Below are 144,179 nucleotides of genomic sequence, written 5' to 3'. Positions count from 1 at the left end.
CATCTGGGTGATTTTGGGCTACATTTGGGCTCTTTTGTCTCCGGTGGCCATCTTGGGAGATTTATTTGTTATGAAGTTTCCTAATTTCCTCATGTACTGCAGTCTCCTCAGTAGGAAATGCTTTCAGTTTTTTACTTTGATTCCATCATGAAGGTATTCAGATATGTCACACATTTGCCATAAATTCTGAAAGTTAGCACTCTAGTTGCTCATTAGATCACTGTAGTAAAACTACTGTTCACCATGGAAGTCTGCTCCTGGTATTAAAAGTGCATGTTTCAGTCTGCATGTCAGAATTTTTTAATGAAATAGAAGAGGATTTGAGAAGTCACTCAAAATGTGCCCTCATTTTCTTTCTTCAGCATTAATCATAATTTCTATGGCAAAATGAACCCCCTCATTGTGTTCCTCTTTAAATTAAATGTTTTAAGTGTTACCAGTTTATTCCAATCAAGATGGCTTCAGGTGTGCCATACTTTTGTCATAATGAAGACAGTAAGTGCTCTAGTTGTTTTTAAGAACACTCTGGGACATTCTGTCATTGGGCTATACTTGGGCTACATCTGGGTGATATTTGGGCTACATTTGGGCTCTTTTGTCTCTGGTGGCCATCTTGGGAGACTTATTTGTTATGAAGTTTCCTAATTTCCTCATTTACTGCAGTCTCCTCAGTAGGAAATACTTTCAGATTTTTACTTTGATTCCATCAAGAAGGCATTCAGATGTGTCACACATTTACCATAAATTCAGAATGTTAGCACTCTTTTTGCTCATTAGATCACTGTAGTAAAGCTACTGCTCACCAGGGAAAACTGCTGCTGGTATTGAAAGTGCATGTTTCAGTCTGCATGTCAGAATATTTTAATGAAATAGAAGAGGATTTGAGAAGTCACTCAAAATGTGCCCTAATTTTTCTTTCTGCAGCACTAATCATACTTTTTATGGAAAAATGAACCCCCTCATTTTGTTCCTTTTTAAATTAAATGTTTTAAGAGTTACCACTTTAATCCAAGCAAGATGGCTTCAGGTGTGCCATACGTTTATCATAAGTAGGACTGTTAGCGCTCTAGTTGTTCTTTGGAAAACTCTGGGAAGCTGCAGTAGAACACAAAGGAATCAACTGACAGTCTCTGCCCTTGTTGGATGTACATGTTTTACTGAGAATGTCAGACTTCATTCTCACATGACTGAGAAAGATAATGTGAATTTACAGAAAATAAGCTCTCAGTTTAGCTTATAGATCACCTTCCAAAACTCTGTGGGAAAAGCATGAGAAAATATTTTTCTCTCAATCATGATATCCCAGCAGAAGGCTTTTTCACATGGTGAAATCACCTTAGAACATACCACAATTCCTAAAATGAGTATGGTACCATCAACAAATGATTTATAATGTAACTAAAGTCTTAAAACCTTCTATTAACTGCAATGCTTTTTAATGAGGTGCTATCATGTATATTGGTCCCAAGATGGCTGCCAACACTTCTTGTGTGGTAAATAAAATATATCTATCCATTACCGATCTGAATTTCATGCGAGAACTTTAAACAAATAGCTCAGAATAATGAGAGGCAGAATCCGTGGTATAAGAGGTTTCTGAATGGGCTTTATTCCAATATGGCCGACTCGAGTGGCGGACCTCAGGTTCCGTCACCAAGAAGGTTCAGGAAGTGAAGTACGATTCTTTATTGATATACATACATTTTTATAGTTATTACATTATAATGGAAACGAATGTAGGAGGCGTAACATTTGATAAGAAAAGTGACATATTAATGACGTAAACGAAACTAGGCGTAATAAGGAGTAAAAAGAAACATAATTGGTTAAAGTTATCAAATATAAGTGTTTCTATAAGATAATGCTTGACATAGATGCGCGCGCAGCAGCATGACGTGCATTTGACGTGTAACTAGGGGGGGTGAAGGGACCTCGTCACTAACTCTACGTGTGGAGACGAAAAGTCTAAGAGGTCGAGTCAACCTAATCCTAAATCATATCTAACATCCTATGTTTAAAGAACTATGTTATCCACAAGGAAGGACTGAAGGACTTTCGAACAGAATCTATTCTATACTGACTGTGTGCGTGCACGAACGCCTAAGTGTCTATGTGAAATACAAGAGGCAGAAAACTTTCCATGGCAACTGGGCTATGAATTACTTGCAGGAGGACAGCCCTTTGCACGAGAGCTAAAGGAAATGTTTACCTAAATCACTAGACAGGAATGCATCGGCTGAAGAGCAAAGTAGATAATTCGAAGGTGAAATACAGCTTCTTGGCAGACCGGCTAAACTGGCCGAGGCAGGCACCGTTAGCTGCACAGGAAATAGGACAAAGTTCATGGATACAGATGCAAGCTCAAGCTGACGCTTGTCAGAGACAGAGAGCAGGGAAAGGCTTTGAGGACAGAATCGGGCCTACTTCATCTGAACTGTAAAAATGGAGTAACTGAGCCATATAAAGTCGGTGGCCTTTCCTACTTAGGAATTGACTATCCAGCCCATTGATGGCGGATCTGACAGAGAACATATTGACGGTGGACGCACATGTATTTGCGTCTTCAAAACTGGAACTGGAGAGAACATACATGTACTTGTAACATGCATATAGAACCGTTGGGGTCCAAGATAGGGGACATAACTGATCAGGGAAATCCACTTTTCCACATTCCCTCCTTGTTCCCCTACTTGCCCGTCAAGAAACATCAATCTTCATTAATCCATCGATTTGCTCATGGAGCATCATTTCTTCTTCTTTCTTCTTCCGAGATTTTGAACGAAAACCTTGATGTGGAATACACGATGTGGCACACAGACCACAGATCGCTGGTCCACATTGCAGGCATAAGCAACAACTGAATAGTATAAGAAGGCCAATACCTAGGAAGGATAGAACTCTCCATCCCCAGGCTGATATCAGACTCCAAAACCACCCGGACCAAGTCCAAGTGCCTGGGTCTTCGTGTATCTGGCTCACAATCTTATGAAGGCGGGTTATAGCTTTATATACAGATGGCGAATTTTCTGGTATGAATATGCAGCAGCTGGATCCGATGACCCTACAAGCTCCGCCCCTATCGGCCAGGATGACGTCAAGGACAAGTCGATTTTGAAGGACAACGATCCTCATCACTGATTGTTCCTCTGTCAGATTGCCTAGGGCAGCTATAGTCTCATTCACTACGGCTTCAAGAGTCTTGGTTAGTCTACGTATTAGCTTACTATTTGTAATTGTACCTATATATGGGAAGATACCTTTATTGAAATCTACATACTTATCCCACGCCGTCTCAGTATAATCGACAACTGGGAGATCTCTTCGCTCTCTATTGTGTGCTAAACGAGTATTTCGATAATAATCAGGGGGAGCTAAGAAAACAGGTGGCAAAAGGAATGCAATGTAACAGGTACCATCCCAATCTAGAGGTAGACGCATGTATGCCGTCTGACCACATATAAAGTAGGAATGGCGAGAAGCTCTAAATGTAGATTTTCCTTCATCACTATATTCTACTGTAGTAACACATTTGCTATGGCCCATAGGTATGGAACCAACTTTTCTTACACATAATTCACCTTTAACTGGGAATACTGACATGGTGGGCAAAATTAACTCAACTTCGGAATTGACAATCAGAATCATGAGATTAGGTGTAAAATTACCCAATCTATATACTTCATTTTCTAAATCAGTTCCCGTTCTACTAGGGTGACCCTCCTTGTCAGGATGACAGACTTTGTATAACACTATATTCAGATTTCCCCATATCCAATGGTGTTGATAAACTGCTGTGTTTGAATCTATAGAATTCAATAAACTAAACCATGCTCCACAGGTGCCATTATATGTGAACGGATGTGGAAAGAAAGGCAGAACTCCTTTGTTATTCTGATAGGGAGGGAGTCGACCACACACCCAACAATTAGTGGCATTACTAGTCTGGTGAGAATGATGTAACATACTAATGAAAGTGTTATTACGCAGCGCAAGTCTGTAGGATAACTCATGAGGGGGTAGGTCACTAAAAGAATGTTCATCAGTTATATTAATAGCACGCCTAGAAACAGGATAATACATATGCAATAATATACTTGCAGTAACTATTATAAAACTTAAGACAAACAAAATTAATAAAGTCACAATACAGTGGCTACGCAGTAATTTACAGTATGTATGTCTTTTCATTATGATTCGGGACTCTTCATGATTCAGGCCTAAAGAAGACATGTCGGGACAGATTCAACCGCTTCACCTTGGAGAGGACTTAAACAATCAAATCGTCCGACAGTGTAGGCCTGGGCCTAAGTTTTTGTTTATAAAGTTCGGAGCTACTGGCCTCAGCCAAAGGTAGCTTTGAGTCAATGGAGTCAATGGGAGAAGATGCACGGGAAGTATTGTTCATATCAGGAGGAAGTCCATGAAATTTCTTAATATGGCTGGAATGGAGCCAGCCCTTCCTCCCTTCGATCTTCACGGCTGTTCTTGTTGTCAACAGGACCTGTCTAGGCAACTTCCACCTGGGCTCCAGTTGGCTTTTCCTATCGAAATTCCGAACGAGTACGAAATCCCCGGGAACCACGTCATGGGGTTTCACCTCAGTGTTGTCAGGAAAAGCTGCGACCACCTGTGAACGAGAAGATTGTAGTGCAGACATCAAGGAAGCCAGGTAATCCGTCAGCATATTACAATCAACATCAGTTATTTTACGCGGTATAGGCGTCCCCCACATATTCGGTGGTCTGCCAAAGATCACCTCATACGGGGATAGCCCTGTTCGAGAGTGTGGTACCATTCTCATGTAAAACAGTGCAACTGGTAAGGCTACTATCCAGTCAACACCTTTTTCCTGACATATTTTTGACAATCTGATTTTCAAAAGTTGATTATGTCGTTCCACGAGACCTGCTGCCTCGGGGTGTCGGACACAGTGGAATTTCCACTGATATCCCAGCAGAAGCGAAACATGTTTCATTAATTCGGATGAGAAGGGTTGGCCGTTATCTGAATATACCACACGTGGTAAACCGTACCGTGGGAAGAATTCTCGAACTAGCTGTTTGGCAGTAGTTGGGGCAGTGTAATCTGATACAGGATACGCCTCTGTCCAACGGGAGAGAGCGCAAACAACTACGAGAACATATTTGAATCCTCGACAACGTTCCATCTGAATATAATCCATCTGGAGGACTTCAAAAGGATGATCAGGAGGCTGAAATCCACCCTGTTCTACGGGGACACTCTTCCCTGGATTAAACTGACAACATATCATACAGGTACGGACTTTTTGTTTAGCAGCAGCTCGTAAATGTTTGTTAAACCAAATGTGCTGAATGCTGTCTAACATGGCCTTTTCTCCTAAATGTGCGGGACTGTGAACTGTAGCTATAATGACTTGAACCATGGAATCAGGGAGAAACCATACAGATTTTCCCTTCGTCATCCATCCTTGATCTGTCTGAATCCCTCCTAGTTCAGTCCACTTCTGTATTTCTTTCTCTGTGGCATGTGTCTGTATGTCAATTACGTCAAGTGCGGGATCCTTAATTGTCATACACTGTGTTGGTGTCTGAACTATAGGCTTTGTCATGTCGGATGTACGAGTCTGAGCAGTCTGTTTGGCTGTTCTGTCAGCTAAATCATTGCCTTGGGAAATGATATCAGTAACCTTCGTGTGTGCTTTACATTTCATAATTGATATTGCAGTCGGTAAATGAATTGAGTCTAACAAAGCATGAATGAGGGACCCGTGCTGAATATGAGTTCCATGAGAAGTCAAATAACCTCTCTCTCTCCAAAGCACCCCGAAGTCATGTACGACTCCAAATGCATAACGTGAATCAGTATATATGTTGACTTTCTTGTCTGTGGCTTGAATACAGGCTTGTGTTAGAGCAACAAGTTCTGCTGCTTGGGCTGACAAAGTATCTATACAGTTTGTTTCAATAACTTCGGTGTCTGTAGTGACTGCGTATGCGGCAACTAAATTTCCTGTATTTGTCCTCATACACGAACCATCTACATACAACGTCAGGTCTGGATCTAACAATGGAACGTCTGTTAAGTCTTGTCTGGGTTTTGTCTTTATTTCAATAACTTCGACACAATCATGGGCTAGTGGGTCGGTTCCAATTACTGGCAAAAGTGTAGCAGGATTCAGTGTATTACAACGTCTGATTTCTATATGTGGCTGAAACAGTGTCAATTCGTAACCAGTAAGTCTTGCTATGGTCAAGTGTTGTGTTTGCGTTCGGTTCACAAGAACCTCCACTGCATGTGGTACTTGTACTGTCAATGGATGTCCTAACACTATGGCATCGCTTTGTCTGATTGCTAAAGCTGTTGCTGCTACTGATTTCAGACACGCAGGCAAAGCCTGAGCTACGGGGTCTAATGTACTGGAAAAATAAGCACATGGCTTACATGCTCCTGCTTGTTCCTGAGTGAGTACTGACAAGGCAGTACCTGCACGTTCTGTAACAAAGAGTGTAAAATGTTTACTGTAACATGGTGTCGCTAGAACTGGTGCTTGACATAGAGCTTTCTTTAAGCTCTCAAAAGCTAGTGTGTGTTCCTGAGTCCAAGGGAGGACAGTCGATGTGGCTGCCTCCTGTGTTGTCAACTGAATGAGTGGCTTTGCTAGAAATGCATATTGGGGAATCCACTGTCTACAGTATGAAGTGAGGCCTATGAAAGCCCGCACTTCCTTTTGCGTCTGCGGTATTGGCATGTTTGCAATTAACTGAATGCGGTCAGGTGTAAGCTGCCTTCCCTCCTTGGACAGCGAGTGACCAAGATAAATAACTCGCTGAACACAGAATTGCAGCTTAGAAGGGGACACCTTGTGCCCCTTGTCCGCTAGAAAATGTAAAACCGTCAGTGATGCTTTTTCACATTCGGGTTCGCTTCGTGCGGTGATCAGCAGATCATCAACATATTGAAGCAATGCGGTGTTAACGGGCATGTGTATACTGTCAAGTTCTCGTTTCAATGCTTGGCTATAGATGCTGGGGCTTTCTGTAAATCCTTGGGGAGCGCGTGTGAATTTAAAGCTTCGTCCATTTAAGCTAAATCCGAATAGGTATTGGCTTTCCGGATCTATTGGGACGCTGAAAAAGGCATTCTTGAGATCAATCACGGTAAAGAATGTAGCTTGAGAATCAATGGCTGTCAGTAATGATGAAATATCGGGGACCACGGGGAATTGTGGCACAATGCATTTGTTTAATTCACGCAAATCAATAACTAATCGATATACTGGTGGGGCCATAGGATCAGTTCGTTTAAGAATCGGAATTATCGGTGAATTACATACATTGGAGTTGGTTTCTACAACCACTCCTTGCGCAACTAGCTCATCAATGATTTTCAGTAAAGCCGCTACAGCATCCGGAGGTAACTTGTATTGTCGCATTCGTGGCAATACTACTCCTGCCTTCAGTGTGACTCGATATGGTGTAATGTTCATGCAACCAACATCAGTAGGGCCTTGTGCCCATAGATGCGTTGGTAAGTTCTGTAGTCGGGAATCCATGTCTCTGGATACATAATGACCTTTAAAATCACGTAAAAACAATCTTACTCCTTCCGGAGAACAACAGATAATAGCCCCTAGAGCTTTCAATGTCTTTATACCTAACAAGTTTTCTGGACATGATTTGGTAAGCAATAAGTCAGTAGTTTGTGTCAAGGGACCAATCGTAAGCGGAAGTGGCTGTGTTACTTCATTAACAATAGGCTTTCCTGAAAAACCAAGGGAAACATTTTTAGAGCCTGAGAGGGGTGCCCCTGGAACTTCACTACTTTTTATTGTCGTTCGACTTGCCCCTGTATCGAGTAAAAATTTTCTGTCATGACCTAGTAATTCACTATGGACGTAAGGTCCTTCTTGATCTACTGGAATCTCGATAAGGGGTAAGTCAACTTCCCTCTCTAGGCTGCTTCATGCGTAACGTTGATACTCAGGGTATTCGTACTGTGCGGTCTGATACATTTGTCGTGAAGTTACTTGTGTGGCAGCAGCAGGCAACGGTGGTGCGGCTGGCACGAACTGTATGGACTGTTGTGCGGCTGGCATAGACTGTTGCTGGACTGGCATGGACTGTCCATGCTGCATAGCTCCTTGTTCATTCTGATCGTGTCTAACTAATCGTGGTCTCTCTTTTGCAATACCTGTAGCTATATTACGTTTCAGGACTTGACAATCGTGTACATGATGGCCTGGTTGTTTACAGTAATTGCAGGTTCCTTTTACAGGAACTGCAGAGTCTCCAGAATGTGTCGCACCCTTTTTGTGACCATCCGCTGGTACTGTCTGAGAAACTAGCATTTTCATTTTAGTATCCTTCATGCGTCTATGCTCGTGTTCTTGTTCATCCCTAATTCTATTGTGGTGATACTGTAACATTTGTAGCATTTGTGACGGAGTATTACTTTGCCAGGTACTCTCGAATTTCAATATTCTATTCTTCACTGGAGGTAACGCATTTTCCACCAATTTAGTCACAAATAAATGTGGATATGAATCACTGCTTGCTTTTATACCACTGTTTATACCAAAACATTTTTCAAATCGGGCATAATAATCACTTGTGTCTTCATCTTGCTTTTGTTTACAGGCTGAGATTGCACCCCAATCTTCCTTTTTCGTCGCTAGTAAACGTGGCAGTACCTGTACTAGTAAACCTGGTAACAGTTTAACTTTATCCCCGAGCCCTGACCCTGCAGTTCGGTCCCTTTCCTCCGCTGCTAATGCTGTCCAATCTATCTTTTGGTCTCCCACTTCCCACTCTTTTTCTTTCAATTTTTCATAAATGCCAGCAGGTAAAAGCACCTTTAATATTGTCATAATATCAGGAAAGGTATACTCTCCCATCAGTAACATGTCTTTAATTTCTCGGTGGAAACCCGCTGGGTCTTTATCATGACTGGGCACTACTTTCTTCATTTCTAATAATTCCATTTTTGATATGGGTGTATAAACAAATACACGATGAAACTGATTGTCATCACCCTTTATTGGGTGGACTTCTCGTAAAGGATTCTGTCTATCCATATAGTACGGTGTTCCTTCTTTGTTGGGAATCGAGAAAGGATCCGCATTTCCTAAAAGGATGTACTGTTTACGTGACATTAGTATTTCTTTGATTAACTTGTTACTGGATCCTCTCCATCTATTCGTGAGAAGTTCGGTTAACATATCAGGTAAGGGACCAGGATCAGCATGTTGGCTCTTATATTGTATAAGAAGTTGCTGGATCATATAAATCCCAGCTAAACATTGTTCGTCTGGACTGAGGTTCAAAAACGCGTGTGCGACTGTCACGTCACCATATTTACCGGGACTGTCCATCCAATGAACAGCTGCCCTTGCTAATTCTTGTTCGTCCATAGAATCGAGGAGGTGGTAACCCCTTCGTTCCCGGAGTATTTTATCTGCGGCTTGAAACAAACGCTCGGGAGATTTCATATTTATTATTGTTGGACGCGTAGAGTGTATCGGATCAGAAAAACCTCCGGTATTATTACAGGACCTTCCTCTGCCTACATAGGCTATGGTGTCTGCCTGTCTTTCTGACTCTCCTGATTCGAACTCTTCATCCTGCTCGAACTCGTCTGTTTCCAATCTCTCTGCATGTATGTGTTCTACTTCTTTCCTAATTTTTCGGCACATGGCTACTATACCTCCCTGTTTATCATGTTTTCCCTCGGATATATTCTGACTCCATCTAGTAAGAGTTTGCATTACTTCCGGGTCTACCCCCGGTCGGTCTTGATTTCTGATCACACAATTTATAAGAAAACGTAACAATTCTCCCTGTATCTCGACTTTCTGGTATTCCATAGCTCTGTTAATACATTCAGGATCTTTCCCTGTTTGCACAAAATGATATATATTATCTAGATGTGCGGCCATTCCTGGCAGCCTTCCTAAAAATGTCGCAGCTCGTCTAATACGTAATGATGTTATAATCATTTCATCCTCTTTACCAGGCACCGGATCATATCTACAATCTACCATAAGCTCCTTAAGCGTACGGTTATTTATAAGTTTGGGCGTACGTGCATGTGCTGATTCCAGGAAAGAAAATTTACTCCCTTTGGGTGGCGTAAAATGGAGGCTAGCAGCACCTCCAGTAGCCCCCTCTGAGGTGTCAGACGTGAAAGGGTTCGTTGAACGTGCTACAGCCACTACAGGTGTAGACACGGCTGTGGAAACAGTTGCGGGGACAGACGCGGCAGCAGATGTGCTTGCCGAAGCTTGTGTCGTGACTTGTGTCGGAGCTTGCTGTGGTACAGGGACAAGAACTTGATCTTGATGTTGAACCCCCCCAGCAGCCGGTCTGTGCGGTGCGGGGTTAGCATATTCGGGAACTGTATCATCTAAATATGAGGAAAGAAAAATATCTTCTGCGGTTCTAGGATGTCCTTTAGGATGTACCTTTATTGGAAACAATGGGGGTGGCAAGTCTTTTGGTATGGCCGTAATGGCTTGAGGCAATCCTTCGGCCATAAGGGGATACATCCCTTTCATAAGGGCATTTCTTTGTCTCTCTGTTTGTTCTGTTTGTACTCTTGTACCTTCTTCAATCAACTGCTTATCTCGAACCTTATTTGCACTTTCTTTACTTCTCTCTTCTTGTCTCAGCGCCTTTTCAGTGCGCCTATGCGACTCTTTACGCCATAATTCAATAGCGTCTTTCTGTGACTGTCTAGCTTTCCTCTTCCACAACTCTTCTTCTACTTTCATGATACAGTCTGCATCCCAGGTCCCAGCTACGGGCCATCTCTGATTCTCTGGTAACTCTTTGGTGTAGTCCACCCATAGATCTAGAAATAATATGGCATCTAAGCCATGTTTATGGTACATGAAATGGCCTGGAGTGTCCCTAGGAGGGATAGGGACTGCCTCTTCAAGCACCCCTTTTCGAGTAGTAATTTGTCTTAACTTTGAAAAGAGTGGCATATTGACAACAGCTAATCTGGTACTTACTCTTGAACGGAACTGATCTGATACTTAAACTTAAACACACTTAGGACAAAAACACAATAATGAGCAAAGCACAGTAAAACAATCATTCATACCACAATATGCAGGACATTTTAGCACGTTAAAAAATAAAATACTAAACATTTGTTAAAAATAACCAACAATGATGACAGTCTGCATAACTAATCACCAAGCAGAATTCTTGATAATCACTAGATACTTCGGAATACTTGATATACGGCTAAACCGTACATATACACTGCTAAACAGTGTAGACCGGATTTGTGTACCCAAATCCGTCTTGACCGGCACAACCTATGTGCACGTCAACACGCCTCCCCGGCGATGGTACTCACCGAGTAGCTCACAACGAAAGGCCTCGGACACTGGACTTGATTTCGGACATCGGAACTTCTGGACATCGGGACTTCGGAAACCTGGTGGGCCTCTGTATACCTCGGATCTTGCTCTCTCAGCTAGGCTCTGGTCGGGATACTTTGCGCTTCTCACCGCCTCGTCTGGGTTGATCGCAGCCTCAGTCGCCCCCGCTTGACCGGAGGGAGCTACAGGAAATCCTGCTGGTACGCGTTATGGTCCGTCCAGCTGTGGCAGGAGACCGGGCCTGCAACGCACCGCCGGCGCGTGAGATGAGAAAGTGTCCCTATTCGGGCGCCATTATGTGGTAAATAAAATATATCTATCCATTACCGATCTGAATTTCATGCGAGAACTTTAAACAAATAGCTCAGAATAATGAGAGGCAGAATCCGTGGTATAAGAGGTTTCTGAATGGGCTTTATTCCAATATGGCCGACTCGAGTGGCGGACCTCAGGTTCCGTCACCAAGAAGGTTCAGGAAGTGAAGTACGATTCTTTATTGATATACATACATTTTTATAGTTATTACATTATAATGGAAACGAATGTAGGAGGCGTAACATTTGATAAGAAAAGTGACATATTAATGACGTAAACGAAACTAGGCGTAATAAGGAGTAAAAAGAAACATAATTGGTTAAAGTTATCAAATATAAGTGTTTCTATAAGATAATGCTTGACATAGATGCGCGCGCAGCAGCATGACGTGCATTTGACGTGTAACTAGGGGGGGTGAAGGGACCTCGTCACTAACTCTACGTGTGGAGACGAAAAGTCTAAGAGGTCGAGTCAACCTAATCCTAAATCATATCTAACATCCTATGTTTAAAGAACTATGTTATCCACAAGGAAGGACTGAAGGACTTTCGAACAGAATCTATTCTATACTGACTGTGTGCGTGCACGAACGCCTAAGTGTCTATGTGAAATACAAGAGGCAGAAAACTTTCCATGGCAACTGGGCTATGAATTACTTGCAGGAGGACAGCCCTTTGCACGAGAGCTAAAGGAAATGTTTACCTAAATCACTAGACAGGAATGCATCGGCTGAAGAGCAAAGTAGATAATTCGAAGGTGAAATACAGCTTCTTGGCAGACCGGCTAAACTGGCCGAGGCAGGCACCGTTAGCTGCACAGGAAATAGGACAAAGTTCATGGATACAGATGCAAGCTCAAGCTGACGCTTGTCAGAGACAGAGAGCAGGGAAAGGCTTTGAGGACAGAATCGGGCCTACTTCATCTGAACTGTAAAAATGGAGTAACTGAGCCATATAAAGTCGGTGGCCTTTCCTACTTAGGAATTGACTATCCAGCCCATTGATGGCGGATCTGACAGAGAACATATTGACGGTGGACGCACATGTATTTGCGTCTTCAAAACTGGAACTGGAGAGAACATACATGTACTTGTAACATGCATATAGAACCGTTGGGGTCCAAGATAGGGGACATAACTGATCAGGGAAATCCACTTTTCCACACTTGGACGAAGTGCTGACAGCCAATCAGATCTCAGGATGAGATGTGTGGTTAGGCTCCGCCCACATATATATATGATTTTACTTTTGATTTTCTCAGGAACTACTGAACAGATTGACACCAGACCTGCAAAAGGCACTTCCCTGAGCTGAGGACTACCTCTCTGCCAAATTTCAAGTAATTCTGTTCAGCCGTTCGGGCTGTACCTTGGACTAAAGGTCCCTATGGAAAATTGCATGGGGAAAACGCGTTTTGGGACCCCCCTTTTTTCTCAGCCCCCGCTTGACGAATCCCCCCGAGACTTTCAGGGTAGGAGCGGAGCGGAGCGCCCCACCTATTTTGATAATTTCGCGAAGATTCGTCAACCGGCGCCAAAGTTATTCCAAATAGAATGTTGCAGATTTCCTATGGAAACACGGTCCTAACTATAACTATCTACTGGCGACCGCCAGTAGATAATGACTGCTCCAAATGCACCAATATATATATGCAAAAAAGAAGCAGAGAACTCTGGGTAGTTCTCACGTTTAGGTGGAAAGCAGCTCCTGTATGGAGCACTCTCAACACCAGCGACACTCTAGATCTGCTCACCTCAAATGTCTGTTTTTCTATCAAAATCTTTAAGCATAGGATTAGCACAGTGCCATCCACGCCGAGATAGAAAAGGACAAAGTCTTTTGCCATTTGTACAGCAAAGTCTTTAAGCATAGGACTAGCACAGTGCTGTCCTTGCCGAGCTGTAAAATGACAAAAGCCAATTACCACTCCAGGCACAGTATTACAGCTTTGAATTGGTAAAATACCAATCAAGCCAACCTGAAATGAGTAAAAGCAACCCCTGACACAGTGTTTCGCTCTAATTAGAGCTCTTCAGAGAGGTATAGCTTTGTCCAGATACAAGGGAGCACCCAGTATAAGTCAAAGAAATACCCTTTCAGGCATAGAGTGACGAATAAATTATGCAAAAAAGAAGCAGAGAACTCTGGGTAGTTCTCACGTTTAGGTGGAAAGCAGCTCCTGTATGGAGCACTCTCAACACCAGCGACACTCTAGATCTGCTCACCTCAAATGTCTGTTTTTCTATCAAAATCTTTAAGCATAGGATTAGCACAGTGCCATCCACGCCGAGATAGAAAAGGACAAAGTCTTTTGCCATTTGTACAGCAAAGTCTTTAAGCATAGGACTAGCACAGTGCTGTCCTTGCCGAGCTGTAAAATGACAAAAGCCAATTACCACTCCAGGCACAGTATTACAGCTTTGAATTGGTAAAATACCAATCAAGCCAACCTGAAATGAGTAAAAGCAACCCCTGACACAGTGTTTCGCTCTAATTAGAGCTCTTCAGAGAGGTATAGCTTTGTCCAGATACAAGGGAGCACCCAGTATAAGTCAAAGAAATACCCTTTCAGGCATAGAGTGACGAATAAATTATGCAAAAAAGAAGCAGAGAACTCTGGGTAGTTCTCACGTTTAGGTGGAAAGCAGCTCCTGTATGGAGCACTCTCAACACCAGCGACACTCTAGATCTGCTCACCTCAAATGTCTGTTTTTCTATCAAAATCTTTAAGCATAGGATTAGCACAGTGCCATCCACGCCGAGATAGAAAAGGACAAAGTCTTTTGCCATTTGTACAGCAAAGTCTTTAAGCATAGGACTAGCACAGTGCTGTCCTTGCCGAGCTGTAAAATGACAAAAGCCAATTACCACTCCAGGCACAGTATTACAGCTTTGAATTGGTAAAATACCAATCAAGCCAACCTGAAATGAGTAAAAGCAACCCCTGACACAGTGTTTCGCTCTAATTAGAGCTCTTCAGAGAGGTATAGCTTTGTCCAGATACAAGGGAGCACCCAGTATAAGTCAAAGAAATACCCTTTCAGGCATAGAGTAACGAATAAATTATGCAAAAAAGAAGCAGAGAACTCTGGGTAGTTCTCACGTTTAGGTGGAAAGCAGCTCCTGTATGGAGCACTCTCAACACCAGCGACACTCTAGATCTGCTCACCTCAAATGTCTGTTTCAGGGGTTGCTTTTACTCATTTCAGGTTGGCTTGATTGGTATTTTACCAATTCAAAGCTGTAATACTGTGCCTGGAGTGGTAATTGGCTTTTGTCATTTTACAGCTCGGCAAGGACAGCACTGTGCTAGTCCTATGCTTAAAGACTTTGCTGTACAAATGGCAAAAGACTTTGTCCTTTTCTATCTCGGCGTGGATGGCACTGTGCTAATCCTATGCTTAAAGATTTTGATAGAAAAACAGACATTTGAGGTGAGCAGATCTAGAGTGTCGCTGGTGTTGAGAGTGCTCCATACAGGAGCTGCTTTCCACCTAAACGTGAGAACTACCCAGAGTTCTCTGCTTCTTTTTTGCATAATTTATTCGTCACTCTATGCCTGAAAGGGTATTTCTTTGACTTATACTGGGTGCTCCCTTGTATCTGGACAAAGCTATACCTCTCTGAAGAGCTCTAATTAGAGCGAAACACTGTGTCAGGGGTTGCTTTTACTCATTTCAGGTTGGCTTGATTGGTATTTTACCAATTCAAAGCTGTAATACTGTGCCTGGAGTGGTAATTGGCTTTTGTCATTTTACAGCTCGGCAAGGACAGCACTGTGCTAGTCCTATGCTTAAAGACTTTGCTGTACAAATGGCAAAAGACTTTGTCCTTTTCTATCTCGGCGTGGATGGCACTGTGCTAATCCTATGCTTAAAGATTTTGATAGAAAAACAGACATTTGAGGTGAGCAGATCTAGAGTGTCGCTGGTGTTGAGAGTGCTCCATACAGGAGCTGCTTTCCACCTAAACGTGAGAACTACCCAGAGTTCTCTGCTTCTTTTTTGCATAATTTATTCGTCACTCTATGCCTGAAAGGGTATTTCTTTGACTTATACTGGGTGCTCCCTTGTATCTGGACAAAGCTAAACCTCTCTGAAGAGCTCTAATTAGAGCGAAACACTGTGTCAGGGGTTGCTTTTACTCATTTCAGGTTGGCTTGATTGGTATTTTACCAATTCAAAGCTGTAATACTGTGCCTGGAGTGGTAATTGGCTTTTGTCATTTTACAGCTCGGCAAGGACAGCACTGTGCTAGTCCTATGCTTAAAGACTTTGCTGTACAAATGGCAAAAGACTTTGTCCTTTTCTATCTCGGCGTGGATGGCACTGTGCTAATCCTATGCTTAAAGATTTTGATAGAAAAACAGACATTTGAGGTGAGCAGATCTAGAGTGTCGCTGGTGTTGAGAGTGCTCCATACAGGAGCTGCTTTCCACCTAAACGTGAGAACTACCCAGAGTTCTCTGCTTCTTTTTTGCATAATTTATTCGTCACTCTATGCCTGAAAGGGTATTTCTTATATATATATATTATCTACTGGCGGTCGCCAGTAGATAGTTATAGTTAGGACCGTGTTTCCATAGGAAATCCGCAACATTCTATTTGGAATAACTTTGGCGCCGGTTGACGAATCCTCGCAAAATTTTCAAAATAGGTGGGGCGCTCCGCTCCTACCCTGAAAGTCTCGGGGTGATTCGTCAAGCGGGGGCCGAGAAGAAAGGGGGGTCCCAAAACGCGTTTTCCCCATGCATTTTTCCATAGGACCTTTAGTCGAAGGTACAGCCCGAACGGCTGATCAGAATTACTTGAAATTTGGCAGAGAGGTAGTCCTCAGGTCAGGGAAGTGCATTTTTCAGGTCTGGTGTCAATCTGTTCAGTAGTTCCTGAGAAAATCAAAAGTAAAATCATATATATATGTGGGCGGAGCCTAACCACACATCTCATCCTGAGATCTGATTGGCTGTCAGCACTTCATCCAAGAAGTGTTGGCAGCCATCTTGGGACCAATATACATGATAGCACCTCATTAAAAAGCATTGCAGTTAATAGAAGGTTTTAAGACTTTAGTTACATTATAAATCATTTGTTGATGGTACCATACTCATTTTAGGAATTGTGGTATGTTCTAAGGGGATTTCACCATGTGAAAAAGCCTTCTGCTGGGATATCATGATTGAGAGAAAAATATTTTCTCATGCTTTTCCCACAGAGGTTTGGAAGGTGATCTATAAGCTAAACTGAGAGCTTATTTTCTGTAAATTCACATTATCTTTCTCAGTCATGTGAGAATGAAGTCTGACATTCTCAGTAAAACATGTACATCCAACAAGGGCAGAGACTGTCAGTTGATTCCTTTGTGTTCTACAGCAGCTTCCCAGAGTGTTCCAAAGAACAACTCGAGCGCTAACAGTCCTACTTATAATAAACGTATGGCACACCTGAAGCCATCTTGCTTGGATTAAACTGGTAACTCTTAAAACATTTAATTTAAAAAGGAACAAAATGAGGGGGTTCATTTTTCCATAAAAAGTATGATTAGTGCTGCAGAAAGAAAAATTAGGGCACATTTTGAGTGACTTCTCAAATCCTCTTCTATTTCATTAAAAAATTCTGACATGCAGACCGAAACATCCACTTTCAATACCAGCAGCAGTTTTCCCTGGTGAGCAGTAGCTTTACTACAGTGATCTAATTAGCAAAAAGAGTGCTAACATTCTGAATTTATGGCAAATGTGTGACACATCTGAATGCCTTCTTGATGGAATCAAAGTAAAGAACTGAAAGTATTTCCTACTGAGGAGACTGCAGTAAATGAGGAAATTAGGAAACTTCATAACAAATAAGTCTCCCAAGATGGCCACCAGAGACAAAAGAGCCCAAATGTAGCCCAAATATCACCCAGATGTAGCCCACGTATAGCCCAATGACAGAATGTCCCAGAGTGTTCTTAAAAACAACTAGAGCGCTTACTGTCTTCATAATGACAAAAGTATGGCACACCTGAAGCCATCTTGATTGGAATAAACTGGTAACACTTAAAACATTTAATTTAAAAAAGGAACACAATGAGGGGGTTCATTTTGCCATAGAAATTATGATTAATGCTGAAGAAAGAAAATGAGGGCACATTTTGAGTGACTTCTCAAATCCTCTTCTATTTCATTAAAAAATTCTGACATGCAGACTGAAACATGCACTTTTAATACCAGGAGCAGACTTCCATGGTGAACAGTAGTTTTACTACAGTGATCTAATGAGCAACTAGAGTGCTAACATTCAGAATTTATGGCAGATGTGTGACATATCTGAATACCTTCATGATGGGATCAAAGTAAAAAACTGAAAGCATTTCCTACTGAGGAGACTGCAGTACATGAGGAAATTAGGAAACTTCATAACAAATAAATCTCCCAAGATGGCCACCAGAGACAAAAGAGCCCAAATGTAGCCCACAATCACCCAGATGTAGCCCAAATATAGCCCAATGACAGAAGTGTGCAAAACACTTATTATTTTGTGTTTTTGCAGTGTTATATAGTGCAGACTTGTCAGGTATTGGAGTGCTTTACATGAGCATTGGTTACATCACACAAGAACAAATTCATTTTGGTTGTAGACATGGGGAGACTAAGTGATTTGACCAGAATCACAGAATGTCGAGCTGAAGCAGAAACTCCAACCTGGTTCCCCAGTTGCAAAGTCTGCAGTTCTGGAAGTAACACCACATCCTCTCCCCTAAGTGCAACATTTAATCAAGTGGTCAACTGGATAAAAAAACATAAAGATAACAAATAATTTAAAAGTGCTTTGTCGCTATTTGAAAACTCAGAAAATATGTCCTTATTTTAGTCTTTTAGAGCACTAACCATAATTTTGATGCCAATAAGACCCTCTCAAATATGTAATTTCTAAAGGAAATGCTCTAGGTATTACAGTTTTGATTACATCAAGATGACGTCAGGCGTTCCACACTTTTGTAATAAATATAGAATGTTAGCAATCTAGTTGTTCATTAGGATACTGTTGAGAGGCAGAGGCCAGGGGCACGGACTCTGAAAATTGAAGGCAGGTAGGAGGGTGCAAAGGCAACAATTTAACCATACTGAGCAGGCAGGAAGGGCCGTGGCAGCACAACAGACTATGGAGGGCAGTGGAAAGGGGGTCAGGGGCAACAAACCAACAATACAGGACTTGCAAGAGAGGCTGTGGCAATGTAATAGACCATTGTGGGCAGAAGGAAGAGGCAATGGTAGTACAACCATACATGCCAACAGACCCTATTCAGCCAGGAAACGTCCAATGTTTTTAAGCTCAAATGGGCTTTATTTGATCTGTCTCCTGTCTACAATCTCCTCTTTTTCAATGTAACTCAAAGGGGAAAATCAATACCCCAGTTTTTTTTCAAAATCTCCCTCTTACCAAGTTCAAAATGTTCACAAGTATGGTACATTGGATCATGGAAGGAAATGGGGTAGGGACATGGACTTGGATAACAGAGGACAGGAGGGACATGGAGAGGTGCACCAAACTGACCCTGCAGGGCAGGCATCAGGGTTTGCAGCAGCACAATACACCACCCAGGGCATGTGGGACGGGAGTGCAGCACAACAATCCATAGAAAGCAAGAGGGAGGGGACAGGACCATGCACATGGACAACAGAGAACAGAGGGGCAAGAGGCAATGGTAGCTAGCTGACCATAATGGACAGACAGAAGAGAAAGCTGCAGCATAACAGACCATAAAGGGCAGGAGGGACGGATCAGGAGCATTACAATGGAACAGACAAGCCAGGAGGGAGGGAGTAGGGGTCTGCACATGTAAACAGAGGGCTGGGGGCAAGGGGGCAGGGCAGGAGCAGCAAGATAGCCATGGAGGTCAGGCAGGATGGGCACTAGAAGCAAGACACACCATGAAGAGCAACAGTGAGACTGTGATGGCATACACACAGACCATGGAGGGAAGGTGGGAGGGGTCAGGGGCAGCTAACTGACCACACAGGGAAGGTGGGAGGGGCCATGGCAGCACAGAAGACCATGCATGGCAAGCGGGAGGGTTAGTGGCAGCACAATGGCTATGATGGGCAAGAAGGAGGGTGCAGGGGCATGCACAAAGGACGATGGAGGATAGAAGGGAGGGTCAGGACCTGTGCACAGACAAGAAAGTTCAGAGGAAGGGGCCTCACAACAGACCGCACGGGGCAGGCAGGAGGAGCAGTTGCAGCACAACAGACCAGGGAGGGCAGAAGGGTGTGGCAGTACAATGGACCATGTAGGACAGGAGGAAGAGGATAGGGGCATGGCATGTGGACAGGCAGGGTGGAGGTGGCAGGGACAGGTTACAGTCATCTGACAATGCTAGGCAGGTGGGAGGGGAGTGGCAGCTCAACAGAACACTCAGAGTAGATAGGAGTGACAGGTCCATGGAACATGGTGGGCAAAAAGGATGGAGCAGGGGCATGCACAAAGACATCGGAGGGCAGGGGGAAGGAGAATAGGGCAGCAAGCTAAGCACAGAGTTTAAGCAGGAGGTCAATGATGGGGCATAGAATTGGGCAATGGAGGGCAGGAGGAGTGGACTGGTACATCATACTAAATTGAGGGCAGTGGCAGCACATCAGACCATGCATGGCAGGAGGGAGGAGGCTTGTCCATGGATTCACACAACAGAGGATAGGGAGGAGGGGGATGGGGCAGCAAGCTAACTGTTCAGAGAAGGCGGGTATTAGGAACTTTATTGTTTTTAAAACGTGTGTCTGTGCGAACTACTTAAAATATGAACAAGTATGCAGCATCATCTCACTTTTATTCAGGAAGAAGAGGATGTTTGTGACTGTGACTCCGGGCTCACTTGGCAGAAACACCCCCTGACCCTCCAACCCCTATCGCAAAATGTAATGCCCGTGAAAAGGGTAGGTGAACACAGTGTTATATAGAACATAGTCCTGAGAGCACGATTGAAAATGAAAACTAGATATAGTGTATGGTATAAACTATGCACCAAAAAGTGTGATATAAGATAAACCGGGCGTGAAATATAATATGCAATACATTGTGCGCAATGACAGATTCATTGGAGAGCGCGAGATAGCACAGGCACTAGCGCGTGCTATGCGATATGCGCCTTGGAGTGTAATATGCAAAGGGCAGTGTTGTGTAACCTAACTAGTCTCTAAAGTTGTAATCTAAAATATGTGCTGGGGAGTGTAACGTTGCATATGCACTGTGACAAAGATATGGATCCCAGATTGTAATATGAATGGCATAGCACTGTGCGTTATAACATAGGCATCGAGGAAGGCACGTTAGATGGGGCAATATAACCCGTGCGAAGACAAGTGTGGCATGACATATTCACGGGGTGGTGTTACAGTGCACATGGGCTAGAGAGTGTCATAGCATATGCACTAGCTAGTGGAATACAACACAGAGGTGTGTGTAACACAGCATTGGGCTCTGCCAGGAGCGCGCTGTGACTCTCAAGTGATGTTCGTCCCCTTTCCAGAGAGTAAAATAAAAAGTATTACACATCCGGCAGTTGATGTGTGTTTTATTAACCGTGAGGGGGGTTTCTTGCATACTCTCCTATACACCAATGGTTTTAACAGTGGAAAAAAAATATATACATATATATATTCACAGAAAAAAACATAGGTTTCAGGGGTGTTATAGTTAGCTGCCCATTTCACTCATACAAAACCATAGAAATTCCTCCGTTATAGTTAGTTCTGCTAACTATAACTCGCGCGTCCGCAATGCACTGTTGATGATGTCACATATTGCATCATTCATGACATGGTCAGTGACATCACTGATGACATCTCAAATGACATCACTGATGACATCATCCACTTGACAATCTGATACACCTCATCATACACTAGCATAACCTTTCATCACTTACTGTAAAATACAGAGTACCATATTTGAAACCATTGACACACCAATACCAGTTACTACATACCCACTCACTTATTCCTAAGTCTACACACACAACTACCCATTCAACAACAGAATCATCTATAAATGCAGTCATTAATTAATAGAATACTCTCAAATGCACTTATACACATATATAGACATTGACACATCAGCAGTCATCTTAGTCAGTTATGCAGTCATCCTACTCACTCATGAAAAAAATGTATCACACTTAAATTTACTCACTTACACAATTATCCAACAACACCTCATTTATTCAAACAAATAGTAACTCATCGTTAATATGTTAAAAAAGCACCATTACAATTATACACTCATTCATATAGTTACTCTCACAATCACTGACTCTTACACATACTTATTTATATACACCAACTCTCACATACAATGCCTTTTATTTTTTTAGCCTTTTATTTTTTTACTTTGTTGAAGATGTACAACTAAAACATTTATTCGCTCACCAACACACAAACAAATACACTCAGTCACCCAAACAACTGTTTCCACATGCACTCTTAAACCCATACACCTAGTCAATCAACCATTCACACATCTATGCATAAAGTTACACACACCCCATCCAACCACACACAAACTCAGTGTCCCATACAAATACTCATCTAACTAATCAATAACTAATATACACACTCATGTAGTTAGTGACCAACTGATGCAGCATGTTATACAACAACAGAGACAGTGCTGCACACATTCACATAGTTTAGTGACTAATCCATGTATTAAGTCAGACAGCTACTAAATCCTCCATCCAGACAGTTATATATCCACTCAATCTCCAATACAGATTGGTATATATATAATACATATTTAAATTTCAAACGAAACCACATTCAGTAGATGATGTCATCAGTGATGTCATCAGTGATGTCATCAGTGATGTCATTTGAGATGTCATCAGTGATGTCACTGACCATGTCATGAGTGATGTAATATGTGACGTCATCAGCAGTGCATTGCGGGCGCGCGAGTTATAGTTAGCTGAACTAACTATAACGGGGGAATTTCAATGGTTTTGTACAAGTGAAAAGTTCAGCTAACTATAACACCCCTGAAACCTATGGTTTTTTCAGTGAATATATATATATATATATATATATATATATATATATATATATATATATGAAGAACACCAGTATTCCCACAATTTGTTCCACACACGAGGCGAAGATAGGGACACGGACTCCAGGTTAGTGCGTGATTTCTTTTATTCAAATAAGCACACGCTTCGGCACGGTGGCATGACGCGTTTCGCCCAGCAGGTGGGCTTGTTCACATGACAAGACTCTCGTCTCACACAGTATTTAAACACATTTTTTTACCACTCATTGAGTCACGTGATTTAATGAAGATAGGAGAAATACTGTTTTTTAGGTGAATCACTTTGATATTTTATGAAAATACAATATCATTTTCTTTCATGGCTCTAAAAATTGCTGGATAAATCCCAGAATAATTGCATCAATTACAAAGTGCAACGTGCAAATATATGGTCATGAGCAATTGAATAATATAGGTTTAAATACCACAACAAATCAAGTGCAAAATAGGCATGTTAAACAATTGTTGTTTAAAAAAATACATTCTTGTAGATATAAAATATATATATATCATTGTCAAGAAGGTCATACTTACTAATCTAATGACTGTATGGGTTAATATGCCTACAGCTGCCCAAGGGAAATCTTACAATCCTATGATATATAGTTACCTTCTGTATTTCATGCTGAAGTGACAGCACTATCCTGAATCATAGTTGTGTTCAGGGGGACAGACAGTGGACCTCAATAATTCACGGGAATTTCCCTTGTACTTGCTCTCGACCCTTGATTTAAACTGATTGCTACTGTTTTACTTAGCCATAAATCTAAACAGTAGCGGCTCGTGGAGGGAATTCGGTGGGGCAGTGAGGCCGGGCGGGGGAGGGGCAGGGTGGGGAAATGTAAACACCGGAATATGGATGAACGGAGGTAAGTACACATTTAAATTAATAAAACAAATTTCGTTGTGCGCGCTGCTTTCAAGGTTGGAATGGAAGGCCAGATGGATACATCCAGCCGCCCATGCAGGGGTGGGAAAAGGACATTCTTACAGCAGACTACTCTCTGTGATACAGTCACTATGTAGGGAATTCCCACTAGCATCCCGCAGCAAGCCTCATTATTTAAAAGCAAATAACTACCGTTAGCCAGCAGCGTAAAAGAGGGTGTAATAGCTGGCACTGGAATCCCCTTCAGGACGCAAGCTAAATTAGGAGCGTGCACATTGCATGCGCCATGCAATTGAATGTGCCCACAGACTACAGAGTGATCAGGTGTGGAAGTGCATTCCTCACCCTTCAAATAGACCACTTTACCGTCTCTCATGCACCTGTATGTAAATGGGAGTGACCAAACTTCATGCAGGAAGGCAGTACCCAGTTGCTCATATCTACCTAGGGCATAATGTTTCATGCATGAACTGAATTTAAACAAAGGAAACGGCAATGTGATTAACCCGTGGATAAGCCGCACAGCGGAATTCAATTCGGCCACAGAGAAAGGCAAAGGTTCTAACTTTTCAATATGCAGCAATGAGTATGTCGCATCCTTCATGGACATGAATTGTTGTTTCGCAGTGAGATTAAAGGGAAGGAATAAAGATGATGTATTCATATAGTCCTAGGGGACTTTCCCAGCCTTCAGCGTTTGCAATGTCCATGCAAACTGCATTATAGAACGCAATTGATTTTGACCATGATATAAAACAGACAAAACATCCTGCACAATATCAACAACAGAAGAAACAATATTGTCTAAAGTGTAAATTCTGGAAGAAAGGGTGTTAATGCTATTATCTATAACAGCTAGTACTTTTTCCATATTGGCTTGATCAATAGCCCGAAATCTGGAAGCTGCTTCAATTTGTGATAATTTCCAAACTTCGTTATAAATAGCATACACCCATCTTTTGGACCTGCCACCCACAGGACCCTTAACAAAATCTTTCAAATCTATTTTGTCATGTAATTTAGATAAATGAAGTTTAACAGATGCCAAGGTGGAATGTTGCAGCCAAGATTGGCATAACTTCCCTATAGAGTAGGTAGTTACAGAATGAGAAGATTCAAAACGAGGGTCGACGCGAACCTGCGTATACCCAGGTGTCAAATATTTGGTAATATTGAAGGACGTATTAGTAATGTATGACTGCAACGCATCAAGGGACAGATCTGTATGATTATCCCAATTTGGATAAGCGCCCAGGTCCGGAGTAGAGGGAGAATTTTGTTTTTTCGAAGTAGCCAATCCAAAGCAGGTGGTCTGGAAGATTGTTGAATTTAAAAACAACATGTGGTTTGGTATGAGGCAGGCACGATGCAAAGCTTCTGTTCCTTGTACCTGCCACGGTTTGGAACCCCCAAACCGATTTAAGATCAATAGTAGCCTTCCACAGATCATAACCTTTGATTGACAAATCATCCATAAAGGATTTGGAATATAACAATTTAGTGTGTGTCAATCTAACTTTCGAGGCAGACTCAGCTGCCACTTTAAAATAAAAGGAGGCAGGCTTTGAAACACTAAAATCAGAAAAATATGTGAATTTGTCCACCAATGTGGTGGAGCTACCTAGGATTGGCGTTGGACAATGTTCCCATTGGGTAAAATTTTCAAAATTTCGAAACGTATTGGCTTTATGTAGGAAGTGATTGCCATAATGTTGATAGCAAAACTGCTCACCATAATTAGCAGTATCTAAATACAAATCCTCAGCATCAAATGCGGCATAATATTTCAAATCAGAAAACAGTGCTTCTATGGCCTGAACGTCCCAATCATCAGAACGGATGTTTTGTTTAACTACATCACCCATAGAAACACGAAATACATTTGGTACATTGATAACCTCAGTCGGACCATGAATCTGAAATTTAACAGCATCCCACGCAATCCCATCTAACACTGGCCAGGCAGTAATATTCACAAAAGTCTGGTCCCTCTTCATGAAGTGTGATGAGGAGTGGGGGGCCAAAGTTCCATCAATTAGCCTAATTGTAGATCTTTTTTTAAGGTAGTGTCCATTCACAAGACGAAAAAATACCACTACAAATTCAATGCACATGAACAGAAAAATACATATGAGCATCTGCCAAATGTAAGTCCAAGGGGGAATTAAAAAATGTCGTTTGAACCAAACAGCAAAAATGGAAACCTTTGACGGGGCATTAGAAGTCATGGAGTTAGTGTCAAAGGAGAAACGGGACTGGGTAACTGCGGTTGATTGTAAAACAGGCAATGTTACATCTGCAGGATAAGCATACTCAGTATCTTCAGGTGAACCACCTGCCGGTGGTAGTAACAAAGGATCAGTAACCGTATGCATCTCGATGGCAATATCAGACATGGTGGTAGATGCCGGAGCCAAAACAGAATTTCTCAGCATCGCAGGGCAAGAAACCGCTGGAGTCATACTAAGAGAATCGGCCACTCGCTGTAGTTTGACATTGTCAAAGGAGATGTACCTGTTATCCTTGCGACCAGGAAGTGGAGGTAAAATGACTGTTCTTGTACCCTGCACGCCAAGCACTGGAACCGGAGCTCGATAAGAGGGGCCAAACTCCTTCTTGTTCTCCACCTTCTCACAGACCAGGTCACCAACTCGAGGTAGCCTGCCGACTACCGGAATCTGAAGCGTAGCATCAGATGTGGAGGGCATATGTTCCTTCGCGAGACTGTCTCTGGCTTCTTGTAGAGTTTGCAATACAGCACAGTGATCATCTACGTCAAAGGGTGCGGCAGGCGCCGCCATGTCTAGATCGTCAAGGTCCGGGACAAACATTTTTATGCCAAAGAGCATCATGTGTGGGGACCTTCTAGGGAGATTGTTAAGTGCACGTTGGACGTCATACAAATGGGCTAACCAGTCCCGGCCAGTGCCTAAAACCCTAGCGGTCAAGGATTGCTTTAAGTCACGGTTCATTCGCTCCACCACACTATTACCCTCAGGTCGGTAGGGAGACGAAAATTTGACTTGGCCCACCAAATTTTTCATGGCTTCTTTGTACGCCTTAGAGGCGAACACAGGGCCCTGATCAGAATGAAAGGTACCACACGCAAAACTTCCCACAAAGACACGCAAATCCCTGATGACAGTACGGGCATCAGCACTCCTTTGTGGCCATACCCACAGAAAACGTGTGCACGAATCCACTGCAACTAAGATATACTTGTACGCAGTATCAGAGGAGAAAGGACCGCAGTGATCCAAATAAACACACCCAAGTGGTTTATTGGATATGTACAACTGAGTTTGTGGTGGACGCGCAGCAGTTGAAGGTTTAATCTGCTGGCAAATGTCACAATCAAGAACATAAGTGCGAGCCTGTTTATATAACCCGCGCCACCAGTAACATTGTTGTAACAGATTAACAGTAGCTGCAACGCCGGCGTGGGCAGAGGCCATACCCTCGTAAGCTGCTGTTATCAAGGATGGTCTGCAGTCCGCGTTGGGAATCAATCTGTCACCAACGCCGTTAATTCTCACTAATGGGACGTTATCAGGACTTAAGTGATAATGGTAACGAGAAGGGAAACCCCTCGGGTAATTACTTCCCTTCTCTGTAGCAGCAATAGCTGCCAAGATGTCATCATCGATCTTACTTTTGGATCTTGTAACTGCTGCTAATAGATATGTCACCACTGCTGTTTTCGCTGCTTCGTCAGCTAAGCTGTTGCCTACAGCGTGGACACCAACTCGCTGGTGCCCAAGAGTGTGAATTACATTCACGAGAGGCAGATGTTCTTTAAGGTCTGCCACTCGAACCCAAAGCATTTTATGCTTAATTGTGCTACCTTTGGAATCACAATATTCATTTTGTGACCAAAAGAATAGATTGTCGTTGAAAGACTGAACACTGTAAAACGAGTCACTAACTATAAGAGTAGTGACCCGAGGATCAGCAAACTCCAGTGCAAGCACTAGAGCACGAAGCTACGCCAACTGTGCGGTACAATCACCAAATGACTGCGTATGCACGACATCAGATTGGAATTCACCATTAATGAAAGTACCTGCCACAATTGCGCAGCCTGCTGAATAGGCATGCTTCGATCCAGTCGCCGGTTGCGCCAAACCGTCAGTGTAAATGACACAATGGTAATCTTCGAGCGGGCGCAAAGACATAGGAGCAAGATGAACTAATTCATACTGTAAATACTCCTGAGTCTGTAATGAGGCATCAAAGATATAGGTGACATCGGGCGATGTCAAGGAAGTGGCCCATTGAATCCAACGTGGATGCAAAGCTTTAGAATTGGGTACACTTGCTTTCGTCACTGCCTCTAGGGCAGGGTACGGTGTGACCACCAACATGCGTTTTCCTTGCGACAGCGCTCGTTCTTTAAGAATTGCCATCTGTACTGCCGTCATAACTTTCTCAACAGAGGAAAAGCGCAGTTCAGCCGAAGTGTACAGGTGTGATTTGTATGCAATGGGTACGGTATCGCCCTCATTGAACGTCAAGTACGTGAAACCCACTGCGCATTGCACAATTCTTATTACCAGGTTAGTGCGGTTATCACGTGTCAGTAAGTATTTTGAAGCAAGAAGATCAGCTTGCAAAGACTGCAAAATTGCTGAATGCTCCGGCAGCCAGCTCGATTTGGAAAAAGTAGGTTGTACCAAGGCATAAAGCGGCTTGATACGCTGGGCATAATCAGGAATGTACGTACGGCCGAAATTCAGAAAGCCCAGCAAAGACTGTAATTTTTTCAGTGTCGTAGGAGCACGCAAGCAGGCACACTTTTCCAGAAAGTGAGGAGCCAGTCCTCGACCTTCATTGTTGAGCTCGTAGCCCAAAAACAACACTGTATACTCTGCAATGTGAGACTTCGCAAAGTTGAATTTGTAACCGAAGTCTGCAAACATTACAATAATGCGATCAACGTGACACAGATGCGGCCACAACTCGTCGTCCGTAAGATAGATATCATCAACATACGAGTACGCATCAGGGTCTATGCTCTCTAACAGAGAGACAACACGTGCGGCAAAGACGCCAGGGCTGTTTTTATAGCCCATGGCTAGTCTCTTAAACTGTTTTTGTTTGCTGCCAGAAGTAAACGTTGTCCATTGACTACTAATAGAGGACAGGTTATGGCTGTAAAAGCCATTGGAAATGTCAAGTGTGGTTTTAAACCTTTTTATCACGAGACTATCGACGAGCGCAGAACTGTGGGTATTCTGTACCGCGCATGTCCGGCAATGAGAGTTTAAATGCCGGTAATACAAAACTAGGCGGTACGACCCATCAGGCTTCGTCACAGTAGATAAAGGATTATTCATTGGTGACACACATGTTTCAATAACACCTTGATATTCCAATTGTTCAAGGATGTCCGCAACGTGGGGTCTAGCTTCACGACGCATGGGATATTGGGGCTGTGGCTGGGGCATAGACCGTAATGGAATCTCATGGCTAGGGGACAATTTATCACAGCCTACTTGAGTACGATACAACGCCGGAGCAAGCACCTGAGCCCACTCCTCGGCAAACTTTTTAGCATGTTCCTTTGGCACTGTGTGCGCAAAGGAAGGGAGGATTACCTCCTCCCCTCTAGGAGCATCTAAAATGAAAGCCGCGGGCCAGTCTGCCTCCGCCAAAAGAATGTCATAGGAAGAGGTCAGATTATCCCAAAAAATCCTTTGAATAGTACGTTGTATGTCACCTTTAATTAAGAGGACTATATTATATAGTCTGTCAGGGGGAGCCACTCTAGTGTCAGCAGTTTCTACAGTAATGAACGTGTCAGTTGCTGTCGCTTCCAGATATGGACGTAGTGCTTGCCGCACTACTGTAACCTCCGCTGCGCTGTCGAGCAGCGTCAGTGGCCATGTCAAGTTCCGGATCTGCGCCTGCACTATCTGTGGCATACCTCGCTGTTAGCGCAGCAACCTTCTTCTGAAACGGGGGACGTTAACGTGCAAACTTGTCTTGCCTTCCTTTACCGTCAGCCTGACGGGGTTGCTCACGTCCTTGTTGGGTACCCCGACCTTTGCCACGTTCTCCTCCACCGGACTGCGAGGCCGATGTATCCTGTGAAGGACGAGGAGAACGTTCAGTGACTTAATACTAGTGCGATCGCGCAAATCGTATGTGCGCTCACTAGTCGGCTATGTGGGAGACTCAGGACGAGACCCCTGTTTCTGTTGCTGCTTTCCCTGTTTCTTTTGTCGCCAATTTTGTTTTGGAAAAGTTGGACGATCGTCTTTGACAGACGAGCTCACCTTAGTTTGTTGTATCAAGTCAGGAATTATAATAGTTGGTTTAACCCCTAAACTACTGCGGCCTATAGTTCTATAAGCCTTTGCAATAATTTTAGGCAACTCTTTGGGCTTATCGAGTTCAATGACGCGGGCTAACCCATTAGCCACCTGAAATTGTACCGCATCTGCCTTGGGATTACCAAGGACGAGAGAGGCAACTACGTCGAACAAGCCGCATTCCCAACTCTACAGCCTCCTCCGGACCGTGGTTATCTTGAACACGTTTAATGACGGAGGGAAGCACGGCCATAGACGGAGTGCCAAAGCACTTCGAGTAGATCACGGCAAAGACCTTACCCCAGTTGTCACAATCGGACACTTCTGGGACTAAGTCTTTTGGCAAAAAATGGTGAGGATCCTGTGTTTCTCCACCGCGGTGGAGTGTGGAAAAACTGCCTCCAGTTGGTCAAATTTCTCGGCAAGCCAATAAGGTAAATCATCCTTATTCTGGGGGCGCTTGCCCATCACCGAATTAACTATGACGGGGCTAATAACAACCGCAGGATAACCAGCTGGTAGTCCCGCAACAGCAGGTGCCCCCACCTGCACGTTGCGTGAGACGTATTGCACCAAAGCCCTATATACTGAAATGAGGTTTGTATGGAGCATACGCAACTCATCCACCGCAAGAGTCAAATATCGGGGGTGAGGCGTAAATCCGGCCAGCACCGGCCATGTGGCCCCTGGAATTGATAAAGGGCCGAGTCTAGCCGGTGCAACCACATGGGGAAGGGTGCCATTAAACCAAATGCTATACTGCCAGGCTGAAAGGGGAATCTCTAGCGTCCTATAAGGCGTATAATTTGCTGGGGCCCGTGTGTGAGTAAACGAGTGGAACAGTTTATCATCTGCATTCACTGCTGGCAGCGTCACCCAAGAGTAAAACAACTCATAAGGGTGGGAGCCATCTGCACTCACCACAAATATAACGGCCATCCCATCGTCCGGCACCCCATACTGCGTCAAATGACGTCGCAGAGGTGCACGGCTATGCGCTGCAATTTCGACTGCCATAAGGACACAGACAATAACAACCACGGAATTTACAGTAGCACAAGGGTTCAGAAATATAAGAAACCTTTTTAATTAACAAGCTTGAAAGAACCTATTAGGCAACCAATAGGTAGGTAAAATCCGTCACTCCCGTTATCCGGAAACAAGAGTGAGGGTGTCGTGGACTAATATAAGCACTACTAAGGCGTTTCAAATCAAAAGTCCAAACGTTAGGTGCGCCATGTTGCAGGGATTCTGCCCATGCACAGAACTATGCTCAGGAAACCAGAACCTCAGTGAATTGTGGTGTACCAGAAACTCACCTCAGAACCCAGAACCCCTATCTGACCAGCATCAGTGTCCCATTCGTTATCCGTATTATCACGGAGGTCCCAATGAATAGACAACCCAGAACAAGCGACTTAGAGTACTCTCAGGAATGGTGGGAATCAGAAATACCTGTTTGTTATTATTCTCATATCAGTCCACAACAAGAGTAATCAGAGACACGGTAAAGTTTAAAAGGTTTATTTTATAAACTATGTGTCCTAAGATGCAGTACTTTGGCTAACATAAGCAGACAAATGATTAAAATCAAAACCATCATCATTGTTACAATACCATAGAAAATGAAAGGCGAAATCATAGTATAAATGACAGTGGAATACAGCCACCTTCCTTTCGCTAGTAAACTAATATTATTAGACTAGTAGAAGGTCTCTAGGCTTGAATGGGGAACCCCATACCGTAAAGATCAGCTTAGTGGAATCACATCACAGGATCAGGTGTACTCTGCTCCTGGGAAGCTCTTCTTTCCGAATGTGTGTGAAGCATGCAGTCTGCAATATTAAAAGCACTCGACTTTCAGGTATTTGCAGCTGCGTGCGTGTTATGGCTAAATAGTGGGCCGATCAACCTGAACTCAAAAACATGTATTGTCTGGCGACCCAGACTATTTCTTTACACAATGTTCAGACTAAGGTCGCAGCGCACGTCTAGGGATGTGAACAACAGACAGTTCTCATGTGAAGAAAAAGGCGAGCAAGTAGTTTTCAAATAATAACATGTATCTGCAGTATCGTGTGCAAAAGCAGCAAAAGTGGCAAGATGGCTTTCTAACCTCTAACGTGCTTATGCCAACATAGCAATGTATGGATCTAAATCGCAGCCCTCACTACACAGGATTTTGTATATCGTGCCAAGCTTTCATTTTCCCCAGTTTCCCGATTAAATATCAAATTCATTTTGAAATCATCATTGCATTGATTTTGTACAGATTTTTCTTCTCAGATCTTATCATCAGGGCCGCTAAGATCATGTTGCCAAGAGGTGGATCCTAGAATTAACAAGCACTGGCATAGCCAATAGGTCTCGCCTTTGGGACCTTATAGGTGTTTAGACATGCAAAAGTTGATGTTGTTGCACCAAGGATATTGTACTGCATAACTAAATACTTATAAGGTTCCAAATGTGAGACCTATTGGCTATGCCAATGCTTGTTTTTTTTTGTAGAGTTTTATATAGCACAAACTAGACCCGAGAAATTGAGCACCAGTTTTGTTACAGAAGGATACATTAATTTTTGTTAGGCACGGGGAGATTAAGTGATTTGCCTAGAATCACAGGATGTTTTTGCGTCGTTTCCGAGACGCAAAGCCGGTTCCCCAGCTTTAAGGTCGACAGCTCTAGCCGTAAGGCTACATCCTCTTCCTTCCTGGCAGATGGCGTGCTATCGTAACTCATGTATTTCCTTATTCCATCTTCCTTTCATAACTTCTTCTTGCCTCATCTTCTTCTCACACCCTTCTCCGAACTATACTCTTTTCTGTCCCACACATGTCATTCTCATTCATACACGCTCTCACACCCTTACCTCTCAATGGAATTGTTGGGACAGAAAAGTCCCTTACATGGTGATGGGGGCGCATGGATATCTGGGCCCCTGGTAATGCTTTTTGGTCATGGGCAGACCCAGATCATGCATGTGTACCATGACATAGGTCTTTATTGTAGTACTTGCATATGCATGCTGGGATATGTGTGTGCCTGTGTATGGTACATGACAAGGAGGCCTATGAGTTCCATTGTGGAAACGCAGGGCCTGGAGAGTCTGGGAGAGGTGAGGACTTCAACCCCCACATGCCAACATTCCTGAGGCTGGTGTGGGAGCGCCCACTGAAGAAGGGGGAGCAGAGCATACTCTGTGCACACCAAAGGTCTCTGATTCCAGGAAGGGTTACTGGGCAGTGAGGCCTGGGCTCGTTGTCATGGAAATTGTGGGTCTGATAAGGGTGGCACTGTGGACCAGGGACAGGAAGGCTTAGACCTTTGAACCTTTATGAGACACATCTCATAGGATGCTGCCAGCCAGGTGTGGTCCCAGGTTACTCCCTCGGCCTGTGTCGTGGGCCAATCAGAATTGGAGCCAGTGCTGCTGCAGCAGACTGTATGTTTGGCAAAGGTCAGCAGAGGGAAAAGAGCACTTCAAAGGAGCGGACACCCACGGCTTGGATTTCAAAGGATCAGACACTAAATCACATTTGTGTCTAGAGTTGGACTATAACGGAGGGAGCTTGAGACTCACAAGTTGTTCATCAGGAGAAGGCAGATCACCAAGACCTCTAGTTGTTGGAACCAGGAATAGGGACCAAGATCTGCTAGTTTCCCTATTGGGCGAGGGCCCGTCGTCAAGGAAGTCTGACCACTTGCCCTGAGCCTGGAGGACCAGCCGTCTGCTTGCCTGCCAGGACCAGTGGACTCCGTGGGGAGGAGTGCGCCGGGGGGGAGTGAGATCCTGCGGGGTTTCTGGTGAATGGATCCCACTTGACGTAATGTGAGATGCCTGGTCCAGTCAGGACTGCTGCAGGAATGTGGGCCGCTCTCCCTATCTTGCCAGAGTTGGAGATCCCTGAGTTTGCAGTAGGAGGGGCCCGACATGCAGCTTGTGCCCACGTGTGAGATAAAGTCGGCGACGCTCATGTCACCAGGAAGGGAGTCAAGGTGAAGAAAAGGCCTTTGCCTATGTGCAGATCGAGGTTGGAGACCCTCTGTGTGACCGGAAGGTGGGCCACCCTAAGTCAGGGCCATTGCCCTGGTTCGTTGTGCTGAGGAAGCCAGGAGGGACTCTTACAGACTCCCCCAGGGCCAGGTGAGGACGTCTGACACTGACACAAGCTGTCTGAATACTGAGGAGGCCGAAACTTCATTCAGGAAAGACTGCAGGAGGATGTGGGCCCTCAGCGTCGGGAGCCTGGAGCTTGTGAAGGGGTTGACTGCTGCCATCAGGTCGAGAAAGCCTGTCCCATGCCCCAGTCCTGCCTGGCACCTGCATGAATTTAGCACCCAAATGCTGGGAGCATTTACTCTTAATGCAAGACACAGACTTTGCTGCATGGGGACTAGACTGGGACGTATCTGAGAGTCCCCTTCAGTATAGAATGGGGAATGACTAACCTACTAGACAAGAGAGAGGGACTCAGGGAGTCCACTTGGGACAGCTGACCTTAAGAGGCTGTAGGATTATTTGGCGTGTTGGTTCTCTTCTGTGTGCAAGCACATTACATTAATGCGTTGTCGGAAAAAGCAAGTATTTAGCTGGACAATCATCTCATTGTCATTAATGTGTGTACTTTCAGTCTTGAGTCTGTGTGTACCTCACACCGACCTCCCCCTGAAGAGCCATGGATTGCTCACACCGACCTCCCCCTGAAGAGCCATGGATTGCTCACACCTATCTCCCCTTGAAGAGCCTTGGATTGCTCACACCGACCTCCCCCTGAAGAGCCATGGATTGCTCACACATATCTCCCCCTGAAGAGCCATGGATTGCTCACACATATCTCCCCCTGAAGAGCCATGGATTGCTCACACCTATCTCCCCCTGAAGAGCCATGGATTGCTCACACTGACCTCCCCCTGAAGAGCCATGGATTGCTCAGCCCGCACTGCCACTGAGAGCCATGAATTGCTCACACCTATCTCCCCCTGAAGAGCCATGGATTGCTCACACCGACCTCCCCCTGAAGAGCCATGGATTGCTCACACCTATCTCCCCCTGAAGAGCCATGGATTGCTCACACCGACCTCCCCCTGAAGAGCCATGGATTGCTCACATCTATCGCTCCCTGAAGAGCCATGGATTGCTCACACCGACCTCCCCTTGAAGAGCCATGGATTGCTCACACCGACCTCCCCCTGAAGAGCCATGGATTGCTCACACTTATCTCCCCCTGAAGAGCCATGGATTGCTCACACCTATCTCTCCATGAAGAGCTATGGATTGCTCACACCGACCTCCCCCTGAAGAGCCATGGATTGCTCACACTGACCTCCCCCTGAAGAGCCATGGATTGCTCACACCGACCTCGCCCTGAAGAGCCATGGATTGCTCACACCTATGCTCCCCTGAAGAGCCATGGATTGCTCACACCTATCTCCCCCTGAAGAGCCATGGATTGCTCACACCTATGTCCCCCTGAAGAGCCATGGACTGCTCACACCGACCTCCCCCTGAAGAGCCATGGACTGCTTACACCGACCTCCCCCTGAAGAGCCATGGATTGCTCACACCGACCTCCCCCTGAAGAGCCATGGATTGCTCACACCGACCTCCCCCTGAAGAGCCATGGATTGCTCACACCGACCTCCCCCTGAAGAGCCTTGGATTGCTCACACCGACCTCCCCCTGAAGAGCCATGGATTGCTCAAACCGACCTCCCCCTGAAGAGCCTTGGATTGCTCACACCGACCTCCCCCTGAAGAGCCATGGATTGCTCACACCGACCTCCCCCTGGAGAGCCATGGATTGCTCACACCGACCTCCCCCTGAAGAGCCATGGATTGCTCACACCGACCTCCCCCTGAAGAGCCATGGATTGCTCAGCCCGTACTGCCACTGAGAGCCATGGATTGCTCACACCGACCTCCCCCTGAAGAGCCATGGATAGCTCACACCGACCTCCCCCTGGAGAGCCACGGATTGCTCACACCGACCTCCCCCTGAAGAGCCATGGATTGCTCACTCCTATCTCCCCCTGAAGAGCCATGGATAGCTCACACCGACCTCCCCCTGAAGAGCCATGGATAGCTCACACCAACCTCCCCCTGAAGAGCCATGGATTGCTCACACCTATCTCCCCCTGAAGAGCCATGGATTGCTCACACCAACCTCCCCCTGAAGAGCCATGGATTGCTCAGCCCGCACTGCCACTGAGAGCCATGGATTGCTCAGCCCGCACTGCCACTGAGAGCCATGGATTGCTCACACCGACCTCCCCCTGAAGAGCCATGGATTTCTCACACCGACCTCCCCCTGAAGAGCCATGGATTGATCAGCCCGTACTGCCAATGAGAGCCATGGATTGCTCACACCGACCTCCCCCTGAAGAGCCATGGATAGCTCACACCGACCTCCCCCTGAAGAGCCATGGATTGCTCACACCGACCTCCCCCTGGAGAGCCATGGATTGCTCACACCGACCTCCCCCTGAAGAGCCATGGATTGCTCACTCTTATTTCCCCCTGAAGAGCCATGGATAGCTCACACCGACCTCCCCCTGAAGAGCCATGGATAGTTCACACCGACCTCCCCCTGAAGAGCCATGGATTGCTCACACCGGCCTCCTCCTAAAGAGCCATGGATTGCTCACGCCTATCTCCCCCTGAAGAGCCATGGATTGCTCACACCGACCTCCCCCTGAAGAGCCTTGGATTGCTCACACCTATCTCCCCCTGAAGAGCCATGGATTGCTCACACCGACCTCCGCCTGAAGAGCCATGGATTGCTCACACCTATCTCCCCCTGAAGAGCCATGGATTGCTCACACCGACCTCCCCCTGAAGAGCCATGGATTGCTCACACCGACCTCCCCCTAAAGAGCCATGGATTGCTCAGCCCGCACTGCCACTGAGAGCCATGGATAGCTCACACCGACCTCCCCCTGAAGAGCCATGGATTGCTCACACCGACCTCCCCCTGAAGAGCCATGGATTGCTCAGCCAGTACTGCCACTGAGAGCCATGGATTGCTCACACCGACCTCCCCTGAAGAGCCATGGATAGCTCACACTGACCTCCCCCTGAAGAGCCATGGATTGCTCACACCGACCTCCCCCTGAAGAGCCATGGATTGCTCACTCCTATCTCCCCTGAAGAGCCATGGTTTGATCACATCTATATCCCCCTGAAGAGCCATGGATTGCTCACACCGACCTCCCCCTGAAGAGCCATGGATTGCTCACACCGACCTCCCCCTGAAGAGCCATGGATTGCTCACACCAACCTCCCCCTGAAGAGCCACGGATTGCTCACACCGACCTCCCCCTGAAGAGCCACGGATTGCTCACACCGACCTCCCCCTGAAGAGCCATGGATTGCTCAGCCAGTACTGCCACTGAGAGCCATGGATTGCTCACACCGACCTCCCCCTGAAGAGCCATGGATAGCTCACACAGACCTCCCCCTGAAGAGCCATGGATTGCTCACTCCTATCTCCCCCTGAAGAGCCATGGATAGCTCACACCGACCTCCCCCTGAAGAGCCATGGATTGCTCACACCGACCTCCCCCTGAAGAGCCATGGATTGCTCACACCTATCTCCCCTGAAGAGCCATGGATTGCTCACACCGACCTCCCCCTGAAGAGCCTTGGATTGCTCACACCTATCTCCCCCTGAAGAGCCATGGATTGCTCACACCGACCTCCCCCTGAAGAGCCATGGATTGCTCACACCTATCTCCCCCTGAAGAGCCATGGATTGCTCACACCGACCTCCCCCTGAAGAGCCATGGATTGCTCACACCCATCTCCCCCTGAAGAGCCATGGATTGCTCACACCGTCCTCCCCCTGAAGAGCCATGGATTGCTCACACCGACCTCCCCCTGAAGAGCCTTGGATTGCTCACACCGACCTCCCCCTGAAGAGCCATGGATTGCTCACACCTATCTCCCCCTGAAGAGCCATGGATTGCTCACACCGACCTCCCCCTGAAGAGCCATGCACTGCTCACACCGACCTCCCCCTGAAGAGCCATGGATTGCTCACTCCTATCTCCCCCTGAAGAGCCATGGATTGCTCACACCTACCTCCCCCTGAGGAGCCATGGATTGCTCACACCTATCTCCCCCTGAAGAGCCATGGATTGCTGTTGGACCCGGCCTCGTGGCGTGGTCCCGGACCCTCCTACCCGACGAGGGCAGCCCCCACCCTTCGGGGTCCCTCCGGATTGTACCTTGCTACCTGCACTAGCCTACGCGACACGGCTCGCCCCGGCCCCAGCGAAGCCCCGACATCGAGGCACCAAGATCCGGCCAGGGGGCACCAAGTGGCCACTCCACCGATCCCGGAGGAGGGGAGTTTCGATGGGACCCCCAACCGGTCCCCAACTCCTGGTCTCGATGGCCCTCCGGCCTTCCTGGGCGCTGGCGCCTCTCCCGCTGGGTGTCTGGCCTCTCCCATCCCGGCCCCTCCGCCCCCCAGGCGCAAGGGTCCGGACATCAAAGGGGTCCAGACCTATATCTGGGGCAGCCTCAAACCAGGACGGTAGTTGTATCCTGGAGTCAAGAGCCCTGCTGATCGGATCGCGGCTGCCCCTTTGGAGAAAGACTCATTACAGGGAACTTGGACCTCTGAGCCCTGCTGACTGCGTCGCGGCTCCCCCCTTTGCTGAGAAGAAGACCCTCCCAGAACATCGGAGCCCTGCTGACCTCGTCGCGGCTCGACCTCATAGAAGTAGACCATCGGAGCCCTGCTGACCTCGTCGCGGCTCGACCTCGCAGAAGTAAACCATCGGAGCCCTGCTGACCTCGTCGCGGCTCGACCTCACTGCAGCAATCCCCCGAACCGTGCGGACGACGCCCCGGCTCCCGGAACACCCGGCTCGAGGATTGAGAGCTAGGCGCAGGGTGTCCAGTACCAGGCTAAGACTGAGACTGTCCCGCTACCCCATCCTAAACCAGACTTTGAGACTCTCTTGGATCCCTCGATCCACCTGTAAATATTGCCACAGAAACCTGCCTTGATCACCGATAAAACCTTATAAGCATAAATACCCTGGCTGTGTCTCTTTGTGGGGGTGGGGTTGCTTGGCTGATACGATCATAGGAGAAGGACCTCGCCCAGGAGGCTTCTCAGCGGCGCTCGGCTACTCGCCTACGGAGCTGTGGCCCTCGGGGTGGTCAGTCCGACACCATCGGGCTCCCGGAGCGCGCCCTTCTAACATTGGTGGCAGCGGTGGGATCCGAGCCCGACGCAGATCGTACAGCGAGTAACTCACCCACTACCTACCTAGACACAGGGTAACCATGAACGACCAGCAAACCACCCCAACCACGGAGTTCCGACAAGAACGGTTGGAGGAATATACACATAAGGAACTAAAACAGTTTTGTAAAGACAAAAGCATCGCAAGCACCGGATTAAACACAAAAGAGGACCTGCAAAAAGCCCTAAAGGCCTGGGTAGAGTCCGAAGTGGCCTCCCCCCAAACCGAAGAAAACCCAGTGCCAAACGTACACCGGCAACCAACCGCAGCCCCGGCAGAGGGGAGGACAACCAGCTTAGAGACCGGCCTCTCCCCGGAAGAGATACGGGAGAGGGTCAGGACCCACGAGTTAGAGCTCGCCCGACTCCGCCTGGACAGCGAACTCCTACTAGCCGAAAAGAAATTGGCCCTAGAGCAACTGCGGCTGCAAGAAGAGATAGAGGAGAAAAAGCAGCACCGAGAACTGGAAGAGAGGAGGCTAACCCTCGAGCATGAGCGGGGCCTTAAAGAACTTGAAATCAAGTCCAGAAATGGAGAGACCGGCACCCCCGGAAACCGAGACACCCCCACACCGGTCGAGGCGAAAGTACATATCCCCAAGGATGTCGTCAAAGAGTACTACAAGAACGACGACATCCAACAATGGTTCAAGGCCTACGAAGTAGCCATGACCGCCCATCGGGTACCCCGGAAAGATTGGGGTGCCGGCCTATGGGGACGGTTCCTCAGCGAAGGCAGAGACACCCTGCTACAGCTTCCAGACGCAGTGATGACCTCCTATGACCATATGAAGGAGGCCCTGCTCACCCGCTATGGGCTCACCCCCGAGATGTACCGCCAACGCTTCCGGGACTGCAAGAAGCTCCCCGGTACCACCTGGGTGGAATACGTAGACTTTTTTATCAGAGCCCTGGAAGGTTGGATCAAGGGCAGCAAGGTCGCCTCCTACGAACAACTGTTCGACCTCATTTTATGGGAGCACCTCTCCAACAACTGCTTCATCGAGCTGAGACAGCACCTCCTCGACAGCAAGCTGACCGAGCCACGGAAGCTCACCGCCGAGGCCGATCGATGGGTGAACACCCGGGTCCCTAGGAACTCGATGGGGGAGTACCAGCGGAACCCCACGGGGCTCCCCCGCCAGCGGGGCGGAGGAGGTGGATCGAACAGAAACAGAGACTTTCCAGCGGGGCCACCCCGGAGTCCTCCCCGGGGACCGCCCTCAAACCGCACGTCCCCGTCCCTCGCCCGAGGAGGGGCCCCCCCAGCCCGACCAGGGCCTCGACCGACGGTGACGTGCTACAACTGCCAACAACCAGGGCACTATGCCAGTGACCCTACCTGCCCCGTGAACCGACGGGCGGGGACCACCGGGCCACCCCCCCGCCAGCTGGCGGCCGCTGCCCTGGGGGAAGGGGGAGAAGAGGAAGAGAACTACGACGCTGGACCAACCGAGTGGGAACCCGCCGCCATGACATTGGTCTGCCTGGGTAGCCGGGAGATGGTACCCCGGGCTCCCATCCCGAGCAACACCTAGAAGTACCAACAGTGGGTCACCATTAATGGACGCCGGGCCGAAGCCCTCCGAGACACCGGAGCCAGCGTGACAGCCGTCCGTTGCCACTTGGTGACCCACGAACAGATCTTGCCTAATGTACTGTGCCCCGTCCGGTCGGCAGACAACACTGAGAGCTTGTGCCAGATGGCCCGGATCCCCTTCGAGTGGGGGGGGAGTGTCGGGCATGCTGAAGGTCACCGTCAGCGACGACGCCCCCGTGGACTGCCTCCCCGGGAACGATCTGGAAAGTTCCCCCTGGGCCCACGTTGAGCGCCGAGAGCATCTGGGGATGCTGGGACTGCCCGAATGGGTCTGCGCGACCACCCGGTCCACGACCGCCCGGGCCATCCAACCGAGCGTCGAGGCCCCCCCCGAAGGGCCGGAATGGCCCGAACCACCAGCCTCCTCCGTCGAAGAAGAAGCCGACAACGAGGCCGGGCCGCCAGAACTCGCCCCGGACGAGGTCGCTGCGCTCGGCGACCTCCCCGAACTCGCCCAAAGGCGCCAAGAAGGTGGTCCCACAAGGGAGCAGTTCCGCCAAGAGCAAAAGACCTGCCCCTCCCTCGAAGGGACCCGACAGCAAGCAGCCGCCCAGGCCGCCGGAGACCAGGCGGGGACCCACTGGGTCTATTGGGACAATGACCTCCTCTACAGCGAGCAGAAGACCGCCGAATTGGGGGCTAGCCGCGTGCTGGTGGTCCCCCTCAGATTCCGGGACTTCCTCCTCAATCTGGCGCATGATGTGCCCCTCGCCGGGCACCTGGGACAGGACAAAACATACAGCCACCTGGTGACCCACTTCTACTGGCCCCGCATGCGGAAAGACGTGGACAATCATTGCCGGACCTGCCCGACCTGCCAAGCCAGCGGGAAGAGTGGGGGAAGGGTCAAAGCCCCTCTGCAGCCCTTTCCAATAGTCAACACCCCGTTCGAGCGAGTGGCGATCGACATCGTGGGGCCCCTGGACCCCCGAACCTCCCAGGGGCATCGCTTCATCCTCGTCCTGGTCGACCATGCCACCCGATACCCCGAGGCCATTCCTCTCCGAACAGTGACGGCCCCTGTGGTGGGCCGGGCCTTGATGGGAATCTTCTCCCGAGTAGGCTTCCTCCGGGAGGTGGTGAGCGACCTAGGCACCAACTTTATCTCGAAGTATATGCGGTCCCTGTGGCAACAGTGCGGGGTCACCTACAAATTCACCACCCCATACCACCCCCAGGGGAACGGTCTAGTTGAACGATTTAACCGAAAATTGAAAGGGATGATCAAAGGCCTGGAGGAGCCCCTGAGACGCAAGTGGGACGTCCTGCTGCCCTGCCTCCTGTTTGCCTATCGGGAGGTCCCGCAAAAGTCCCTGGGGTTCAGCCCCTTCGAACTCCTGTACGGACACCCTGTCCGAGGCCCTCTCAGCCTGGTCAAGGAAGGCTGGGAGACCACCATCCAAGATGCTCCCCCCGACGTCTATCGGTACCTCCTGACCCTGCGAAACCAAACCCGGAAATTCAGGGAGCTGGCCGAAGCCAACCTCGAGGCCAGCCAGGAGGAGATGAAACGCTGGTATGACCAGAACGCCTCCTCCATCGAGTTCGAGCCCGGCCAGCGGGTCTGGGTCATGTCGCCCGTCGACCCCTGTGCCCTCCAAGACAAGTGGACCGGGCCCTTCAAGGTGGTCGAGAAGAAGAGCCCCGTAACCTACCTGGTCGACCTGGAATCCCCCAGGAACCCCCTCCGGGTCCTCCATGCCAACAGGCTCAAACCCCACTTTGCCCGAACAGAACTTAGCCTGTTGATGGCTACGGACGATGGGGCCGAGGACGACTCCGAGCCCTTACCCGACCTCCTGAAAACCTCCGAAAAGGACGGCTCCGTGGAGGGAGTCATCCTCTCCACCACCCTGACTCCCGATCAGCGCCGAGAGTGTCAAGGACTGCTGCATCGCTTCGCTGCTCTCTTCTCCCTCACTCCCGGAGTCACACGATGGTGCGTCCACGACGTCAACAGCGGGGACAGCCCCCCAGTGCGACACCGAGCCTACCGGGTCCCCGAGCGAGTACGGGCCTGCATCCACGCCGAGGTCGCCAAGATGTTGGCCCTGGGGGTCATCGAATCCTCCGACAGTCCCTGGGCCAGCCCTGTGGTACTGGTGCCGAAAGCTGCCGCCCCCGGCACCACCCCGGAGCTCCAGTTTTGCGTGGACTATCGGGGATTGAATGCCGTCACCAAAACCGATGCCCATCCCATTCCTCGGGCAGATGAACTGATCGACCACCTGGGAGCAGCCCGCTACCTTAGCACCTTCGACCTCACCGCCGGATACTGGCAGATCGGGCTCACCCCCGGCGCCCAAGAGCGTTCCGCTTTCTCCACTCCCGATGGCCATTACCACTTCCGAGTGATGCCCTTCAGCATGAAAAATGCCCCGGCGACCTTCCAGAGGCTGGTAAATAAGGTACTGGCCGGCCTAGAAGCGTTCAGCGCCGCCTACCTGGACGATATTGCGGTGTTCAGCAGCCACTGGGCCGAGCACCTGAGGCACCTCCGGGAGGTTCTGACCGCCCTCCAAAGGGCCGGACTTACCATAAAAGCCAGCAAGTGTCAGATAGGCCAAGGATCAGTAACCTATCTGGGACATCAAGTGGGGAGCGGCCATGTGGCTCCCCTCCAGCCAAAGATCGACGCCATCGCAGCCTGGGAGCCCCCAACCACCCAAACCGCTGTAAGGGCCTTCCTGGGACTTACGGGCTATTACAGGCGGTTCATTCAGAACTATGGAAGCATTGTGGGCCCCCTCACGGAGCTCACATCAAGGAAACAGCCCAAGAAGGTGCACTGGACGCCCCGCTGTCAGGCGGCCTTCGAGACCCTCAAGACAGCGATGTGTACCGCTCCCGTGCTACAAGCCCCCGACTACAGCAAGGAGTTTGTGGTGCAGACGGATGCCTCGGAGTACGGAATCGGGGCTGTCTTGTCCCAAGTGAATTCTGAGGGGGTTGACCAGCCGGTGGCCTTCATCAGCCGGCGCCTGCTGCCCCGGGAGCAGAGATGGAGCACCATCGAACGAGAGGCCTTCGCCGTGGTGTGGGCCCTCAAGAAGCTCCGGCCCTACCTCTCTGGCACCCACTTTCGGGTCCAAACCGACCACCGACCCTTGCGATGGTTGATGCAGATGAGAGGCGAGAACCCAAAGTTGTTGCGATGGTCCATCTCTCTGCAGGGGATGGACTTCACTGTAGATCATCGGCCCGGCAACGACCACGCCAACGCCGACGGCCTGTCCCGCTTCTTCCGCCTCAGCGAGGAGAATCCCCAAGACGATGGGTGACTCTCCCTGCCTTCAGCTGGGGGGTTACGCCTTGTGACGTGGTCCCGAACCCTCCTACCCGACCCGACGAGGGCAGCCCCCACCCTTCGGGGTCCCTCCGGATTGTACCTTGCTACCTGCACCAGCCTACGCGACACGGCTCGCCCCGGCCTCGGCCCCAGCGAAGCCCCGACATCGAGGCACCAAGATCCGGCCAGGGGGCACCAAGTGGCCACTCCACCGATCCCGGAGGAGGGGAGTTTCGATGGGACCCCCAACCGGTCCCCAACGCCTGGTCTCGATCGCCCTCCGGCCTTCCTGGGCGCTGGCGCCTCTCCCGCTGGGTGTCTGGCCTCTCCCATCCCGGCCCCTCCGCCCCCCAGGCGCAAGGGTCCGGACATCAAAGGGGTCCAGACCTATATCTGGGGCAGCCTCAAACCAGGACGGCAGTTGTATCCTGGAGTCAAGAGCCCTGCTGATCGGATCGCGGCTGACCCTACGGAGAAAGACTCATTACTGGGAACTTGGACCTCTGAGCCCTGCTGACTGCGTCGCGGCTCCCCCCTTTGCTGAGAAGAAGACCCTCCCGGAACATCGGAGCTCTTCTGACCTCGTCGCGGCTCGACCTCACAGAAGTAGACCATCGGAGCTCTGCTGACCTCGTCGCGGCTCGACCTCGCAGAAGTAAACCATCGGAGCCCTGCTGACCTCGTCGCGGCTCGACCTCACCGCAGCAATCCCCCGAACCATGCGGACGATGCCCCGGCTCCCGGAACCCCCCCGGCTCGAGGATTGAGAGCTAGGCGCAGGGTGTCCAGTACCAGGCTAAGACTGAGACTGTCCCGCTACCCCATCCCAAACCAGACTTTGAGACTCTCTTGGATCCCTCGATCCACCTGTAAATATTGCCACAGAAACCTGCCTTGATCACCGATAAAACCTTATAAGAATAAATACCCTGGCTGTGTCCCTTTGTGGGGGTGGGGTTGCTTGGCTGATACGATCATAGGAGAAGGACCTCGCCCAGGAGGCTTCTCAGCGGCGCTCAGCTACTCGCCTGCAGAGCGGTGGCCCTCGGGGTGGTCAGTCCGACACCATCGACCTCCCCCTGAAGAGACATGGATTGCTCACACCCATATCCCCCTGAAGATCCATGGATTGCTCACACCGACCTCCCCCTGAAGAGCCATGGATTGCTCACACCGACCTCCCCCTGAAGAGCCATGGATTGCTCACACCGACCTCCCCCTGAAGAGCCATGAATTGCTGAGCCCGCACTGCCACTGAGAGCCAAGTGTTGAAAAGATGGTACTTGGCCCAGTTACACAGAACCCGCAGAAGGATGGACATCAGGAGTAACAAGCCATCGCCCCCGCAGCCGAGCCCCGCAGCCCTCGCCCCCGCAGCCGAGCCCCGCAGCCCTGTGCTGCCCCGCGGGCCTCTGAAAGGAGGTTTGACAGGAATGGTCCTCTCTCAAACACAGATGCACACATTACCTTCTCTCTTTCAAAGGCTCCTTTTCTCGCAAACCCTCCCTTACACAGTGCCTTCTGATGACATAAGTGCTTTCGCTTGTTGTTCACAACCCTGTCCCACAAGCACTTTCACTTGTTGTTCACGACCCTGTCTCACAAGCACTTTCTCTTATTATTCACAACCGTTTCTCACAAGCTCTTTCACGCTCTGTCTTACAACAGACACTCGCACTCCCGAATGCCTGCTTGTCTTGCTCTCTATCACCAGTGCACATGTTAAATTATCACTTTTGAATATTACAATGGTGAAAAGAAACAAAACGAATGCTCCACAAACAAGCAATATCCATTCAGAGGCCTTCCCGATGAGCAGCTCCGCTGGTGCTCTGCACCCGCGCTTTGTCAACACCGGCATTCATGACTGTCTGCCACATGGTGGCGCTGTTTGTCAGATGTAGCGATGAGTACCACAACAGTTGTTTGTTAATTCAATCTATATTAAAATGGCTAATCCTGCAGCCCCGCCATTTTTATATGCCTTGGGGCGGGTGTAGTCTGAAATGTCACACTTCCAGGAGTGTGATGGTCAGTAGTTGTGTTGTTTCTGTCATCGGCAGCGCTTGCAGGGGCAGCTGGTGGTGCAGATTACAGTTGCTTCCTAACGAAGGCCCCCCCCCGCACCTATTTTGTTACAAATTCTGCACCGCTCTGGAGTGAAGATCTCATGCTGGATTGAAGACTGACATTAATGCAGTGATGATTTCAAGATGAAACATGGATAGTTAGTTAAGAAGAAACGAAGCAAAATAAAGATTTTAGACCATGAATACATTGCAGGAGTTTGTGTTCATTCTTTGGTTTCCGTTTACTGAGGAGTAGCTTTGTCGTAAGTCGTTGTTTGGAGCAGCACAGCAGAGGCCTACGTAACTACACTCTAGACAGGCGCAAAGTGCCAACCTCTTCGAAAAGGATTTGTAGGCGCACACCAGCAGCTCTGGGATCCAGCCTCGGTGCTGTAGCTGTTAAAAATGTTGAAAGCTGCCACTAAGTGCGCTATACAATTAATTAGACACTAATCGGGTTTCCTGCAACTGGAATGAACGTGAATGCCCCTCATTGCAGTGAATTATGTACCAGCACACGTGGGGTCTCAACTTGACCAACCAAGCACACTCCATTTCTAACAGGTCAACTGGAACCCCTGCAAAAGGTTCCCTCCCAACCAGGTCCTGCTTTCTCCCAGGACTTTCCCTTTTTCTCCCTTACCCTCTCTCCCGGATTCTGTTCTCTGCCTCTCACTCTCTTCTCTCCCTCTTTCGCCCCCCTCCATCTCGCTCCCCCCTAGTTTTCAGTCTCTTCCAGCACCACTGTATCAACTTTCTCTTTAAACCTCCTTCTGTTTCTGCCCATCTCAATGTCAGTGCCTGTTGCATGGCCCGCCCTCTAACTATCCAGGAACGTTCCCTTCTCTCCATATCCCTCCCACTTTGGCCCTGCCCTCTCTCTTCCTAGCCCCCCCCCCCCCTTCTCTTTTTCTGACCCTTGCCCCGGTCTCTCTCTCCGGCTCTCATGTTGTCACACCTCTCTTCCCCGGGCCCGCCTCTCCCCCAGCGGCCTCCCAGGGGGTCTCCGTTCCCCCCATGGCTCCGCCCCCTGCCCTCGACTCTTGACACTTGGAACTGAGACCCCGGAGCGTCTCGCCATGGCTGCGGAGCTGGAGTCGGTGGAACGGGCCCTGGAGAAGCACCTTCCGGAGCGGGAGCTGCGGGAGGTGAAGAGGATCCTGTATGGGACAGGGAGCAGGTGAGGGGCAGTCCCGGGACGGGGGGCAGTCCGGGGAGCAGGTGACAAACATGGTAGGGGGTTACAGCGAGCTGGGGAGGGGACTGGGGCACCTGCTCCCTATAGGTCCCATGCCCTGTGTGTACCTTCAGAATTAGATAGTTATGACTTTGTAGCGTGCAGCATAGTTTTTGTTGTTGCAGTCTTTATTTAGCGTAGCGTGAAGTCGAGGGGAAGGTATTGGAGCGCTTTACATGAGCACCAGTTACGCGCATATTCATTTTTGTAAGCACGGGATAAAAGGTTTTTTGTCCAGAATCATAGGATGTTGCACGTACGCGGAGACTCAAGCCTGGTTCCCCTATTCCAAAGTCAGCAGAGTAGGCAGCTCCGGCATTACGCTACACCCGGTCCCCCAGTATGGGAACCTTGACTATTTACGCACATAAGCTGTAATAGTAAAGGCACAACCAACTACACGTCCCAGAATGCAATATGCCCTTGATTACAAAGCCTTCAGTGGCTGAAGGTTTCACACATAATACGAGACTGCTTGGCAACTATTAATAAGCAGGCAGGGGACATGTGTCAGCTGGCCCAGGAAACGTGGGTGAGGGTTTACCAGAGGTAAGGAGATGTGTCGACCTAAGGACATCGGGTAACGTGAGGATAAACAAGTTGAAGACGCCAGAAGGGGCAGGTAGGTGGTGGCGGCGATAAATTGAGGGCAGTGAGATTATATCTGCGAACGGATGAAAGGAGAGGGGTGAAAGGGGGAAATAAGAAAGAAGGGGTGTTGGAGGGCACTTAAGTGACCAGTAAGGGGTGTGCGAAAATCGCACAATTTTTGAAAAATGATGCAAAATGCAAATCTTGCATTTAGTGCTTCAAATGCGCCCTCCTGTCCCCTGTGACTGCATTTGGCGCCCAAAACGTGCCAAATCCACAAGTGGCGCAAACAGCAGCAGCTCGCGTGCTGTTCGTTCTTGTGCTCCTGCTCCCAGAGTGGGATTTTTAACCGAGCAGACTTGAAACTATGCAGCATGACATCATGGCATACTTTCGAGAAACAAGCATAATGTGAAATGCCCACAAATATGCAAGATTACCCTGCCATTACCAAAGTGTCACCGTGGCCTGCTTTTCATAGAGAGCGAGGCTCTGATTTTGCAGTCATTTATGGTGAAAAGCTGTCCAGTTTATTCATATATCTAGAACAGCGCCGGCGCGTTGCCTCATGACCGCGTCTTGGCATTGGAGCGCACTGGGTCCATCCAGCAGCCTTCATTGGCTCAAGGATGGCGTCGCGGGGTCTTGCATACAATTGCTGGTGTGGCCATGTCTTTTAGTCATGTCTATCAAGTAAGCCACCCCCCGCCCCCAATATCTGGTGACAATGGCAAGTGGTGGGGAATGGGAAGCAGACAAGGATATCTGGGGGATATCTGTTGGGATATTGGGGCATGCCAGTGGGCATCACTGAGCACGCTGAAGAGGACAAGAAGGACACAAAGATGGTAATGTCAGTGGGATCACGTGGTTATTAGGGAGTAGGTAGGTTGGCGCAGCGATAACGTCATGAAGCGGTGTGGGGTGCACCAGGGAGCAGGTGGGTATTAAAGACCAGCGGCAACAGCAAGCAGGTCAAGATCATCAGACACATTTCTGTCAGTACTGATATGGCTGGTCTCTCTGCTGCAGACACCCTCGCCCAGGTGGATGCTGTTCACCACAATCATCTCTTTTTGCCTTTTTCACCCATTCATTGGTTCTTTACAAACAAAAATTGCACAGTTCTTTTCGAACTGGGTTGCTATGGTTCTGACTACCTATCCCGATGAAGATCCCTCTTGATTTTTCCATAAAGTCGAAACGTGAGTCGTCAACCATTAATGTTTTTGGATTGTTTTCTCTCATTACTATTCCAACAAGTGCATTCCTTTCACAAACCAACCCCATCAAGATTCTGCACTCCATTTGTACAAGAAGGCACAAACACATACCTTTCATATCCACCAAACAAATGATAAACAGCCAACAAATATGCAACAAATGATAAATAGAATAATAATAATCCACTTTCGTAAAGCGCGAACAATCACCCGTAAGAGTCTCTAGGCGCTGGGGGCTGTTGGGAAGATTAAGCAAGCTATTGCCCAGAGTCACAGGGTGCTGGGCTAATCTGGCGCTGGGGATCAAACCGTGATCCCCAGATTCCGGAGTCAGTCGCCCTGGCCGCGGTGCCACACCTCTTCCCTGAATGACAACACGACTACACCAGCACATGCGCTGAAAGAACATTATAACTCATGTCTGTAGATGTGTAATCCTTCAAGTACAGAGGTCTGCTGTCTATCCTTTCATTGGTTGTTCCCAGACACTTTCTTGTTCCCTAGCCTTTCACTTATTCCATCCCATACCATCGTTGGCGACTCAGATACCTTGCTTTTGTTACACACTCAACCAAAAACAGCATCCTTTACCCTAACCACCTTTTCAGGTGAAGAGAATTTACATTCGCTCTTGCAAAGAATCATAATTGTTTTCACCCTCACTACCTCACTTAGACTCACCTTTGCTACCGTGCTTTCCACATTGCCTACTTCCTGTGCACCATATATGTCATGTCTCTCTCCCCTTCCATATTGTACTTGTTTTCATGCTTCCAATTTATCTATTATTTGGTCTACCTGGTACCAGCAGCCCTACTCCTCAAAAGTACAAAAAAGGCTATGCTAGTATTGACATGAGGTCTGCACGCACACTCACAACCTGTCTCTCACCATTTCCTGCTAGTATAAGCCTTTCAGTGAAGCTGACTGCAAATAACCTTTAATTTCGTTCGACCAACCCATTACTTCTCAGGTGGAACAAGGAAGGCTCAACATGTCTAATCCCACACAACCTCAAAAACCGCTCCCATCGCCTCGGGTACAAGAGGTTTGCCGTTATCTGTCACAAGTTCTTCTGGAATCTCTTCTCAATTGAAAACACCCCCGTAAAATCTGTGATGGCTTTTTAACACCCAATATCCACACACCATCCAGTTATGTCATGTCAGGCCATCCAGAATCCTAATCCAACATAATCATGATGTATTTGAACCCCCAGAGAACACGCTAAATGGGGAGGTCACATCCAGAGCAAATTTGCATCACAGTCCCTGCAGTACTTCAGCAACTCTTATAAAACTGGGAACCTTCATATGAATACTTGTCAGTCATTTCTTAAGTCATGCATTCCCTCAAAAAGAACTTCACCACTTTTGCCAAGGTGGCTCACCACAAATCCTGGCACATTGTGTTTCATTGCTTGCATTTCCATGTGACCCACATGGGTAAATTCTAGCAGTCTGCTCCTCCTACAAGCAGTCCCTATTAACAACTCCAGTCTCCCGCAATCCCTTAACTAGAGTCAGTTTATTGGATAAAGGACTGTATGCGCTTTCATCTAAATTTAGCTGTCGAGGACATCCTGCCCTAATATAATTATTATACCTGATCGCCTCACATGCTTATTTATACTTCTAACCCACTCTTCGTCATTCCGGACCCCTTTCGTCACAGTGACCTCCTGAGTGGCCCCCATACTATCATCACCAGTCCTTCCCCTCCTCCTATCGTCAATCACAAGATAAAAAGTCAAAAGCCACGTGTCTGGCACCCTGAACATACTCCATCATGCACTCCTGCAGCATATAGTGTCACCCGGCCATCTTGGAGTGGTATGCTGGTGCTAAGCAAATAACAGCTTGTGGTGCATCCGCAGTGTGATTTCACTTCTCCGCAGATAGGCCTTAAATTAATTCACAGCCCGCAAGCATGCCAGAGCTTCCTGGTCATTTACAAAATAAGTGCTCTGCTTCCCTCAGCTACCGGCACGCAAGCGCCACAACCTCTTCTTGTCCCTCTCTCTACTGCTTAAAGACAGCACCCAGTCTACATTCATTTTCATCTGTCAAGACAACACACCTAATATATGTTGAATGTTTCAAACTTATCGCTTTATCTCCTGCGACTTGCATAACTGCTTCCTTACATTCCTTATTTGTTCATTCCCATAGGGACCTCTTGTTCTTCTTGAGCAGCACATGAATAGTGTTGTCTTTTTTGTAAAGTGGGATACAAATGAGCACAGCATTTGACAAAGACCAAAAATGAACTAGTCCTTGTTCTGGAGACAGACTCGTCCTTTCCTGCTGTTAGCACAGTTACTTTGCTCTCCACTCTCTTTCCTGACCAAAGATGTCCCAGATAATCAACACTTTCATCAGATATCTTACATGTCTCACTTTGTCCTTCTATAGCCCTGCAGAATGTTCAGCACTCATATTAACAATGTGTTTTGTTACTACATACTTGCCCTAGTCATAGGACTATTGCCTGGGACATAAGACACTCACCCCAGGGTTACTAGAAAGTGCAAGTCTCATGGAAAGACTGCAGACCATGATGCTAGTCTGAACAGCATTCTTCCTAATTGATTACCTCCCTCTGGACTCTAAAAGGAAGTGAGGTGATGTAATTATTTGCAAAGCAATATTTTATGGTACGCCAAGGACATGTCTAAAGGTAGTAAATACGGAAGCACCCTTCAGTCGGCTCTAGTATCTTAAGAGATATTAAGAAGGGGTTGGTAATCCAACTAGATGCTGGACTAGAGGTTATGCAAATGCACGCCTATCCTCACCATACCATTGATTATGCATGCCAAGGTTACCAGTGCCAACCTCTCAAAAGTTTCATTCCCCAACAGTACCTACCTTAGGCAACTTAGAAAGTTCTTCTCTAAGTGTCTGTCTTAATCACACAGACCCCCATGCACATTGTGCACATGGGACTTGACACTTTTTTGGCATTTTATCCTGTGAGAAAAACTCTTTCCTAGGGTCTCCCAGAAAATATAGCCATATTGGTCAGCTCCTTTTCGAACTTCTCCGTATTAGGAGATTTTAATCTCCATTTTGATAAGGAATCCTCTACGGAGGCTGAAACCGTAACTGACAGCTTGGGTGCCTTAGCATTGAAGCTTAAAGTTTCCAGCCCTACCCACCAAAAAGGTCACCTTCTTGACCCACTTTTCTCTAATATTAATGACATGAAAGTAGGAAAGCATATTCCTTTACCATGGTCTGACCATTTTATGATTCCCTTTGCCTGGACTCATCAGGATGGTGCTCAGCCACGGGGAAAGACAAAAACTTGGAGTCCAAACTGGTCCAAACTGGGCATGGATCTTTGGGCATCGACTCTTGAAAAATCTAGACCTATTTTAGGTAATGATCCTGAAATGGCCAATAATAAAGTGATTAGATGGCTGGAAACTTCGCTAGACTCACTAATTCCGAAAAAACTGATGACCAACAAGAGAGATGGTTCTGAATGGTACAACTCTAAACTTAGGGAGCAGAAACAAATTTGTAGATGCTTGGAAAGAAGCTGGAGAAAGGATTTCTCTGGGATCAAGAAATCAAAGTATATGTGAGAAGTTGGCCTGGTATATGATGCTCACTAGTTAAAGTGATCACCTTGTACCATGCCAAGCAACCCTTATGGTGTGGTTGTAAGTCAACCTTTTCGGACTAGCTGCCCTAGTGGTAGCGTAGGCTAAGCAGTCTTTGAGGCTAAACTCGTGAAGCGTGTTAAGCCAGCTGTTTTACCAAATGCAACCCCCTTTTATACCAATGAAAGGACACCACACAGATATATATTCAAAATATATATGTATTTATTTCTCAAAGTAACCCCTAGTCTCTTTATGAGCACAGGAGCACAAATCGTCAAACAAGATTATCACAGAATACACAGAAGTTGCACTTTATATGGATAGGCCCTGGTGGCCACTCGAACCATATACTAAAATAGTGGTATAAGTACCACGAACAGAAAAGGGAAAAGGCCTAGGGCCTCTAGAATCGCTGGGCCTACAAGGAGCTAACGTCAGTTAGTGACCAGGAGGTCCACGGGTGGCGTGTGCAGAGCCAATAGTCACACGCGGGCTCCCATAGGTTTCAATGGGTGCGTAAAAAGTACAAAGTTACTGCAAAAGGAATCTTCCGGATGACCTAGGAACTTAAGATTTGGAACACAGGCACTAGAGATGTATTACTACACATGGGCACCGGAGTACCAGCTTTACCTCACCCACAGGAAGCGGGTGCATAGGCCTCAAAGTGCGTCGGGTTTCTTCTATCTGTTCCGTTGAGCCTGGGACAAAGATGCTGCAGGCGGTCGGTCGGGAAGAGATGCAGTGGATCCAAGAGTGGATCGGAGATGTTGAAGACCTGTAAGCAGAGGGGACAGTGTTCACAGTCACTAGCCAGTGACCAGCGTGGCACCAGGTGGGTACCAGGCGATGTCGGGTGCAAACAGGTGATGAGGGGTAGCTTGTCTCCGCAGCCACGTGGTCCCTGAAGGTCGACGACGTCCAGGAGTCGGCTCACGAGCTGTCCCACGCAGGCTCTCGCTGTCGGCGGTGTCGGCGACTTGATCGAAGCAAACAAGCCTTGGCAAAAGCAATTGCAGGAGGATTCGGAAATCAGCTGTTGGTTCTGACCAGCAAGGTCAGAGGGATTGCTCCTTTGGAGGGGAGCAAGGGCCAGTCTGGAGCAACCAGACCAGCGGTGTTTGTCGTAGATTTCGTCGCCAAGATGGCCACTAGCCAGCGGGCCAGCAACCGGTTAGGCGCGTCGAGTGGCAAAATGCAGAAGGGCCCCACGCAGATCGTGGAGATGCTGGAGGGCTCACCTTTGGTGCAGATGCTGCTCGAGGGTTGGGCTTCTCAGGACCCAAAGCACAACTTGGAGGGGGCCTCGGTTGTTGCACTGGTCAGCTTGTCGTAGTCGTTCCAAGATGGCTGGCTCCACGTGTCTCGGTGCCTCCACGGGTCTCCTCTTTGCAGGGACTGTGGATCGGGCGGTGAGAGGTCTGGAGGTCCAGGTCTCGTCAGTCTCTGGGCTCGGGCTCCGGCGGGAGGCGGCGGCAAAGCAGACGTTGATTCGCTGGATGGTGCTTGCGTTAGCAAGGTGGTCACTCCCTGACCACAGGGGAGATTTTCTTCAGTCTTCTGTGCAGCAGAATGTCGAAGTTCCCGTCTTCTTCTTAGTTTCAAGTTGATTCCAGGATGTCTGAAGTCTTTAGGACACAGCTCCTACCTTTAAGCGGATTCTAGGGGCCGGACTACCTGCTAGGTCCCTCCCTATGGGTGGGACCAGGAAGGGGGGTGGTTACACCCCCAATCCTTTGTCCAGCTCGCCCCAGGCCCGGGACTGGTGTGCCCCAGGACCGGTTTGAACTGGCATATGCACCGAGGCTCCTTGTGAGCCACAGGCATGTCTGGTTTCTTTCAAGCCCTACCTGACCAATACACAAAATCCTGTCTGGGGTGGTGCATGCACCTCCCCTGGCAGGAAACCCTTTGTCCACACCTCCCAAGCTGGAAGGACTCCCAGCAGCAGGAGGGCAGACTTGTGTCTGTGGTGGCAGCATCCATTTTGTGGAGCTGAGGCTATGTCTGATTTTACCCGGGTTTCAGGTACTGTACATGTTGTGTCCCTCTAGAAGGGTGGAATGCTAACCCCGTCGCCAGAATTGGCGAGGGGTTAGTATTCCAATTCGTATGACACCTTACTCGACATGTTTTGATAAAGCCAAACCAAAGATAGCATTTAACCGCGAGGTTCATAATGCACTTAAGAGTATATGGTATGACGATATCTGGAAACAGTAGAAGGAAGTTGTTCCGACCACTGCAGACAGGCTCAGCTCATGCCAGAGCACCATCTCACATGGAACCAAGCACTCTGCCTTCAGGATTGTTAAGGCCTGCCATAGGAGTGACTCATAGGTTACCAGGTGTCCCATTTAAGGTTAGGTATAGGTATACTACACCTAAGTAAGAGGTGATTACACCAACTTACCCCAGCTGAGTGATCAGCCAGTTGTGTCAGATTGTTAGGCCAAGCCTGGGGTGGCATAATACATGCTGCAGCCCCTGGCAGGCCTTGGGTACACCAATGCCCTGGGTACCTAGTGTACACTGGTACAGGGGCTGACAGGGTGATCCACTTCCAATTGGTTATGCACCTAGGGTGCATAGTTTTAATTTAGTAGAGAGAACAGCAGGCTGGGGGTCTGATTGGCAGGCCCACAGCCTCAATATGTCAAAAACCAGTGAAGCAAAAAGCAAAAATTTGGGGTGACCATAGGATAGCAGACCCTACTCTCCTACACAACCCCCCCCCAAACGCTGGGACATTAAACTAGCCTTGACCAGTCTCGTCTTCATGTCCTAAGTGGAAGTACCTGGAGAGACCATCTGCATTCCCATGGTCAGTACCTGGCCGGTGCTCCACTGTAAAGTCCATCCCCTGTAGGGAAATGGACCACCTAAGCAGTTTGGGGTTTTCACCCTTCATCTGATTTAGCCACAAGAGGGGCTTATGGTCGGTCTGAATCTTGAAGTGAGTGCCAAACAAGTATGGCCTCAGCTTCTTCAGGGCCCACACCACAGCAAAGGCCTCCCTCTCAATAGCTGACCAATTCTTCTCTCTGGGGGTCAACCTTCTGCTAATAAAAGCAATGGGTTGGTCTTGACCATCTACATTAAGTTGTGACAGCACAGCTCCCACACCCAACTCAGAAGCATCTGTTTGGACAATAAACTCTTTGGAGTAGTCAGGACTTTTCAGGATAGGTGCAGAGCACATGGCCTCCTTCAGGTCATCAAATGCCTTTTGACAGCTTACTGTCCACTGAACCTTTTTGGGCATCTTCTTGGATGTCAGATCATTAAGAGGAGTCACAATGGACCCATAGTTCTTAACAAACTTCCTGTAATACCCAGTCAAGCCCAAGAAAGCTCGAACTTGAGTCTGGGTGGTTGGAGGGGACCAATCCTTGATGGACTGTATCTTACTCTCCAGTGGTTGAACTTGGCCCCCACCTACAAGGTGGCCCAAATACACAACCTTACTCTGCCCTATCTGGCACTTAGTAGCCTTGATAGTGAGGCCTGCCCTTTGCAGAGCCTCAAGAGCCTTCTTCAGGTGGATCAGGTGATCCTCCCAGGTGGAACTAAAGACAGCAATGTCATCAAGATATGCTGCGCAAAAGTCATCCAACCCAGTAAGGACTTGGTTCACCAGCCTTTGGAAGGTGGCAGGTGCATTCTTCAGACCAAAGGGCATCACCACAAACTGATAATGCCCACCTGGGGTTGAGAATGCTGTTTTGGCCTTAGACTCCTCAGCTAACCTGATTTGCCAATAGCCAGCTGTCAAGTCAAATGTGCTCAAAAACTTTGCAGAAGCTAGTTTGTCTATGAGCTCATCTGCCCTTGGAATAGGGTGTGCATCTGTCCTGGTGACAGCATTGAGTCCTCTGTAGTCCACACAGAACCTCATCTCTCTCTTGCCATCTTTGGTGTGAGGTTTGGGGACCAGAACCACTGGGCTAGCCCAGGGGCTCTCTGAGGGTTCAATGACACCTAATTCCAGCATTTTATGTACCTCAGCCTTTATACAGTCCCTGACGTGGTCAGGTTGTCTGTAAAGTTTGTTCTTTACAGGCAGACTGTCACCAGTGTCCACAACATGGGTACACCAGTCAGTTTGACTAGGTATCAAGGAAAACATATGTGAAAATGATTGTAGAACCTGTCTACATTCAGTCTGCTGATGGGCAGTGAGGTTGCCTCCAAGGGTCACTCCTTCAACTGAGCCATCTTCAGGGTTCTGAGACAACAGGTCTGGGAGAGGGTCACTCTCTTCCTCCTGTCCCTCATCTGTAGCCATGAGCAAGCCCATGTCTGCCCTGTCAACATATGCTTTAAGCCTGTTAACATGGAGTACCCTGTGGGGACTCCTGGGAGTTCCTAGGTCGACCAAGTAGGTGACCTCTCCCTTCTTTTCCAGGATTGTATGGGGTCCAGACCATTTGTCTTGGAGTGCTGCTGGGGCCACCGGCTCCAACACCCATACCTTCTGTCCTGGCTGATACTCAACCAAGACAGCCTTTTGGTCATGCCAAGCTTTCTGTAAGGCCTGGCTTGCCTCAAGGTTTTTAGATGCCTTCTCCATATACTCAGCCATCCTGGAGCGGAGACCAAGTACATAGTCCACTATGTCTAGCTTAGGCTTTTTGAGAGGTAACTCCCATCCTTCCTTCACCAAACACAGTGGGCCTCTCACAGGGTGCCCAAACAACAATTCAAAGGGGCTGTAGCCAACTCCTTTTTGTGGGACCTCTCTGTAAGCAAACAGAAGGCAGGGTAGAAGGATATCCCATCTTCGCCTGAGCTTTTCAGGTAATCCTTTGATCATACCCTTTAGGGTCTTGTTGAATCTCTCAACAAGCCCATTGCATTGTGGGTGATAAGGGGTGGTGAACTTGTAGTTGACACCACATTCCTTCCACATAGCTGTCAAGTATCCTGACATAAAGTTGGTACCTCTGTCAGATACTACCTCCTTAGGAAACCCCACTCTGGAGAATACTCCCAGCAGGGCCCTGGCCACAACAGGTGCTGTAGTGGTCCTAAGGGGAATTGCCTCTGGATACCTGGTGGCATGATCCACTACCACCAGTATAAATCTGTGCCCAGATGCAGTGGGAGGATCCATGGGACCCACTATGTCTATTCCCACTCTTTCAAAGGGAACCCCCACCACAGGTAGTGGTATCAGGGGGGCCTTTGTTGTGCCACCTGATTTGCCACTGGCTTGGCAGGTAACACAGGAGCGACAAAACTCCTTTGTATCTTCATTCATATGAGGCCAGTGAAAGTGAGGGACAAGTCTGTCCCAGGTCTTGTTCTGGCCTAGGTGTCCTGCTAAAGGAATATCATGGGCCAAGGTAAGAAGGAAGCCCCTAAATTGCAGAGGTATAACCAACCTCCTGGTTGCACCAGGCTTGGGGTCTCTAGCCTCTGAATAAAGGAGCCCTTCATCCCAATACACTTTATGGGTACCTTGAGCATTCCCAGCAGCCTCAGCAGCAGCCAGCTGTCTGAGGGGTTCAAGAGAGGGACAGGATAACTGAGCCTGCCTCAAGTCAGCCCTTGAAGGTCCCCCTGTCCCCAGAAACTCAACCTGATCAGGTTCAAGCTCTTCAGGGACAGTTCCTTCAGGGTCCTCTAGATCAGCTTCCTGGGAAGGCTGATCATCACTCTGAGGCAGGGGGGAAGGCACAGCCTTGACCCTCCTGTTCTTCTTCTTGGTAGGTGCTTGGTCCATTGTTCCAGGATCCAAGACCTGTGGTTCAGTGAGGCACTTTTTGGCCTGTGACCTGGTCACAGCAAGGACATGTGATGATATACCTAACATCTCTGCATGAGTCCTGTACTCCACTTCTGACCATAGAGAACTCTCTAGGTCATTGCCCAACAAACATTCTACTGGGAGGTCTGCACTAACCACAACCCTTTTGAGGCCAGTTACCCCTCCCCATGAGAAGTTAACAACTGCCACACTATGTGAAGTAGTGGCATTGCTGGCATTGGTCACCAGGTAGTTCTCACCTGGTATGTACTGTCCAGGATCCACAAAGCCTGGTGTCACCATAGTGACACTGGCACATGTGTCCCTGTAGGCTTGAGCCACTTTGTCATTAATTAAAGGAGTCTGTCTGTACTTGCCCAGGTTACTGGGGCTCACAGTCAGGGACAAATCAATGTCCCCATCACAGATCAAGACTGCCTGTGTAAGGGTTCTGTCTAAGTCAGAATCTCCTTCAGTTCCCATAGTGATTCCCACTACACCCTTTGTCTGGGGACCAACACTGCTAACAGTAGTACTGGGAGCAGGTGCCTTAGGGGCAACAGTGTTGGGGGCTCCACCCTTTTTGCAATCACTAGTCCAGTGAGTTGTATTTTTACAATGATTGCACCAGGGTTTCTTCTGACCTTCTTTCTTCTTTTTGGACTGTTGGGACCCACCCTCCTTAGTAGTAGTTTGGGGCCCTGTTGAAGACTTCTGGTCTTTAGGTTTCTGATCTCCACCCTTTTGGTCTGTTTTCTTCTGATCACCCCCTTGGCCCTGGTTCTGGTTCTTTTGCTTAACCCTGGTTCTGACCCATTTGTCTGCCTTCTTTCCCAATTCTTGGGGAGAGGTCAGATCAGAGTCAACCAAGTGTTGATGCAGTTGCTGGTTTTGACAGTTATTTAAAATCTGCTCTCTCATCATCAAATTATACAATCCTGTAAAATCAGATACCTTACTTCCCAGCAACCAACCCTCCAAAGCCTTAGTGGCACATTCAATGTATTCAGACCAGTCCTGAGTCTGTGTCTTTTGGGTGTCTCTGAACATTAACCTGTACTGTTCAGTGGTTAAGCCTAACCCATCTACCAGAACACTCTTCAGGACTCTGTAGTTTCTGACATCCTCTTCTCTAACAGTGAGGAGTCTGTCTCTGCCTCTTCCTTCAAAGGAGAGCCAGAGGATTGCTGCCCACTGGTCTTCAGGAACCTGCTGTACTTTGCAGGCTCTCTCAAGAGCAGTTATCCATTTGTGGATGTCATCCCCACTTTTGTAGGGGGGCACAACCTTAGACAGGTTCCTATTGTCAAAGACCCTATCTTTGTCCTTAGGGACAATGCTGCCACCAGTGGGTATAGACCCACTCTCTTTATGCTGTCTAGCCTTGCTAAGTTTCTCTTCCATCAGGGCTACTTCTAGCTCCTGCTTCCTGATCCTCAGCTGAGCCTCTTGCATCTTGGCCTCATGTTCCCTCCTCTGAGGGGTGGTCATCCTTCTCCTGGAGTGACCTTGAGAGCCTCTAGAGCCATGGGAAGCATTGGAGTCACCTGAGCGATTCCTTTGCCTTCCAAGCCCTGTGTTAAGTCCACTGGGGAGATCCAGTGGGTTGAACCCACTGTCAGTCCCCAATAGCCTTGGTTTAGCTGGGCCAAGTATAATACTTGGCACTGGGCTAGTTCTCCCTTCATCCTCACTACTGTCAGTATCCTTTTCACTCTCATCCTCTGTGGTAGGCATCCCATCTAAGGGGTGACTATTGGGAAGGGGTACTTCAGTGGCATCTTTAGAAGGGGGGCCTCCTGTTCCTGTCCCTAAGGGGGCTAACTGGGAAGCTTTCTTGAGTGCTCTCTGATTCTCATCATTCTGTAAGAGCTCTCTGAGCTCAGCAGAGTTTGGGTTCTTGGGCTGTTTAAGGCCTCTAAGAGTTGCCAAATGCCTGAGCTCATTCTGATTAAGGGTAGCAAAGCTGGATGGTGCCCTCTGGGGGTCACTCTCAACAGAGATGGGTACAGTGGACCCCTCTGCCCCGGCCATTGCTCTTAAGTGTGGGTGGATGTGTTGCAATCTACCTACACTTGGTTTTACCTACTAAACCTATCTAGTAGTTGTAGTCAGGGTGTGCTACTCCCTTTGCTCTACAACAACTAAGTTCAGTAGAACTTAAGTATATCTAATCTTGTTTTATATGTACCTACAGGTACCTATGTGATCTTTCAATTGGTAACCAAGAGATTACAATGGTAAAACACAGCAAGCTCAAATCCAACCGCTGCTCACCAATGTGAGAAGTTGGCCTGGTATATGATGCTCACTAGTTAAAGTGATCACCTTGTACCATGCCAAGCAACCCTTATGGTGTGGTTGTAAGTCAACCTTTTCGGACTAGCTGCCCTAGTGGTAGCGTAGGCTAAGCAGTCTTTGAGGCTAAACTCGTGAAGCGTGTTAAGCCAGCTGTTTTACCAAATGCAACCCCCTTTTATACCAATGAAAGGACACCACACAGATATATATTCAAAATATATATGTATTTATTTCTCAAAGTAACCCCTAGTCTCTTTATGAGCACAGGAGCACAAATCGTCAAACAAGATTATCACAGAATACACAGAAGTTGCACTTTATATGGATAGGCCCTGGTGGCCACTCGAACCATATACTAAAATAGTGGTATAAGTACCACGAACAGAAAAGGGAAAAGGCCTAGGGCCTCTAGAATCGCTGGGCCTACAAGGAGCTAACGTCAGTTAGTGACCAGGAGGTCCACGGGTGGCGTGTGCAGAGCCAATAGTCACACGCGGGCTCCCATAGGTTTCAATGGGTGCGTAAAAAGTACAAAGTTACTGCAAAAGGAATCTTCCGGATGACCTAGGAACTTAAGATTTGGAACACAGGCACTAGAGATGTATTACTACACATGGGCACCGGAGTACCAGCTTTACCTCACCCACAGGAAGCGGGTGCATAGGCCTCAAAGTGCGTCGGGTTTCTTCTATCTGTTCCGTTGAGCCTGGGACAAAGATGCTGCAGGCGGTCGGTCGGGAAGAGATGCAGTGGATCCAAGAGTGGATCGGAGATGTTGAAGACCTGTAAGCAGAGGGGACAGTGTTCACAGTCACTAGCCAGTGACCAGCGTGGCACCAGGTGGGTACCAGGCGATGTCGGGTGCAAACAGGTGATGAGGGGTAGCTTGTCTCCGCAGCCACGTGGTCCCTGAAGGTCGACGACGTCCAGGAGTCGGCTCACGAGCTGTCCCACGCAGGCTCTCGCTGTCGGCGGTGTCGGCGACTTGATCGAAGCAAACAAGCCTTGGCAAAAGCAATTGCAGGAGGATTCGGAAATCAGCTGTTGGTTCTGACCAGCAAGGTCAGAGGGATTGCTCCTTTGGAGGGGAGCAAGGGCCAGTCTGGAGCAACCAGACCAGCGGTGTTTGTCGTAGATTTCGTCGCCAAGATGGCCACTAGCCAGCGGGCCAGCAACCGGTTAGGCGCGTCGAGTGGCAAAATGCAGAAGGGCCCCACGCAGATCGTGGAGATGCTGGAGGGCTCACCTTTGGTGCAGATGCTGCTCGAGGGTTGGGCTTCTCAGGACCCAAAGCACAACTTGGAGGGGGCCTCGGTTGTTGCACTGGTCAGCTTGTCGTAGTCGTTCCAAGATGGCTGGCTCCACGTGTCTCGGTGCCTCCACGGGTCTCCTCTTTGCAGGGACTGTGGATCGGGCGGTGAGAGGTCTGGAGGTCCAGGTCTCGTCAGTCTCTGGGCTCGGGCTCCGGCGGGAGGCGGCGGCAAAGCAGACGTTGATTCGCTGGATGGTGCTTGCGTTAGCAAGGTGGTCACTCCCTGACCACAGGGGAGATTTTCTTCAGTCTTCTGTGCAGCAGAATGTCGAAGTTCCCGTCTTCTTCTTAGTTTCAAGTTGATTCCAGGATGTCTGAAGTCTTTAGGACACAGCTCCTACCTTTAAGCGGATTCTAGGGGCCGGACTACCTGCTAGGTCCCTCCCTATGGGTGGGACCAGGAAGGGGGGTGGTTACACCCCCAATCCTTTGTCCAGCTCGCCCCAGGCCCGGGACTGGTGTGCCCCAGGACCGGTTTGAACTGGCATATGCACCGAGGCTCCTTGTGAGCCACAGGCATGTCTGGTTTCTTTCAAGCCCTACCTGACCAATACACAAAATCCTGTCTGGGGTGGTGCATGCACCTCCCCTGGCAGGAAACCCTTTGTCCACACCTCCCAAGCTGGAAGGACTCCCAGCAGCAGGAGGGCAGACTTGTGTCTGTGGTGGCAGCATCCATTTTGTGGAGCTGAGGCTATGTCTGATTTTACCCGGGTTTCAGGTACTGTACATGTCGTGTCCCTCTAGAAGGGTGGAATGCTAACCCCGTCGCCAGAATTGGCGAGGGGTTAGTATTCCAATTCGTATGACACCTTACTCGACATGTTTTGATAAAGCCAAACCAAAGATAGCATTTAACCGCGAGGTTCATAATGCACTTAAGAGTATATGGTATGACGATATCTGGAAACAGTAGAAGGAAGTTGTTCCGACCACTGCAGACAGGCTCAGCTCATGCCAGAGCACCATCTCACATGGAACCAAGCACTCTGCCTTCAGGATTGTTAAGGCCTGCCATAGGAGTGACTCATAGGTTACCAGGTGTCCCATTTAAGGTTAGGTATAGGTATACTACACCTAAGTAAGAGGTGATTACACCAACTTACCCCAGCTGAGTGATCAGCCAGTTGTGTCAGATTGTTAGGCCAAGCCTGGGGTGGCATAATACATGCTGCAGCCCCTGGCAGGCCTTGGGTACACCAATGCCCTGGGTACCTAGTGTACACTGGTACAGGGGCTGACAGGGTGATCCACTTCCAATTGGTTATGCACCTAGGGTGCATAGTTTTAATTTAGTAGAGAGAACAGCAGGCTGGGGGTCTGATTGGCAGGCCCACAGCCTCAATATGTCAAAAACCAGTGAAGCAAAAAGCAAAAATTTGGGGTGACCATAGGATAGCAGACCCTACTCTCCTACAGTATAGAGAAGCCATTAAGACCTATAAAGCTGAAATCAGGCTAGCACAAGCAGAATATTATGAGCAGAAGATCCTCTCTGCCTCCAATTCTCCCGGGAAATTTTTAGATCGTCAAATCCCTCCTTAAGCCATCCGAGCCTAAGCCCTCTTCTGTTGACCCCCCCAGGGCGGTGCAATAATTTGGCGCAGTTCTTCTTCAAAAAAATAGATGATATCTATTCTACCTTCCCGCCTTCATTAGGACAAGGAGGTATTTCCCCTCCACAAAGCCTAGCTCAACTGCCGGGCCCAGGAATTGAGACCATTCCCCCGATGGATTTGAAAATTAAAAAAACGTATTCTCACCAGTTGAAACCCGGCTCCCCCCAGTGATGTGATTGCCCTTGCCTTCATCAACCAAGTTTTTGACTCCATCAGTTCAGTTATTCTGGACCTCATTAACCTCTCATTATCCACTGGGATTGTTCCATCCCTATGGAAACGGGCCATGGTCTGAGCCCTTTTGAAGAAACCTTCCCTGGACCCGGAAATTTTTGCAAACTATCGACCTATCTCGCTGCTACCAGGGTTTGATAAAATATGCGGAAAATATGTCAATTCTATCCTTTCCGCCTTTCTAGAAGAGAACGATTGCCTGCACCCCTCTCAAACTGGCTTCCGACCTCAGCAAGGCACCGAAACGGCCTTGCTAGCAGTGGTTGAAGAATCAAGGAAAATTCTAGATGTTGGCGGGTCCGCAGCCATTGTGCTACTCGACCTCAGCGCGGCCTGATTGGAAGACTCAGAGAGAGTGGGGTCTCAGGAGTTTTACTTAAATGGTTAGTCATTCCTTAGAGATGGGTCTTTCCAAGTCCTTGAGGGTGACTTCACCTCAGACAGAATGCCTGTGCGCTGTGGGGTACCTCAGGGATCCTCCCTGAGCCCCACGCTTTTTAATGTCTATATGCGACCTTTGGATGAATTGGTAAAGCCCTTTGGGGTTAAGATCGTCTCATATGCAGACGATACCCAGCTGATTGTGTCCCTCAATCAGCTGGATGATAAACAGTACTGCTTGGCCAATTGCCTGGAGAGAATATCCACCTGAATGCATAACTCCTTCCTAAAGCAAAACGGTGCTAAAAGTGAACTGATGTTTTTGGGGAAATCCACCAATATTAATCCTGGTGTTTTCTGGCCTAAATGCTTAGGTGTTATGCCCACTCCAAAAGATCACATAAAAAGTCTTTGAGTGTGGTTTGATCATAAACTTGATTTCAATGAACAAGCATGCAGAGTGGCAGCCACCTGTTTTGGAATCCTCAAAATGATTAGGAAAATTCTTCCCGTGCTGCCTTTTAGTGCAGGAAAACTGATGGTTCAGGCCCTGATATTGTCAAGGCATGACTATGCTAATGTGCTTTATCTTGGAGCCTCATGTGCTGCCATTAAAAAACTTCAAATGGTGCAAAATTGTGCTGCCCGTTCTCTACTGCAGGCTCCATATCGGGCATCGGCTAAGCCCCTGATTGTTTCTCTGCACTGGTTGCCAGTGGCAGAGAGAATTCAGTTTAAGGCCTTATGCATTGCTCATAAGGTGCTGTCTTCTATGGCACATCCGATCCTAAGAACTATCATCACCCCCATCTCCCTAAAAAAACATTAAGCTCGGAAACGTTTCGCAACAGCCCGAGAGTTAATCGAGTCCGGAGAGGGAACGGAGGTTCTCCACCATATCAGCGAAGAGCTGGAATCAACTGCCAGACCGTAGTCTGCTTGAGACCAATCATTCCTCCTTCCGTAAATCCCTGAAGACCCTGCTGTTCCCTTGATGCTTCTTTATCGGCAATTGGCTCTGTCGTTGGCGCTGGGAGGCCTTTGGTAACCATGCGCTCTACATTCATTCATTCATTCTTGAAACACTTCAGTGAATCTTCCTACCTGGCTTTGCATACCTTCTCACCTCCTTGATGCATAGAACTTGGTCAGGCTGATTGGGGTGTAATATGAGGTTAATGCTTTCGCTCTCCCCTGTCCATGAGACGCGTCCCATTACCCTAATTTCTATTCAGCCATAAGTTACAATAAAGAGCCTCCTCGGGGCACAATTGACCTACCTAATTCTCACCTCCTTACTCCTCATTTCCTTCATTGCTTTTCCTTAAAACATTTCCTCCTCTCTTTCTGTTAACAGTGTCTTTGAATACAAGAGCAAAGGGACCGTTCCTGTTGCACTTGAAACAAAGGTGGACAATTCTACACATTCCTCCAAGAAAATTACTTTCTTAATCTTATGTTAACCTTTGTCATACTTTGCTTCCTTGTTCCATAGCCCTACTTATGACTTCCACAGTACAAACGTCACCCCAAATTCACCCTTAGATGATCCGGATACTTCATTCATATATAGTGTAGTATGTTCCACACTCACAGCAATTTGAGCCACTTGTCTGAGCTGGGCTACTCTGTACACGGTCGTATTTATTGAAACTGATTGTTTATGCGCTGTCTCTTTGACTCATGCTCTATTTCATTGGTTTTTATTGCTGTCCTTTAGAAATGCTGTTTTTTCATTGGTGAATACACTTAGTATTCCCTCCTTTTGGAATTTTGTAACGTCCTATGAGGACTGGCCCTCTTACATATGTTCTTACTGTTCAGGTTATTTATACTTAAAGAGAACTTTTTTTTTTTGTTGGGCTGCATCTTTGTTCCTTAAGTGTTCTATTTTATTGTGTAATTAAGCTTCTGTCGCTTCATTTGCTTGATCTCTTGATATCCCAGTGCCTCCCCTCACCCCTCCCACAACACTGCTCCAGGCCCCCACCACCCCTCCAAGGCCACTGCTGTTTTGCTGACGACACTGAATGCCCACCCGAGCATTGAATTCTCATGTTATTTTACATTTCTAGCTTTTATTTACATAGCGCACTTATCCATGTGCTTGGGGGTAATTAAACAATCAGGCTGACACCAGACTCAAGCACAGATCCCCCAGCTCCCCAGTCGGCAGCTCTCACCGCTGCGCCATATCTTTCCTTGGCCACGTTGCAGGGTGCAGTACCATATGGGTAAAAAAGAGGTCCCACGGGATACCTAGTGACAGCCTGTGGTACTGCCCCCTCATAACACTGCTTATTGTTTACTGATGGGATATTTTTTGCCCCCCCCCCCCCAAAAAAAATAACTAACATTTTTCTTAATAGCACTGGCAGATTTGTCTTGTGCATTGTGACAAGATCATCAGGAACTCATGCTATTTCCATTAGACATATATTACCATTTTTGTAAACCGGACTGTCCAGGTTTAGATGCCAGGACTCGCACTAGCCCACATTTGTTACCCATCTGGGGCACTGTTGACGTCTCTACACCTTTATTGTCCACCAAACAAGAAGTTAATGTGCTAGCGATTAAAGTGGTAACTTCTTCGTGCTGTTTCTTTAATTATTTTTAGTTTTTATTTTTGGAGTTTTATTTAGCGCTGACCTGACCCGGGGGTATCGGAGCGCTTTACAACAGTGTTTCAATAATAGTTACATAGTATAGCAGTCTTAAGCATAAAGTTCGGCAGTCCAAGAGTGCTAAGGCTTCTTGAGGTAGTGGATGAGTCCTGTTCTTCTCTATCAACAGATTCGTCTTCGAGAGGTATTGTCTCATGTCATCTTGATCTTCTCAGAGTCTGAAAGGCAGTTGGAGGTGCTTTGCCTCGATGCCCTTTCGTAAAATGAATTGTACCACAAACGTTGTATGTTAGGGAATTGTTGGCAGGGTTTTTTGCTGAGGGCTTCGCCTGGCACCGAGGGCAGCTGAGGTGTCATTGTTGGTTCGAAGTGCAGATTTCAAGACACTAATATGTAGAAGTAAGCTGCTAATTGGTCTGTTCTTTGTTCCTCATTCAGTGGTTTTCACAGTGGGTAAGAGTTGAATAAAGAGTTATAATTAGTATATCTTTTTATCACTGGGGAGAGGACGTAGCCTTACGGCTAGAGTGGTCGACCTCAAAGCTGGAAAACCGGATTAGAGTCTCGGCAACGACGCTTAACATCCTGTGATTCTGGGCAAATCACCTAATCTCCCCGTGCCTAACAAAAATGAAAGTGTCCATCTGTAACGAAACTGGTGCTCATGTAAAGCGCTCTGATACCCAATTTCTCAGGTCTAGTTCGCACTATATAAAACTCTAAAAAAAAAAAAAATCACTTCAAGAGAACATTGGGCTGAATGCCTTGTATCTCTTGCGGCATTTGATTCTGAGCTGAAAAATGGCACTAATAAATCTTAGCACACATACTTAAAGGAGTGCATGTGATCTGCAAGAGCAAGCAGTTCTATCTGCCCTGAGGTGCTGGGCTGTTGAGGTGAGATGAGAGGAGGGGGGGGAGGTGCGCGGAGATAGGTTTAAACCAAGAAAGCAAGATATGTTGCTCCAAGGCAGGATAGTCCTACAGCACCAGGAAATGCTGCACCAAACATTGCTCTGAGCCATGGCTTTTACCCGCAACAAATGCTGCAAGGCATTTAACTCGAAAACAAAAGGATCCCGCAATAATCATGTCTTTTCATTGCTATTGTCTCTAATATTGTACTGAAATGCACATGCAAAAACCTAAATTACTTTTCATAATTATCCGTCTTTATTTTCAATTAAATATACACGTAAGACGTTATGTTCAGATTTAAAACAATTACAGCAAACAAATGATGGACGGAATGCTGACAATGCAAACATTCTCCCCCAGTCAACAGATCTGGGTTAAATCCATCGTTCTAAGTGGGATGGGTATGCCCAGACGTGGGTCCCTTGCTCACTGTGCCCCTGGATTCAAACTAGCCTGGCTGAAGAAGGGTGACATACCCTGAAACCGGTCCCAGGATGCTTGCTTCCGGTCCAGGGAGGGCCTGGCCTGGCAGTTCGGTCTGGACTTTTCCCATGGGGCACAGGGTCAAGACTGATTTGCATATGGCTGGGTCCAAACTGGGGTGGCGTAGTGGGCAAAAGAACGATGGATTTTACCCAGATCTTTTGTCTGGGGGAGAATGTTTGCATTGTCAGCATTCCATCTATCATTTGTTTGATTTAACAGATTTAAAACTAAGCATTGCAAGAATTACTAAACAAGCATTTGCAATCCAATAGGTCTTGCATTACTGAAAGTTTGAGCTATTTGCGTTGCAAATGATGTTTGTTAGTTTTTTTTGTCAAGAAATATCCAAGCAGTAGCATAAGTTAAATATCATCCACGAAGCAAGAAAAAATTGCATTACCACAGACTGTTACTAGGTGCTCCTGTGGAGTTGTAAAGGGACCACTATTAGACACATAAGATAATTCATCCTTAATTGCAAATATAAAGAGAAAGATTGCTGCTGAGCATGATTCCATTTGTTTTTATTGGAAGTAAACATTTTGTTAGCTTGAGTTTTAAAAATGCACTATTGTTTATTTTAATGGGGCATTTTTTAAACGAAAGGTAACAAAAATCTCACTTTCAATTAAAACAAATGGAAACGTATGCTCAGCTGCAATCTTTCTCTTTTTAATTGAATTATGGGTGCAGTACCTTATATGGCTATAAGAGTTCCCTTTACGCCGCAGTGACACCTAGTAACAGCCTATAGTGTAGAAAATAGGCCTCAGCTAGGCCTACCAGTGCAAGGGGTTCGCCCTTCTCTGCACAGAGTCCTCAGACTATTGGAAAGAAGTTGGCACAGAAACTGAAATAGAAAATACAGAGTTTAATAAACCTCATGAGGTGGAACTACATTCAAACAGCACCCTTCGGTATTGAGTGAAGTAGCACACTGAACAGAAGGGCCATGGTTATTTTATACCCACACAAGGGCTAAAAGAAGACGGTACAAGTATACTTCAGAAGAGTTATGCACATATATGGTCATACAGAAACTGCACAGTCGACAAGTGGGAGGAGTTAACAGTTTGCTAACACTGGTAAACATATCCTGACAGTTACATGCTACTAGCAGCTGCAAACTCAACTGGGAATGTGCGGAAGTAGAAGATACTAAATATAGTTTGTTTCTAGGCAGATTACAAGAGCAGTCAACACTAAGGGAGGACAAAGCACATGGTGAGCACATGGCAAACAAAATGGCTGCCAGAAATACAAAATGGATTCTACAACATGGACAAGATAGCCTCTAAATACCAGATGGATACCGCTAATGCTAATCCAATCGCAAGCCAATTTACAACAGATGACCCTTTTAGCATTAGCTGAAGACATCTGTTCCTCTAGGGTAATCTAAATATGCATCTCGTACATCTATTAACATTATTTCGGCCACTTCTTTATTCAACATTTGTTGGGCCTTGGTCTCTACAATATTCCTCTTAATAGGTATACAAGCAGAAATGCAAATGGAGCAGAGCATTGGACCACATTGAATACATACGCAGCATGTAAGTAAAACAGTAATAATTATACACAAGATAGCTAGTAGCTTCCAGCCCCAAGCAGAAACGAGAGTCCAGAACCATCCAGCTAGAGTCCAAGTACCAGTCTCTGGGTGAATTTCTGCAGCAATCTTATGCAGTTTTGATATTGCGTCATACACTGAAGGCGAGTGATCCGGTATAAATACACAACAACTGCTACCGATGATGCGACATGCACCACCTCGATCGGCCAGAACAACATCTAGAACCATTCGATTCTGGAGAGCTACAATCCTTGCAATTTGCAGCTCCTCTGTAATATTCCCAAGCGCCAAGGCTGTCTGATTGGTAACCGCTTCCACAACTCTAGTCAATCGTCTAATTTTCCTACTGTTTAATGCAGCTCCCACAAAGAAGAACAAACCCAGATTAAAATCAACATACTGTTGTAGAGTGGTATCTGTTTGGTCTACTTCGTCAACACTTATTGTCCTTTTATATCTGTTCTTAGAGATATCGGTAAATAACTTAAGGTCTCGGTGGTAGGATGCAGGTGCTAGAAACAGAGGGGGCAATAGAAAAGATACATAGCATACGCCTGACCATCCAACAGCTAGGTGATAATATACGTGGCTACCACAGATAAAGTAGGTATTGGGTGAGGCTATGAAAGTGCTATTATTTGTACCCTCAACAGGCAGAATCACAGTACATTCACTTTTCCCCACTGGAATTCTTCCAATACTGCTTACACATAAATCTGCTTTAGCTCTAGTAACAGAAATCACAAATTGTTTATTACTAGGAAAAGTTCTCATATTTGTGAAAATATGGCGTTGAAATATTGTCCGGTTGATACTCTTCCCATTCCCATTTAGTCCCGTTGGCTTGAGGATAACCATCTTTATCTTGATAACATACTTTATTGAGGCGAAAAAGAAGCCCGCCTACTGTACGTTTCCCAGATGCAAACAAAAGCACATACCAAGCTTGGCAAGAACCATTATGAGAAAAGGGAAGAGGAATCAAAGGTGTTCCTCCTTTCTTCTGATGTGCAGGTATCATCCCACACACCCAACAATTGGTAGTATTCGTGGCATTGTGAGTGTGATGCAACATCTGAATGAAGGTATTATTTAAGTAGGATTGTCGATGCTTCCGCTCATGATAGGGAAGCGTGAAGTAGTGGTGTTCAACTGGTACCGGAGTAGTGGCGATCAAAAGTTCTCGAGCAGGAGCCACCTTCTCAACGAACCAGGTTATTACTGCTACTGCTACCATAGCAACAATAAACCCTATAGTACAAATGATCTTCCTCTTAGAAACAGTGGATCTCATTGTGGACATGATCAGCTTATTTGTCAAAGCAACCGTTGGAGCTCTTATCCCTGGGCAGCCGTTGATTTCTTCACCGAGGGTCAAGACGGGTGTCGCTACACTACACAGAACTGATCCCCCCCCTTGCCACATCGGCATTCCGTTTCACTAACCCAGGAAGGTTGCTCAACCAGTCTCTTTCAACGATGCAGGTTCTTTCCGTGGTCTCAGTTGGTATCGAGATACTCCAGGAATCGTGTGGTCCGGGAAGACTTCCTCAGGTTCGTCAGGTGATATGGCCTGGCCTTTCTCTGTATCCAAGATGTCCCGATGGTCGATCAAAGCAACAGGATCCACCAAGGTAGACGGCACTTTCTTGCAGTGGGTGGAGTGCACCCAATTCCTCCTATTCGTTACTCGAACCGCAGTTCTCGTCGATAGGAGCACCTGCTCCGGGCCGCGCCACCTCGGTTCCAAGCTGCTCGACCTCTGGAACGATCGGATCATCACCTGATCTCCAGGCCGAAGTCCATAGCCTTCACCTGCAGACCTGTCCGGAAGAGCTTCTCGAACCTGTTAATGAATAGAGATCAAACTGTCAGTCAATTGTGCTAAATAGTCACTCATCAATACACACGGTACGTCGTGTAAGGGACGTGGCTTATGAATTCCCCAAATGTTCATAGTCCTGCCAAACACCACCTCATAGGGTGTGAGGCCAGACCGCGAATGTGGCACCGATCTAATGGACAATAGTGCTAAAGGTAACGCGTCTGGCCATTTCAGGGATGTGGAGGCTAGTATTTTCGCCAATTTTAATTTAAGTGTGGCGTTATACCTCTCCACTAACCCTGCTGATTGCGGATGAAAGGTGGCGTGAAACTTCTGTTTTATTCCTAACCCCTTCAGGACATATTCGACAACTTGCCCAATGAAATGGGGACCGTTATCACTCCATAAAAATTTACAAACACCAAATCTAGGAAAAAATTCCTTCAAAAGCACCTTTGCAGTGGTGAGAGCTGTATTGTCCTTCGTAGGGTATGCCTCGACCCACTTACTAAAGGTGCATACCACTACTAGGACATACTTTAAGTTATTACAGCGCTCAAGCTGGATGTAATCCATTTGCAAAACTTCAAAAGGTGCAGTTGGCGTAGCAAACCCTCCTGTTGGAGTTTGTGTCCCTTTTCCAGGGTTATGCTGAAGACAAATCAGACAGGACTGTACCATCTTTTTAGCTGTGCCGGCAATTTCTGGATGCTCCCAAACTTGCGTAAGCAATTTCGTTATCGAGGAGGCTCCAACATGTGCCGGCCCATGTGCCATATGAATCATAGGTTGTAAATAAGCTGTCGGCAATCTCCACTTACTCATCTCTTTATTCCTCCAACAGCCCTCATCATCCAATGTTCCTTCCTTGGACCATTGCTCAATTTCTTCTGCAGAAGCAGATCTCTGCATATCTAGTACTTCCTGCCTGGTATCATGCCAGCGTTCAGCCTGTGACTTCACTACATACATGGACGTGATGCTTCGCTGCATGGCGGTTTCACGGGCTGTTTGGTCTGCAAAGGCATTGCCTCGTCCTATCTTATCAACTATTTTCTTATGTGCGCTACATTTAACAATCGCTATTCTCTTCGGGTATGTTAAAGCAGTCAAGAGATTATGCACTAATTCTCCATGCATTATTTGCACCCCATGGGATGTAAGAAAACCCCTCTCCTTCCAAAGTAGCCCAAAATCATGAGCCACTCCGAAGGCATAGCGACTGTCTGTATAAATGTTCACAGATAAGTCAGTACTGAGTTCACACGCTCGTGTCAGTGCTATTATCTCAGCTGCCTGAGCTGACTTCTGTGGAATACGAGCTGTCTCAACTACCGTCTGAAGTGTTGTAATTGCATATGCAGCTGACGTTGTACCATCTGGTAACTTCAAACAGGACCCATCAAACCATAGCTCCCCATCAACACTTAAAAGGGGCGTGTCTTGCAAATCAACGCGACCCTTTGTCTGTTCCTCAGTAAGGAATATACAATCATGAGATTCCTGTGACTGAGACTGAGTCACCGGGTATGGCAACAAAGTAGCTGGGTTTAATGTCGCACATCTCTTTAGTGTAATGTGAGGAGCCAACAATGTCAATTCATATCCTGTCAGACGAGCGCTAGTTAAATGTTGCGTCTTTGTCTGATTTTAAAGGGCATCAACCGCATGGGGTACTAACACCAACAGCTTATGTGACAAAACTATCCCTTCACTCTGACGTATTGACACAGCTGTTGCTGCAACTGAACGGAAGCACCCAGGTAACGCACGAGCAACAGGATCAAGAACTGCTGAAAAATATGCACAGGGACGCTGTTTGTCGCCGTGTGTCTGCACTAAAACTGACAATGCGCATCCATCTTTCTCGTGTACATATAATGAAAAAGACTTCGTATAATCTGGAGTTCCTAACACTGGTGCTGAACAAAGAGCTTGTTGTAACTGTCGGAAAGCAGTCTCACACTCATCTGTCCATGGAAGGGGCATTGGGGTGTCTTTGGTTAAAAGTGCCAGCAAGGGTTTAACAATATGTGAAAATCCTAATATCCATTGCCTACAAAAAGAAGTAAGGCCAATGAATGCACAGACCTCTTTCTGAGTACGGGGTACTGGTGTGTCTAAAATGGCTTGAATGCGATCTGGTGTAAGTGCACGTCCCTCCTTAGACAGAAGGTGACCTAAGTAGGTTACCTTCGGTCTACAATATTGCAATTTCTTCCGTGATACTTTGGGATGATGGGAAGCAAGAAAGGACAGCAAAGACAAAGTACATTTTTCACACTGTTCAGGGGTGTCAGCTGCCAGCAAAATGTCATCGACATATTGAATGAGAGCCACTCCTTCAGACAAAACAAAAGAATCAAGTTGTCTTTTCAATGCTTGACTGTAAATACTAGGACTCTCAGTATAGCCTTGAGGAACTCTACAGAATCTATACGATCGATTATTCAGGGTAAAACCGAACAAATATCGGCTGTCAGGATGAATAGGGATCGAAAAGAAAGCATTCTTCAAATCTATCACAGAAAATGTAGTCGCTGTCGGGGGAACCAGAGTAAGAAGTGTGGTTATGTCAGAAACCACAGGGTATTGTGGTACTACAATCTTGTTAACTTCTCGTAAATCAATAATGAATCTGTAGACCTTAGTGTCAGTATCTTTTTTCAGAATAGGAAGAATAGGACTGTTACAAATATTGTAGGGAACTTCCTCCACAACCCCCACTGCAATAAGATCACGGACAATACATATAAGTGCTTCTTCACCTTCCTGTGAAATTTTGTATTGAGGCAAACGTGGCAATACAGCGCCCTCCTTGACACTAATGTGTACTGGTGGAATAACCATTTGCCCTACATCAGTATCTGAAGTAGCCCACAAAGTACTAGGAAGTGAGGCTAATGCAATATCCTCTTTAGCAAGACAAGCTCTCTCCGCCACAGGATGGTTGTCATTCAAGATAACACGGACACCTTCTGGAGAACAGCGTATCGTAGCCCTGAAATACTTAAGCATATCAAGACCCACAATATTGTCTGGTGTATTCGGGGAAAGCAAAAATGGACATGGAGCAGTAAATTTATCCACATGGAATGCAAGTGGTTGCGACAATGGGCTAAGGGAAGGGGTTCCATCGAAACCTATCGATGTAATGGTTAAGCCAGACAGGGGAGCCCTTGGGACCAATTGTTTAGAAAAGGCACTACGAGTAGCTCCTGTATCAACCAGAAACTGATCAGTGGAGCCCAAGACATTTGCTGTAACATAGGGACCCCTCTGATCTACTGGAACTTCAACTGATTCCTTACCCCATCTTAGGCAATCCTATGCATGAGCAGAATCTTGAGAATCAAATGGCACATAATCAGACATTTGATATTGGTTCCTTCTATCAAAAGTGTTAAACCCATCCTGCCCACGTATATTAGTATCAAACCTAGCACGATCACCTGTGTTTCCTCTAGGCCCTGAATATCCTGGTCGATTCCTCATTTGTCCCCAACCACGTGTATACTGCGGAGCACGTAGTGCTGGGCAATCCGAAGCCCAGTGGCCAAATTTCTTACAGTATGCACACTGGTCAGCAGACAAATTCGAACGAGTATAAGAAGTGAAAGACGAACCATAAGACCCACGTCCACCTCTATCACTACCTCAAAGACGGACCATAAGCCTGAGCCAACATAATCTTCGTTTTCAATTCTTTAGTCTTTTTGTCCTCATTACCCTTTGCCTCTAATTCCTAGCGCTCATAATACTGGGCCATAGTCAAAAGGGAGACCGGGGAAGACGTAGTCCATGAACTCTCACTGGCCTTTAGGCGACTAGCTATTCCTGGCAACAGGTTTGCGACATATTTATCGACAAACAAATGTCTGCCTGTGTCATCTGTCAAAGACTGGCCACTAAAATCGTGGAATGTTTCTTCAAAGCGTGTAAAGAAATCAGAGACCGATTCATCTGCCTTTTGCTTACAAAATGCTAAAACAGTCCAATCTATCTTTTTAGGAGGAATAATCGTTTTTAACTTAACTAATATAGCTGCAGGGAGATCTGAAATTAACTGACATGGCTTTTGTGCGGGTTCCCTTTCGGCATCCATTCGTTCTAAGTCTCTCCATAATGCCCCAAAAGCTGCATGATCATCAATTTTACGAACAGTTCTCCACATATCAGGTGGTAATATCAATCCGAAAAATAAATCAATATCAGGCAAAGTCATAGTGCAAGAACTAATAGCACCTTCAACTTCCTCATAAAAAGCGGCTGGATTTTTTCGCGGATCAGGCAGTGCAGTTTTAAGTGCCATAACATCCGTCCTATTCCAAGGGGTGTAAACCCAATTATAAATAAAATAACCCTTTGCATCAAGAGAGGCCTTATCATCGCTTTTACCCTGTCCTTTAGGAGGAACATACAAGGGCGCGGCCTCCCGCATAGGTTTCGCGTGAACTATCATAATCTTATCTGTTCCGGAGGCAGGAGCTTGTGCCATGCTGGTCTGAGATGTCTGCACAGCCCTGTCTGCAGCCTTTTTCTCCTCTCGCAAACGGACTGCATCAACACGTAGCTTTACCAAATGCCTGATTGTATCAGCCACCTGGGAGAAAACAAAAAGACCATCACGCATTTGCTTATAATCATCTGATATATCCTTAGGCTCTAACTCCTCAGAATATTTCCTAAACAACTCAAGGACCTCTTCGGCAAACACCTTAGTAAAATACAAATGCTCCCTTTCATACCTCCCTCTCATACTATCAAGAATTTCAGAGACGGTGGCAGTTCCATGAGCTGCTTTACGAGCAGCAGATCGGAGCTGAGACGAACGCGCAGCAGTTAACATAGAACGAGTTTCTTGTGTCTTATCTTCCTCCAAACTAGAGTCCCCATCTAACTCATGGGGGGCAGAAGGAACAGTATACGGAGGTGGAGGACGATCTAATAATAAGGAATCATCTTGTGGTTTATTAAGTATAGGATAAAGGGGCCTCCGAACAGAGTATTGGCCAGTTTCCTGTAAAGCGCGCTCCCTACCTTCTCTCTCCTTCAACTCCTTCATTTCTTTGTTCTTTAACTCTAATGCTTTCACATAAACGTTTTTTCGCTGTTCTTTTTCAATCAAGGCTTGCTCACGCTTCAGCCGTTCATGCACTTCTTTCTCCCACATTCGTACACAATCAAACATATCATGCCTAGTCTTACGTTTAAACATACATTGCTCAACATACTCAATCTTTCGTAAATCAAATGACCCATACATAGGCCAACGCAACTCAGGATCCTTGCGCGTGTATTTATTCCATAATGCGCTGTACATTATAGAAGAAAGACCATACTTAATATACATATCCCTATTAGGCGTCTCCTCCGGGGGGGCCGGTTGTGCTTCATCAAGTCTCAAATTGGTACCATTACAAAAGCAACACATCCTACGAAGTGTGCTAAAGACAGGCATGCCAAAAATAGTGCAGAATATGCAGTATTATAATCAAAGTAGCACTTAAGGTACCTTTAGTAAGATGTGCCGTTCAAATCAATTCAGTTAGAGAACATTCTCCTCATTACCTGCCTATGTGAATTGCAAGTCACATATGTCAAAACAAACCAAGTTGGCCAACACAAATATACAATACTCAAAGCCACAGTAAGCGTTACTAAACTACCTTACCAATCCCAGGCATCAAAACCAACAGCAAGCGCCGCAGAAGGACACTTACCAATCACTTGGTGTCCAGATTCATCCTGCCAAGTTCTAAAATCGACCAAATGGTCACTGCACGGAGAATCAACAGAAGGGATCTCAGTCGAGGACCGGCGCCACCTGGATGGTCAGACCAGAAAGAAAGGAAAAGCCGCCGCGGATGCCAAGACTCGGGTCTTATCGGGCATTGATCACGTCCAGAGCGAGATTCCAATCCTTCGTCGCGACCAATCCTTCGGGCATCCGAGTTCTCGATGAGCTCCGAGTTGGGCGCCAATTTGTTGAAAATAGGCCTCAGCTAGGCCTACCAGTGCAAGGGGTTCGCCCTTCTCTGCACAGAGTCCTCAGACTATTGGAAAGAAGTTGGCACAGAAACTGAAATAGAAAATACAGAGTTTAATAAACCTCATGAGGTGGAACTACATTCAAACAGCACCCTTCGGTATTGAGTGAAGTAGCACACTGAACAGAAGGGCCATGGTTCTTTTATACCCACACAAGGGCTAAAAGAAGACGGTACAAGTATACTTCAGAAGAGTTATGCACATATATGGTGATACAGAAACTGCACAGTCGACAAGTGGGAGGAGTTAACAGTTTGCTAACACTGGTAAACATATCCTGACAGTTACATGCTACTAGCAGCTGCAAACTCAACTGGGCATGTGCGGAAGTAGAAGATACTAAATATAGTTTGTTTCTAGGCAGATTACAAGAGCAGTCAACACTAAGGGAGGACAAAGCACATGGTGAGCACATGGCAAACAAAATGGCTGCCAGAAATACAAAATGGATTCTACAACATGGACAAGATAGCCTCTAAATACCAGATGGATACCGCTAATGCTAATCCAATTGCAGCCAATTTACAACAATCGTACTACAGCCTTGCCTTTTTTCATGGATTTTCTTTTAGTACTTATGCTACTGCTGGGATATTTGTTGACAAAAAATAAAAATCAAAGAAACATTATTATTTGCAATGCCAATAGCTCAAACTTTCAGTAATGCGAGACCAGTTGCATTGCAAATGCTTGTTTTTTCAGGTAGCTGATCTCTGATCATCTCATCCTTGAACTTGCAGCCACAGATCTGAATGCACCCACATCTGCACGCTTTCTCAGAACATGTACCCTATGGAAGAATTGCAACAATTTGAGAACCGAAACCTACTGATCAATAACAACCCTTTCTCCTTTTCTTACAGTTTCCACCTCTCGAGATAAATATTTAAGTAGATGAATCCCCTTAGGACGTACTGTGTTTTACAAGAGCCGGTTGCTTCTTGGATGTGAAGACATCCCCTCAGCTACATCCAAGTACACCTCCTGGTCTCAGCCCACTGGCAGAGTTTCTTGTACTAATAAGAAAGGCACATTCTGCATCATGTCTGTATGTTTTGCGACTATGTCCAAAACGCGGGTGGCGTACCCTACAGCATGCTTAGTGGTTCAGTGAGTTGTTGCCAAACACCAATATCAATCTGGGAGAATTGACTAGAAAAAATGGATACAACAAAACGAAGTCGCAGACTGTCTGTCCACAAAATCTTTTCAATTGTCACTGTAACCGCTTTAAATTCCAGTGCCCTACAGATCGCTATGGTAATTGAATTACAGATAGTGGGGATTCAACCATTAAAGATGTTCCAGCGAGGGGTAAAGTAAGAAGCCCACAGGATCCTATAACCTTGCTCACTTGATTATAATTATTGGCTTTGGGCTGCTGATCAGATGTACCATGGCAATTCAATCGATGGAGCATCTAAAGAATAGGGTGGACTATCTAAAATGAAATCTTATTAATTTTGAACAATAGTCAGAGCATTGCTTGCTCCCACCGTACCGTGTGTCTTTATAACGCTGAGGCATCCACCACTGCTTGCCCCCACCGGTACTTGTTAAAGTTTGGGCAGAACACTGTCCATATCACCTCACGCATCTTCCCATCTTCACAGGAGTGATGGCTACCTCATAAAACTTGTCCTTTCAGACCAGGATCAGTCCAACATGGCCACTGCATTACCAGATGTGTGATGACACACATGCACCATCCACCACACTCACAAAATGGAGTTGTGCACAACAAGATGTTGGGATGTCTAAAAGGGAAATGCCTATGTACAGCACAAGCTGCACGGCACAGACCAGTGTCTCTTACCTCCACAGTAACTTGTATGTAGAGATGGATGCATCATCGACTGCAAACTGACATGATGGCACAAGCCCACGCCATCACTGTGTAAAAACTGTCACTCATGATCTAGTCACCAGCAAATTGGACTATGGGAACACCATGTATGCCTGGTATCATCAAGCAAATCACTAAATGGCTACAAACCATCCATATCTCGACAGCCAGAGTCATCCTCAACCTCCTGCACAGAGCTCACACCACACTTGAGGGAACTACACTGGCTCCTGATACACAAACGCTCTCAGTTCAAACTCACACACACATTCAAGGTACTACACAACTCCAGGCCCCACCTATCTGAACACTCGCATCTCCTTCCACCAACCACCCGGACACCTACTCGCACACATCCCACGCATCTACAGCACCTGATCAGGAGGACACGCCACATCAGAGCCTCCTCCTCTCTTCTTGAATTCCGCAAGAAGCTGAAGACCTGGCTTTTCAATTAACCAGCCTACCATAGGCAGGGCTAGGCACACACTCCTGCTCTGTGCCAGGATACCCTTGCAGGTGATAGTTCGCTTTACAAAGTAACATAATATGTCGTCGTGCACTGTCCCTAGAGATAGTGTTCGGAAAGTGGGTCTCGGACCTCTTTTGCATCACACTCCTCCACAGCACCTCACCCAGCTTAGTAACCCAGTTGTCTTTTCATGAGGGATCCTTCTGCAAGAGCGATGGCTTGCTGTGGGTAGGCATCATCAAGCCTCATCACGATGCCACTGAAATGAAGCAATGGCTCCAACTAGAGGGTCAAAGAGTGATATTTTATGGACCCAAAACTAACCATTGTACCCATAACATCCAGCACGCAGGGCCGGCTTTAGGGCGGTGCAACTGGTGCGGCTGCATTGGGCACTGACCTGTGGAGGAGGCGCTGACCTCAGGTGGGCGCTGTGTTTAGCAATAACATATGATTGGAGCGATGTGTGGCACTTTTGCCCAGTGTTAGTGAGAGAATCCGAGAGGTGGTCATGGGGTGTGGGGGTGCCAAACATGATTGTCGCACAGGGCGCCACCAGTGTGAAAGCCCGTCCTGCCAGCACGCAAGCGAGAACCATTGCTTAGAAACCTCAGTTTATTGCGTTCCTGACCCAGTATAATTTCACATTCCATTGCACAGAAGTTGTACGAACCAAAGAAATTCTTTCCTCCAGAACCAATGAAAGTTCCAAAAAAGGCTACTGGGTACTGTGGTTTGTTGTCATTGAACTCTAGGCAGCACTGCAGTGGACTGAATATTTGCTTTAAGTGTGATATTTTTATCCTGGAGAAAGCTGTTCAATTCTCGTTGAGCTATTGGTAAGGGGCCCTATTTGATGGTCTCAGTGAGGCAGAAGGCAGCTCCTGGTGAGTTCTACGGAGTTCCTTCTGCAACTGTTTGCAACATCCGCTATTTGGGATAAGAAGGAGGATGTCTTTGCTTTGAGGAGTGCTGCATTGCACCCACAGTAGTAAGGAAAACCGTGCAATTCTAGAGCTCTCTGCTAGGTTTTACTTGGGTTTAAGCAGACAAGCTCCCTGTAGGACATTTGGTGCTGCATTTTGTTAGGTAGTCAGCTGGTTAGAGGTAGAAGTTACATCTTTCTCTAACAGATCCAGGATATTGGAGGGTGTGGAGTCGGATGCAGTTAAGAGTTCTAGATCTCTTGATAAGTCTTTTTGCTAATGGTCTATGCGCTGAGTCTGTAAGGGATGCTGAAAGTGATGTCATGTGCTAAGCAGGGCTTAAAACGACCAGAATATATGGTAAGGTTTCAAATCTCAAACCTGTGATTGTTCACCGACTGGATGTAGACGAGAAATTTCACAGCTTCAATCATCATAAAAACTGTACAGTTTGAAAGTATCAAATATCAAAATCGGCCTAGAGGAAGGACCCATTGTGTTGATGTAAGGAGTGACTCATTTGACTAGCAAATATTCAAAAGAGGTGCATTATGGGGCTAGTATTTAATCTCATTTGCCGTTCAGAGGAATGACTGGTGGCTGGAAGGATCAAGATGCCTTCCTTTAGGGTTTGAAAAGTGACCGGCTGCTGTTTAAAGCAAGTTAGATAGACTTGGAATGACCGTTATAGTGAGCCTAATGACCATAATAGATGTGTACTCAAGGATATCTATGGGGCAATGACGCTGACCCTTCATGATATGGTAGCCCTTGCCCGTAGGAGGTAAGTGCAGTAGATCATCTGAGGTTGGCCACCATAGCACCTCTCTAGTTAGCCTAACCCTCAATAGTGTCCGCCAACAGTCAATCTACTGAGCCATTCCTTTTCGTGATGTCGCAAGAAGGACAGACATTCCTTTGTACTATCCCAATATGTACCTACCATATCCCAAATGTTCTGGAGAAACTGAATTTCCCTTGATACTGAAGTTGACTATCACCCTCACAACAGAGAAGTCTGCCCTGGGAGTCCAAGGGCAGCTGGAGCTTCTGGGGTATAACCATCTGCACTTCTCCCAAGGCATGTTACTGGCACGGATGGACATTGAGAAGGCGTGGGGTAGTGCCACGGTTCCTAAATTTGAGAAACTGATAGTGGACTTTGTATGGCGTAGCAAAAAAATTAATAGATGAGGGATGGGGTTGTCCCCGGAATGTCATGAAGATCTGTGTTACATGGTTGACACAGTATGGGTTAAGAGTAGGGTGCAATGGCCAGCAGACCCTAGTTGGACGATTGAAGTCGATGTCCGATGCCAGGCAGAATTTGTCAGGTTTTTTACTCAACACCATAGCTTGTGTTTTCCATTGGTCTCCGTTACCAACTTTGTTCTCTTCTTCCTATCTTGCCCGCTTTTTGAGGCACACTGTAAATAATACGTATATTTTTTGTTTTGCTAGTAAGGTCAAATTTCTTCCTGATAATCAATAAAAAATAATCTATTGAAACACTCGTTCTGGCTGCAGTTTGAGGATCTGAAACAATGAAAAAAAACGAAAGAAAACTGCAATCAAGTTAATACTCCAGGTAAGTTGTAAACGCTGAGTGGGTTATTGCAGTTATGGCGCATACGTCATAAGGGGTCTCCAGCACAGCGGCAGCAGGCGGTCTATCGAATCCTGCATTCACACGATGTCAGCCCACGGCACTTCACCATCCTAGCCTAAGCACAGTCCTAGAGAAACCCAAAGCATTAAGGATCATTCACTTTCCCCAACTCCCACTAATACTTAATATCCCTTTTCAGTCCCAGACTCATAGCTCTGTATCGACTGATTTGGATACAAAGACTCTCCACTTGTGCGCTTGCTCAGACACCGCATGTGCGCACAGCCACGGTCAATATGCCAGTGGTGGGGAAGCTAATATTTACTCTTCAAGGCCAAAAATCCATCCGTCTGCTAGACCAAACATGATGACATCTATTGTTTTTGCAAGTGAAACTCGGTACACCAAGAGAAGTGACAATGATTATTTATATATATATATATATATATATATATATATATATATATATATATATATATACATATGTATATAATCTACTGGCGGTCGCCAGTAGATAGTTATAGTTAGGACCTTGTTTCCATAGGAAATCTGAAAATTCTATTTTGAATAACTTTGGCGCCGGTTGACGGATCCTCGCGAAATTTTCAAAACTAATGGGGCGCTCTGCTCAGCTCCTACTCTGGAAGTCTCGGGGTGATTTGTCAAGCGGGGGCTGAGAAAAAAGGGGGGTCCCAAAAACGCGTTTTCCCCATGCATTTTCCCATAGGACCATTAGTCGAAGGTACAGCCCGAACGGCTGAACAGAATTACTTGAAATTTGGCAAAGAGGTAGTCCTCAGGTCAGGGATGTGCCTTTTGCATATATGGTGTCAATCTGTTCAGTAGTTCCTGAGAAAATTGCAGTTAAAAGTACATAAATATCTATATGCGCGCACCGTGCGCGCACGGTGCCATGCGCGAGCGTAATTCTGATTGGTGGTTACATGTCAGTCAACATTCGAATTGGTCGAAATCAGGAAGTGTTGTCCGCCATTTTGTGTGTGACAGTGAAAAAGAAAGGTGGAGAACGTAAAAAGGGGGCAGGGTACAGAGTTCCTGACCCCCTAGCTTTTGTCAGGGGGTCCCTGAAGGACCATGAAGGGTTAAAAAATTTTTTTTTTTTTTTTTAAATCGCGGGGTGCGTGCACCGTGCGCGCACCGTCGCAAGGTGCGCGCACGGCGGAAAAAAATAATTAAAAAAATAGAATTAAAAATCAAATTTAAGTGTTTAGATGTTAGGTGGCTCTAAAAAGAGCCGTTGTGTTAATTGAGGAACAAAAAAATGATAAATTATAGGGTGGCGCATGTGTGCTGCTGTATCTTGCTCTCTATTAGGGGAATGCTGGTGTCCCTATAAGAGAGAAGAGCATTGCACGCATTGCACCGTATATGCACCCTCTTAAACAGAGGGTGTATATCCAGAGGAACAGAAGCAGGTGAAGCTGCCGCCGCAGATGATGTGCTCGGCTGAGCTGCCGATGATGTGCTCGGCTGAGCTGCTGCGGATGTGCTCGGCTGAGCTGCTGGAGGGTTTTCTCTAGCAGCTCGAGCATAAGCCACAGGATGTACATCTCTAACGTGCCTGATCATAGTGAAGATACTAAAAGAGTATTTCTTTTTAGGATCTCCTCTTGATAAGACACCACCACAAATAGTGCAGGTGACTTTTGGAGCATTCACCTTCTTCTGCCCCTCTGGAAAAGTGAAAAATTGCCATATAAAAGTTTTTCTGTTTCCTCTGTCTCTGTGGCACAAGGGTCTCCTGCTCACTCCCAGAAGATGACTGCTGCTCTGCCATTCTCAAGTACTGGAGTACTGGAAAAGCTGCTCAGCTCCTTCTCCCAGGGAATCAAAAGTAATAACGAGGGGAGTGGGTGTGGTGTTGGAAGTTTCTGGAACTGAAACTACTATAAACCAATGAAAAGTGTTGTTTCTAAATCACATGACTTGCTGTGCGCGCACGGAGCACGCACGCATGCGCGTACGGAGCACGCGCATGCGCACGGAGCACGCACGCATGTGCGTACGGAGCACACGCGTACGGAGCACGCGCGACATACGCATGCGCACGTGGAGCACATGCGCACACAGAGCACGTACGCATGCGCGCACCATGCGCGCACGGTCAAAAACACATAAAAATAAATAAATAAAAGTGTTTATAAGTTTATAGAAGATATTAACTATGCTGTTCAACTCTATCCAAATAAAAAATACTAAAAAAAAACTGAGCCATTCCATATTACAGGATAAAGTTAATCTATAACTATATATATATATATATATATATATATATATATAATCAATGAAAAAACCATAGGTTTCACACATGTTCTAGTTAGCTGGACATTTTACTCATAAAAAACCAATGAAATTCCCCCGTTATAGTTAGTGCAGGCAACTATAACTCACGCGACCGCAATCCTCTGCTGATGCTAATACTGTATTTAGACACTTATTTGCCCATGTCTTCTTCCATTAAATTTTAGCTATACATATATTACAAATATTTTTTTTTCATAAAGACACATATGTCATCAGCAGAGGATTACGGTCGCGTGAGTTATAGTTGCCTGCACTAACTATGACGGGGGAATTTCATTGGTTTTTTATGAGTAAAATGTCCAGCTAACTAGAACATGTGTGAAACCTATGGGTTTTTATTGAATTTGCAAGGTTTTTTAAATGCTAATTCCTAACTATAACGTGTGTGAAACCTATGGTTTTTTCAGTGAATTTGTACGGTTTTTTAAATGCTAAGTTACTTTACGCCGTTCGTGGCGTGCGCGCCCACTTAACGCAGTTCGTTCCGCTTTGCGCGCAGAGTGAGCACGCGGTGCACTTCGCGCACCGCGCGCTTACTTTACGCAGTTAGTGCCGTGCACGCACAGTGGGCACGCGGTGCGCTACGCGCACCGCGTGCCCACGTTACGCTAATATAACCTTTGATACACTGACTCAAAATTTAAGAGTTCCATTCTCAAAACCATACATACTGCAATACCAATAACTAGATACCCACTTATTAACTCTTAGGTCTACATACACCTCCACTCATTCACCTGTACAGTCACACTTACTTACAGTCACTCCATACAAAACTATCATATGCATTTATACACCTATATAGACCCTCACACACTACCAATCATCCATAGAGGTACTCTCACACCTACTCAGTCATGCAAATAATCACACTCCCATTTACTCACCCATGCGTTTATACACACTTAAGTTCACTTACTCATAAAAATAGTACCACATTCTTACGCTCTTATAGAATCATTGATACAAGCACACACTCATCCATACAGTCACTCTCACAATCACACACTCTCACATCTACCCACTTATATACTCTTACACGCATATATACTGCCTTTCACATATGTAGTTAGTCACAAGTGTACCACTGAGATATACATTCAATCCCTAACACACCCATACATACTCACTCAACCATACAGTCCATCACAGATGCACTCTTAAAACCATGCACCCATAGAATCACCCACTCACACATGTATGCACAGAGTCACACACACCCTACCCACACAAACACTCAGGAACCCATACAGATACTGAGACAAGCAATCAATAACGCATATAGACACTCATATAGCTATTCACAAAACCATGCAGCCACTTATACACCAACATACAGACATTTACACAGTTTAGTCACTAGTCTGCAGTAAGATACATTTAATGACTCACTTATAGAGTCAGTTACGCACCACAGAAAATCATCCATTTACACACTTGTACACCCACTCATTCTTCAACAGGTCCCTATATTAAACATATTAAAATTGTTCAGAAACACATACTCCATGGATGATGTCATCAGTGATGTCATCAGTGATGTCATTTGAGATGTCATCAGTGATGTCATGAGTGATGTCACTGACCATGTCATGAGTGATGTAATATGTGACGTCATCAGCAGTGCATTGCGGGCGCGCGAGTTATAGTTAGCTGAACTAGCTATAACGGGGGAATTTCCATGGTTTTGTACAAGTGAAAAGTCCAGCTAACTATAACACCCCTGAAACCTATGGTTTTTCAGTGAATATATATATATATATATCTCCCTAATCTATTTTTAGTTTTAATTGTTTTTGTGGATTTGATACTAACAATGTCTTCTGCTGAATCCTCAACAAGCAAATCTCTTAAGCAAAGCATATTTAAGAGACTCTTAACCAATTATTCATGTGAATAGACTGCCTATGTTGCCACACAGTTTAAGAATACCAAGAAATTGAGGAATGGGGCTGCTGTGATGTTGGGAGGGCCAAAAACAAGGCATTGGGGATGCTGCAAAACTGTACATTTGAAGCGTAGAGAAGATGGAAGTGCAGGCAAAATTGGCCTTCAGAGCCCTGATGAAGAACGGGTTGAGAGATCCGTGAAAACAGTTTTCTGGCTAAATTCTACTTTAGTAATGATGAGAAATTGGGTATTGGTAAGTTCTGAAAGTTGTAGATTGGTAGTTGCAAGAAGTTTGGATTGGCCTGTTTGTATTTAGAGTTGCAAGATATGATTAAGTGAGAATTCTGTTTGTTATTTGTTTTTTTTGTCTCTCTGAGGAATCTGACCTCCAGCTAGCAGCTACTACTAGCCTGAATAGGTCCTCACCAGAGGAATTCCTCCTCTTTCCTTCTCGCCTTTCTCTTCTCTTTCGTACAGTATGTCCCAGAGACATACCCAACCATCGCAAACTCCTAGACCTGCCCAACAAATTACCTGAAGTTCACAAAATGAAGCATTGTTAAAACAGAAGTCTCATCCATTTAAATGTGAGGGCTGCCAATGCTCGGGATGGTCTTACAGCATCCCTGGCCATCTTAAACTCATGTGCTTGCTTTTCACTTTTCTTAACTTTTTTTGCCCCAGTAATAAACACACGAGCATGGTGTTTACTAAAGATGACTGTAAAGGCTGTTGTACACAGGTGTGTCTGATATGTAATTGCAGCCCCACGTTTGAAATAAAATCATAATAAACGTTTACTTTAACCTTTAAAGTAATGATTGATTTTGACGAGCAAAAGTGACTCTCAATTGTTTGGCTCCAAGTAACTATGTTTATGTAGAGGGACATTGTAGGAAGCTGGATCTTTATATGGTGTACCAAAAAGAGTTAGACCATGCAAAGAGTCCAGGTATTCCCTTATGAGTGGACAGGGGCTTGCTCTAACAATTCCAAGGCGCTCTTCTAGGGGTAGTGTGGTCAATCAGTCTTAGGCTTATCAGAGAGGAGTGTTCGAGATCTGCAAAATACACACATAATCATTAAATGATGCACACAACTCAATAAGGAGATCCAACCAATTGATAAAAATAACATATATCTTTATATATATTTAGGCCCAGAATCAATACGATCAAGTAAGTACGTTTAGAGAAAGAAATGCTCTCGATTTTCAGAAGTCGACACTTAGTTATGTTATTTGGTTCTTGGTATAGCGCACAACTCGGCACTGTGACAGGCAGGTAGAAGAAACAAACAAAAGCAATACTAGAACAACTAGGTTTTGGGGTGTTTCTTGAAACCGGTCAGGCTGGTACGTGAATGGATGTGCAGGGAGAGTCTGTTCCAGTGGTACGGGCTGAGGTACGAGAACTCTGCCACCATGTTTAGCTGTGCGGATGCGTTGCAGACGAAGAAGTAGTTGATTCTTAGATTCCTGTTCTGGAGATGCATATTGGGTCTATCCCGAAAATATTTTGGACCTGAACCTGACAAAGATTTGTAGATCAGACAGAGCAGTTTGAACAGAGCTCTGTTTCGGATGGGCAGCCAATGTAGGGCTCTATAAGCGTATGGGCTGACCATGTCTGTGGTGGCAAGTTGTTGATCATGCGAGCAGCAGTGCTTTGGACAACCTGCATTTTAGATAAAAGGGATTTGTTTGATGCGAGGGTTAGGCCGTTGCCATAATCAAGGCAGCTGATGATTAAGGCCTGGGTGAGTGTCTTCCTTGAGCTCAAAGGAAGCCACCGGAAGATTTTCTTGAGGAGGCGCATTGTACCAAATCATGTACTGTATATGGAGGTGATATGGTCTTTCATAGATAGTTTACCATTAAAGAGTAAACCCACGTCCCTGGCAGTTCTACTGAGCACCAGGGCAGAGCCAAGTTCTGACGCTGCAATGCTATCCTATGGGAGGAAAAATAAACACATGTAGAGTACAGCGACTTATGAGACCAATCTCCTGGGCTTAAGGTGAGCATGGGCAAAGTCCTAGGCAGCACCAGCAGGTCACCTCTTGCGGCAGTAGAGCAGCTGGGTGCTGTGGTGCAATACAGCGCCGGGTAGCCAATGTTAATCTATGAGGATCGGTCTTCGCAAAAAGAGGCTGGAGGTTTCGAGTGGTAGGACAGTCGGGCAGAACCAACAGAGGTGCTCAGACCTCACAATGCTCAGGGACGTGGGGACACCTTCGGTCCTGTTCTCCACGGGCCAGGGGCAACGGGTGCAGAGGTATCTTTAGGCATTGGGTTTGCGCCACCAGGAGTGGTCACGGTAGAGGGGACCTGCAAACAGAGGCTTACAGGCGGCATCGAAGACCACAGCGAGGAAACCCAAGGCTTTGAGTCTGGAGGGTCTGGGGACCACTTTGGCATAATTGGCCACTTCAGCTCTGGCATCGGGTTTTCCCTGTCTTGGAGCCTCACAGCTCAGACTTTGGTACCTGCAGGATGCAGGGGAGCAGCTTCGTTGTTCCACAGAAGTTCCTGGTTCTCGGGTGAAGTGCTGGCAAGTCTTCCAGGCTTAGGAAACACTACAGCTGCAGGACAATCATTTTTGGGTGCAATTGTCGAAGTCAGAAGACAGGCCGGCAGGGCTGGCGCCAAGTCAGTTGCTGATTCTTCTGTTCTTGCGACGCTTTACGTCCATCTTCTTCTTTCAGGTTGGCAGGGTCTAATTTCCTGGTGCCAGGGCCTCCCCTATATACTACATTTAAGGGTGCTTGGGGAGTGTAGGGTAGTAGCCAATGGGCTACTTACCTCTGGGGCCACTACACCCCCTATATGACCACTTCGTATTGGAAGTGGGCATAACCCTGTCCCAGACTTCTTAAGTGTACCATCACAAAGATGCTAGACTCTGAATAGTTGTATCCGCTTCAGGTAGCCCACCTTAGGGGTGGTACTAGCCTGAGGGTGGGCATGCCTACCTGACTACTATTTTATCGTTTGTCAAGGCACCAAATGTGTGCTGTACAAGGGGGGGGGGGGGTTGGTCTCCTCTCCTCTGAGGCTAGACAGATTTGCATACCAAAGGCGGTGGGCTCTTTGAAGCTTCCTGCCTTGGAATGCTAATTCACAGGTCATCCGGTGGGAGGGGTGTAAACACCCTCTGCTCGAGCAGGCTTTGTTCTTGTCCTCCTGAGAACAAAGTCCCTCACCTGTGGAGGTCAGAAACTCTTCTCTGGTGGCAGGCTGGCTAGGTAGGTTTTGAGGGGGCCCTGTAAGTGCTCTCTGGGTGTATATATATTAATAAATCCATCACTGGAATCGGTGTGGATTTATTAATATGAAATGTTTGATACCAAACAACCCTATTTTCTGTGAAGTCATCATGTAGCTGGGGAACTCTTTTTCACCAGTGTCCTGCACTTGTTTTAAAAGGGCTTCACTGGTCACTTGTACTGGTAGTAATGGAACTAACCAGCAAAGGGGCATACCTGCTCATGCAGATATGTCCTCCCGTGTAATATAATGCACCCTGCCTTAGGGTTGTGAGGTCTGCTGTAGAGGTGACTTTCAAATATTACATATAGTGTTAGGGGATGTGGCACACAGCGATGTGTGACATGTCATGTTTTTACTTTTGTCTGCACCAAAATACGCAGCCAGCAGTGGCAGTCTTTGTGTTTGGTGAGGGGTCCCTTAAGGTGGCACAATACATGCTGCAGCCCATAGGGACCCTCTTTAGTCTCCTTGCCATAGGTACCAGGGGTACCTTCTACTAGGGACTTACAGAAGGGTGCCAAAGGTATTGCCGATTGGGGTACAATGGCACAGTATTGGGAAAGAGATCTGGCACTGGGGACCTGTTTAGCATGGACCGGTGCACTTCCAGTCAGCATCACATTAAATACCAGGCAAAAGATGGGGGTGACCATGTCAAAAAGGGGCACTTTCCCTTAGACATTCCTCGCTGTTCATCGTTAGCCATGATGTAAATACATGGAGAGATAAAGGCTTGATTCTTGGGTTTTATAAAAAGGTTAAATACAAAATGCTATTTCTCTGCTACCTTCCCCTTTTTGCTTATTCATTACTATAGTACGTGAATTTTATAAGGGTAGTGGGCTGTCATAGAAAGTGGTATGTTTCTGTGACATTTGGGCCACTGCGTTCTGTGAACATGTTCTGCCCCCTGTTGAGTACACCCTTGCTAGTGTACTTGTCCTGTGGCCACATGCTCTGTGCTCACTCACTGTTCTCCCCCGTTGCAGGAAGCTCGATTTGCCCCAAGATGCGGTGGAGGCGGCGGCGAAGCTCGGTTTTGAGCTGCAGGGGCACCAGATGGAGGCGGCTCCAGAGCAACTGCGAAAACCTCGCATTGTGAGGGTGGGACTGATCCAGAACAAGATCGTCGAGCCAACCAACAAGCCTGTAGGAGAGCAGGTAGGGTTTCAATGGTCTACGGTGCTATTAATGAGGTGAATTACTACTGAGCACATTTCACACATACAGGGAAGAGTCGAAGAACCCACACCCTCACTGGGTACCAGCTTTGGAAATCTGGAACCACTGAGGCCACGTACAGATGGATGCTGGGATAGGCTGTACGACCCAAACCCAGTTGTAGGGACACTCCCCAATAGCAGATGATTCTCTCCTAACTAAGGCAACAGGCAGCCATGTAGCTGGCCAACATTGCACTTCATAAATGCACATAATATAACGAAGAGTGTACAGTTAATAGAAGAATTGGTGTTGGGGGCAAATGCATACAATGTGGTAGCAACACCAGGAGACTGGAGACGATTAGAACAAAGCAACAAGCCTTCTCCATATATGCGCTTAAGATCTGGAACAACATCCTTGTACCAGTCATGGCTGCCTTAACCCTGCTGCAGTTTAGGAAAGTGCTGAAGACCCAGGGCTTTGAAGAAAGATACATAATAATGCAGTAACAATCCACTTCCATTCTTCGGAACCAGCTACCTCTCCAGTGACTGTTTTGACTGTATCTTTGCCTCTGTAGGAAACACCGCTACCTTTCGTATAGGTTTGTGCTAAACAAAACATACCACAAATAGAGTGGGTGCCCGTAGATAATGTTTTGTGGTGTCGGCACCTGGGAGCATAGAATATCCATGTGGGAATCCAGACTAAAAAGTGTAGTTGTCAGGAGTTTTCTGAAGCGCTTATGATTGGGTCTCAGTGAGGGCTTGTGGGCCTGCCACAGTCAGTCTTAGAACTTGTGTTCCCATGGATCTGACTTCATGTTTCATCCGCTTGGCCGAATGTTGCTGGACCAGGTCGACAGCCGATGAAGGAAAGTTTCTAGCTGCGCAACAGATTGCGGTCATGCAGAAATTGCCAATTGGTATCCTAGAACTTGCGTCACTTGTTAAGTGGTCATTTTATTTGGTGGTCATTTTATTTGTTTAATCGCTCACATTGCAAATGTCATCAGCCATTCGTTTATAATGTACTACAATTTCAGTGGCGGCTCCTCCGCAATGGCGGAGGAACTTCTCCCCACTGCCTGGCTCAGAGCCAGAAAATGTAAAATGAAACCATGCTCTTGCATAGTTTTATCTTGCATTTGCTGGCTCTGAGCCAGGGGTGTTGGGAGGGGTGGGGCCTTGGCATGGGAGGGGGCGAAGGACTGCTACGTGCACTCCACTCCCTAGGTGCTCATGAGTGTTTGGCTGGCCATCCCAGGCCGACCAAAATACACATGCACTCTTTAGGTTTTCTCCAGCCCAGCTGCATTGAGCAGCTGGGTTGGAGAAACCCCCACAGACTCCCTGGTCTGAGCAGGGTGTCTTTCCTGCCCGCTCAGACCAATCACCGCGCTGCGTGCAGCACAGCGATTGGATTAGAGTCTGTCCCAGGGGCTGTTGGGACCAGGAAGAGGAGAGGCGGCGAACACTACACAATGCTGGAGGGGGCCGGTGGCAAAAGGTATGTTTTTATAAATTTTTAATATCGTATTTCTAACCCCCGGCATGACGCCACCCGCCCACCACCCTTTGTTTATGGTGGCCGTCGCTGTACAATTTGCTAAACCCTCTGTAGACCCTCTCCCCCGCCCTGTGCAAGCAACTTTAAATGCGGAGGCCCAGGAGCGCGTCTGCTCTGTGACTGGCTTTATCCCATCCCTACCAGCCACTCAAGGATGCAGAGGACGCATGATAAGAAATCACCTTGTTTGTCCTTGGGGAACATATTTCTCTGCCTTTACAGAGGTGAAATTGCATTTGCCGACGCTTTATACAAAGAGAACTCTAGAAATTGAAAGAGAATCCTATTATGTTGATGTTGGTATTGAAAAATACAAATCTCAATGAGTTACAGACTCTAGGAGAAGAGGAAAGAGAGCCTTAGATACCATTGGAAACACAAAACAAACTATGAAATGGAAACTGACCTGGAACATCTCTTTGAAAGGGCACCCCCCTTCTTCGCTCTTGGACAGTGTCTTTGTACTATGATTAATTTAATTCTATTCACACTCTGTATTACAGCCTATGTACTACAAATATGGAAAGCTTATGTGTTAATCAGTTCATCAGCATCCAAGGTAATAGGAGCCAACAGGACAGGATAATGGTGTGAAATGGGATGTCAAAGATTTACACATTTTCGCCAAGCTTGAGTTCAGCTCCATGAAATTCCCATAAGTGGCTATCCAAGGGGGAAGGGGGTAATTTAAAAGAAGAAGGACCCTCTGAAAATCTACTCTGTGCCTTGAGACAAAGGAATTTGGTTGTTCTGTTGAGTGTTCTTTCTTCGAGGTACTCCCAATGTGTTTTTGTGTCTTTGTCTCGTCCTCCCCCATAGGTAGCGGCACTGCACAAGCGCATCGGAGACATAGTAGAGGTGGCCAGCCTGTGTGGAGTGAACATTGTGTGCTTTCAGGAGGCTTGGAGTGAGTACTTTCCACTAACCAGAAAGGAAGTGGTGGGAATGGGGTCTTGCCCGATAGGCTCCTCTTTACCCAATAAAGCGTTGGCCCATTGCAAACATTTAGTTTTTTTAAACACTATTCTGGATTGAAATGGACCACACAGAAGAGGCAACTGTTGGTCCAGCATGGCTGGGGTGAGAGGTGACTGCTTGAGGTCCTGGTCTTGTTTGTCTTTGGAATGTGGCTTGCTGCAAGAAAGTAGTTTTATCATCTTATTTACAGATTCCTAAGCAAGCCAACACCATAAAGTAGTATGCAACAAAGCAGTCCGGTGCAGTGGTGTGGTGCTGAATACACGGTCCGAATGGTCTTTTGCCTGAAATCCTTGCCCGTTGTAGTTGCAGCACCTGTCACCTGTCCCAGGATTTACTGCTGGTACTCAGTTACAAGGCTAGCAATCCCTGCAACACAACTCTCAACTGTAGCAGCATCCCTTAGTATTCACTAACTGTGAGTAAATCACCTCTTACCTTATTTCGTCCACCGTTTTTGTAGGTCACGCTAATTTTTGTATCGAATAAACAATTCGCTAGTTTTATTTTTTATTTTAAATTTATAATTTTCAAACAAATACAACACGCATCTATCTTCCCTTGCACATCTGGAGGGGTTAATGGTTCAGAGAATATCAGTATAAAAATGCAGTATCTTCATACATTGTATACATCAGGCTGTATGTGTTGCCGGTCCAGCATAGCATGTTACATCTTTGTGTCCATTTGGCCAGCTAAGGCTACTCGGGTATTCATCCTGGTCACAGCTCATTCTGCATTACGAGAGTCCATAAAGCTATCATGGAGAAAAAGCAAATAAAATAAAAGGACAGAAGGAGAAAAAAAGAGGGGGGCGGGGGGGAAAGGGGGTCTCTCTAGCTATCGAATACGAAGCGATTTTGAAATTCCAGCCGTGCTATCGCACCATTTTGGGGCGTTCGTCTTGCGTCTGCTTATCCAATATTAGCAGGGTCCTCCGCCCGGTCGCGTGGTAGCTTTGCAGCGGTTCCCAAATGTTTTTAGGGCGCACCTGCGCAGGCATTAGTTCCCAAAATTCTGATAGCTGGTTATGGCAAATAAAGCTGCTTCCTTAAGCCAGTCAGCCACCAGGGGTTTCCGCCTGCGGCCCCAACAAATCGCGATCCTCCTTTTTGCAAGCAACAGAAGCATGGCAGTCCGCTTCCTGTTTTTAGACGGTACATTGCACACATATCCAAGCAAGGCGACCAGCGGGGACCGTTCACAGCTGTGCCCCGTCTCCTCCTCCAGTGCATCAAAAATATTTCCACAATACAACCGGACCTCGGGACACTCCCATGCGAAGTGCGGGAAGGAGGCACACCGCATGTGTCATCACTCAAACCCGCTTTGTGCATCCAAACAGGGGTCCTATAAAGCCTATGAATTAATTTGAAGTGAATCAATCGCAATCTGTAGTTTGGTGACAGCCCCTTGCCTGTGTGTAGCAGTATTCCCACACTTCCTCTTCAAAGGGGGCTCCCAGGCTTTCCTCCCATTTACGCTGTGCGGGTGGGGTGCTTATCGGAGACTCACGCTGCATACCAGAGTATAGGCGAGTAATGAGTATGCGAAGTGGCGCGTTGGTTAGGAAGTCCTCCAGGATATGGAATGTCGGTGGTGCTATCGCGAATGAATCGTAAGTCATGCGCAATGCGGCTCTGAGCTGAAAATATGTTAATCTGTCCAGCAGTCCTGTGTGGTCATCCCCTAGTGCCTCATCCATGCTTCTGAACACCCAATCAGGAAATTCATTCCCTAGCGTGTGTAGCTGTAGCTTCTGCAACCGTTGGCAGACTCCTGCTTCAGCCGTAAAGAGGAATGCTGGGTGTCTAGTGAGTGGCACCGAGGGTGCCAACATGGTGTCCAGCCGTGCCCTACGTCAAAGCTCCTGCCGTGCCCAGACTGTGCAGCCGACCAGATTGATTCCGGGCCAGGGTCGATGTTGTCGTCGGAACATTGCCATATGGAGCGGTACAGGGCCTACCTGATCGCTTTCTGGGGTGGTGTGTGCCATAAACTAAGTTGGGTCGACCCAATGGAACATGAATTGAGCCTACGCGCAGTTGTAGTATAGTTTCATGTCTGGAGTTCCCAGTCCCTCTTGCTCAAATGGAAGAGTGAGTGTCTCCTAAGCAATTCGCAGCTGCCTCACCGCCCAGCCGAAGGATATCCTGTTCGATTGAAGTCTCTTCTTGAATTCCGCAGTGAGGGGCAGCGGGAGGTTAATAAAAACATATAGAAACTCGGGCAACACGACCATCTTAGCGATAGCAATCCGGCCTGCTAATGACAGCGGGAGTGACCTCCACCGGTGCAGCCGGCTCTCTAGCCATCTCATCAATTTGCCGTAATTATTGCTCCAGAGCTCTTCCGAGTCCCTACTAATCCATATGCCCAAATTTTTCACTGCGGAGTCTGCCCATTCGAGTGGGAACTCCGACTGGAACGTCGGTGGCTGCAGTCAGTGGTAAGATCTTGGACTCCCCCCCCCCCCCCCCCCCCCCAGTTAATCGTAACGCCCGAGAGGCCACCAAACCTAGTGATTTCATGGATGAGTGGGTCCAGGATTGCTGTCGGTGGTTGACATTCAAGGTTACGTCATCCGCATATAGCAATACTAGGATCACCCGTGGTGTGAAATTGAGGACACGTTGCGCGTGATGTTGCCGTAATCTGGCTGCAAGTGGCTCCATAGCCACAGCAAACAGGAGGGGTGACAATGGGCAGCCCTGCCTCATGCTGTGTGCCACTCTAATAGAAGGTGAGACCACTCCATTTATCCGCAATCTTGCCGTCGGTGACGTATACAAAATAGCAATCTTTTGTAGAAAGAACGGTTCAAGCCGTTGCGGGCGAGAAGTTTAAAAAGGCAAGGCATCTCCAGGGTGTCGCATGCCTTGGTGGCATCCAAGAAGATGGCCACCGCTGGTAGCGAGGGGTTGATCTCTTGCATGGTGGTGAAAAGGGTGTGAAGATTATGGGACGTGCTCCTACCAGATACAAAGCCAAACTGGTTGGGTCTGAGCACAGTGGGGGGCAGGAGGAGTAACTGGGATGCAAGCAATTTGGCGAGTATTTAAGTATCAAGATTGATCATGGACAGCGGCCTATAGGAGTCGCACCGGAGGGGATCTTTGTCTGGTTTCAGGACAGTTACGATCAGTGCCACTCGGAGGGACGGGGCGAGGAATCCTTGCTCTAGTGCCTCCTCATACATGTTGAGATGGGGCACAAGGAGTGGCTCGAACTCCTTATAGAATGTGGATGTAAGTCTGTCCAAACCAGGAGCCTTGTCCCCCCGGCATCACTCGGATCACACCTATCACCTCCTCCACAGAAAATGGCGCGTCCAGGTACTTATGCCGGCTATCGCTTAGCGGCACCAGTTCGATAGAGTCGAGGAAAGAGAGCAGATCGGGCTGTGCCTCTGTTTGGCGCACAGCATATAGTGTGGCATAAAAAGCCATCATTTCTGTTTGTACCGCCTCCTGTCCTACGGCTGAGGCATCGTCGCCGATCCGTAACTCACTAATATAGTTGTTTGCTCATGGTTTTTTGAGAAGCCCCGCAAGGGTTTTCCCAGCTCGGTCTTCTTCACCATATTGGTGGGCTCAGGGCTCCTTACCTCAATACAGTGTCTCTCTATGTCCTGCTACTTCAAATTCAGCCATCTTGACCCTGATTCGGTTTAGGATTGCTAGCTAGATGGAGGCAAAGTACTCGGATTCAAGTTCCCGTATCTCCTTTGCCAGGTGCCGAAGGTCGTCCCTAAGAGCCTGCAGGACCACTGCCTGTTTGGCAATACACTTGCCTCTGATAATGGTCTTGAAGGCCTCCCACAGCGTTGACGGGGATTCTACCATCCCCATGTTTATTTCGAAATATTCTGTGATTGCGGACCATATCTCTTCCCGGAGGACCTGGTCTTGGAGAGCCCCAGCCGGGAGCCTCCAAGTGAGCGCTCTGCTAGGAACGTGGGGCAGCATGAATTCTAGTATGACTGGCGCGTGATCTACGAGGGACCTAGCGAGATGGGCACTGTTGGACACCTAGGTGTCCACGACGCGCGATGTTAGCCAGTAGTTGATTCAAGACCACGTAGGTCCGGCGGTTGATACACAAGTTCCTTCCCTACGGTGGGTATGTCGGTGATGCCAGACATCCTGCCAGTTCGCCTGATGATGCGCAGCTGAGTTAAATAATCGTTTTCGCTGAGAGGATCTTGAGTCCCCCGTTCCTTGTCTTTGGGCGTGGCGTGTTTGGAAGGCCAGAGGCCCCGGACATAGTTGGCGGCTTGCTTAGGGTCAGTAAAGAACGAAGTTTGCCAGAGTGGAAAATGCAGAACTTCACGGGGTATAGAAGAGAGTACTTAATATCCTGGTGTTGCAGCAGCTGCTTTATGGACACAAACTCTCTTCTGGCAGTTTGGACGGATATAGTAAAGTACGGGAAAAAGGAGATTGCGTTTCCCTGATATCTGGTTTCCTGCAGGTCTCTGGCTTTACGGAACACCACGTCATGGTCCCTATAATTAAGTAGTCTTGCAATTCTTGGTCTTGCCGGGGCTCGCGGAGGGGGTCTCGGGGCGAGTGACCTGTGGTTGTGTTCTACTATGCAGACCTTTGACAAGGTGTTGCCAAAGAGGGAGCAATCAATCATAGCATTTGTAAAGCGCACTACATACCCGTGAGGGTCTCAAGGCCCTAAGGGGGGAGGGAGCTGCTACTGTTCGAAGAGCGAGGTCTTGAGAAGTCTTCTGAAGGTCTATGTAGTCCACAACACTGGTCATCGTTGTAGTTTTTGGAATCCCGAGAATTCTTAGGTTGTTACGCCGTGACTGGGCTTCAAGGTCTTCGTTCTTATTTCTGATCACTTCCAGCAGCTTCTCCATTTGCAGCAGTTTCTCCCGGGTTGTGTTGCTCTCGTCATCCAGCGAGGAGGTGCGCTCTTTAACCTCAGCACCTTGTCTCCGAGCTGGTCCAGTCGGTCAGACATGGAATCTATTTTGAGGTCTATTGCAGACAGGGATAGTTTCAACTCTGTAAACATCTTGCGAATGTTAGGTTCACTGTACGAGGACCGGTCAGGGCCACTTGCTCTTCGGCCATCGGCGGGGTTCCTCTGGGAGGTTTGCGCTGCTCAAAGGATATCTTGGGTTGCCTTGCATCCGTTTTGCCCATGCTTCACTTCATGCTTCATGTGCAGAGGCCACAGATGTTGTCACTCTGACACATAGGGCTGCAGCTCCGTGCCTAGCTCGCCTGGTCGTGTAGCTGTTCTCTCTCTCCAGTAGTGTTTGGGCACGGTATGACAGTACTGGGGCACCACAGTCTTTTCCGCCTGGGTGCAGCTGCAGCCAGGTTTCACCTCTCCTTGCCGCATGTCTGCCGGACGCCCACTGCCATCCCTGGTCTCCTGCAGGGTCTGCGGTTAGTACAAATGCACAAGAGAGGGGACGGAAGCCTAACGCCCGTTGCCCTCTGTCGCTTAACGTGCCCCTATTGCAGTGCGCCATTTCCAGGTGTCTCTCCCTGCCTCATAGAGGCCTGTGCCTATCTCAGGAGTTACAAGTGGTGAGCAACACTTCTGTTAGGGAAGTCTTAGCGCAGTGCTATGCATCCAGCCACTCACCTGCTAGGTACTGGTGGCCCACTCAGTGATGCTGATCGTACGTCCTCCTCGCGGGCCACGTGCCTTGCTGATCAGTGTGGGGGGAAAAACAGAGGGGGGTACGTGTCACAGTTCCCTTTCCCGTCCCCCCCTATCGCCGATGAGTGTTTCCTCCAGGCTCCCCAGTGTATGCGCTACGGACCCGCTGTCCCTCCAGCCGGGCTCCCAGCGCACCGAGATGGTCAGCACAGCAGGGTCGGTGAGTCCCTATCCCAAAAGGGCCACGGCCCGGACCTGCTACAGTTCGCCAGTCTGTACCCTCCTCAGCGGCCCTCAGGTGCCTGCAGCAATGTCACAACACTACCCCGCCGGGTGGCTTCCCGGTCGAAACCCCCTCAGCCCGGGCACATACTCTCTCACCTCCGCCCTGGTCCTGAAGGGGGGTCCGCTGCTCACAGTCGTCCGCATTATTCCCGACCTCCGCCCCTGCGCCCCTCCTGGTTCGCCGCGGCCTGCAGCCGCTCCGCGGCACCGGGGTCTAGTGCAGATCTTGTCCGCCAGCAGCTTCTCACGGTCCAGGCACAGTTAGGATCTTCAGACGTCACGCACGTCTTTTCCACTCCGCTCTGCTCAGCGACCACACCGCCGATCAGTTGGCACACTGCGCTCCACTGCCGGCGCAGTGTCTCCTTCTCGGCCTAGGCAGTCCAGCCCGCCATCTTGCTGCCACGGGCCGCTCTTGCGGGTCTGCTCCCTTGCGTCTTTCGCTGCCTTCGGTCCACCTCCATTGGCCTGAGTGCCTTCATCAGCTGCCCTGTCAAGTCAGGAGCAGTTCCTGTCCTTTGAAGTCTGTCAGTGGCCCGGTCCGCTAGATAAATGACGGATAGTCCATCCAGCCTGCAGAGCCTCACTATTTGGCGGCCATCTTGCAGTCGGCACTCTAGCGCCCCCACCAATTCGATATTTGCTTCCACAACTTTGAAATTGCTGATTGATTTTCTCGGCAGGATTGGCCTTACCGGCCATGTAAGTCTGTAATGGATTCCTACTTTGGAGCACAGTGCACTTAAATAACTCCTCCATATTCTAAGCCAAATTTCCATTTTTTTTTTTCTCCGTACCTTCCTCACATGCATTAATTTGCTCTTCCTTCCCGATGATGAACCTGTGAATTATACTCCTGGGCTGAAACGTCACCTTCATACAAGAGGCGTTGTTTTGAAGGACTCCAAAAATCACTGTCATTTGTGGGCTATGACCCCATAAATGATTTAGCCACTTTTATCTTTGTGTTTTAGGGCTTACTTTATTCCTCCAAAGAGCTTGTCCTTGCACTCTGAAAATGATGTGTTCCATGTCTGTTATCAAGTCCTACAACTGAGTTATTTTTGCAAAACAAACTCTTTACCATTGTCTGAATATATAAATACCCTACAACAAAGACATGGCAGTAAGAACTTGGGGGATACAGTTGCCAACCCAGCTGCAGACGTGCCTCTGTCGCCGACACAAGCACATCGCAGACTGTGGTGCAACTTGGGCCTTAATAACAGCTAGTACCATTCAAGAAAATCTTGGAACCATTTCTCTTTAAGATGGAGCTCTTGAATACTTAGATTGCCTCTCAGAGGTGAGAAATGACCAGATGATGGTGAAACTGTTGTACTGTCATTAATCAAGCCCCTGTGGATTGGGTGCAGGAACCATGGCCCTTGCACAGTCCTATTCTGGGAATCCTGGCCTGGTGATATGGTGTCAGTAACTATGGTGGATGCACAGCTCTGTCCCCACTAACCCTAGCCTCACACGCACGGTGCTGAAACCATGACCCCAGCACTGGAGCAATACCAGTAGCTGGGCCTCATAGAACGGTGTGTCATTGCAGCGCCTCATGCAAAGAAGTGCGGAACTTTCATCCGAAATGGATATCACAATAGAGAGAAACGTACAGTTCGGATGAATGCATTTATTTTGCTATGTAGAATCACATAATTAAAGGCATGTGTTTTCCTTTTTAGCTAAGTTATTCAATTTTATCTAAACAGCATCTTTAAGAATATTTTGCAAACACCGCATGAACAAATGTATGTCAGAGAGGTCAACATGGAAATGCTGATAATCTTCCATACTCTCCATAGTGTACATCAAACGTGATTGGAACATATTTCCTCCTACATATTTGGTGTAATTCCAGCGCATTTTACAGCACACAGTACATGTGGACATGTTTCAAAACCAGTATGTTTATTGAGATTCCCAGCCTTCTTCAGGACTGAGCCCTGGACTTCGAAGTAGCACCAGAAGAAGTCAACCGTAAATTCATGTAGAATGGAAATACAGCCTTTGTTAACACTCACTAGCGCCCTACATTTGATACACACAAGACTGAATCAGTGTACACATAATCTGTCTTGTTTTCTTTGGCACAACAATTATTACTGGGCACTACAATGGTCATATTATGAGGTCCAATAATGCTGATATGTTTCTGGTACACTATTTCCAATTAACTACATTTTTTTTAATTGGAAATGCTATCTTGGCACATAATTTTTGACGTGCGTTACTGCTCATAGCTGTACACACTAAGGGGAATTATTTCTCTAAGCTTAATGTTTTCACAGCTTTTGTCTTTGTTGTCCCTCTGTCGTGTTGAGTAGTATCTCGCTTGGATCAGTGCTCGGACGTGCATTATTTATATTATGGTGGTATTCTGATGGGCTTTGTTTCTCTTAGGGTGGTGTTTCTCTTAGGGTGGTATTCTGATGGGCTTTGTTTCTCTTTGGGTAGTGTTTCTCTTAGGGTGGTATTCTGATGGGCTTTGTTTCTCTTAGGGTGGTATTCTGATGGGTTTTGTTTCTTTTACTTGGCATGCTATAGTAGTTATTTCTTTGTGAATTTGTTACTTCTCCTGACACAGTATTCCACAGGACATTTTCTTTCTTTCAAGGATATAGTGAGGACCATTATCTCTCAAAGCACAGTTTTCAGAGGTGATAATTTTACTTGTGACAGTATTGTACAGGACGTTCATCTCTAGGACAGGACTCAGAGGGGCGATAGGATTCATAGTTCCCTTTTTAGAAACAATATTTGAAAGGCCATTTTTGTAGCACCTCGCACTGTTATCTTTCACTCTGGAGGCTTATAGCATTTACTTTAGCACTCATATAACCTATCATTTCCAGGCACTGAGTCACATATTTGTAATGTGCATGCAACATAACTGTAATACTCTTCTTTGCGTTAACACACACCATTCATGACCTTAAAGTCTATCTCCTTGTCAGTGGACACAGTTCTCGGCACAACCTAAGTTCACAACAAACTGTAAGCGCTACACAAATCCATGGACAGTCTTGTGATTGGATGCTGCCTTCAATTTGGTAAATAATGCTCACACCCCTTGGTAAGCCAGCCCTGGCAGTGCCAGTCCCTGTACTGCATGTGCATTCATCCACCTCGGTTACACACAGGTGAACAGCCTGGCAGGTCACCTTCCATTGTTCCATTCAGTGTTGACCATGATGAAGCTTAGATTGCGCCATTTGTATGTTGACGTCAAGACCCGGTGTTGGTTCTTTCATACATTGATTAACTGGTTAGTGATGTCTTGTATTTATTTTATTTTTTTAGCTATGCCCTTTGCCTTCTGTACCAGAGAAAAACTCCCCTGGACGGAATTTGCTGAGTCAGCTGAGCAAGGTCCTACGACGGCCTTCTGCCAGAAGGTATGGAATCCAGCTAGGCGCTTGTAGCGGGGTGAGGCAGACGTCAACCCTTCTTTCTAGTGTAGTTCTGATAGGCATGTTGGGTTGCACAGAATGCCCGAACTGTAGTTTGTATGGCACAGGGGTTCTTATGGGACAAGTCCTTCACAAAATAATTCTGATAGGAATATTCATCCATGTAGTAGTTTTACTGAGTAAAATTAGTGAGGTATTCGTTTGCACAGGGGTTTCAGGTGGATCCTCCCTGGCATAGGGCTTCCGTTGTGCCAGTTTTGCAGCACATGCATTCCATGGGTATATTATGTGGTGTACAAATCTTCATGTGTACGTTTACTTGCCCCAGAAATCTAGCGGGCATATTCAGTGGTACAAGAATCCTTACAGGCATGTTTATTGGCACAAGATACCTGATGAGCACAGAATGGCACTAGACTTCTGGTGCTCTGGTTCTATAACTCAGCATAATATGTTGGCATATTCAGTGGCACTAATGGAGAAAGTCATGTTGGTGGCCCTCTTCCATGGCACGTGAGTCCTAGCAATCATTTATGTTAGACCGTGAATTCTGACATCCATTTTGAGTGGAACAGGAACTGCATAGGCTACATTTTTGAAGGATTCTCAGTGGGTACGTCCAGCAGCACGATGGTTTTAGTAATGATCTGTGATGGTATAGGTGTTTTATCAGCCCCATTCGGTAGTAAATGGATCCTAATGGAAATGATTGCTCATTGGCACCAGAAGTCGACCAGAATGTACATTTTAACAGCAAAAATGATGGAAACAAATATTGCATTTTGGTGTTGCCTTTTTCATTTAAGCGACAGAAAATACTCATCTGATGAAGACGTCCTTCAAGGAATCTCTGGCAATGAAGTCATACAACAGACCATAGTAATGGAGTTGTATTATTTCAGGCTTTCATTAAAAAGAAGCAAGTGGATAGTGAGTGAGTGAAAGCACTTGCATAGCACACTGTGAGGACCCTTTACTACAAGGTGGTTCTTAATCACTGAACATGGTCATAGGCCTCCCCGTACTAGAACTTTTTCCTCACAGAAGTAAACATGGCAAAGATCTGAGTTGAGAACTATAACACAAAAATTGAGAGATAATGCGCCTGTAGCCTGTTCTACTGTCACAAAGTGTGGGTGAATTTCTCCATTATAGCAAAACAAAGAACATTATCTTCATGTGGCATTTGTTGGAAATTCTGCCTTTATGTTGAGTGGTTGACTTTAGTGATGTGCACAATGAATAATTATTTACCACAAAAAGCTGCTCCTAGTGTGATAACCCAAATAAGTTACGAGAATGTCGTGAGTGTGGGCATCTCACAAAAAGTAACGGACTGGTCTCACACACCACCTGGTGTCCTGCTTCATCATCGGCCAGTCCTCGCCCTCTAAAACCTTTGTTTGATAGAGGGCGGGCATACACCTGACGACAGGGATGCACTTCTAAATGACTAAGTGGGGGCCCGTGATATTGTGAGTGGATTTACAAATCATTATGGTTATCATAAGTGCTATTTTAATGTGACTGATAACTATATGATAATAAAAGCATAGGACGGTGAATGGGGTAGTTAGTGTCCCCTAATCGTCTCGTGGGTGGTCAACATGTTTCTGCTGTGTCGGCCCAGTTGGGTCCAAGGCATTCATCAGGACCGAAGTATACAGGGGGCTCCGTTCTTACCAACTGGTGGCAAGATACTACCACTGCGCGGGTGTGGCCAAGGCCACTCTCCACTTCCTAGATGGCTTCCAACGGTAAAGCCTAAAGAGAATATGGAAGAAATCGGAGTTACTTCGAACATATTTGGGTCAAAAACCTGTAAAAGAAAAGAGAACAATGCATGCATTGGTTTCTATAGGTGAGTGATTATTGCACGTGACTTTGTGACACTCTATTTGTGTACACATAAGTGAAAAAGGAGAGGTGGTAGTAGCTGAAGGCTACTACTTGTCTTACCCTAATTCTAAGGACTACTTGCCCCATGGGAGGAGGGGAGGAGAAATATCCTGTTTGTCCGCTCTGTAAAGAGAAGCATAAAAACCACAGTTTTCATCAGTCAAAGTGGTGGAGCAAGGTCTCCAAACATTAGGTAAACATCAACTCGTGCACCCGAATGAGTACGTAAATACTCGCATGTCTCTCAACTCATTCACACTCTTACTATGACAGGAAATGGATTCCTCCTGAGTCCTATGCGGCTGCTCCCGGTCCTCCCGAATGTCGGAATGAGAGGGAGCGGCCGGGGTCATTTATAGTGTGGCCATGTCACTAATTGGTGGGATTGGCGCAAGTTAAAGAAAAATAAGTGTTGCCTGGTGTGAGTCTTCCGGTGTCCTGGGCAATCAGAAAAAACACGCCTGAACTCAAGATGGCGTTATGGGCGTATCTAAGAGATTAGTACGCGAAGTCGGGTAAGCCCATTCGATGTGAGGCTGGGGGCGGCCCACAGCGTCTCGTGGTTTGCTGAAGTACCAGTAAGGGCGTGTGCAGTTGTCGAACAGACGCCGCATGTGTCAAAATGTGGGCTCGCGATTGGCCATAGTGCGTCGGTGCATGCTTGGTTAGCATGGTGACGCCGCGCGCGCCGGAGATGGGAGCGCTGAGGGCACAGGATAAGTTCTGCCTGTATTACATAGTGTGTAAGAAGCTAACCTGTGCCCATAACATCCGCCCATAAGAGGAGTGAAAAAGGGGGGCTTGATGTTAAAATGTATTAAAGTGCGAAAAGTATGCGCTACTGACACGTTGGATCGGCTCAAAAGAAAACATATCCTGATGGGGACTCGCAATTTGCTGGGGCGCGTGGGGGCATGTGCCATTGTCCTGATGACATTACATGTGATTCAGTATTGAATGCGGGGGTGAAATGACAATTTGGATTGCGCAGTGATTACAAAGGAAGCGCCCGCCTTATGGTGTGGATGCGTGCATGGTAAAACTGCATACTACACAGTATTGTATACGGGGCGAAATAACGAGGATGTCACGGGTTGCGCAATGGTCACAAAGGTAGCGCCCGCCATTATTAGAAGTCTATGTGTAAGTGTGTTCAGTGAACAGAAATACTGGGAAGATATATATATATATATATATATATCTAGTTCAGTAGATGTTAATGTAGGGGTGTAAGCCAAACGTGGTTAAGAGCATGTGGACGGTGTCAGTGCTTTATTGCGTGCGCTCTGTAGAAGGGGAATATACTGTTCCTGTAGGTATAGATCTAGAGTGGATCTTAACTAGAAGCGATAGCTGTCATGCTAATGGACAAATATCATCGCACTAGTTGAAGCCATGGGATGTCATCGTTAAGGCCCCTCTCATGGGATCGTAAGCGATAGACCCATCGTTGCTCCCTCACGTGCAGGGCTTTAGTTAGGTCGAATTGGCTTTTTTTCATGACCTCAAGCATGGTCCAGCTCAGATCCGTGTCATTATGATTTTTTTCAACAAAATGCCGTGTCAACCTTGTGTTTGTTTTTTTTGCACCTGATCGTGCTTCGGTGTTCATTAATGCGGGTTTTTATCTTCCTTGTTGTCATTCCCACATACTGGAGGTTGCATGGACATGTTATCAAGTACACAACATTTTCGCTGTTACAATTACTGAATGTTCGGAGCTGCCATGGTTTGCCTGTGCCTATGTCCACTTCTTTTGTGTTTTTGGTGAGATTCCATGATATGCACCCGCCACAGGGAAAGTGTCCCACTGCTCGTGGCTGATCCCAGAGTCTGTTGTTCTGCGCCCTCTTTGGTAGTCATCTGGGCGTGTACTAGTTCATCCCGTAAACTTCTGTTGCGTTTGAATGCAAACAAAGGTGTTTCCCATTGTTTGCCAGCACTGTTCAATATATGCCATCTTTTTCTGATGATTTTTTGGACTAAGTTAGATACTGGGGTGAACGTGGTGACGCACACTGGTCTTCTGTGTTTTCTTTCTCTACGTTTTCCAAAAGTGCTTCTCTTGAGTTGTTTCTTGCTCTTTCCTTCGCCTTTCTCACCATTTTTCTGGGGTAGTGGCGTTCGATGAGTTTCTTCTCAAGATGTGCTGCCTGTTCCTCATAGGTGTCTTTGTCAGAGCAATTCCTCCTAACCCGGAGGAACTGACCGACCGGTAGGTTTTGTTTGAGGGCTTTAGGGTGGTAACTCTCATATAGGAGTAAACTGTTCCTGTCCGTGGGCTTATTGTGTACCCTGGTTGCTATCCCCTCGTTGGTAAGTGTAATATCCAAGTCCAAGAAGACTGCATGATTTTTATTGATAGTGTGTGTGAACTTGAGGTGTCTGTCTTTAGAGTTGACCCAATGGACAAACGCTGTTGCGTCCTCTTCTGTTCCACTATCAGTACGTCGTCTATGTATCGTTTCCAAACTTTGAGATGTTTCAAAAATGGGTTGGTCGGACTATGGATAAAATCATCCTCAAATTGCTGGACATACAGGCATGCCATACTAGGGGCAAAGGTGCTGCCCATCGAAGTTCCTGTTATTTGATGGTAAATGACTTGCTCGTATTGGAAGAAGTTCTCTGTGAGGGCCAGTTCAGCACATTCCATCACGAAGTGTTGTGGAGTTATGAAATCCCACTCTCTTCGTAGGATGATATTTTCCACGACCTCCAGTGTTCGTTGTTGAGGTATGCTCGTGTACAGAGCTTCAATGTCCATCGTTATGAACCAATCATTAGTTATGTCCACCTCCCAAGTCTCTCAGGAGGCAGAGGACATCTTTTGTATCCCTCAGATAAGATTGTGTCTCTTTGAAAATGGGCCGCAGGAACCAGTCACAAAATTGTGACAAAGGTTCCAAAGCTGACCCAATGCCTGACACGATTGGCCTGCCTGGTGGGGGCATGCGATCTTTGTGAATCTTCGGGAGAATGTAAAATCTTGGCATCCTTGGTTCTTCATTGACGAGGAATCCCGCCTCTTGTCTCGTGATCCAGTCATTGTTGAGTGCTTCCTCTACTATGTTTTTAATTCTGATCATGAGTGGGCCTGTAGGGTCCGTTTGATGTATGGCATAGCTGTTTGAGTCGGCTAGCAGTCGTAGACACTCATCTCTGTACATGTCTTGATCCATGAGGACAATGGCGCCCCCTTTGTCCGCAGGTTTTATGATGAGGTCATAATTGTTTTTGAGGGCTTGTATGGCCGTTCGTTCCTTTCCGATGAGGTTGTTAACCTTTTGTGTTTTGGAAGTTGATTTCCTCTATATCCTCGAGTACAGCTTGTTCAAAGGCGAGGGTTTGGCACGAGATATTTTGGTTTGGTGGTTGGAAGGTTGACTTCTTTCGTAAACCAGTCGATTTTTTTTCTTTCTTCAGTATCTTCTGTGGTGTCTCTAAAGTAATCGCGAAGTTTAAGTTTCCGAAAAAACTGAGCCAGTTCTGTGTTAAGAACAAAGGGGTCGTTTCTGGGTGTGGGGACGAAACCCAAACCTTTTGAGAGGATGGTTTCTTCATCGCATGTAAGTGTATGTCTGCTGATGTTGACAATGTTTGTTATTCCCTGCTTGTCGAGGGCATATCCGTCCTCCCTCTGCTCCTGGTGGTCATTCCTTGGGGATGTTGGTCCTCCCACTGTACCCTCGTATTTCTTATTTTTTGTCTGCCTCTCCCTCTGCCTCGGAATAAAAAAGGCGGTGGGCCTGAATGGAATCCGAAGCCTGGTGGAAAATAAGGTTGTTGCCAGTAGCCGAATGGAGGGGGTTGTGGTTGTGGTGCTTGCATCAGGGGTTGGTGGTAGCCAGATTGTTTCCCATTTTGGGGTCCTGAGCCCTCGTCGCTGCTGGAGTCGCTCCTCTCTTCTCCCGACCTGAACGTCCAGTTCTGGGGGGTGGGTCTAAACCGTTGTCTTCTCCCTGGCTGCTGTGGGGCTGGTTTGTTATAATGCTCATCAGTGACATAGGGATATACAATCTCTTTACTGAACTTCTGTACGTCTTCCTTCAGTTTTGTCAGCTTGGATTGTGTCAGGTATTCTTTGTATTCTGAATGGTCCTTATTAATTTCTTCCAATTTTTTCTTGAAGACCGAGAGTTGTACTGTTGTTTTTAGTTTACATTCGCTCTGCTGGATCTCCACAAGGAGGGTATCAGCTAGCTGTCTGGCAGTGTTAATAATGAGGATGAACCAGTCTTTAATAAATGAATAATTCCCCTGCAAACGTGAAATCTTTGTGACTTTACAACTATCTCCTATATTTAATTATTGTGTAATGCTGTCTATTATAGACTGCTAATAAGCTTTAAACTAAGTGAGAAGTTCCTTGTTTGTTAGCACAATTTCACCTGCCAGCAAAATTTTCAGCAAAAATATTTTGCTAGATATATTGGTTTTCCAAAATATATTTTCTCCTCCTGTTTCTGAGAATTTTGAGTTACTTTTTTCCTTAGAACTTCCACTAACATTGTGAGGATTATGTGGCTGAATTTCTTTCCTTCTGAATTTGATAAAATTCAACTTAATCAACATCGCACACCCTTAGTTGAATTAGGGAATAAAGTAGGATATTTCTAATTTGTGTAGTCATTAATTCGTTTTTTGTGGTTGTAAGAGCCTCATCCTGGTCAGGTCAGACACCCCAGTGGAAAGCTTCAAGGCACCATCTGAGGTAAAGAGCTCAGCAGGTTAAAACCCAGAGCTTGAAGGGAATCTCCGCTCACTCCAGGATACCCGTAACTCTAATCCCCACCACCCCTGCCTACATCACTAAAACTGTCTTAAATACTAGGGATCTTACAGAATGCTTATGGTCGAAATAATGGTCAATGTTGAGGAGCAGCTGTTAATGAGGGACTTTGTCTCCCCAGTTGGCAAGGCAGTATAATATGGTGGTGGTGTCCCCCATCCTGGAGAGGGATGAGGCACACGGGGACACTCTTTGGAACACAGCAATGGTCATCTCTAACTCTGGTGCCATCCTCGGAAAGACCAGGAAGAACCACATACCTCGAGTGGGAGACTTCAATGAGGTAAGATTGAGGTGAGGCTGGCTGCCAGAGTGGGAAGAAGGGCCTGTGTTAATTGTTTAGGTGGGTGTTCACCCGAAGGGCTGAAAGGGCACAATAAATGGAGACAGGGTGGAAGGGGTGCTTAAACTGGATGCAGATTGGAAGGGTTTGTGAGCTGTTGGGTGTGGGAGTTATAGCTTATTGTATTTGTTTTCTGCATTTGTATGTTGGATATGTTTGGGTGATTAGAAGTGATCGGTTTGCTTGAAGTGATTAATTGATTGGGAGGTGGTAGTTGGTTGGCAGGTGGTAGTTGGTTGGGCAGTATATGATTGTGTATTGGTTACTTGGAAGGGTAAATTGTTTTAAGGGGGTGGTTGTCTAGAAATAATCCTTAATTGGAATTAGTCAGGTGCCAGGAGTTTAAAGGATGGTTTGAAGTGATTGAAAGTTGTGATGGTTGGCTGTAAAATGTTGGGAGCTGTTGGAAAGTATCCTGGTTGCTAGGAACATTTTGGTGGATTAGAGAGTATTGGCTTATTAGAAGATTAAGTGTTGATTGGAAGTGGAATTTTAGACAAAAGTTTTTTTTAGAAGTAATTGATGATTTAAAAGTGTCTGGGAGCTTTAGGCTTTACTTGAACAGTGTTCCATCAGAAAATCCTACATAAAGAAACAGCTGTTATTTTTTTTGGTACTCATTGGGACCAAGACATTGAGAAAGAACATAACATGATTGAGGCTACCAGGGGTTCACTGGCTGATTGGAAGATGCTTGGGTATTCAGCACTTCTCCGCACTGGAATTACAACCGATTTTGCAGGCATTAAGTACGTTGCTTACAGATATGTTCTTTGGAAGAAGGGGTTTTAGCTGTTGCTTAATTGAAAGACATTGGGGATCTTTTGATAGTGTAAAGAATTAATGAACTTCATTTTTCGACAGGAGGTGCTGAGTTGGTTGTGGTAAATATGAAAACTGTGCTTGATTAGAAGGTAGTGGATAGTTTGAGTCTGTTAGTTTGACAATATTTGCAACAAGCTCTTTGGGCACTACTTGGTTTACTGTGCAGGTTATTTTAATGGTATACGTTAGGTGTTTTTCACAACCTTAAACAAAAGCTTTCCATTTTAAACATTAGTTTGGGTGCAGAGGACAGGGTCAAATGTTGTGTGCAGATATGTGGGTGTTTACTCCTGTGTAGCACATGCAAAGCTTTGGGGGAAGTGAACATATCCATTTTATTTTTAGTCTACCTATTACATGGAGGGGAATACTGGGCACAGAGTATTCCAGACGGCATTTGGAAAGATCGCTGTGAACATCTGCTACGGAAGGCATCACCCTCTCAACTGGTTCATGTACTCCGCCAACGGAGCGGAGATCATCTTCAATCCGTCGGCAACCATTGGGGCGCTGAGGTCGGTGCTCTGTGTGGCCCTACATTTTGTAGATGTATTCGATAATCAATGCATAACGTAATACAAAAAAAACTGGTTAAACTTGCTTAAATGTTTCTTACAGTGAATCACTTTGGCCAATTGAAGCAAGAAATGCTGCCATTGCGAACCACTGCTTCACTTGTGCCATCAACAGGGTGGGAACGGTAAGCTTGCAGGTCTCATATTACACTACCTCACCTGGGCCATCATCAACGAAGTGTGTACGGTAAGCTTGCAGGTGTATTATTATACTGCCTCATCGGGGCCATAATCGACAGAGTGCGAAGGGTAAGCTTGCAGGTCTTCTATTTCACTGCCTCACCAGGGTCATCGTCAACAAAGTGGGTACGGTAAGCTTGCAGACCTACTATTACACTGCCTCACCAAGACAATAAACCACAGAGCGGGAAGGGTACGTTTGCATGTCTTCTATTACACTGCTCCACCTGTTCCATCAAAAGCAGAGTAGGCACGGTTAGAATAGCGGTCTTTTACTACACTGTCTCTCCTAGGTCATCATCGGCGAGTGTGAATGTTAAGCTTGTGGGTCTCCTATTACACGGCCTCACCTGGTTAATGATCAGCTGAGTGTAAATGTTAAGCTTGTAGGTCGCCTATTACATGGCCTCGCCTGGTCCATGATCAGCTGAGTGGTTGCATTAAGCTTGTGGGTCTCCTATTACACGGCCTCGCCTGGTCCATGATCAGCTGAGTGGTTGCATTAAGCTTGCAGTCTTATTTTGACTACTTTTCTTGTGCTGGGAATAATTTGGCCATTGTCCACTGGCAGCCATTGCATTAGCCATTCTTGTCTGGGCACAGTACAATGTATAATTTGTATCATCAACTTACTTATGCATAGTATGTTGTGACCCTCCTAACTCTTGATGCTGGGCACGATTTGATCATTTCCTGTTATTCCGTCAGAATTAGGTCTACAGAGTAGGAAATGTGTAGATCACCTCAAGTTTGACCCTGCAGGCAGAAGGGATATAAAGGATGGGAAAGGACATAAGCATTAGAGAGCGGTTCCAAGTACAGAAGTTGGGCTCTTGTGTAACCAGTGTAAATCTTGAATTGTAGGCCCATTTCCATTTGGTAAGTCAAACCTACAAATCCCAGAATGCTAGATGCAGATCTTTCTGAAAGGTTCAATGGCCTATTCGGTAGCATGGTCATTGCACACATCTATTTCCAGCCTGGCTGGGGTCTAGAATGCAGGGATAGGACTCTTTATACCAGCTACAACTAACTTTGACAGTTTCCTTGTTTGTTTTTCTGCAGGAGCATTTTGAAAATGAATTCACATCTGGGGATGGCAAAGCAGGTACATTAACCTTGCACTCAGAACTTTGACACCCTCTTACCCTTCAACGGTTTTTTGTTATCTCCTATCCTTCCCAGGTATAAATTGGAATTTATTCTGTAACCCTTTTTCAGGGTCCTCCTACTGTTTTGCGGTAAATGCAGTAAATAAGGCAGATTTCATCTAACCTTTGGTTGAGAATCCACCAAGTGGGATGTAGTGACCTGTCCTACGCAGGTTTTATGGCTGGTGTACAGCCGCTGCCTGCGCTGTAACTTTTCTGTATATGCCAGGCAATCTGGTACTGCTGCCACCTATGTGGGGGGGGGGGAAGATCGCACTGCTGGTTGTACTGTGTATCCCTTAAGCTTGCACTCCTGCGACATGTGCTGCCTCAGTAGCATGTGTGAGGAATGGTTGTGCCGCTGACGTGTGATAGAAGCTCACACTGCTGTTTGTGCTGTAGAACATGTGAAATTGCAGCCCTGCTTCCTGTGACAACCTGAGCAATTCAAACTAGGGATATGTGAGAAACCATTAGTTTTCTTGCATAATTTTGCAAATTACAGTATGACATTAAGCTTTTAGGTTTGTAGACCTCACATTGAATGAACATTTGTTGCATAAGCTAAGACTGGCTTAGCTCTACAAGGTTTGTTTTCACACCCATGGATGACACAATGAACTTATTTCAACGCACCAGAGATTGAAATTGAAAGATAAGTCATTATAGCCCCACAGGGCCCCACCTAATACATGGGTAAAGTGGCATCAGTGCTTTTGGGTTACTAACAGTTCCTAAACCGGGATTCAGGGATGCAGTGGTATTTTGAGAAGCCCCCTTTCGCTCATTACAATATCTCACAGACAAACTGTCCTAAGAAAACGATCCTTTAAATAAAAAGCGTTTATTTAAACAGTCTCATCGTGTTGATTAGTACATCTAAAATAACCACACAGAATATTATTAAAACAGTACAAGTGCATGTTGCAAACAACGCGAATAAAATGAAAATTTCTACCTTTGTTAAAATGTCATCTAGCAACCTAACATCCTAAAACTTACTTCTATGCGCTACACTGAGAGAGCGTGGAGTAGCATAACTTGCATTTAGAGTTTCTTAGGGAGAATCAACGCACAGTATACCTGTTTTCAGCAAAATGCTGTAGTTATCAGCAGTTGGGAGCAAGTGTTTCCTTGAGAAGGAAAACACATCAGCTGTAGCTTCCATTCTCCCCTCGGACTTGGCTCTATAGCTTCTTTTTTGTGTAGAACCAGGTGTGGTAGCATCACTGCAGTCTGAAGATCTTCTGGCAGTGTCTTGCACAATAATCTGGGACCTCTCCTTCCAAGTAGTCGATTGGAGAGCCTTTTATACTAGATCTTATCTGAGATTGTAAAGTCCTACATAACCTTAAGAATGTCTGACAACGTGTGGATTAATTTGCTAGTCTTAGACTCATTTTTATTGACAAATAAGGTTAAAAAACATCAATTCAGAGTGCACTGTTTATGTTGTTAATATTATCTGACCTTGAAATAGAGAAAACAAGGCACTTGTCCCCAGCCTGATGTTGCTTCAGGTGATCTAGCAAGGTCATTTATTGATGTCATTGTCTGAATAACTTGACACTTGCACAGGCTATTTGTAAGATAAGGACAGATGACATCTGCGTCAAAGGCAGACATATCCACGATTCTGCAAAAATAGAGAAAATTGAGTCTCTGCCTGCTTAAGATGGAGTCTGGCCTTATGGACTTTACATCACTTTTTACTATCAGGCACTCACTTTGCTTTAACACGTTTTCCAATATACTGTCAGGAAGGCTGATTTGTGTCGAAAATGTCTCTCTGCAAGACCATTTCTGCACAAACAAGCCTCTGGTGGGCAAAGCAGAATTCTAAAATTCCGTGTTTTTTCCATGGCGCGAATTAAAATTTGTCTCAGGCCTAGTTCAAATGATTCATAATTAGTTCCTACAATGTATAGACCCGTTTGATGTTTATGCACTGGTGTAGAAGGCTACCAAATCCTACATTAAATTTGTAATAAGTCACAAATCAATTTGGGTATTCCTTCAGAAGTCTTCATATTTAACAAGGTATATACAAAATTGAATATCCTTTTAAGTTTCCGTAGCTAAAGATGTGCGAGAACCACATTTAAGCCCATGCTTTGCCAGCACGTTTCGTGAGATCACTTTGCTTAAAATTTCCTTGTGAACAGCATTTTACAAAAGATTGTATTATTGCATATTGTGTTGTACTATAGTTTAATTTATATGGTGTTCATTTACCGAGATACTCAAAGTATTGCTTGTGAATGGACTTTCACTCTCTCTAAGCCTGCCAGTTTGTATAGGATAGGCTTTGTGAGCCTAGATTACCTACTTTGGTGCCAAGACAATATGCATGTGAGGATTAACAGTAGGGCGCAGGAGTGATAAATCCACAATTACATTTTAAGAGTTTTACCTTTGATTGTCTTTTTAAGCCCACCATGACTTTGGCCACTTCTACGGCTCCAGTTATGTGTCAGCACCTGATGGCAGCAGGACCCCAGGCCTTTCCCGCACCAGTGATGGGCTTCTGGTGACCGAGCTGGACTTGAACCTTTGTCGGCAAGTCAGTGACAAGTGGAACTTCAAGGTATGTTTGCATTATCATTCATTCATTCTTTCATTCATTCTTTCTTTCTTTCATGGCATCTTGACACCGCTTCAGGACATTACCAGTTGTAAATCCTGAAACAAAGCTACAGATGCGTGATAAAAATTTTAAGTGCATAATTTACAGTTAAAGTCCACCCAGGATGAGGGAACATCTGTCTTTTTTTCTTGCTCTGTCACTCAGGAAGAGTTCTCTAACATGTTGAGTGGAAATCTTCATTTTAGAGAACTGCCTACCACTCCCTATTGTAAAGTTCTCTTGAGTCGACCATACCTGGGTGTTTGTCCTTCTTCATATCTTTGACATGTATGATTGGTAAATGTATTGATGCAGTGCCTTGTTTGTTGTGGTGAATAGACTGGTGAGCGTGAGAGTCCATTAGACTCCCTGTGTGTGTGCTACGCTTTTTGGAGCTGCATGTCCACACAAGCGCAGCCTTGTCCCTCTCCCAGATGTGCCACAGGGGAGGGAGCTAGAGATAGGCAGCCCAGGCCCTTCGATGTGTCACTTTCCCCGGACAGAGTGAAAGTCAGCTCTCCTCCTTTCCTGTGTGTGACCAGCACCTCCTGTGAAATGGCTTTCCAGACCGAGCCATCCACATCCACCAGAGCCTTCCTAACTGGTATAAGGAGGAATAGAAGAGCAGGAAGCACACACATTTCGGCTCCAACAGCAAGAAGAAGAATCCTGCAAGGTTAGGGAGCATCTGGTCATTCACTAGGTACAGCCACCCTGATTGATGAAACCTTTCTACCACAAGAGGATAAGTATTAACCTCAGACATTACTTTGTTCAGTGTTGCTACTTGCTGCTGAGGAAGTCTTGTGCGCCATCAACAAGAGAGAAGACCACTGAAGGGTCTGTAGTGAGGCTTTGCCCGAGTAGCCATTCTCCTATCGGACTTGGTCTAAGTTGGGGAAGCCTGCAGAGAATGTCCTTGCAGCCGGACTGGCCCTGCCTGGAGAAGCGACCTGATCTGCAGAAGACAAACAAAGCTCCGCTGACTGGAAGGACTTGCGTCGGGGACATTTTGAGGCACCGAGAATGCCCATGAGCCATAATGTCATCCAAGCCAGCTGCACAGGACAAGCACAACATGCTTTCATTGAGGAACTACTCCTTCACCTTCATCATCGAGAAGGGAGCCCCTTCATCAGCCTCAAACCTACCTGTGATGTGCACATACCTTCTTTGTCACCTTCTCAGGTCTGGGTAAATCTGAACTTCAATCCCAGGAATGGGGTCCTATCCCATCCACTGGAAGAGACTGTCTTGATATCAGAATCTTTGTAATTATCCTTCTACCTGCTATGGTTTCATGGATATTGCTGGATGAATCTCCAGTTAAGTAGCCACTGGATCCTGCACTGTCTGTTGTGGGTGTCACTGACCTCAAGGGTGCCTTCACCACTGGAAAATCTTGACTACAACCAGCAGTTTCTGAGCTACAAGTCCCTACCTCTTCACCATCTCTAAAGTGGGCACCGAGTGAGGACCGGAACCTAGGCAGCCACTACCCATCAGTGTCCAGGCCGGCAAATGAACTCTGAACTCCAGTGACTTCACTATATCCCCTCTCTGGATACCAATTACCGCTTACCGGATCACCACAGGCTCCAGCCCAAGATGTTCTTTGGATAGACACAGTCCTTAAACTGTGGTCACTGGAACCTGTGGGTCCATGGCACCTATTTAGGTGGTTCGCAACTGTTTAGAAAATTAAATATTATTAGTGGACTAAGTAAGTGTGTATATATACATAAAAAGCTAAAGTTAAATTCTTTTAAAGTTTTGAAAATTTGAAGGAATTTGAAATTGGAGGCTAAAAATTAAGTTGGTATCCTTAGCTTTATTTGTGGAAGCAGCATAAATACAGCAAACCAACTCTAATCTGAACAAATGGTGGCCTCATCTGGTATGTGCAAACAAGAAGGCAGGTGTGCATTAGGAGCAAAAAAGACGAAGTGATATGAACCTCATACAGTTTAGCTTTAGAAATAAAACCAAGTTTTGAAAAGCAACCTTTCCATTAAAATTATAATTTTTGTTAATTTGTGTATTTCATTCATAGACAAAAATAATTAAATATGTTATTTATACTTTCTGTATTATGTGGTTCAAATCCTGGAAATTGTTTATACTGGGTCTGTGGCTTCCAGTAGTGATGAGGGGGTCCTCAAAAGTCAATACGTTAAAAACCGCTGGTTTAGGTAACTGTTTTATTTTTCAATGATGGAGATTTTTGTTTGGTATTTGTAGTTGTACTTTTCTTGTCTTTTAGGAGATGTCCCAGCCTATTTTAGTGGTGACACCTTTAACTCAAAAGCATCCTTGGGTGCCACAAGCGATCAGAGGAATGTAGAGTCTGGGTACCAGTATCCATATTTGTGTCCCAAAATCACCCCATTTTGGCTTACGGACCCAAAACGCCTTAGAAAAGACCAGAGGTGATCCAAACACCCACCTCATCCTCCCGCCATAGGATAACATTAGCTTGAGAGCCCCATGTTGGGTATATTTTTGGTGTGCAGGCAATGCAAATAATTAGCCCATCATTTATCTAGCCGTCCAATTCCTTTCCTTCATGAAGGTTGACAGCGGGCTGGACATTCAGGATATTAACTGTTATCCAAAGTGTAGACTTGTTTTGTGCTTAGCGCCACATCGCTTCCAGGAGTAAGCCTTGATTGTTGAACCTCGCTACCCGGAGAGAGTTACTTGCTAAGAGTTCTTGTTCATTCAGTTTGAGTGCAATGGTAATGTGGCACCAGGAAACCAGGGGTATACAACAGTTGCACCCCGGTTACCTTTGGCTGCTTTGGGGCCCCGAGAAGAGGATACACTTTGTGCTCATTAGAATCTTTAAGCTGATTTATTACTTTTTCATTCACACAGCTGTTCAGTTGGTAAAGTAGTATTGAAAAAGTTCCCACAGAGGCTCCTGGTGATGCTAGCATGGAATTTCCCTCTGGGTTTGATGCTCTTAAGGCCTGCCATCATGAAGCCCATGCATATCTACTTACTATGTTTTTCACCGAGGAGAACATATACCTTGTTTACATCATCTCAGGTTGCCAGCACAGTAGCATGGAAATCTAGTGTGTCGAACAATTGTTCCTTGTGTTTTCAGAGTACGAGGTTGGCCTGAAGGCTGCGCTTGGAATCCATCTATTTCAAAAGCTTCATCAGCTGCTTTTCTAACGCCCTCGTTATCATTCAGAGAGTACAAGAAATGTTATTGACTTCAACACAGCAGTGGTCTGAGTTTCTGTGTGTTAAGGATAATAGAGTTCCAGTTGGATTATCAGATGTTTGGGGTGTTTGCTGGTTCTCAGAAAGAGGACACTGGACATCTTGAGGTGGATCATTACGTACATCAAGACTTATTATGAGTTGAAAGACAGAGTTGTATATTCAACCACTGGTTGCACAGCCACTTGGACTCTTCAGATGGCCATACTGTTCCTAGACATCTGTCCCCTTTTCTGGTCACTTTTGCAAAACATTGATGTCAGGGTTTCATGACACAACAGTAGAGCCAAGGTGGTCAAACAGTGCTGCTGCTCTTCCTGGACTTGGTTAGCGGCATTATTTCTTCTTCTGGCCATATTCGGGGCAGATTGCAACTGCTTTGGGAATCTTTTAAAAGGTGATGGATGTACAAGGAAGAATCTATGAGAAGAAAGAAATAAGTCTTCTGGTTACTGCCTTTCTGATGGCTAACACCCTACCACCCCTCCTACGTGGATAAACTATGTGTAGGTCCTGCCGAAAGCTTGCATTTAAAAGATTTAACAATTTGACAGTTCTCTCTCTGGTGGAGGCAAATCGGATTGCAAGGAAGGCAAAGGACACTGATAGCTTCACATGTATTTAGCGAGGAAATCTTGTCCGTCACTATTTGTGATACGTTCTGATTGCAAAGTTGCGGGAACATCTCCGACACCCTCACTGTTGCTATCCAATTGTTTCCTAAATACCAGTCTGCTCCTGAAACTATTGCAGTAGATATGTCTGCAGTATTGTATTGTAATTGCATTCATATAGCGCTTACTACCCCTGACGAGGCATCAAATCGCTTTTTCAGCGAGTAGGGAGAGTTTCTCCACGGGAAGTAACTCGCTCTTGTTAGTTCTCTCCCAGTTATACTTTCAACAAACCCGGCGCTAGGAGAGGATTTCGTGGAGCGGCGAGCTCACCTTGATGAATGATTGACTACAGGGAGCCGCCACCTCTCCCATGCCGTTTCGAGCTTCAACATCGGTGAAACTCTGTATTACTGGAGTGTGACAAGGCACCTTTTGAGACCCAAGTAGGTCTGACCTCATACTACAAAAGACCGGTAGGAAAGGAGGGTTAAAAAAGGGGATCGTTGGTCCTGACAAAAGCTGTAAAAGATACAGTAAATGGCCGAAACATGTTGACAGACTTGCAGTTAGGAGGGATGCAGGGCCACTAATCTGCCCTATCCCCACCATCCTACCTTCTTTCTTTTTAATCCTGACCGGGTAGTCCAGGAAAGCATTAGTAGGGGGATTCCTGAATCAGTTTTAAACTCTACATTCTGCATTTACTTTTTTCTTTTGATCCTCACTATTTAATGTTTGTATTGTCTTCCCCCTCCCTTTTGCTCCACCCCAGGCATTGGTCTGCGCAGGGGTGTGTTTAGCAAGCCCTATGATGAAGTGTGCCACAAAATTGTGGGTGAGGGCAGTTTTTCAAATCAACAATGTTTGCCACGTAAACCTGTAGTGTAAAATATTTGTTTCTACACCTTTTTTCTACATTCCTACTTCTTTGATGTGTTTCGTGTTTGATAGTGGATGTAAAAGTAGGAGTTGTCCCTCTTTCCCCTTCTTTGAGTGTGATATTATGTACTTTCAACAAACCCTACAGTCTTAATATCACCAGACGTGACATCTGACAGCTCTGGAGGGTTGTTTAAATTAACAGAATTTTGGATCTACTTAAGGTTGCAATTTCTATCCTCGCATTCCTCTCCGACAAACATCAGAAAATAGATCCAAACCGCCCTCTCCCTCAATGTCAGGGATCCCTCTGTTTCTACAAATTATTCTGGGAGACTTGTTTTTTTTGTTTATGGGCTGAGGATTTCTGCTTGTCGTCCTGAAAATAGGAAGCGAATAAAAAATTATTTTATTGGCATCATCAGGGTTGTGGCAAATATGGGTTTGTGTGTAACAATTACACACAGCAATCATTGTACAGGGTATAACAAATTGGGCTTCTGCAGCAGTCGCCCGGGTATTTTCATCCCTGCATGTGCTTGTTTTTTGGACGTAATTTGTTAGATGGGTACAGCTCAAATATTTTCATGTTTTGTATCAAATCTCAGTCTTGCTACTGGAATGGATACAATTCTTGAGGAATGATGGAAGCACCTGACTTAGTTGTAAACGTTATTGAGATGGGTAGAACTTCAAAAAAGAAAAAGAGCGCCAGCCAGGAGGTGGTGGGGCAGAGGCTAGGAATTTGCTATAAATGGAGTTGTTTAAAGGGAGTGAGATAGGAAAGCGGGTAGGTATCACTGGTTCTCTAAAGGCAGGTGTGAGGCCAGAGATGACGTGTAAGGTACGAATGAACATGGTGCGGGCAGGTCTCCAGCTTGTATTTCTTAAATTTAGTGGGTTTCAGAGTGTTCCTCAGAGGTAGACTAGTCACTAAAAGTACAAAGAGTAGTATATTGCAAACCACAATAAAGGAAAACTGCTCTAATCTGTGCCACGGTAGGGAAAGTGGCTGCAGATGACACACAGGAGCAAAATTCTTTTTTAAACATTGCCACAGGGAAGGATGAATATTTCAAAACAGGAGGAGAGTTACAAGGAAGCAGTAACAAAGCTGATGGTGTCAGGGGGCCTACTTCCCGAAGGCCAAGGGGATATGTGGCAGTCTCTTGGAGGCAACAGGTAATGGACCTCCTTAGAACGTAGAGAAGACTAGTGAGACATAAGAAAGGAAAGGCTCAAGGCTATAATGGGGGATATTTAGGGTTGGCAGCCAGGGCTCCAGCAGGTTTAAGGAACGAATGGATTGGTGGTGGTGGTGGGTAGGAGCCCAGCGTTTCTTCGGATACAAGGTAAGACGTTTTGTTGGGTGTTAGCGAGAGTCAGGTGATCCAAAACCAAGTGTCAGAACTTCTTTGACTCTCCCTCTGCAGATGACCGGAAGATACGATCTCTACGCACAGGAACTCGCTGAAATCATCCAGCCTGACTTCAAACCGAACATTATTCAAGAGTAGCGATGCGCCCAGGCTATATGGGTTCCTTCTGTGCTGACCGAGAGTACTGGGGACGAAGCCATCACCCAAGAGCCCCGCTTGTCTTTACACTGTTTCTGGTAGACACATTGCTCAATGTTGAGTTCAGAAACTTTTGACTGACTGACTTGCTCACCTACAGTACAGTCCTAATGCCAGAGGATTTGTGCAATTGTATCTAAAATGTTGTCAAAATTATTTTAAAATAAGTGATATCCTACCTCAGTGTTAATCTAATTTTATATGCAGTTGTTGGCAGTTTTGAAGGCTCCTATATTTAAACTGTGCTTTACAGTTTAAAAAAAAATTCATGGCTAGTGACTCCATTCGTAGTTGTTTTGGTTCAAGAAAATGCAATTAGGTTTTAAAATATAAATAGAGAGCACTTTGAATATTAAAGTAAAAGTGATTGGAACATCACAGTTTGACTACTAAGGTTCTGGTATGAGAAGATTTGAGAAACATTTTGTGCAAGTAGGTACGCCATGGATAAATTAATTTGGCCCATGCACATACATGAACCTATTGAAGATGTCTGTTGCACTGTAGAACAGAAAATCAGAACTATGATTATGTTAATTATTTTATCTAATCTGTGCAATAAAATTGTTTACACTAATAAATGTGCATAGCTGATAAGTAGGATTGTAGTATAGACACGTGTCCAGAAAAAGGCTGACACCGGACCTCACAATTTCACCTGGGAATAGCCAGTCTCATTGGTGACACTTCAACTAAATGTAATAATAATTCACGGTGATAAGTTCCTGGGGGGGAAAAACAAAATCTCAGGTGAATAATAAATTCGAATATGTGAATTGCACTTGTTATTGTATTTAGAACAGTGTTTCCTAAATGATGCATTAATGTGCTGAACATGTATTAATTACACATTTTAGAAAAATCCTATTTCCCAACAGTATTTGGAGGTATCTCAGTTCATAAATGTCTTGTTTTTCTTCGACTGCTGTGCCTTACTGGCAACATGAGTGAATGTGTTGATTAATTCAACTTTGCGGAGGAGTTATTGGGGAGTGGACTCTGTAGCAATGCCTCAATTTTTTTGTATAGCAATGGCTTCAAAGGAAAAACCTGGATTGACCTCTCTGAGAGTTCTCTTGACACATTTTTATTATTGCAATTTATACAGCGCGTGACTACCTCCAACAGAGGTGTGCCAGCGCTAACAGCAGGTACAGCAAAAAGGGACGGGGGGGCCACTACGGAAGGCCGAAAAGCCAAGTCTTCAGAGCCTTCCTAAACATGGCTTCTGACTTGGCCTTCCGTATGTGATCAGACATGGAGTTCCAGAGAGAAGCAGTTCTCACTGAGAAAGCTCGGCCACCAATCCTGGGTTTTGCGAAACCCTAAGTAGTTCCTGGTGATTAGATCTCAAAGTCCTGAACTGGTGGTATTTCTGAAGTCTCAGCTTCAGGTAATGTGAGCCAATGTCTCTAGTTGCTCTATAAGCCAAGGTCAGCACCTTGAACTCTATCTTCCTTTTGACAGGCAGCCAATGTAGGCTATGCAGATGGGGCGAGATATGGTGGCGGAGTGGCATGTTTCTAATAAGCCTAGCCGCCGCATTTTGAATCGTTTGTAGTTTCCTGATCAAATAAGCTGGGAGGCCCAAGCACAAGTTATTGGCATAGTCCAGCTGAGACGTAACTAGTGCGTGGACCACAGTTAGTTTTCCTGCAATCCAATGCCAAGAGATGAAGGAATCTCCGCAGGGCTTTCAGTTACCAGAAGCACGATGAGGAAACCTGGCAAATCTGAGCACTGCCGGAGAGGTTAGAATCCAATTTAAACCCAAGATTTCTAGCAGAAGTAACTGGGAGAGGAGGAGGGTTAAGCTCTGACGTCCACCAGAGTTCAGACCGTGGCGGAGACGGTTGATTGAAGAACAGAACTTCCGTTTTATCGGTATTCAGTTTCAAACAACTGTCCGTCATCCAAGTCGAGATTTTATTCAAACAATGCTTAAAATTGTTGATAGCTGTCCCGGTGTGATCCCTAAAAGAGAACACCAGCTGAGGGTCGTCAGCATATGAGAATTATTTACGCCACATTGCTCGACTAATGAAGCGAGGGGTGGTGAGATCAACATTAAAAAGAGTGGGGCTCAAAGCCGAAACCTGGGGAACCCCGCACACAAGAGGGCTAGAGGAGGAGACATGGGGACAGAGAAATACTTGCTGAAACTGGCCCTCAGGAAATGAACGGAACCAGGCAAGAGTGGTCACTCCCAGAAGCTCAAGTCTCTCCAAAAGAATCCAGTGACAAACCGTTTCAAAAGCTGCAGACAAGTCCAGCAGCACTAGCATTGCACAGCTACCCTGGTCTAGAGATTCACGTATAGTTTCCACCACTTCCAGCAGAGCTGTTTCTGTGCTGTAGCCTGATCTAAAACCTGATTTGGAGTCATTGAGATAGTTGTTGGACTCCAGGATATCCGAGTTGTTTCTGAACTTCCTTTTCAAGAATTTAGGCCGGTGCTGGCAGAAGAGAGATAGGCCAACAATTCTTGAGTTCAGCCGGGTCGGCATCCTATTTCTTGAGGATCGGCAGGACATAAGCCATTTTCCAAGTGGATGGATAGGTTCTGGTTTGCAAAGAAGAATTCCAGATAGAGTTCAATAGAGGATTGAGCCAAGGGGCCAGCAGCTTGATAAACCTGGCTGGGCATGGATCGACGGGTGAGCCAGCTTTAATTTTGTTCAGTTCTATCAAAAATGCTTCAGGGCAGAAAGGGTGAAACTCAGACCAAACGCCAGATTGGTGAGGAGTAGGTAGAGGCATAGATAGAGACCCCGTCATGGTAAAAGAGGAGTAGATAGCCCGAACTTTCTCCTGGAAGAAGATAGAACAATCTTCGCAAAGAGTAGCAGAAGGATCAAAAGTGCTCTCAGGACCTGCGGTTCAATAAAGCCATGGACAATCTTGAAGACTTCTTTGGCAGAGTTATCCGAGGACCTCATTTGATTGGCAACGTAGTCCCTGATGGTATTACGTTTTAACCCATGGAATTTTTGTAAGCGCTGCTCTATAAGCACACTTGGCCTCTGAATTATAGATTTTCCGCCAGGCATGGTCAAGCTTCTTGCATATGCTTTTCTCCAAACTGAGTTCTGTCGTGAACCAGGGGGCAGAGGGTTTATTTCTGGCCTGTTTCATGGTCTTAAACGGGGCTACTCTGTCAAGGGCTGAGGTGACCCAGCGGTTGAAGGTGGCTGCATCATAGCTGGGATCTCCCGTGAGCAGAGGCGGGCCACAATGTAATGCTGGACCCATGGACTTAGGAGAGACCTTCCTCCAGTTTCTCCTATCCTCATACGCTGACCTAGCCCTATTGTTCCAGCGGGTGCTGGTCAAACTGAAAGGGACTAACCGGTGGTCCGTCCAGGTTAGAGGTATAGGGTCCTCCACTTTCAGAGTGTGATCATTAGTAAAGATGGGATCCAGCGTATGGCCAGCCGTGTGGGAGGGTGCAGATACCTTTTGAATCAAGTTTAACCCCTTGAGAGTATCAGCCAGCTGAGAGGCCAGGGGGCAATTGTCATTGTCCATGTGGACATTGAAATCGCCGAGGACCATAAAATTGGCATGCCTCAGTGAAAGGTCTGCGATAGTGTCACATAACTCCAGCAGATGAGCGGACAAAGAGTCCGGAGGTCTATAGACCAGTATTCCAGCAATGGAGGAGGCAGGGGAGGTTTTGATGCAAGAGGACAGCGCCTCGATCAACCCAGTGCTCTCAGTTCTCTTGCATGAGATCTCCCAACCATCTCTCCGGATAACAGCAAACCCGCTCCCCAATCTCTTGCCAGCCCAGTTCACCGAAGATATCCTATAGCCCCCCGGAATAGCCAGTAGTAAGTCAGGGTTAGTGCTCTCCTAACCATGTTTCGGTTAGAGACCTAAGATCCCAAGAGTTCCACTCTAGAGTAAGCCCGATATCATCTGCATGATTAGCTAAACTATTTTCCAGCTTCTTAAGGAATCCAGCCTTATTCTCACTAAGGATTGAAGGTTGTGGGTGTAAAATGTGGGGGAAGGTGTAATGAAAATCCTCAGGCTTTGCAAATTACATGTAAAAATAAAAAACATGCATCTTATAGTGGCAGGATCAGCCTTGAAGTACCGTAAAAGATAAGCTCTGTAAGTGAATGTACAATCGCTGTCAAAACCTTAACTTTGCTAATTAACAATGCCGCATGTGTTCAGCAGGGTAGCGAAGGTTGTAGAAACTCTTGTATTTTATCTCAAGCTCATTGAAATAACAGAATCTGCTGGAAGGAAAAGGTTTATTTACAGATCGCTGCTAAAATGATCACGCAGTCGTAAATTAGCAAGCTGAACCCTATGGGGTACTTACAGATCACACTTTCACGACACAGTAGGTCGATGTTTTCAACCTGGAAGAAGGTAGTATTTTTTTTTTTGTGTAGAGCCAGTTTAAAGGGCATCTGCGTTTTTTTGTAAGTCTTTTGTCATGCAAATAAGGCCACTTTTGTTATGAGACATTGGGATTAACTTTGTTCTAATATTAGGAGTGAGATGTGCTGGAACTAGAATGTTCCTGCATGGCTCCAAGCTGCATGCGTCCTGCTCTTAGTTCCCCAAGGATAGGTTCATGGCTGACCGGCTTCTACTACCACAGAAAGGCTTCTGCCACTTATTTTCACCCAAGTCCTTTCCTCCATCCATACGAGCCATAGACGGCGCATGAATGTTTGTTCTGTAAATGGAGAGCATGGAGAATATGTGTGACTACAGGGACACAGTAATTCTTTTTTATCTCCTGTGTAAGAATGGTTTGAGGAATGGAGCGAGCCTGCCAGAAAGGGGGTGTAGATTGGATGTCCCAAAAACATCTGTGAAGGTCTTTGAGGTAATCATTGCTCCTATGAAAGAAAGGCAGGAGGGCGACAGAAGCCTCTTTGAAATATAAGGACCGCTCCTGCACCCATCCTGGTCCATTCTTCCCCAAAGGTGGGCACGGACAGGTTTTATGTGCCAGGTGAGGGAAACCCAGCACCTTTTGTGGAATACGTACACTCACACATGTGGGGCACCATTTTTATCACAAGTGTCCTAACACAGGGTGGTAAAATATGTGTTATTATATATTGAATTTCTGTATGTTCATGGCTTACAATTGTAAATCAATGTGCACAAAAACACATTTTAAAAACAAATCTCTCAAAATCACCTAACATTGAAGTAATCTGGAGGGCTACCCGTTTCCATTTCGGGAAATGGCTAGTTTTCAGAAGTGTACAATTTTTTTGGGTCCATAAATTAGTTTTATCCTTCTTTCCCTCACAAATTACACATAGGGAGAAAAATATTGACCATCTCTTAGAAAATTGTAAAAATTGTGCTTGCAATATATATATATCTATAGATGGATAATAAATATATATTCTATCTATATTTTTAATTTATTTCCACTCGTTCCATCCATATAAATTGAAAAGAGGGCAAATAAATATATATATTCTATCTATATTTTTAATTTATTTCAACTCGTTCCAGCCATATAAGTTGAAAAGAGGGCAATCTTAGCACAGCAAACCTGGTGCTGTTTTAAAAAAAAGGAAAACCTGATCACACTTCCTTGTAAAGCCCTTGATCCTATTTTTAAAGGACATAACCCTCCCAAACTTTGAACGACCCTTCCAGGTTAAATCACGGAGCCTTGGTACTGTAATGATGCACCCCCACATGAGGGGCACTAAGACCTGCCCGAGGGCAGGCGGAAAGGGAGGAGCCGGGGGCCAGGATCGGCAGTTAGCCGATACCCAGGAGATAGCGAGGTCGACAAATAAAGAGCCTCCAAAGAACCACGAGTGTCAGTGTTCCTTTTGTCCACGCAGGACACTACATCTGGCGACGAGGGTGGCAGACCCAACACGCGAGGGAAGGCTAACTCGGTGTGGCCCCTGGGAAAGGGAAGCACCTAGCTGCGTGGGGCCGGAAACCGCGTGGCAAGTGAGTAACGGCGCAAGCGTCCTCGCGCGCTGGGAGCCCACTCCAGCCATTCTGGAGTGTGCCAAACTGCCCGGAGCTCGCCCCGCCACACCGAGTGTGTATGTGGCATGTACTGAGGGCTAGAGCCTGCCGCCTGCCTACTCGCCGGGAGCCCACCCCGGCGGTGACTTCGTTTAAAAAAAAAAAAAAGGGGAACCGAAGAAAGAGCTGCCTCACCTGGTGCCTGGCCGACTGAAACTGACAAGCGGTGAGTGAGAGAGAGCGTGAATAAATAATCTAGTCCCCGGTGAAGAGAAGGCCAAATCTCGTTGCACACGAGACTCTCGCGGTGGCTATTTTGAAGTCAGGCAGTGGTATCCAATCCCCTGTCAGGGATATTCGGCGGCCATTTTGAAGTCAGGCAGAGAACCTGAGATAGCAAACAACCACTGGCGAGTGCAACGAACGTAGCAAACAAGCACTGGCGAGTGCAACGAACATTATAAACAAGCACAGACAAGTGCAACGAACATAGCAAACAAGCACTGGCAAGTGCAACGAACATAGCAAACAAGCACTGGCGAGTGCAACGAACATAGCAAACAAGCACTGGCGAGTGCAACGAACATTATAAACAAGCGCAACGAACATAGCAAACAAGCACTGGCGAGTGCAATGAACATAGCAAACAAGCACAGACAAGTGCAACAAACCACGAGATGCCGGAGTCTGCTCCGGCTCCCATGGGTGTGCTGGGAGCCTTGTTCCTACGCCCTCCAGAGCCCCTCACTCTTGAATCGGGCGGGGGCATGGGCCTGCGGTGGCAAGAATGACTAGAGGATTTCACAGACTTCATGAAAGGGTCCCAGGTAACGGACCTGGAACAGAAACTGATTGCCCTCAAGAATCTGGTCGGCAAAGAAGTTGGACAGATCATAAAAGAGCTGCCTATTGAGTCCGCTGGCTCATATGATAAAGTCTGCGAAGCACTAAACCGCAAGTTCCTGCACAAAAAGAATGTCGACTATGAGCGATACACCTTCAACCTAGCTTCACAGGAAAGAGGTGAACAAATGGGTGTATTTGTCACACATCTGAGACGCTTGGCAAGATACTGTGAGTTTGATAATTTCTCCACCGAAGATGCCCTCCGACTAAGGATCATAGAAGGCTGCCTATCAGAGCCCCTGAGGCGCAAACTGCTAAAGAAAAGCTACCCGCTAGAAGAGATTGAAGAAATGACAAGAGTTGAGGATCAAGCCGATGAACACGCAAAGAAGATGGAAGCCGGGAGAAGTGAAAAACGTGAACAGGCATTCAGAATGCAGTCTCGACAACCGCTTGGACGGTCCTCACCTCAAGTGCGCTCCTCCAGATCCAAGAAACAATACCACTTGTCAAGCAACTCACGCCGAAGCGCGAGCCACACTCAGAAACGATCGGAGAGACAATTGAAATGCTACAGATGCGGCTACGACTTCCCGCATGCCCGGCACTAGGACAACAATGTCGGAAATGTGGCAGAAGCAACCATTTTGAAAGCATGTGCGGTACATCACAAAAGGATGACCAACGAAGACAGCCCCGGCAACACCACCCCTCGGGCAGTCGTCACCACGTCAGAGCAGTTCAGGATAGACGAGACTCATCCACAGGGTCGTCACAATCCAGCTGTCACTCCTGCCGGACCTGTCAATCTCGACGGTCATCATCGAGAGAATCCAGCTCCCTCTCACCCATCCCAAAAGACCGAAATGAATATATCCACTTCGTGGCTGATCCTGACCGGCTAAAAGAATACCCACGGCTAGACATCGGAGTTGGCTCTCATCACACCAAGTTCGTACTGGACAGTGGGGCGTCACTAAACTACATACCTGTAGCGGAATATCAAAGAATGAGGCTGCCTCCCAAACTGGTTGACGCCCATGTGAAAGTGTACACGTGGATGTCAAAGAAACCACTGCCGTGTCTTGGGAAGTTCGCAACCGATCTATCGTATCGCGATCGTACGATACAAGCCTACATTCACGTGATTGAAGGGCCTGAGGCAGACAGTTTGTTAAGCCTGCCCACTGCAGAAAGACTAAAACTGATAGACATACTATACAAAGTGGATGACAGACGAGATGTCATTCAAAAGTTCCCCAAACTTTTCCAAGGTCTTGGAAAAATGAAAAACTGCCAAGTCAGACTGCACATCAATGAACAAATCACACCGGTGGCCCAACACCACCGAAAAATCCCATTTCACCTGCAAGAAGCAGTAGAGAAGGAGTTACAAGACCTACTAGAGGCTGACGTTATAGAGAGAACCGATGGGCCCACACATGGGTCTCCCCGGTCGTAGTAGTCCCAAAGAAAGGAGAGACAAGCCAAGTCCGCCTGTGTGTGGACATGAGAGCACCTAACACAGCGAGAGAGAGACACCCGGGCCCCCACATCAGCGACATGATCACGTCACTCAACGGAGCGAAAATATTTTCAAAACTAGACCTCAACAAAGGATATCCCCAATTAGAGCTGCATGAGCGGTCCAGATACATCACGACGTTCTCAATGCACCTAGGGTTATTCCGGTACAAAAGACTCCGTTTTGGGGTGTCCTCAGCAGCAGAAATATTTCAAGAAGCAATTAGAAGAACAATTCATCATGTGCCTCACGTACTAAATTATAGCGATGACATCCTGGTATACGGAGCAACCACTCAAGAACATGACAGAGCGCTAGATCGGGTTTGTCATGCACTGACAGAGGAAAACCTCACACTAAACAAGGACAAATGTAAATTCCATAAGCCAACGCTGAAGTTTTTTGGACACATATTCTACGGAAATGGCATGAAGCCAGATCCTGAAAAGGTAGCGGCGCTAAATGACACACCAAGCCCAGAGGACGTTGGCGACGTACGTTCGTTCCTAGGCATGGCCAGCTACTGCTCCAGATATATACCAGACTACGCCACAATAAGTCACCCCCGAGAACGCTCACCAAACAAGGGCAGCCGTTCCTGTGGTCCACTCATTGTGAAGGGGCATTCAGAGAGATCAAGAAAGCGGTAGAGTCGGCTAACAACTTAGCCTACATCAATCCAAAAAAGAAGACCGAAATCACAGTGGACGCCAGCCCAGTGGGGCTAGGAGCCATCTTAGCGCAATATGACAGAGAGGAAGACCGACGACACATTGTAGCATATGCCAGCAGGAGTCTAACAGACACAGAGAGAGCATACTCCCAGCCAGAAAAGGAAAGTTTGGCTGTCGTATGGGCGTGTGAACATTTCCACATATTCATCTTCGGAAAACACTTCACCCTGGTCACTGACCATCAGGCTCTGATCACAATCTTTGGAAACCCTCGAGCAAAAATGTCGCCACGGATAGAGAGATGGGGCCTCAGGCTACAAGAATACACGTACGCCATCATACACAAGCCCGGAAAAGCTGAAAACCCTGCCGACTATATGTCCAGACATCCAACCAAGACCAGCCGATGCGAGCAATCGATTGCAGACGAATACATTCACTTCGTGGTAGATCAGGCTAGACCCCCGGCAGTTCCGCTGGAAGCCATCTGCGAAGCGACACAATCTGACGTCACCCTACAAGGAGTAAAGAGCAGGATACAAACGAATAGCTGGCGACAGGCGCAAACAAAGGGACAAAATGACCAAGAGATGGCAGCGTTCAAGCACGTCCACGAAGAACTGTCCATAGCGACCAATGGTCTCATCCTAAGGGACACGCGAATTGTGATCCCACGACAACTAAGACAAGGGGTCATAAACCTAGCACATGAAGGACACCGGGGCATAGTAGCAACGAAAAGAGCACTCCGCGAAAGAGTCTGGTTTCCAACACTGGACCAAATGGTGGAAACAACACTGAAGGACTGCCCACAATGTCAACTGGTGAGCCGTCCAGATCCCCCTGCACCGCTACAAATGTCTCCACTACTGGAGGGCGTCTGGCAACACGTTGCCATTGATTTCTTTGGGCCATTCAAGTCAGGCCAATATGTGTTGGTCATCATGGACGAATATTCCAGATTCCCCATTGCACAACTATGCACATCCACGAAAGCATCCAGCGCCATATCAATACTAGAGGAAGTATTTGCTGCATGGGGCATTCCTCAAGTGGTGAAATCCGACAATGGGCCCCCATTCAACAGCCACGACTTCGCCGACTTTGCCCAACACCTCAACTTTAAACACCGGAAGATCACACCACAATGGCCCCAGGCGAACGGAATGATTGAACGTTTCATGTCCACGATCAAGAAAGCAATACAACAGGCGGAACTCACTCGAAAGAGCATCCAGACAGCACTGAACGAGGTACTAAGAGCCTGTCGTAACACACCCCACTCCACCACGGGCAAGTGTCCGGCCACCCTCATGCTAGGACGGCCCGCGCGCACTAGACTACCAATGATAGGTGTCCCCGCGAGTGAACAATACCCCGACTCTGACCATGAGGAGATTGCAGCCACAGACAGGCTGAAGAAAGAGAAAATGAAGGACTACGCGGATGAACGGCAACATGCCTCTCCCACTGAAAACCGAGAAGGAGATAGGGTGTTCGCGCGACAAGAGCAACACCGAAAGACTGACTGCAGATGTCACGAAACTTCACTGTAAGTGGTGCAACAGAAAGGAACTATGGTCACTGCGGAAACTGACGGAAGACGAGTTACCAGGAATGTGACATACTTCAAGGAGTGCAGCCCGAATGTCAAGGAACTAATGACTGAACTGCGAGTCGAGAAAAGAGAACCAGAGACACCGCCCCGCTGCAGTCAGGCACTGATGGAAATCACTGGTGAACAGGAGCGAGGCAGTACTGATCATCAATCACGCCCCAAGCGGACCATTAAGAAACCATCTCGCCTGATTGAAGAACTGTAAGGTTGAAACTGTCTTTACTTTTGTTGTTTCTATTTTTTTTTTGTTTACAGGGGGGGGGGAGATGTAATGATGCACCCCCACATGAGGGGCACTAGGACCTGCCCGAGGGAGGACGAGGGCGGGCGGAAAGGGAAGAGCCGGGGGGGCCAGGATCGGCAGTTAGCCGATACCCAGGTCGACAAATCAAGAGCCTCCAAAGAACCACGAGTGTCCGTGTTCCTTTTGTCCACGCAGAACACTACAGGTACCTCTATGATCTTCAACACGTGCAAACATTCACACACACTTCACTTGATTAGCTGTTGAAGAAAAAAATGTTATGAAGGTTTAAATGTGCACTATCCCAAATGTCAAAGAACTGAGTACTGTGGGGGAACCCTCGAGACCAGCATGAAGATGTGAATCTCTGAACATTAAGAACAGAGGTCCAGCCTGTGACCACAAGAGTGATTTGGTTGCACTTCTAGATGAATCCTTTATGGCTTGTGCCATTGATGGGTCCTTACGCGCGGTGGTCCAGTTTGGTGGCAGGCCCGATGCTCATGTCCCCAGTGATGGAGGCTCTTTGTGAGATAACTAGAATGTTATGGGCAAGGTTTAGAGTTCTGTCTGGATAGGGGCTATACACTTGGTGAGGGGGGAGGTAAATTAATGTGTGTGTGAAGGATGTAGCCAGGAGACTGCTATTCTAACACTGTTTGAAGGATTCATGTTCTGGCCCCGGGATTGTTTGTAGGTTATTGGTACTAGTCATGGGTTGGCTATTCCTCTGACTCTACCAGCATCCCTGTTTTGGGTGAAGACTTTGCAGTGAGGAGATCTGCTAATTTGTCAGGTAAAGAATTACATTGTAACACAAGTCTCTGACAGCGTGGAGGCTGAGGGGTGGGTGATACTAGTTGGAGAGTGTTTTATTTGTGATCCATTCTTAGTTGCTCAGTGGATTTTTTAAATGCTGATGTGGCATTTATAAGGTCTCCTCTGTCGAGATTGTTAGCCTAGGGTTGACACGTGGACTGTTTCCTTGTCAGATTTTTGGGTGCACTGTCAGCCTCTTGAGGTTACCACCGACCACTCACTAGCCTGACAGCTGAGAGTACCTGTGAATGTACATCTTTCTTTTTCACTGCAACAGAGGAGGTCCTGAGCTGGAAGGAGGCAGCTTGTCTCAATACAGTCCTAAACATGGAAAACGATAAACTGGTCCAGAGGCAGCAATTTTTAAGGATGAAAGGCTTTGACAGCTGAGTTTTAGAGGAGTTTTTCTGAAAACCCCTGCTGGGATGCTTAGGGGTTGGGTGATCATCAGGTACACATTGGAGCATGGTAGAAGACAAACCTTGGTGGGGGTGGATCTCCCCTATATCATACCATCCAACGAGGTACACCTGAGAGTAGATATTAGCGGTTCTAAAAGTGAGATTGCAGAAGTATACATTAGGGAGAGGCGGACATGGCCATGATTAAGGTCAACCTTTTTTGATATGTTATGAGCATGATAAACGAATATCCCTATTTCACCTGGAACATAAGTGGACTGGGCTCATTGGCCAAGAGATATAACATATATGCTCCTCTGAAGTGCAAGAGGGTGCATTTTGCCTTCCTTCAGGAGACTCCTCTCATTCAAATAGAGCTAGAGAAACTAAAGAAATGATGGAGAGGACAGTTGCTTGGCAGCACATGCTCCGCATTTGCCAGGGTACCCTCCTTTCAATTGCACACGGTGTCCCGTTTGTTACTCTACTAATAGGAGGGCAGATATACATTAGTGGAAGGGGTCCAGAGTGGTGTTGCCCTGACAATGGCCTGCGTTTATGCACCCAGCAAGGTTCCTTTTATGATACGTTGACTCCATCACTGTCTGACTGCAGTGACACTCCTGGAGTTTGAAGAGGAGTCAATAATGTGATAATGGACATTGACATGGATAGATCGATCCCGATCTTGCAAGAGGTGCCTGGTAAAATTACCTCAGAGAAGTTCGCGGCATGGCCTCAAGTTATATTTGATCAAGATTTAGCTAGAACTACATCTTGACAAAAGGCAATACACATTCTCTTCTGCAGTCCATGTTATTAGTACTCAATGAGATATGTTTTTTGTAGGCACTGGTAAAGTTAACACTGTTTTTAATATTTGGGTCATTCGGTCAGATCACTGGCCGTTGCTAATAACAAATACGGACGAGTATTGCTGGCTGTTAGAAATGGGGATCTCTAGTTGGCAGAGGTAGATACCTTTGTCCAAATATGGACCCTTGCTTCTAGTCATTGTAAGGGGGATACACACTTTAGATAACCCCTGCTCAACCCCTGGGTAGCTTGCCACTAGCAGACAGACTTATCCCAAAGGCAATGTGTAAAGTATTTGCACTCAAATGTAAATGTAAATGTAAATGTATGTGTCTTGTAAAGCGCACTGCTGCCCTGAGGCGTCCTGGCGCTGTAGACCGCTGGGAAATCCGTCCTGGCTATCCCTGTGAGATGGTCCCTCCAGGGTATCTCCAAGGTGAAACCAGGCATCCCCAGCGAATGTGGGGGGCCGTTGTGGAGATGAGGCAAGCTAATGCCCAGAGTTGCCGAGTGTGTTCCTGGTTAGAGTAGGTACCGAGGCGAGAATTATCGAGTCCGTTTTGACCCTGGTGCACGACCCTGCCGCGTTGGGAATTGAACCCTGGTCCCTGGCCGATTCTCTGCTTACGGATCTGCCGCCTCTAACCAGTGAGCCACACCTCTCCACAAAACACACAGTAATACAATGATAACACCACAAATGGACACAACACCAGTTTAGGGTAAATAAAGTATCTTTATCTAAACTTCAACAAGACCAAAACGACAAAAATCCAACATAAATGTAATAAGAATATGGCTTTAAAGAGGTTTCAAACAACTTGGTCCATCGAAAACTATGGATGCATGATTTATCACAAAGTACCTGAAGATGCATCACGATTCACAAGGCCAAACAGCTGCAGAGAAAGGCAGCGTTGGAAAACACAGTGATGCGTCAGTTCCTGAGTCCTTGGGGAGGCAAAGCGACAGTTCTGCTGCACACAGGAGAAGTGATGCGTCGAATTCGGACTGTAGGGGGAAGCAAGGCCACTCGAAATCCAAGACGATTCTGGTCTGCGTGTGATGCGTGGAAAAACTTGGTGCACAGGTACGATGCGTGACACATCAGAGGTGATGCGTCGCTTTGTGAGGCTTCGTGCCATCCATCGTTGGTGCTGGGAGCTGCACGGCGAGTCTTTGCGTCACCCGGTGGGTCTCAGCGAGGCTTTGCGTCGTCTGGCGCCAGTTCCAAGAGACTTTGCACGGCTTTGCGCTGGTTCTTGCTGAGATTAGCTTCAGAACACACCTCTGAGGCCCTGTAACTGGAAGGAGGCACCTCAGGCAAGGGTAGGACTCACAGATGGCAGAGTCCAGCAGCACCAACAGATTTGCAGGAAGTCTTTTGTGTCCCTGCGACTTCTTAACAGGAGGCAAGCTCTACTCAAGCCCTTGGAGTTCTTCAAGCAGGGGACACAGCACACAGTAAATTCCTTCTCCTTTCCTTGACGGAAACAGCTACTGCAGGCTAACCCCAGACACACAACAAAGGGCCAGTACTTTTCCTCAGTTTCTCCAGCTCTTCTCCTTGGCAAAGGTTCCTCTTGATTCCAGAAGTGGTCTAAAGTTCAGGGGTTTTAGGTCTAATACTTATACCCCAAAATGTATTTGTTCTCTTTAGGCAGAGAGTGTCTGTGCCCAGCCAAAACCAGTTCTGCCCTCTCTGATGTAGCTTCCTGGCAGGAGGTGGAGACAGCATTGTGGCAGGCAGACCAGGCCTATTCAGGTGAAAGGAAATCTCCTCTAAATGCAGCCCAGGTCTATTCAGCACAGCCCTGACTCCTCCCCAGCCCCTGTCACTCCAAAGCCAGACAGTGTCATGAAGATACCAAACCACTTTGGTTTGTGTTACTCACTCGACACTTGTCAAGAGGCAGTGACTGTGCTGCACTCGGACATTGCCCCAGTATTCTACCCAGACGTTATTGAATGTTTGAGGGAAGCGTCAATTGCATTTAAAAAATCTCACCGATAGAGCATGGAAGCAACTAATGCAAACTTTTAAGAGTGTGTAGAAATCCCATATGCAAATGTACCCAGTTTAATTATCCGCATCAGACTTATCTGCCCCTGCTAGATTAGCACATACGTGCCTCTGATGCATGTGCTAGGTGTGGTTCTCCGCAGTCTGTTTTTATGTGGTGTGGGAATGAACAGAGATGCAACGTTCTTGGAAAGATATAGTCACAATGAACCAGGAAGCGGCTGAAAGGAGGTTCAATCTTGACCCAGTGATGTGTCTGTTGAGATGTATGTGTAAGACTAAATGTTCAAAGCAATCATAGAGATTCATACATCTGGCTATGGTGATAGCCAAAATAAATATTGCCATGGGGTGGAAACCCAACAGGACACTGAATTTTTTTTAAATAGTTCACAAATGTGGTAAAATGGAGTATGGCAGAGGCCATGGCTCTGAAAACACAACTGCACAGGCGTGGCAGGACTAGGGTTATGACTGCAATTGTTTTCTTGTACCCATAGCTGCAAACTCAGACAATAGACCTGCTTGTAGTCTCTTTGTAGGTCTGATATTGACATTTGGAAGGTGAGACGGCTGGGAGGCAATGCATCGACAGGAGTGTTTTTGAGGAAGAGGGTGAGATGGGCCTAGTGGATAGCAAGGGAGTGACTGTCCAGTAAAAGACTTTCCTTGATTTTATTGTCCCTATGTATGCATAAAGGAAGTCCCCTTCAGGCCTATATTATACTGCACCGATTATTGTATGCAATGGTGGCTGATTGAGGGAGGGGCATTGCTTTAATTTGTTGCTGTTTGGAAATATAATAGTTCTGGCTTCCTGTACTGCGTGTGTCCGTATAGTTATGAATGATTTCTATTGCAATTCTCCTGTTTTGTTTGACTCAGCCTGGGCCTGGGAGCCTCAGGTGTTCTGCACTGTTATAACTGCAAAATAACAAGTCCATAAATAATTGTCCAACCAGGTCAAAGTATTTTAATGAAAACGCTATTAAATTCCGACAAAAAATGAAGACGGCACTTCAAGGTGAGTAATCTCTGTGTGAGGGAAAGAGCTGGTGTGGACTTGGGTTTATCCCAGACCCTTTTAGGCATGCTATTCTGTATGTACTTTCGCAGGCAGAGTGGAAGAGGGTAAATGACCTACAGTTAAATAGGTTGTTATGTATGGCTCTCACAGAGAACCTCAATTGTAAACACCGGATCCTAAATCTGATTATTTACTGCTATGACCTTAGCAACAGTGGGTACCCACTCTTCCTACGTCATAAAGGGATTCCAGGCCCCTCTGAGAGCTTTCAGCTTTGGTGGAGGGCTCAGGTTCGAGAGGGGCGAGGGTGGGATGGGTTGGGTGGCTTGAGGACAGGTATTGTTTTCACATTTGGAACAGGGATGGGTAGCCATGTTATGCAAGGCTTCACATTGTTACCCTGCATAGCTGTTGAAAGCAGGGCAGATCGTCTTGAGGCCCATACACAATGTAAAAGTACACATGGGTAAAAAGTGGAGAACGGGGATGTTTTTCACCTTTGGGTTTTGAATCACACAATAGACCACACAACCTTCGCTCTCGTGGTCTATTTCACGTCACTCAGAAGAGAACTCTTTGGTGAAAAAAAGCTCTGTTATTCACTGTTAACCATCTTTTATCCTATATGAAATTTTCTGGGACCGTTGTTAATTTCCCTTACACCCAAGTACAGGTATGAACCGTTTATCCGGTAAGACATGTCATTGTGCCATTTGAAAGGTCTCCATTTTGCACGTACTTTTTAGGTAGTCAGATCGGATGTGGTCTGTGCCCACTTTTTCTGGTCGGTTGGCCCTGATCCTGCTGGTGTCCATCTGCACACAGACCACAGGGAGAGGCTGTGCCCACAGGGAGAGGCATGCGTGGTAAGTGGGGGCACAAGGAACAGACAAAACAGGAGCAGGTTGGACAAATGACAGGAGTACAATACAAAATGAACTACAATTCACTTATGTGTACACCTGTGTCTCGTGCGTCCTGTTTGTCCTTGTGTAATGTTTACCTAAGAATGCCGTTTACATTAGAATTACAGTGTGTTCTGAGTTTCAGTGTGCACGGCGCAGGGTGGCACAGGTCTCTGTGCTGCTGCTCATTTTGTGATTTAAGCAAAACCAAAGGGGGATGATGGGCGGAGGGTTGAACATTGCAAGCACTCGCCCCCAGTCAACTGATCCGGGTTTAATCCATCATCATTCCACCCAAGCATGAATCATGTTCTCATGTAGTGAAGCCCTCCGGAGGGCTTCTCTACATAATAACATGAGCTGGGGTGGCTCTCTCGTTCATGAAGGTCACTTAGAACTCATCGGGTAACCCATCAGATCCAGGCTCATTGCTCCTGGCCAGCTCCTTCTCAGCTGCCCAGACTTCCTGTGTATCTCGGAGCCCAGCCTCTGCGCATCATCTCGGGATAGTTTGGCAGAGACAGCTTCACAAATACCTTGCATCTCTGATGTGCTACCATCGTCCTTTACATAGAAAGTCATAATACATTTTGAAGACGGTGTATATTTCTTTCTGCGAGTGCACTAGATTCTCTGCTCTATTCCTAATACCCGTGTCTTATCAGGATATACAAGCGATGCTAACAGCCTTCCAGCTTAATCTCGCTCATCCTGTATCTTGGATAGGAATGGTTTGTAATCATTGCCCTTCAAGCGTTCAATAAGCTCAAAGAGGTGTGCCGCGTCTGATCCATACAAGGACTGAGCTTCACACCCCCCCCCCCCCACCCCACAACAAAGGCAGACTACGACTTGTGTTAAACCAATCCCACCATCTGAAGAGCCCAGCCTTCAGGTTTAGTTAGATGTGTCTCCTGGAAGAGCACAATCTGTGTTCCCGGTCTCCTAATATAGGGCTGTGCATTACACCTCTTGCCAGTGGAATGAAGGCACCTTACATGCAATATTAGCCAATTTAAGCGGCCTTCAGTGGCAAATGTAATAGCCATCCAGAGTACCTGTGCAGTATGCACCCACCAGTTCCCTCTGTCTGTTTTTCATGTCGTGCCCATGTGTGTATCCTAGCAGAAAGAACGTGACACACATTACTTTGAAGAAAAGCCGCCCAACAAACCTTTCACAGGACTGAGGAAACTGTAAATATGTTTCCAAAAAGTTTATTCAATAATTGTTTGAACGGAAAAGAAGGGACAAAAGTAGTTAAATGTCAGCTTTCAGTTGATAGCAGGATCTCATGCTAAGCCGAACATAAATCTAGGCTGGTAAAAATATTTGGTTCATCCAAGGTAGCAAAAAATATCCTGGATTTCGGAAGGGGGTGACAGTCAACCAAGAGCTGCTGATTAAGTGACCTGATTTGCCTGTTTTTCCCCCAGAACAGTAGTGTGATCCATTTAGATTAATAAATAGGTTGGATGACATTTTCCTTGCCAATATCTTGTAACACAATAGAGGGAAAATGTTAAATTATAATCATGTGGTCGCAGTGCTGTAGATTCACATGCTTTGCTTACTACTGCCATCTTGTGTTGGGCTTGGATGTTTGCAAGTTGTTTTTCTCAAAGAAAGTCTTTCTAGTGATAGGCTGCACCGTGACTCCACCCTTAGATGCCAATGTGCACCAAGTCCATGATAGACCGTTTTTAGCACAGGAAGGTTGCATTGGACAGATTTGCCCCCTTTTCCTGAATTCCTTTGGGAAATGCTTAACTAGTTCTTGCATCTCGTCCCACTGTACCATGTCATTGCACAGGAAAAGGACCAGAGTTTGCTATCCTCCAGCTGGGGGTGGCCCCTTCCCTGCAATATCGAGCTCTTTAACATGCCCTTTAACCAGCAACTATGTAGCTGCAATGCTTTTCACATAATTACAGATTTGCCCCATAATTCACCAGCTGCTGCATAATCTGCAGATTTTAACAAATAAAATAGTTTCTAAATTAAACGTTACCATCAGTGACATGTTGCAGTGCAGTTGAGGCCCTTCACGAGGGCTGACTAGACACCATTCTCTTGCTTTATTTGGGTGTTAAACTGGTACTAATGAGGTGCAACTAATTCCCAGACAGTGTTAACAAGTGTACATATGACAAATTAATACTATAACAAAGTGTGCAGCATAACTTACTGAATCCTGCCACATAATTCCAGTGTCCCTACCTTTAGCATGGACAAGAATTGGTCTGATCTTTCCGAATGAAATAGTGTGTCCACTAAGAAATTATGGGGCATATTATCAAGAGAGGCGATAAAATTATCGCTGCTTCAGCGGCAGAAACCTGCAGCTAAAACTGCGATAATGGGCTTGATAATATGCTCTATGGAATTCCAATTGAAGCCCATGTTAGATGTGAAGGACATCTAACATGGGCTTCAATTGGAATTCCATAGAGCATATTATCAAGCTCATTATCGCCGTTTTAGCAGCAGTTTTCTGCCGCTAAAGCGGCGATAATTTTATTGCCTGTCTTGATAATATGCCCCTATCTTCCTTGTGGAGGACACGAATATCCACCTAAAGAAAGCTGGCCGGCCACTGGGCATCCATTCCATCGATGTGCATTCTCTCCAAAGGATTTGTCTAAGACAAGGGGCACACAGCCCCAGAAAAAGCCAGAGGCCCTAATGTTTGCTAGGCGATCAACTAAAGATCGGTGTTCAAAGAATGCTGTGGAAAGCACAGACGACTAAAGCTTCTCCAACTATCAGAGTCGAATTTAACAGTGTTGGTCTATGTGATAAACATGTCGGAGACACGTTGGTACACGTCCGACCCAGATGGCAAAAAGAAAACCCAACAATCTAACATGGAATTGGTGCCCATGCGCAGTGCCAACTAAGGGTGGAATAACAGTGCACCCTGTGACTTGGAAGACTTTCTTCAAAGAAAAACAACTTGCAAACATCCGAGCACAAAATTAGAGGGGAGGAGAACGCAGAACATGTGTATCTACTGCAATACATTCTGCGAACAGTACTTCCTAAAATTTAAGTGGAACATTTATGAGAAAATGTCCAACAAGAACCGCTTTGTCTTTAAGTTTAATTTGATGAGAGCAACTCCTTACACAGCATAATTCTTTTTTTTAAAACAGTTGAAATGTTCTCAAAACGCTGTCTTCATGTTCCACTTCAGAGATTTATAACATTGGGCAGCAGGATCCTGGTTTAAGAGTCATCCCCAAATTGCTCTGAACCTAATGAATGTTGCCCTTTGCTGTCAACACTTTTCCCTATCTTTGAACGGACTGTTGGATATGAAAAAAAGTAAATGAAGTAGGCGTTTCCTCCATATCTGGTTCTTCTAACTTAAGACCAGTCGAATCTACCCAAAAGAAACTGTAGTAAATGGAAAACCAGAATGGACTAGCACATCAATGGAAAGAACATCATGATTGGTTTGAATTCCAAGAGGAATGTAGGGTTCCTCATCAGTATCAAATGACTGGTGATGTACCTTGAATTCCTCCATGCTTAAATTCATACTACACCGCTATAACGCGCAACCCAATCAATCAAGCAGGGGTTTATAGAACACGCTACTCACCCGTGAGGGTCTCAAGGTGCTTGAAGGAGGGGGGGGGGGGGGGAGGAGCAGCTCAAGGTCAGTCGAAGACCCAGGTCTTGAGGCACTACCTGAAGGTGTGTAGAGTGGGGGAGCGTCTGGTGTTGACTGGGAGCTCGTTCCAGGTCTTTGCTGCGACGTAGGAGAAAGCTTTTTCGCCTGCTCTGGTTCTGCGGATGCGTGGGGTCTCAGCCAGGGCGAGGTCGGCGCAGCGAAGGTTCCTTTTGGGTACGTGGAATGAGATTCGTTGAGGTATTTGGGTCCGTGTTGTGGAGGGATTTGTAGGTGTGGGTGAGTAGTTTGCAGGTCCCTCTTCTCGATGGGGAGCCAGTGGAGGTCTCGTAGGTGCTGTGTCATGTGCTCGTGTTGTGGGGTTCCGGCGATGAATCTGGCTTCGGGTTCTGGATGGTTTGGAGCTTGTGTAGCAGGATTTTGTTGATTCCAGCGTAGAGGGCATTGCCGTAGTCCAGTCTGCTGGTTATGAGTGTGTGGGTGAAGTTTTTTCTGCATTCGGGGGGATCCACTTGAAAGTCTTGCGGAGGGAGTTGAAACAGGTGGAGGCGACTGCGTGGGTCTGGAAGAATGAGGAGTCTAGGATGATGCCGAGATTGCAGGCGTGGTCCGAAGAGGTGGGAGCAATTTCGAGGGCAGAGGGTCACCAGGAGCTGACCAACGCAATGGTGGAGGGACTGAAGACGATGACCTGTCTTCTCCGAGTTCAGTTTTAGGCAGCTGTTGCTCAGCTAGGCTGCGACATCCTTCAGTCCTTCTTGAAAGCAGAGGCTGGTGTCTTCGGGGTTCTTCGTGAGAGAGAGAGGATGAGCTGGGTGTCGTTGGCGTAGGATATCATGCTAAGCCCACACTGTCCGACGATGGTGGTGGGGGGGGGGGGGGGCATGTAAATGTTGGAAAGAGTGAGGCGGAGCAAGGATCCTTGGGGGTACTCCACAGTTGATCTCAGTAGGTTTGGAGAGGAGGGGGGGGGCGGGGGTGGAAATCTGAGCCTTTGGGTTCTGCCGGAGAGAAAGGAGCAGATCCAGTCGAGGGCGTTTCTCCGTATACTGGCGTCGTGGAGTCTGGCTGAAAGAGTCTGATGGGAAACTGTGTCAAAGGCCGCGGAGAGGTCTAGTAGGATGAGTGCCACAGTGTGGCCCTGGTCAAGTAGCATGCGGATGTCGTCGGTGGCGGCAAGGAGGGCGGTCTCAGTGCAGTGTTTGCTGCGAAATCCGAACTGGGAGGGGTCGAGGATGGCCTTCTTTTCGATGAAGGTGGTCAGTTGGGTGTTGATGAATCTCTCGGTGAATTTGGCTGAGAAGGGAATGAGAGAGATGGGCCGGTGGTTTTTCCAGGTCCGTCCGTCCGTCCGTCCGGTCGGCCAATGGTTTCTTGAGGAGGGGCTTGACCTTTGCCCGCTTCCAGTCGTCAGGGAAAATGCCGGACTTGAGGGAGGCGTTGATGGTCCAGCTTAGTTTGGTGGCTCTGTGGTAGATGTGCAGTGAGCAGAGGTCCAAGGGGGCTCCCGAGTGTGTGTTCTGGGAGGGGTGTGGTGTCCGGAGTCTGTTCGCTGAAGTTGTCGTAGAGGGCCTTGATTTACAGGTGAAAGTAGGAGCTGAGCTTGTTGCAGAGGTCCTGGGATGGTGTGACATCCATGGCTTCACTGGGGGGGGCTTGGTGAACTGTTGTATG

At 46.6% G+C, this 144,179-nt stretch overlaps 1 protein-coding gene across 1 annotated transcript; it reads left to right on the top strand.

Moving 5' to 3' along the window:
• Positions 1–47,066: 47,066 nt before the first annotated feature.
• UPB1 (beta-ureidopropionase 1) lies at positions 47,067–122,775 on the top strand. Its single transcript, XM_085635597.1, has 10 exons — positions 47,067–47,342; positions 91,237–91,408; positions 93,800–93,887; positions 103,187–103,281; positions 110,109–110,270; positions 111,501–111,670; positions 111,774–111,855; positions 112,976–113,018; positions 115,494–115,648; positions 121,851–122,775. The coding sequence occupies exons 1-10, from the start codon at positions 47,242–47,244 to the stop codon at positions 121,932–121,934; spliced, it is 1,152 nt and encodes a 383-aa protein (XP_085491723.1). The 5' UTR covers positions 47,067–47,241; the 3' UTR covers positions 121,935–122,775.
• Positions 122,776–144,179: the final 21,404 nt, after the last annotated feature.

The sequence above is a fragment of the Triturus cristatus genome, chromosome 11 (genome assembly GCF_964204655.1).
Source record: "Triturus cristatus chromosome 11, aTriCri1.1, whole genome shotgun sequence".
Classification (NCBI taxonomy): domain Eukaryota; kingdom Metazoa; phylum Chordata; class Amphibia; order Caudata; family Salamandridae; genus Triturus; species Triturus cristatus.
This window is presented reverse-complemented; position numbering and strand designations above follow the sequence as displayed.

What these genes read in the sequence shown, in the direction of transcription:
- UPB1 (XM_085635597.1), top strand. Translation starts at nt 47,242, where the DNA reads ATGGCTGCGGAGCTGGAGTCGGTGGAACGGGCCCTGGAGAAGCACCTT. An exon ending in ACAAGCCTGTAGGAGAGCAG is followed by an intron (nt 91,409 to 93,799) that starts GTAGGGTTTCAA and finishes CCTCCCCCATAG; the next exon opens with GTAGCGGCACTGCACAAGCG. An exon ending in GAGTGGGAGACTTCAATGAG is followed by an intron (nt 110,271 to 111,500) that starts GTAAGATTGAGG and finishes TTTTATTTTTAG; the next exon opens with TCTACCTATTACATGGAGGG.